General features: G+C 30.6%; 8 protein-coding genes and 1 long non-coding RNA gene across 15 annotated transcripts; 4 read left to right on the top strand and 5 right to left on the bottom strand.

The window, feature by feature from the left end:
- Positions 1-837: 837 nt before the first annotated feature.
- LOC125077381 lies at positions 838-9,695 on the bottom strand. Its single transcript, XR_007120741.1, has 3 exons — positions 9,386-9,695; positions 8,655-8,718; positions 838-1,207 (listed from the first exon to the last, which is right to left on the bottom strand). It is a non-coding gene; the product is annotated as an uncharacterized LOC125077381 (long non-coding RNA).
- A 1,162-nt stretch (positions 9,696-10,857) lies between these two features.
- On the top strand, positions 10,858-15,468 carry LOC125066033 (dynein regulatory complex subunit 5). The gene is made up of 7 exons (XM_047673924.1): positions 10,858-11,146; positions 11,641-11,808; positions 12,093-12,651; positions 12,725-12,852; positions 13,340-13,481; positions 14,667-14,912; positions 15,365-15,468. The coding sequence occupies exons 1-6, from the start codon at positions 10,862-10,864 to the stop codon at positions 14,861-14,863; spliced, it is 1,479 nt and encodes a 492-aa protein (XP_047529880.1). The 5' UTR covers positions 10,858-10,861; the 3' UTR covers positions 14,864-14,912; positions 15,365-15,468.
- An 11,013-nt stretch (positions 15,469-26,481) lies between these two features.
- On the bottom strand, positions 26,482-70,350 carry LOC125065052 (neuronal acetylcholine receptor subunit alpha-10-like). The gene is made up of 11 exons (XM_047672477.1): positions 70,237-70,350; positions 64,588-64,727; positions 50,038-50,192; positions 49,462-49,645; positions 41,177-41,393; positions 38,726-38,860; positions 38,127-38,205; positions 35,280-35,379; positions 29,468-29,606; positions 28,529-28,719; positions 26,482-26,614 (listed from the first exon to the last, which is right to left on the bottom strand). The coding sequence occupies exons 1-11, from the start codon at positions 70,313-70,315 to the stop codon at positions 26,483-26,485; spliced, it is 1,551 nt and encodes a 516-aa protein (XP_047528433.1). The 5' UTR covers positions 70,316-70,350; the 3' UTR covers position 26,482.
- A 9,277-nt stretch (positions 70,351-79,627) lies between these two features.
- Positions 79,628-82,356, top strand: LOC125072484 (zinc finger protein weckle-like). The gene is made up of 5 exons (XM_047683161.1): positions 79,628-79,896; positions 79,976-80,733; positions 80,984-81,172; positions 82,038-82,146; positions 82,216-82,356. Exons 1-5 carry the CDS (start codon positions 79,759-79,761, stop codon positions 82,321-82,323), a joined length of 1,302 nt encoding a protein of 433 aa, XP_047539117.1. The 5' UTR covers positions 79,628-79,758; the 3' UTR covers positions 82,324-82,356.
- On the bottom strand, positions 82,309-85,915 carry LOC125072593 (cyclin-dependent kinase 10). 2 transcript variants are annotated; one of them, XM_047683258.1, is made up of 8 exons: positions 85,774-85,915; positions 85,573-85,691; positions 85,426-85,498; positions 85,171-85,345; positions 84,610-84,812; positions 83,735-83,962; positions 82,938-83,156; positions 82,309-82,637 (listed from the first exon to the last, which is right to left on the bottom strand). In XM_047683258.1, the coding sequence occupies exons 1-8, from the start codon at positions 85,781-85,783 to the stop codon at positions 82,450-82,452; spliced, it is 1,215 nt and encodes a 404-aa protein (XP_047539214.1). In that variant the 5' UTR covers positions 85,784-85,915; the 3' UTR covers positions 82,309-82,449. The 2 variants fall into 2 exon arrangements, with proteins under 2 accessions (XP_047539214.1, XP_047539296.1); XM_047683340.1 differs by having other exon boundaries at positions 82,399-82,602.
- A 628-nt stretch (positions 85,916-86,543) lies between these two features.
- On the top strand, positions 86,544-90,037 carry LOC125064007 (methionine aminopeptidase 1D, mitochondrial). 2 transcript variants are annotated; one of them, XM_047670773.1, is made up of 6 exons: positions 86,544-86,743; positions 86,987-87,200; positions 87,848-88,039; positions 88,270-88,377; positions 89,562-89,715; positions 89,800-90,037. In XM_047670773.1, the coding sequence occupies exons 1-6, from the start codon at positions 86,685-86,687 to the stop codon at positions 89,988-89,990; spliced, it is 918 nt and encodes a 305-aa protein (XP_047526729.1). In that variant the 5' UTR covers positions 86,544-86,684; the 3' UTR covers positions 89,991-90,037. The 2 variants fall into 2 exon arrangements, with proteins under 2 accessions (XP_047526729.1, XP_047526737.1); XM_047670781.1 differs by having other exon boundaries at positions 86,600-86,875.
- Positions 90,038-92,998: 2,961 nt separating this feature from the next.
- On the bottom strand, positions 92,999-95,401 carry LOC125064912 (protein N-terminal glutamine amidohydrolase). The gene is made up of 5 exons (XM_047672226.1): positions 95,274-95,401; positions 95,033-95,186; positions 94,745-94,893; positions 94,543-94,667; positions 92,999-93,984 (listed from the first exon to the last, which is right to left on the bottom strand). The coding sequence occupies exons 1-5, from the start codon at positions 95,387-95,389 to the stop codon at positions 93,875-93,877; spliced, it is 654 nt and encodes a 217-aa protein (XP_047528182.1). The 5' UTR covers positions 95,390-95,401; the 3' UTR covers positions 92,999-93,874.
- A 2,495-nt stretch (positions 95,402-97,896) lies between these two features.
- On the bottom strand, positions 97,897-100,412 carry LOC125065580 (5'-deoxynucleotidase HDDC2). 2 transcript variants are annotated; one of them, XM_047673276.1, is made up of 5 exons: positions 100,313-100,412; positions 100,036-100,223; positions 99,809-99,956; positions 99,573-99,727; positions 97,897-99,094 (listed from the first exon to the last, which is right to left on the bottom strand). In XM_047673276.1, exons 2-5 carry the CDS (start codon positions 100,093-100,095, stop codon positions 98,858-98,860), a joined length of 600 nt encoding a protein of 199 aa, XP_047529232.1. In that variant the 5' UTR covers positions 100,096-100,223; positions 100,313-100,412; the 3' UTR covers positions 97,897-98,857. The 2 variants fall into 2 exon arrangements, with proteins under 2 accessions (XP_047529232.1, XP_047529241.1); XM_047673285.1 differs by having other exon boundaries at positions 100,036-100,178; positions 100,313-100,375.
- A 1,541-nt stretch (positions 100,413-101,953) lies between these two features.
- On the top strand, positions 101,954-117,879 carry LOC125064462 (pancreatic triacylglycerol lipase-like). 4 transcript variants are annotated; one of them, XM_047671535.1, is made up of 7 exons: positions 101,954-102,040; positions 109,538-109,694; positions 111,390-111,538; positions 113,223-113,468; positions 115,560-115,748; positions 116,256-116,421; positions 117,609-117,879. In XM_047671535.1, exons 3-7 carry the CDS (start codon positions 111,403-111,405, stop codon positions 117,676-117,678), a joined length of 807 nt encoding a protein of 268 aa, XP_047527491.1. In that variant the 5' UTR covers positions 101,954-102,040; positions 109,538-109,694; positions 111,390-111,402; the 3' UTR covers positions 117,679-117,879. The 4 variants fall into 4 exon arrangements, with proteins under 4 accessions (XP_047527491.1, XP_047527462.1, XP_047527482.1 ...); XM_047671506.1 differs by having other exon boundaries at positions 101,957-102,075; XM_047671526.1 differs by having other exon boundaries at positions 101,977-102,079.
- The last annotated feature ends 26,300 nt before the right edge of the window (positions 117,880-144,179 follow it).

The raw sequence follows: 144,179 nt of genomic DNA on the forward strand, positions 1-144,179 counted from the left end.
CCCTATAATCTCTAAAACGTCAAGTTCAATAATGTCAACAGATATCTTTTATAGTTTGTTCTTTGTAGGAATGAATACAATATCGACATTTCCAATATTTATTCCAATGATTAAAAATATACTTCTTGTATACCTCAACGAGAAGCGGCGTGATAGTGCTCTATATTTGCGAATCATTCAGATTTAAAATATAATCGACCGCGACAGAAAATATCAGGTTATTTGTTATAAGTCTGTTGACTTTGAAAAATCATGCTGCAATTGCTCCCTAGTGACCTGATCTATGCTATGCACTACTTCGTTTAATTAATTAAAACCCTGAATGGTCGCCTTGAAATTTTCTGTAATTAACATCGATTCCTCTAATCCGAAATTGTCTCATTTTCACCGTATATTGAAATCAATATTTTGTATAATTGTAGGTACTACAACTACTACGTTCATTTTTCTTTTTAGTGTGTGTGCTGGAAGAAATTTCTTGAAGGACAATTCCCTATCAACATGCATGTTCCTTATATTAAGTTCTATTTATACTCTCTTTTGACATTTTTTTTGTATCGAGAACCAGCTGTAACGTATAAAAAAAATGCTTAATAGTACTCAGCAAATAATAATTTCGAATTTAAATTATAAATTTGAAATTGATATTATATTTATAATAATAGATATAGTTAAGTTTATATATTACAAAGCAGTGCAAGAAGATCTGATTAGCCGATCGTAATGTGTAATATTTTTATGAAACGTGTTGCATATATAAGACTCAAATTTCAATGACCATTAAATCTCTATCTATAAAAAATCACAGAAAAAGAAACGTAAAGAAAACAAATGACACAAATTGCCTCACTTAAGTATTTATTCATTATTATTACTTACAAATATTATACACTATTTACACACTAAACTAAAAAAATCATATAAATTTAATTGGCATCCTCAAATATACTCGAAGGGTATATAGCAGAGCCTTCTTAAGACTAGAAGGGGGAATTGTGGTAGGCACAATACGAAAAATATTGCGAAAGGGCTGAACAGTATGCAGGTCCCCAGCCAGGCAACCAGGAACCAGGTCGGTAGGAACGCAACATGTTCCATCATACTCGTGCTGTCTCCACCCTTGTGACCCAAATTTTCATGTTGAATATAAAAACTAACAACAATAATTAGGAATCATTGTCGCTGGGTGAGTGACTATGAACGCCATCTGAAAAGAAAATATTTAATTGTATTATTCAAAAAATTAAAAGACTCATTTTATTCGCAAGTATTTTAAGACACATGATGACACATGATTTATAGACAACATTCCATTTAAAATATCAACATAATTCTTTGAACGTTAATTTATTTCTAGTTATAGGCTGTTTTGAAAGTTCGTCTGGGTAAACACGAAAACAGGTAAAAACGATATTATAATGTATTCAACTTGCTCTCTCAACTTGGTAGAATCTACGTCAAAGCCGGTGGTAGCTTTAAATTTAATACACACATAACGAATTAAAAATGCGTGCACGACGATTATTTAAATAAAGTATTAATTTGATTTGTTTTTTTTTTTATTACTGATAAAAAACATCTTAGATCATTTATTTAACGGATATAATCATGATTTATCTCTCTTATAATATCAACGAGTAATCTACCAATATTGGTGGATATTACAAATATATCACTGATCAAACAACAAATTAAATCTAGGAAGAGATATATACAGATTTATTTCTTAATTATTTTAGTGTAAAAAAACAATTAAATAATAAAAAAATTATAAGTTTTAAGAGTTCTTTGTGGGCACTACAGATTAGAACCGATTGGCGAATTTATTTTTTAAATAATTTTATAATAACCATTAAGAACGAATAAAGGCGCTATCTGCAATGTCATAGCAACTATAATGACATTGACTCCGGCTCTACAGCATGTTATAAAATTGTAAAGGTCAAAAAGTCTCTGTATTTAAGATATTTACAAAATGTTTGTTTATATTTGGGTAGGGGTGTCGATAAGATAAGCTCTTCGAAACAACACGATCGAAATAAATTTTGAGTTAAGCTTAAGCTGGTTTGACAAGATTGTTCGACTGTGTCGATATAGCTGGTGAAAACCAGTTTATTTTTATTTACAATTGTCCTGATAAAGTAATAAAATATTTATAAGTACAAGATATCATAATAATTGCTGCAGTACGTGAGGTATTACTCGCATTTTATTATCATCGAAAATAATTCCATATTTAAGAGCTTTACTGTTTTAATAATACCATCATTTCCTTTTTGTTGTGCATAAATGCAACATATTATCATTAATTTAAACCTTTTTTTTCACTCAGCAGAGTTATTCTGTAAGAAGAAACTCGAAAGTCACTCCAGATCACGAACGTGAAATGTCAAAATGTGATATATGACATTGACAATAATAACGAAATTATTAGGTTACATGTATCAAAATGGCGTATCATCGTAAGTCGGTTATCAACAATTAACGAGTGCGATACGAAGTTAACTCTTACAGAATCGCACTGCAGTACTTTTTTAACATCGATGTTATTGATAACAATCACAAATATTGTTTATTTAAGACCTTAAACTACGATTTCAATCTATAATAGAATTAATGTAATGTTTGAACTTTCAAACTCTGAAAGTTAAGATACTATTTTAAATATTTCGTATCAAAAATATAATCTTACATCTACCTGAACGTGCGAATTTACCCGTGCGAAATATTTAAAACTTTAATTAAAGCCATTCCAATTTTACACCCTAGTGGGGTGAATTAAAAAAGGAGCCAAGGACATTAACTATGCCCATATCAAATTTGAATCGTTTCAGCGGTTTAAGCATGAAGAGGTTACATATATATAGTAACTTTCGCATTTATAATATTAGTGTGGATTATTCGATATATCTTTTCCACGGTTGGATTAGTATAGTAAAGTTTTAAATGTTTAATTAGTGTCAACATCGTATTACAGAAGATATATAAATGTAATCAATGACGTATATCATATTAGGAACACAATACACACGTGCTTGAAGTTCAGCACACAATTTTTGACTAATATTTTAATGAAATTCTGTATTATATAGCACTATGTTATATTTTTATATGTGATACAGTATTCGCTTAAAATTATATAACAATGTATTCATATTCATACAAAAAAACTAGTCAATGAAGATAAAAAATACTTTTACGATATTATGTGATAACACAGTTATTAGGTATGTTATTTTCTTCTGAATAAAGTAAATGTTTGACAGAACTCAATTATGTTATCATAATACATAAAATGTTATTATGTGTATGGTTATTGTAATATGACCTATAATTATATAAAACTGAGACTTGTTTGTTTGCTTGCACAAAGCTAACCCATCAGCCCAATTCTAAAAGAAATATTTGCGTTAAATAGCTAGATATAGACTTATTGAGTATTAGGACCCAATATGTATGCCCGAAATTTTTTGGACACGTTATTTTTTAATTTTCACTAAAGTTGTTTGTTAATGGATTAAAATTTTAAAGCGCCTTAATTAGAGTTAATACAATAGCAGGGATTCCATATAAGCCCAGTAGTTCGATAATGACCGAATGATTAGCCTTGTGATTGTAAAACCTACTTTTAATAACCATAAACTATAATACTGTTTAAAATGTATGTCACCTATTTTTATAGTTGTGTATAATTTTTATATTTAGAATTGATTTTATAACATAATAGTTGTATTGTAAAAAAGAAGCGTATATATTATTAACATATACAAACATTTTCATTATATGTGGATGTAAACGGACTTGGCAAAACTGACGACTCTAAGAATAATTACATTGTTACTGCGTATTTTATCAGAGATTTATAAGCTGGTGTCCATAGAGCGGACTTCCATATTTACATATAAATATAGTGTATATGATGAATATATATTTATATATATGTTGAATTTCTCAAACTCACGAGTAAAACCGCGGTATAATAACGAATGCTACATGTGTTTAATATGATAATGATAATGGTTCACGACTTTTCTGTATTGTTATGTCTGTTATATAAAATAAATCTTATCATTATTCTGTAACGACACATTGACAAACTGGAATAATTATCTCAACTGGTCGCTCAGTGGTCGCAATTCGACCATAAACAAACAATAAATCACGCAGATTAATCATTATAGAAAATTTGCGGAAAACATATATTACATGTCTTAAACTGTATATTTCGAATGTATTATTTTGTTCTCTAATTCCATTTTTCGAAGAGTACAAAGGTTGTACAAAGATACAAAAAAAAAAGGAAATCCGTTGAAAATCTTTCACTTGGTGGTAGGGCTTTGTGCTAGCTCGTCTGGGTAGGTACCACCCATTCATCAGATATTCTACCGCTAAACAGCAGTACCTAGTATTGTTGTGTTCCGGTTGGAAAGGTGAGCGAGCCAGTGAAACTACAGGTCAAAAGTCTCAAGGTCAAGAGACCACCTAACATCAGGTGGCCTATATGCTCGTCCGCCTACCTATATCATCCAACAATCGAAAATAAGGCATTGAACTGCCTATATATATTTTGATAGCTAAGATTATTTAAATGATAAGAAGTAAAATCCTGATGATAAATACTCAAAGCGGAATACGTCGAAAAAAATTGTGGTCAACTCTCAGCCACTAAGTACACGCGCACTACTAAAGAAGTATGAAGTTTTGCGAGTGTCAAACGGAGTTATAACGCACAAAGATAATAAAGTTGGCTCGTTTATTTTAGTTCTCTCGCAACACTATCTGGACATTGAAACAATCTGAATACATTTATTAAAAAAATATTAACGTAAAATAATTTTGGAAATGTAATTTACACACGGTGCTGCTCGCCAGTTCTATTACTTGAACTTGGCTGACACGCTACCGCGTGTCTAGATAATATTGTACAGTATCAATATTTATTAAAACTTTACATTACGATAGTATTGTGTGAATCTAAGTTCAATGAGCTCATAACACTAATATGTAACTGCTTAAAAATGACATTCGCTACACGTTCTTATATCTAAGAATAAATATTCCATGGTATTGGAATTCATTAATGTCGATGAACATTAGAAAGATATTATTTACGAAATTCTAACATTTTTTTTATTTTAAGCTACTTCTCAAAAACAAACAAGATTTTATCTTTAAATTACGTACTATATAGCTAGCGCATCGCGACAATTTATAATTTTACTCGCATACTGTGCCGTATTGTAGTGATAATTTAAAATAAAACATGCGTGTTTTTCTATTTATAAGCTGAAAGCGAGCAAAGGGGACATCTGTTGCCAAATACAGATATTAGCCATGATTATTATTTAGTTATAAGTTGTCGGACAAAGCGGCTGTCCTTTGTGGTTGTAATTAAACTGTCTCTATGATTCTTTAAGCTGGAATACAGCACTGTTTATAAAGTATTGTTATTCGACAGCAGATAATATACCGAATAAGTGCACGTGTTGTACCAAATGTTAGGTCTCCGGTGTCTTGTAATTATTTATATTGGCTGAATATTATACGACACTTGAAAAATATGTGGGCTCAGCCTTAACTGACCTTTTCGAGGGAGGCCTATCCAGTTGCGCACAATATATTATTGAGCTTGTGCACTTGTTTGCACAAACACAGGTGCAATCCCTATTCTCTTACTCATATATTCTGATGGGGCGGCACCAGCGAGTTCCGGATAGAGTTCAGACGCAAGGAAAAATATATAACTCAATATAAACGAAATGACATCTTAAGTTTCCACTTTACAATAATAATTATGAACAATTAAAATTAAATTGACTAGAACTATGCTATCAAATAATATTTAAGATTTTTGGAGTATGTACATTTTACGGTTTATGCTAAGATTTTTTATTTTTTGTTGTTTTAGTTGCGTTTAGTATGACGCGGTTCTTTTATTACAACACTCTCAAAATTATTAAAAGCATTTTTGTGATGAAATCTGGGTCATTTTTGTAGAAAAAAATTATGTCGTCGAAAATTGGAATCTTTGTCATTTGTAATTTTAAGATGATGACAAAGCCGTGCGACATTATGTAACATTTTTTATATTAACGTACGCTACAATATACGGTATGATTCGTCGAAGACTTTATAATCGTGACACTTCTAACATATCGTGAACTAATCATAATGACGTAAATACAAATAAACGCAAAAAAATATTACGCCTCAAATATTTTCCTTTCTTACTATGTTTTCCTTAACAAAATCGTTACATTATTATTTTCATGTTAAGCCTTAATGGGCCTTTATTTGAGGCAAGTAATTCTTTGATATTTAACAGATAAATAATAAATATATTTTTGAATATTATTTAATTCGACTAACATTTAGCACTTCGTCATAAATGCAAATTTAATCTTGCCCGCATAACTTTGTTAATAATATTAACATTAAAGCATCTGTTTGTTGTCATATCGGAAAATATGTAGATTTCGTTTATATAGCATTTATATAGTTTATATAACATACACGTTGCACATTTTTAATTCAAGTAGAATACAGAGTAATATAATATAGAGGTAAAAACAAAAAATTGCTAACCGAATCTTAATGTGTACCGAAAGGGAGTTCGTTTAATTAGAGTACACTAAGCGTAGCACGTGCTCAATTCCCAATAACACTGTCACTTTCAACTGATAGCACAATAACATAGTTTATTCAAGTGTAGTCTAACTGAGTACTGCGTGGTGGCGAACGGATCGGCGCGGGCGCATGCAACCGAAGGTTTCGACACAAGCGAGGCGAGGGCCAGCCGCTTACGTCCTTCTCTTTTTCTCACGTTTAGACTATAATACAAACGTGAGACAGCGGCTTTAACAGCGCCTGCGACTCTGTCACTAGTGGTTGACCTTCTTGCTCTACCATTATTGCTAATAAGCTCGTCTTTTGCAATCGACTTAAAAACATTCCTTGAGCCATATTTAAGAAATTAAGTAAAACCTATTTAGGTCATGTTAAAATCGATTCAAATTTAAACTTTTAATGATTCATTATCTAAATGATGGAACTTGGACCAACGAAAGGTTCATAAAACAGCCTCTGGTTATGTTTAATGGTTTTAAACGGAAGAGTTTATTAAGCACGAGGAACAAATTAATTGATATTGAAGATGAAATAAATAATAAATTTGGACATCTCGTCTCATCGTTTGATTATATTCAATGTGAAATAAATTGAATATTAGATGATGAAAGCGTTTAATAAATTAGTAAATCGTACGAATTTTTCCGTATTGTACCTATAATATATTAGTGATTAATAATACTTTAATCATAAACAGATCAATGTTTCATATATCAGATTATCACAGCTCTATTATATCGTAATACAATATAATGCTATATATATATAAAAAGTTGCCAATCAAATTCAAATAATAAGTTAAACTTCGAAATTACGATTAACCGTAAACTATTTATACATTTATGTATAACATAGTATAAAACGTTTACAATAACTCATATTAAAATTGACAACATATGATGTTATGTTACGTTAAAGTATATATGTATATTACACGTTTAACGCATCGTTAGTAACAAATACTGACGTGTTAGTAATATTATGACATAAAATAAGGTCGATACGTAGTTATGATAGAGTCCATATCATATATCCTTAGAGATAGAGATAGAGAATTTTAACTAAAAAAAGTTGTGTAGGTTTTTATTTACTTCGCAGGTAGAATTCAATATTGAGCGCGGTATTTTCTGGAATATGAGCCCTGAACAACTTATCAATGTTTGGATATTTTGTAAACGAACTGATTAGAACCTTGGTTATTAATCTTTGTACTCGCAATGTTTATTTATTTACGCTTTATATGTGTGCAAACGAATATATATAGGTATACATATATATAGATATACATATATAGATAATAATTGTATGAATTATACAATATTAAATATAAGCGAAGTAGTGACATACCAAACGCGCGTATATAGTTTTTACAAGTGTTATTTAAACATCATATTTACGTGTCTGTCAAACTTTTGAATTTATAAATAATTGTTATTAATTATAATAAAGAAAGGGCTTAATTTACCTAGACACAATATTGACCAAATTGTGTCATATAATTTTAGGTACATGCAATAAAAAAGCGCTTTTTTCGCTGAATTATAAACTCCATAATATAATGTTGATTTATATACTCAGCTATATCAATTATACCCTAACATCTATCCTAAAACTAACCATCATAGTATAAAAGTTTCAAATCAATCACATATCTTGATCATACAGTTTTGCGTAAATGCGTTAAACAACTTTAAATATTGAAATAAAACTAGTTTTTAACGGATTTAATCGCGTATATTAATTATTTTTATTTTTAACATCCCGACGTTTCGAGCATTTTGCAGTGTTCGTGGTCACGGGCATTTCAATGTGTAATAATCGCGAAAATCTAAGACAACATTAACTTTAAATATAACAATACTTACGTATAATATCGGTACAAATTTGTTTAGGATTTTTTTTAATTGTTTGTGTAATTGTTAATTATTAGAATACATTAGTTTATGTCCCTAATAATGTATGTCGAGTTTAATTTAGTTTATAAATAGAAACGCACCGACGCACATATTTCAATTTTGGAAACTTACATCATCCACAAATATTCCTCGTTATTTTTGCTCGTCTGTCTCTGGAACGACCCAAACTGAGTATCTGGGGAGGAAAAAAAACATAAAATGCATTTGTTTTTTCTATATGAATATACAATTAACTAAAATGACCCATATGTGTATTCGTTAAGTAATTTATAAACCTTCTATATATCTGTTTCGTTAGTCGAGGACTTTAACCTGGTAGAGACGCCGGACGTGACGTCGGTCACGTTCGTTACACATTAAATAAATAAAAATATTGATATTATGACTCATATTACATTTCTTTCATGGTATCTGAAAATTGCACTTATAACGAACAATAAAATTCAATTAATAAACAAAGTAAACGTTACTTTTATATTATAAATAAAATATATACAATATACTCTACAACATTATATCACTACTAAATTAAAGAGACATATTTGTAGTCATATTAGTATTAGCGTTTCTTTTTCTTCCTTAATAATTATAATTATTAATATAATTTATACGCGTTATAATTGTACACGTTTTATTAACAAGGTCTTAACAATAATGTTTATCTTAACATTTAATAGTATCAAAACAAGTTACCAATCACTTATAAGGTCAAGTGTTTGAGTACGTTCGTTTTTGGTATTTGTTCGAGAAAAGATAGTTGTTTTACATAAATCACGTAGTACTTTTAGGTTATTATATGTTCATTTAATTTGATACGATTATAGAATCAATAAAACACTTACTTGTTTGATAGCTGCCTGTTGATGAGCTGCTGTTTTCACTTTCTGTACGCCGTCTTGAATTAAATAACAAATTCCATGGATTATAGCTCGCAATCTGTGATCCTGTTTGGTTCTTTGTTTCAGATTTATTAGGAGTATCCATGTTTATCGAGATATATCCGAAGACGTAACGAATATTATTAATTTAATTATAACTAATTTGTAGCAAGTTTCGGTGAGAGACGCGCCGGCGCTCGTGCACTGACAAAATAATATTATGATCAAACTAAACAGTCACTGGCCGGCAAAGCGACCGAGCATTGTTTTGATCCGATCTCTCTCGAACACTCACGGAAATAGACGAAGCGCGTTTACCATAGAGAAACTGTTACTTACGTCCCTACCATGTCTCTGCACAAAATCTCGCAGACTGAAGTGTTTTAATGGCGCTATTTACAAAACACTTACTGGTTTGAAACAAAGTTTGTTTACAAGAATAATATTATGATCCCATTTCTTTAAAACCACGATTGACATTTCAATGACGTAGTCACTAATGAATGAAAAACGCCTTTTTTATTTGTATATCAACATTTTTATTCATTTATTTTGTTGAAGGAAATAAATTATTAATCAATTATTATTATTATAACAATAATGTTTTTAAAATATACTTTATCCAAGTTATCCAATTATAGACAGTTTTAAAAGATATTCCAAAAAAAAATCATATGTTAAGCTACCAACTAAATTCAACAAATGCTAACTCCACGCCTTTTTATTCTCTAAATAATCATGTATAAAGTAATACGCATTGTTTACGAACGTTTTAATACAATATTTGTAATTGGCAAAGTTAAATATATCCGCATAGTTTAATTATACTAACATCTTTGCCTAAGAATTGATTAATAGGTTTTACGAAGTTGTAAACTTAATGTTATAATTTGTATAATATGAAGAGCCCTTGGTTTTTAATTTACTTGCGGAGCGTCTGCTAACTTCTTGGGCATATTTTGCTCTTCAACTTGCTCTAAAAGTACAAAAGAAATATCGCGAAGTGGATGTAACTTTTATATTATATTAATTATAAAGTTTTTAATACGAACAATAATTATTCGCTCGATTTTAATCTAATCCATTATCTTCCGTATAATCCTAATTTAGTATAATTATAATATTTTTGAGAAAATAAATTGTTATGATTTATATACGTTAAATTTACTTATAACTTTTTTTTTTTAATTTTATTGTATTAATAAAACATTTTACAAAATGGATATTATTCTAATTAAACTATAAGTAAACGATTTTATGGCGTTATTTTAAGAAAACTTTATAATACAATTGATTACTAAAATGTTTTTACGTATGGATACTTTTTTAATCACTTTGATTAAAAAAAGCTATTAATGACGTTTTGATTAGTGATTATTTAATTATAAGTATTTCAGAAATAATTTACATATAAATAAAGAGAATATAAAAATTAAAAACATGAAAATTCCATATGTAGTATCATCGAATACGCGGAAAGCGTACAGCACATCGGAATTGATGAAAGCTTCCCCTGGAGAGGCTTCTCGCAAAATCAATGCTGAAGATTTTGAGTGGGATGATGAATTGACTCCAGCGCCTCTTACATATTTCGCTGCATTAGCGCTATCTAGAATATTTCACAGACTTAATCCGCTTCGGAAAATATTGCAAAAAGATATAGATATGCTCATGGACCTATACCCCGCTGATATACCTCTAAAGTTCAGCGTACCTTGTATTAAGGTTATTTATATACTAAGTAAAAGTTTTTTGGTAAATACGTATTAAAGCCAGCGCAGCAAAAAAATTATGTATGAATGCGCCAATATAGGTTAGGTTAGGTTTTATTTATAGACTCATTTATTAATTCTATTTATTACCATTTATAGATTTTTTTGCTGCGGTGGCGTTATACCTTAGTACCGGTATTTTATTTATTTATAATAAGTCTGCCTACAAATATTCGCAAAATGATTGGTCGCCACCGCCCAAAGACATTGGTACTGTACGTTACGTCGCCAATGCGCTACTTATTTGGGAACTGAGATGTTATGTCTCTTGTGCCTGTAATTACACTGACTTACCTTTCATATGGGAACACAACAAATCTAAGTATTACCGTTTACCGCCCTATTAACCGTAGAATATATGATGAGTAATGAGGAGATTATCCAGAGAGTTTTACACAATAACCTTTCATGATATACTTGAAATGTAAATTAATATATTATCAACAGGACGAACAATATTGGAAGAGATCCTTTTACTCAAAGTTTCCGTCACGGAAAGAAATGGGCGTTTCATATTGGAAAGGGAAATTTTTATCAGCATGTCTGCAGGATTACTTGGAAAATGTTAAACCCGATATATTTATTGAAGAAGATGCAATCGAGCTGGCAAAACTGGTATACAGCTAATAATAATAATGCTGAAATGCCTCAATGCCACGTGAATCTTAACTGAATATGGGGGGTTCAAACTCGGGCAAATACCATTGAATTTCAATATCCTTAATTTAAGTTTAATTGGCGAAGACATCGTATATAGTATGATAGTCTACTATATATGTATCCACCAACTCGCATCAGAGGAATAAGCTGCAAGCCTTTTCAAACAGAGAGAACCAGTTGTGGCACCTTTAAATGTTACTTTACTACTATTAGAGTGATCAATTATATTTTATTTATAGGTCAGCCCATATATTTTTGAATTGGGTCTTAATCAATTGCAAATGGTACGCCAGCCTACACCTCCTGTTCTAAGTGAAGATGCTGTAGAAGATGCTTGTATATATAGTGTACCAAAAGTATATGATCACATACCGTTAGAACCAGTATTAGTGAGGTTATTTAATTTAAACGAAATTTCCCTCATATTTGGTATTAATAACCTGCAAGACGGCTACTTGATGAGATATTTCGAATTTTCATTAGCGGACTGTGAATCCTTGTGTAGAGGCCTCGAATATTTACAGCATTTGAGAATATTTAGAATTAATAGAAGCAATTTAGACTGTTCGAAAGTAAAATTAATTTTACAAAACCTCGTGAAAAGAGAGTCTATCGAGGAATTGGATTTTAATCATTGTAAAATTGGTGATTATGGGATGAAGGCATTGGGAGGTTTTATTTTCATTCATAAAAATGTGAAAAGAATACGAATAGCAAACAATAGATTCAAGGAGGTCGGTGTTCAAGGCATCGCTTATGCTTTACAAATGAAACCAGCTGCGCCGATAGAGCTCTTGGGTATCCTTTAACAATTCTATCGACATACGATTTATAGTTTATTTTACATAACAATAATTATATTTGCTTGAAGATTTCAGTTTGAATCCAATGTCGTTGGAATGTGCGACAATATTTGCCGCAGCTTTTGTAAGATGCAAGGAAAAACCTCAAACATTGATTGTTAACTCTTGTGGTTTTCACGGAGCGTCAGCAGAAAAGGTTCGAAATCTTTTAGTTATTAGTAGTGTAAGTAGGTACGGGGATATAAGAAGTTATGACTTTTGTGACTGTAATTCAAAGTATCTTTTGTTTATATAATTCATCTCGAGCACGGCGGTGAAAGAAAACAACGCGAGGAAACCTGCTTGTCTAATTTCTATGAAAATCTACCTCGTGTGATTCTACTCCTAATGGAGCAGACTGCTGAATTATTAGCTTTTTAGAAATATTAGATATAGTTATATAGGTAATTCAGTTTTGTTATTATATAAATATATTATATACCTATATATTATACATATCTTGATATCAAAAAACTAAAAATTGTATCGCTTATTTTTACATTTTATCTTATTTTTAATATATATTAAGGCTATTTCTTAATCTTTGTTGTAAAAAGAAAAATCTAGAAAAAGTCAATATATAATTTATGAATTCATTTTTATGCCAGTCATGTACTAAAATTTCAATAACTTTACCCTTTCAGATGGCAGGTTTGCTAAGTCTTAACCGTGGTCTGACGAGATTAGACATGGCTGCCAATAACTTATCCGGCGAAGCGGAGAAGACTCTTATTCAAGCTTTAGAACAAAATAAAAGAGTATTGAGAGTCGACTTGCGTAGTACACGTATGTGTCGATCAAATAATTTTATTTCCAATGCGATGAAAATTTTTATATAAATTTTTAAGCGTTCTAGTTTTCTATACATATTCTTATAACATTTGATATTATTTAAAACATTTGATATTAATGATAACATTTCCATAAAAAAACTAAATTTCAAAAATGATCAAAAACCTATTAATCAATGCGATCAACATTTTGAATCAACTTACACTTATAATTTAATTTTGTCTCACTCAAATAATTATAATGTTGACCATTGTTGACCTCTTAAAGGTATATTTACTATATGTAGTATTAATTGCGTTCAGAAAACTTCGATATTACACTTAAAAGTCGTAATTATATTAGTTAGCCAAATATCAAAATCAAAGTATCATACAAGTATGTAGACGCTTGTGAATGCTTGCCTCTTGTAACTTTAGTATACATACTAGAAAGTTAATTAAAATAAAATAGCATAACAACAATTTTATAAAACATATTCAAGCAGTTTCGAATATATGCACTACTTTATATGTAAAGCTACCATCGGATTGAAATGAAGAGCTTCTTGGTAACTACGAGTATGTAAAATAGTGCTTAAAATGTAATTATAAGACCACAGCTATGTATGCAGTGACTTCCAGCACGATCTCTAACTAATTTATTTTATTGAAACAGCTGATCAACGTCAGGTGAATTATTTTTGAGTAATCTTTGAATAACAATCGATGACGCTATTGGCGAACTATGAGAATTACTTATTAAGTGACGCATAAAAAAATATTCTTTGCTCATTATTTTAGAATATAGCGATAGTCTCACGGTAAATCTTATACGTTTTTATTTAATATTTATAAAATCTACGTAAATGTAAAGATAGATAAACAAAGAAGCTGGTCGCTGAAATGAAGATCCATCCAAATGTATAAATATTAAAAAATCGGACGCTGAGTTTTAGCTAAATGAGTTTTAACATCAGACTTTAAAACTTATACTCATTCAAAATATTTCAATGTAACTTTATTTAAACCGATTTGGACTTGACAGACATTTTGTGCATTCATTATAATAAGCATTAACGAATAATTAGCATTTTGTAATGACGTTTATACGATAAATTGTATTATATGTGCTATTAGTATTTTTTCTTTTTAGTTAATTACTTAAACCTTAACCTAACCTTAAAGTCCTTTGTATTTCTAGATATATCAGAAGAAACACAAGCCAAGGTGAATGAGCTGTTGGAACGTAACAAAAAGCTTGTAGGACAAGAAACAGAACCAAGCGAGGAGATTCCACCGCTGTATCTCAACGAACCGGAATATTTAATATGGGAATACAATCCTAATAACCCGGACTACATTCCCGGTAGATACCCTGAAAGGATCCCGGAAGTATAAGACGAGTTATACTATGGAAGACGTTTTTTATATCATGGTTTATATGTATGTATTTTTAACAATTTTTATTCGGTAGGGAAATTATATAGTTCTTTTTTAAATAATTTGGTCTACAGTTATTATTACCACCATTCCCTAACGTCGGACAGTTATGAGAACTTCTTTACTGAAAATCGCCATCATTTTTGGCAACCCCATATCCCTCTAATGTCCGACTCAGAATTCAAGACCTTATGACCCATACGAGACGTTAGATCGATGAGGGACTTTATTTATTCATATCATTGATACTATTATTAATTGATTTTTACATATACATATAGTTCTCATCTTGTATGTGATAGCACTGGGAGATTGAAATTGAACAGTCTCTTTATAACTGGAAATAAATTAAAGATCCATTGACGTCTCTTTATAATGAAACAACATCTTAAATATATTTTTAATTTTAAATACAATTTTTCAATGGTATTAAAGAAAAGACAAACATTTGGTTTACAGTTATTTTTGGGCCCTTGTAATAAATGTAGTTTTCCCCGTGACCCAATGTTGAAACTGTCTATACGCTGTCGTGGAGCTGCGGTTTCGAGATGGCCTCCACATACAATACTGCGTATGATCAGTTTTCGCGACCCCGTGCCAGTGCCACATCTTTCCTCAATAAAAGACGTAAGGTAGGTTTAATTGTCCTTGACGATTTTATTGTATAACTTAAACTTTAAATTTGATTGTATTTTTAGATTGAATTACAGTTTTTTTATTTATAACAAAGACTATTTATGTATGTATAGATTAAGATAAATGAACATACAATATTTTTGTGCTAATAATAGTGTATTTTTTAAAAATAACCATCGATATAGTTCTAAATTATTTTAATATCTTATCACTTAATCATTTTCTTGATAATGAATCATACTAATTACAATTTTTTTTTGTACAATAATATGATGAACTAAATATGATTGATTTTAAAGATACTTTATTAATCAAAAATCAAAATATACTTTATTCAAGTAGTAGTAGTAGTAGTAGTAGTTTAGTAAGTCATTTAACGAACTATATTAAGTAAAGCTACCACCGGTCCGGAATGTAGATTCTACCGGGAGGAACCGGCAAGAAACTCAGTAATTAATCTTTTTAAACGTCTAAAAAATACAATCATGTTAGTTAAATACAATTATATAATATGTCATTACATATGTATGCCTGGAAGTCAACAAGCATTAACTCCGCGCTTTTTTATCATCTGTATAATCTTGTATCGAATGCTTTCTTAACCAATGTATTTTTTACAAATGATTTGAATTTATGAAACAGCACAATTAAAAATGACTGCGGAATTTTATTCTTAAGTATTATATTATATATTAATCATTACAGTATTGTAAATAATATAATTGTAAGAGTTTTAGGTTTAGTTTGTATTTATTTTCTAGTGGAACATTCCTGTTGGTAGCTCATAAATCCGAGACGAGCCGGTTATAAATATAAAGTTAAATTGTCTATCATAATTTATACCACTACTTCCTCAACACTGTGGTTCAAACAATACCAAGGCGAACTGGTGATTATGAATTTTAAATAATTTTTGTTGTGAATATTTATTCGCAATATTTTTTTCGAATCTAAGGCCAATACTGAATCATTGGCCTTAGATAGGCTCACATTCGTTAAGCATCGCGTTTTTGCGCCTGCCCAGGTTTTCGACGTATGTATTCGACTGATGAATTTGATGAACGATTAATTTAATTAATGAAACGAAATTATTTTTTGATTAATTTGATTGCAATGATAAATGGTAAGACATATTTTAGTTTCATTTTATTGTAATAATCATTTGCTATGTTCGTATTTTAAAAAGTAATATATAATAAAAATAAATAACTACATACCAATGTTCGTAAATCCAAATGTGGGCTAGCACCATTGATTTTTCACGTGCATTTGAAATTGTAATTATTCTATGTATTTGGTAAGAAGACGAAAAAAAAGAAAATAATTTATAACAATTGCATCTGTAGGAGTTTATTATAATTTTTCGATGTAGTCAGTGTAGTTATGTAAATTAGTGAATAATTTTGTATTACGAGTCATGAAATTGAAGCAGATCAATCGCACAAAAGTTTGTAGTAGTATATTTTCATACAAATATCGTTTAAACGTCATTATACAATTTGAAACCTACGAGAGAAATAACTTTTGTGAATAATTCCAAATTTGTTAGACAAAACTCTGTACTAACTTGAACTAAACTAAACTTGTTACTCTGTCTGTTACGTTTTAAAATTGAGATATATATATAGAAAACATATAAGTCAATGACTTTTAATGACAAACATTCTGACAAACAATGAAAGTATTTAATGAAGATAGCTTAAGTTACCTTAGTTATATTTAGTACGAAGTCTTTATTTAAGACAAACACTGATTCAATATTTGGAAAGGAATTCTTGTAGATACTAGAAGTTTTATATATTAACTATCTACCCCTCTATTAGACGCGTAGGGTAAGAGCTTAAAGTTTATATTTAAGGACATATAACAACAACAAAAATTGATTTTGAGTCAGGATTTTCGCGGTCTTATCGCAGAACACCTCATAATTGGATAAATAGTTTAAGAACGCATAGAGAACAAACATAAACAATTATTTGTATAATTAAATACAATAAGCTTGATTTGAGAAGTTCCAGAACATATGAGATTATTTTATTTTTATTAAAAACGTGAAGCACTGGCACGTTATAGGCATTAAATGCTTATTATATAAATCCGCAATCAAATTAAATCAATTTTATTCAAGTAAACTTCACAATGAAGCGTTTTCGAATCGTCGATATTTAAATACTACCACCGTTTCGGAAAGTGAAAAAAGCAATGGAAAAGTACTGCTCAACAATTTAGACAAATATTTATTCTAAGTGCTTTAGGGCTTTCGATCAGTACCCAAAATAAATTATGCTAATAGACCACATTGTATGAAGCCAAAAAAGGTTTTAGCTAAATTATAGTTAGGTAGCTATAAAAATATTCACGATACTGTTTTTTTGGCTTAGCTGATTATTATTGAGATTAAATTCTGAAATATCATCTAATCCTTTAACAATATTTAATATAACCCAATGTTTTTTTTAATCATTCTAATATTAAAAATGAAGCGTAAAATAAGGAGTACATTGACAATAAGGCGAAGAGAGCCTTGATAGAATCTGCAACTTATACATTGCTTGCTGGTTCCCAAGCCGTTGAGCTATCCAGGGTAAATATCAGGGTATATCCACAAAACGATCTCGAAAGTAATAAAGATGCTTGAACTTGAAGATTTTACTATCACTAAAATATTTAAGTCCTTCGATTATGTAAAATATGTAATTATTATTTTATTTCTATTAGTTAAATATACAAGAACCACCTGAGTGGTTAGCCTTTTTCAGCCACCTGGTTAGCTTAGACCACTGGTGCTAAGCGGTCACGACTATCCATAGACAATTATGTTCTTGATGGCGGTAATGAAAGCAGTTCACTTAGCCTTCAAACTAAAATACAAAAAATGTCGCAGAATACTAATGAGTGGTACTTAAATAGACGGGCTTGCATAAAGCCATACCGTCAAGTGAATATATTTTCCATGGCAGGTCTGGTCGATTGGGATAATTTATGTTATTAAGTCATTCTATTAAAATGGATGTTAGCCATTCTGCGAAATTAATTTTATGAATTTGCATGGACATATGTTGACACCACTGTGCGCTTATGATCAATCTGCATATAAATGATATTGAATTAGGAATCAGACTAAACGTTTCGTTGTGAGAAATTACATAGTTTATAACGTAGGTACTAACTATTTTTATTTGTTATAAATTGTTAAATAACAAAACTCTAGTAAATTCTTCAAATCCAGAACAACTTGAATTATCAACTATTTTATTTCGTGCATTTCCTTTTCTCAACGACTGTCACCTCCGCTAACAAGTTCACAGTTTAAATAGATTTTGACGACTGTTAAGACTCTACTACTCTCTCCTTACCTCGCCGCACTCTGCTCCACTTTTACCTCTTTCCTGGACGCTTCACAAACTGTTACAAAATGATTTCTCATGAAAATCGTATGTTTTTAAAATAGCGAAAAAGGGCCTTCCATTTTTGCTATATTCAAACTTTACACATAGATACATAATAATCGAATCTCGCCATAAAATTATACTTAAGTCACGTCTAAAACATTTTCTATAAGAATCAGATTGGTTTACAAGTTTCATATTTTATAATTATTACATTACTTTAGCAGCCTTTCCCACTGCTAGGCTAAGGCCTCCTCTCCCTTTGAGGAGAAAGTTTTGGAGCATATTCCAACACGCTGGTCCAATGCTGGTTGGAGAAATATACATGTGGCAGAATTTCGTTGAAATTAGACACATGCAGGTTTCCTCACGATGTTTTCCTTCACCGTCAAGCACGAGATGAATTATAAACACAAAGTAGGCACATGAAAATTCAATGGTGCCTACCTGGATTTGAATCTGAGATCATCGGTTAAGATGCACGCGTTCTAACCACTGGGCCATCTCGGCTCATAATATAACGTGATACTTATTCTGTAAGATATTTACTAACTTACTTTAACTCTCCAGAATAAATGCTGAGCAAATATTAATAATAAGTTTGATGCGCTTCCAAGTGGTAGTTGAAACTAAAATAAAACTTCATTACTTGAATAGAATAGAATATTATTCTACTTCTACAATTAAAATAACGAATGTGTGCGATTTAGACGTAGGAACATGCAACACGTACTTTGAACATTTAGTTACTTAAAGGATCTATGAATTGTTTTTTTTTATTATTTTAAGGTTGGTACAGGATATAAAGTTATTTTAGATATTATTTTTAATTAAATCCCGAACATGTATTTTTTGAAAAAAAAAAACGTATTAAACCTCTTTGTTTGAAAATAAAACATTTTAACACATTCTAATACTCGTGTAATATATCCGAATAATATAAGCGTGTAGCGTTGAACTTTCATTCAAGTCACAGAGAGCGATCCCTCATGTAATAAAAGAAATGCAACATTGTGCTTAAAATCCTTCAAATCCTTCGTCTCCGGGGTGACATCTTATGTTTGACTCGAGCCCACTTACTGTATTAAACACTATTTTCTATCATTTTCATATATTCACCCTTATATTCGCAGCGTTTTGAACTATAGTTCCGCAAATTTAACGATTCGTGATTGTACTCTTACATTAATAAACAATCGTTTTTGAGTTTCTAGTAACGAGCCCATAAAATTGTACTTTTACGTGACATATATGTGAATACGAAACTTACAAAACTGTTTTTTTTATTAAGACAATAGCAATTGTTGGTTTTCAGTAGGTAAGTATTTCGATTAAACTCATAAAATATGCTCCTGATAAAATTTGGAATTGTAGGGTTTCCAACAACACATACATTTATATTATAATGAGTATATACCCAATTCTCGTTAAAAATGACAAATCAATAAATCATTACAAAATTAAGTGTTGAAGGTAGGTTGCCGGTCTCGGACACCTGAACGACTGACAACATCCCCGCGGGTTAATGAGGCGTGATATCATCCACTTCGGAAACTGCCAGTAACATAAAATTGTGGACAACGTGGGAAATGAACGTTATATAAAGTATTGATACAACGCTTACAAATAATAAAATACGATAAGATTTGATATGAATATGGCCATTTTTATATCAATAAATACAAGCACGTGCAACTTAGTATGTAAGAGCAACGAAACCTTTTCGTTGAAACGTTTTACTCAAACGTTACACACAAATTAAACTTTACTTTACTCTCATTGTGCAAAAAACAGCACTTTAAAAATCTTTTAAAACGTAACACGCCTGTATCGACCAACCTAAACAGTACGAATAGCAGTCTTAAAATGTTCAAGGAAGACAACTGGCCCACAAAAATAAAGAAGTTGGAAACAGAATTGTATTAAAATTGTTATCCGTTTCGAAATAAAACATGGCAAATCAAAATTCCAAACTAAACCTAAATGGTAATACATATAATACAACTAATTTAAATTTAAATTTAGAAGGAAACAAAATAGTTTTAACGCGTAACGATTTTTTTTCGTTCTTTATTCAAATTTAATTTTGGCAATAAAGTTTTATTTTCTTATTTTTATTTATTGGCGTTTTATTATCTGAAACACTTGAGGAACGAAATTTTTGGAAAATATTTATTAGGAACTATTATTTTTGGCATTTAATTTTTCGCGTTTCTCTTTTTTAAGCTGCAAGTTCATTAATTAGAATAAGTTATTAATTTGATATTTATGTTTAAATATCACAAATTATTTTTTGATATATTTGATTTTCCAAACACATGGACTTCAAAGCTTAATTATGTCATACAATATGCAACATACGAGAACCGTAATTAGCTTGGAAATGTCCTTCACGTTATAAGCTATAGTAAAGCTGTCATTCTGTCTATTATTTTGATTAGTTAAGTGAATTAAGGAAAAACAATTAATGTACAAAACTTATGTCTTCATTATATAAGTGTGATTATTCTATTCAAGATGTTCACAAGTGAGAGCCCAGAAGGCGACAGTTCGAGGTCGCTGTGGTGTCAAACGTTGCCTTAAACGTTATAAAGCATTAAGAAGGACGGCGATTACTCGTCTTTTAGAACATTTAAGTTTTCTGCCATAAACGTTTGTCGCAGGCGGGTATAATTATCTTTTTGAATAAGAATTAAACTTCTGTTTTGTCTCAGTTGAATTAAAACTGTCGGAAAAAAAGCGAAATTACTTGAATAGTGTTCATGTTAATAATAATGATTTAGTAAGTCTAAATTTGATGTAGTATTATATGATAATTTTATATTTGTTTGAAAAATAATAATTAACAACCTTTACTACATTAAAAAGTGAAGATGTAGCCTGCAAATGTAGTACTGGTGCATTTTTATCTATTTTTATCAAAATTTTAAATGTTATTCTAGTACTTTGTTTCACTACTGCACGGATACATGAGTCATTTCAACCATGAGTTTCTACCCGTTTCCCTATGGTGTTTCTTTTCACTGCAAACTATGAGATAAACATGAATTTTTATTTTCATTGTTAACTGAACTTGATATTAAAAATAACTTAGTTTGCTAACAATTTCTTAATTGACCACTAATTCATCTGAAATTATATCTCCAAATCTTACGCTGTGTTTGCGTGTGTAATTACAAGCTAAAGAAATATAATTGCAATCATAATCACAGCTGATTCTGTTTTGCGGGATGTTGGCAGTCTACTGACGGTAAGGTACCTACAGACGAGCAAAGGCGATGCTTTACCATCAGATCAGACTTACCATCCAGTCAGCCTACACATTTCATTAATATATATATATATATATATATTAATGAAATGTGATGCATGCATACATATATATATATTGTTACGAGACTAGCCCTAGCCTCCAATACGGTGCTACGTCATAGGATATCATAATTAATATCATTAATAATGTCACATTATTATTATTATTACATATTATTACAATTATTATTGTAATTAATTGATCAATAATTTGTACAACTATAGTTGATATTATTTTATATGGAATAACATTTAATACTGGCATGTAACACTATTTCTTATTTTAAAAGTTTTTGAACTTGAAATTGTAAAAATATAGAGAGAGATTGAAACATCATTGTACAACATAATTTTATTTTGCCATCCCGAACTACTGAAATTACAATATATATTTTCTATAAAAAATATGTTTAAACAGATATGTAAGTTCAATATTTGCCATTTACTTTCTGTACTTACTCCGCGTAACGATAAGATATGGTATGATTAGAAAATTATATACATACTTACTTTTTACTTACTTTTTATATACGGTTGTAGACGATCGAACTACAAGATTTGAGCAGCGCAGCGTTTGAAGTGATACAAGTTCAGTGGATATACATCTGTCGGTGTAACATATAACGAACATGGTTTTAGTATTTTGACCTACATACAGATAGCCTTTATAAATGATTAATATCAATAGATTTACTGGAGACTAGCTATCTGCCCAGACTTTGCATGGACCGTGAAAGTGTCACTATAAAACGTGAATATTGGAGGACAAACATACAAACAAAAAAATTGTTTTTTTAAGCTAGGGCTTCACTGACCTATACAGAACACCACTAGCTACCCGTTCTGACTTCGCATAGGTCGAATAAAGGTATACACAAAACATTGATATTGTAGGAGAAACATACAAAGCAAATACTTAGGGCAGGGCTTTTGCATAAAAACTCGCTGAAATGTCATCATAATCGGATGAATTGCTTGGGAACACATTGAGGGCAAACATACAAACAATCGTTTATATTCATTAGGAAGAGAAAACTGAAAATACGCACACTCAAAAGGAAACATACATTTTATACAAATAAATATAAGACCGGAAATAAATCGTCAAATAATAGTACTAGGACCGCAGGACTTATAGTTACATATTATATATTACGTTCTCTTTTTGTCTGAGAATGTTCAATAAAAACATCACGAACACTGATATGATATATGAAACTGGCTTATAGGTTAGAAACTTTTTAAACAAAACGAAAAAAGAATTCTTTTTAAGCCCTAACAGCCTGAATTCAGCATTCGCTTTTTGAACATTCAAAGCTGCCCGCCTGTCATGGTTTTTGTATGACCAGATATTGACCACAAGTCTCTTTATTGATTTTATGCAGAGAATTTCGCAACAGAATGAATTAATTATTATTATTTGTTCACTGTTTCAAAAAAAGTTTTTTTTAAATTATTTTTTTTATTTTTATTTTAGTCAAATGTACTATCATTTTCGTCTTAGGAACAAGATCAAATTGTAGATTTTAACAGTAAGTATGTTGTTATTTTTTTTTAATATAATTTTTCCTTATTTTTGTGGCTTTTATTTGTGCCGAGATACCGCAGATTATTTCGGCTATGTCACGTGCGACAGAGAAGACAAATATTCTTACAAACAATTAGAAAAGAATCATATGATCTATATTATCACTTCATCAATGTTTAAAAAAAATCTATTCCGAAGGAGCAATACTTTGGCGCGCATATTTCTTGTAGTCCCAATATTTATATGAGGTGTACCCTTTTATACCTCCACGTAGCCCATTTTACAGTCTACCTACATATTTGAAATAATAATAAAATACTTAAGTAATTTATTGTAAAGTGAACGTAATAAAACAATCTTTGTTAATTATTAGCACAACTTTTATTTTTACTTTGTACAATGCATCGACTAGCGCATCAGGAAACAATATTTATTTACATTTATTTTAACATTTAGCAACAACTTTGAGCAATAAATACATGTATATTTATTGTATATTTTAAGCATTAACAGTTATATATTATATACTAATGTGTCTGGTTACTGATTTAATAGAACATATTTAATGTCATGTCTAATAATGTCTTGTTAAAAATATACATAAATATACAGACCACACGGCCAAATAAGAATAAATTAATAATCATGATCGTAGCTAGGTCTTAGCTTTACACTGGGAATAAAATACCTTTTTTATTTATATTACAAATGTGATTCGCTTTGAACAGTGTAGCACTACGAACTGCATGATCATAGAGATGGCTGCACAAATCCCAAGCAAGAACCCAGCTGCGCCAATGATACATACATATATAATCTTGTTAACAAAATGTTCGTACTTATATTGGAACCATTGTTATTATCGTCTAAGTAAAAATATTTTACAAGTTTAAAATTGACGCAGTTATTTCAAGTACTACCACGTTAATACGTATTAAGTCCACTTATCCTCGCGCTGCCGTATGTATTCCCGTGTAACTTAAATTAATAATTTTATTGCGGCGTCAAAGGCTGTGCGTTTTTAGATACTTGCGCTGCCCACTTCCGTGCATTCTTTATTGCACCTCTCTGTTGTAAGAATCAAAATCAGACAATAACTAAAGCATAGATTAATTGTTCTAAAACTTAAAATATTATTCATTTGTTTGAGTGAGACAGATATACTTTAAACAATGTTTCAAATTGTTAGGTTACACTGTTAAATAGCTAATAAAGAAAAATGTTATTTTTTTTTAATTGTTTTATATAATGTATCTGTAATCAATTTGATATCGTCACATATTATGTTGAAAAAGACCAGAAGAAATATTTTCAGTTGGAAATATTTTACGTTAATGAAGTAAAGTAAAGTAAATCTTCAAGCCTTTTCCTCAAAGGTAGAAGTGGCCTTATTCCGGCTAAATACTTAGAGGTAGGGCTTTCTGCAAGCACATCTAAGTAGGTACCACCAACTCAACATATATTCTACCGCTAAGCATCAATTCTTAGTACTCTTCTTAGTTGTGTTTCGGTTTGAATTTGAGTGAGCTTTAGTATAACTACAAGTTTAGTGATTCACAGTGATATAAGGACTGATTCAAATTTTTTTCGACACCAACGTTTACTTACCATCAGATAGCTTACCATCATCCATCCACCAAACTTCTTTATAAAAACGTTGATATACACGCAATAATTTTGTCGTAATCTCAAATAATAAACGACAAAAATCTTCAGCTTTGTCTAATAAACTAACATAAAGTAATACAAATTTAATATAAAACATTACTCATAATACAACTGGCTTCAAATTATCTTACAATAATTACAAGACAATTGTCTGTTTTGTATAACAAACAATGTTTTGGTCACATATGGAGAAACCACAAACTATCTCCTATCGATATTTCAAAATTCAATCAACCATTCATTGTTGAACGTTGGAATAATGAGGATTCATTAATTAAAATTAACACATGTAAATATGACATCAATTGTCACGTATGGAAGATATATTATGGAATACACTTAAATTCGTATCTACGATTTAATATCAAAGGTATTTCGAATAGCGAGCGGTGGCGTTCTTTAAGACATCACATCATTACTCACTCGTGAAATATTGAAAAATGACTCACGCTGCTATGTTTATGTGTATATTCTACATGTATGTATATATAATAATGTCGTCGTAGTTTCACAATCGTGATCTGCGATGGTTACAAGCTTTGATTTTGCAGAATAGCTTCCCTGGAGAAGAATTACTCTTTAGCAATTTTATTGATTTTTTTGGCCACGTAGTAGGAAATAATTATTACAAATAATACAATTACGCCAGGAGCTCTTAGCATCTTAAAAATTAATCAACTAACTTCTTTGGCACATTTTTTTATTTTGGCGTTAATTTAATATTACGTAAACACTAATTATTCTTTTGAGATCAAACAAGGGCGCTGTATTTGTATAATATACAAAAATATTTTGTGTCCAAAAAAATTATGTTAAGCCCCAAGATATTGAAATTATTATTATTATTATTATTGAAATTCTATAGATAACGCAAGGAGGTGGGCATTACATATTTTTATAAATATTATTTTTTAAGAATAAAATATTTACATGAGTAAATAATAATAATAATAATAACAAAACAATAATTATAATATCCTTAATGTGTTTATGAATGAAATAATAATTCGTTGACATTTTAATTACACTGTTTATGAATAAAATCTAAGTAGGAGGTTTTAAGGGCGTGTTTCCGACGTGAAGGTTGTTAATTTGAGGCAGAAGGATAGCCGCTGTTGCTATTGTGGTGACCAGCACGAAAACTGCAAGCAAAGCTCTGTCTGCTACTACAGCCACCTAAGTTTAAATAAACAATTTATTATTAGTAACCAATGATAAAGCGTAGTCTACGCATATCTTACAACATAGTAACATTTTATTAAACTTTACCTTTAAGTACATATGTGTGGGGCAAATTTTGCCATTGAATTTTAAATGAATGTTTCATCCATTTATTAATGACTTAAGTCATATTCCTTTTCTGCAAATACGTAATGATTTAATGTATTTTATTTGATTTGGCTGATAATGATGTTTCGATTACGGTCAGGACAGCCTTTCTAAAGGTAGAATAGCCAGCTGTGCTGACAAATTAAAGTGCATAATTGTGTTGGCAAACACACTCGACATTCCCTTACATTTTTAATCAGTTTATGATTTTTATAAGAAGCTTTACCGTAGGAACGGTTTTTCGTGTATTTCAAGATTTGAACTAAGGATCTGTCAATCAAACCAACGGTGATTTTGTTTAGGGGCACCTGGTACTTTATTTATTATTATAAGGTACAATATTTTTATTGTTACTGATTGAAATAATAAAAATATTATATCCCCAAATTAATGGGGTGATATTTTCGCAATGAATGGTCACGGAACGACATTGATATACGAGTTTACGACGTTTCATTTTTATTTTTGTTGAGCGATGCTAGTTTCCTGGGAAATATCTTGTTAACCTCTGTTTTGTTTTTAATAAAATATTGAAATGCGTGTAATTATTCAATATCTTGAGTGTTTTTAATGGTTTACATAAATATATAAATCCGTCGACTGTTGCTTCATCAAAAAATCAATCCTTTAAAAAAGGCATAATATATTACTGATAATATAAAAAAAAAAAAAATACTGACAAAAAATGCAAATGCAGTCATTGAAAAAATTTATCTACCAATCAAATCTGAGCTGAATAGAGAATATGTACATTAGTACAAAACAAACAATGAAAATATATCAACAGTAAATAAACACACGCACATAATAAAATTCAACTATAATTCTTCTGAAATGAACCAATAGGTATTTGTTACGTACAAGTAGAAAACAAAACGAATTGATTCAACTCAAGAGAAAAACTAAATGAGTTAAGAAATTGTTAACAAAGAGATTGTTATGTACGTTGCAGCGTGAGAAAAAAGTCTTTTAACCTTATACTTTAATGACTTTTACTGATTGCTTTTTCTACGTCAAAGGGAGTAAATTCCACAGATTTATAGCCTCAGCGTCGAAGTATTTAGAAAATACCGCAACGATGGAACGGAGCACGAAGTATCGGGTTAGCTTCGCTGCAGAAGTAGTAATCTTTATGTAGGGGCACGCAAATTTGTATTTGAGGCATTCAGGCGCTCTCTATCACATATCCATAATCATAGAATATACACAAATACCAGTGTATATATTCTATAGTTTTGTATTGGTAGTTAGCTAATTTAAGATCGATAATGATAAATACGATTGTATTTCCAAGAATAAAAATAAAGTGGACACGTATAACTATAAATGTGAACGAAGTGGATCCAACTTATTTAAAAAAGTTTCATCATCTATCACAAGGTATATGTATATGAAATTAGCATCCATTGAAGCTATTCCATTTCTTAAGGTTCAACGGCTGCACGTGTGTACATTCCTAGATTAGCAAGCTCAATACTAACTTCCTAGCTTTGGTCTATAACTACTGAGAGTATCATGACAGAATAACATAATATTTGTTTTAGTTTAGCCCCAGTAAAATAATTACTAGACCAACCTTTGTCTGGCTTCTAACGGTAAGGAAGAGCGAGTCGAATTAGCTTTTTAAAAATATTAAGCTAATTTTGTGATTTATTTTGATTGAACCATAGGCGACTTATTGCGGTTTTACATATTTAAAAAAAAATTGTTATCTACTAATTATCAATAAATAATAAAAAATAGCAGGTGTAAATAGACTACCTGTTTCCACTCGAGATTTGCGCGCTCGAGTCGCTCGTTGGCAGCGACGCGTTGCTCGTGCCGAGCGGCCGCGTCGCGTAGCGTACAGCCGCAGCACGCGCAGCGAGGACATGCGTTCGTGCACAGGGACACCACCGCTTCGCCCGCGCCGACACCTGCACCCACGCCAACCGCGCTTGCTGTACCTCGGTCTGTAAAAAAATATCTTTGTACAAATAAGGCAATAGTCTTGATTTGCAGACTATAAACCAGCAGCCTAAACTATAAAATACATATAGACTTCAGATATGTAGGAGGTCTTTCTATTTAGAATATAGAGGCGGACTAAGAATGGATTTTATGAAATTTAGTATTAAGAGACGCAGATAAGCTGTTTAAGAGAAGCTCACCAAAAAAATACATATGGACATATGCGTTTAAAAATAACGCGCGTGTAACAAAAGTGACGCGCGTAAAACACACATAGTCTATGTTTCTAACTTAAAACGAGCTAAGTACCACTGGTACTTGTTTAATATTTAAATTAAAACGACAAAAAGGTCTGTTCAAAAAACCACACTGTTGATCTTCTATTTATAAATGGATAAGCCGTGGTTTACTTTGAGAATTACTAACAGACTCATAATTATTATAGCTCTCATTCTTCATTTTAATCAATCTACTACTTACTTTATTTGTATGAGTCGTATTTTTTCCAATTTGTCAACACTACTAATATCTTAATCGTACGTTACTTTTGATTTTTTATCTATATGATTCATAATGATTTCCTTCTTGAAATTGTTGAGAGGGTCGTCAAAAATGACAATATCGTGGGTTTTAAGACATGTCCCCATGAGTCTGTTTAAAGGTCTGTACTTTATTAGATTAATCCTTGAACTATGTAATTTTAATCGTATAAGTATAACTTAGGCCGAACATAATTCATTATTTACTCACTGAGATGGTTGTGGTTTTGCCGAGCAAAACGTGGCGAAGCAGGAGGTGGCCCGTCACGTTGCACCTCCGCTTTCAATCGTGAACCCGTACGTGGATTTACCTGAACGCCCGCTGTTACCGTCACGGCACTGCTGTCGCCCTGGTATCCATAATAAAAAAATCCAAATTCTTAGGTTATTTTTTTTACATAATTGTTTGATATTATTATTTATCTTTAAAAATATACGTAGTCTTAAAAAAACCTTCAGATATATCATTGCATATATATAATAGGTTCGACTATGAAAGACTGTATTATTAAAACAGAAGGTAATGCTAATATAAGGTTTACATTCAATCAATACAAAGGTTTTTATAGAGAAGTACAAAAAAAATCCAAATACTTTTTTAAATTAAATACTAGCGAATAATATATATTAAGAGTACTAGACTGTTGTTTTAAACTATAGGAGCAATAAAAAAAAAACCATAGAGTTGCAATCGGCAGATTTTAATTTTTTGGAATTAACTTTTCATTCAGCCATTAAGTAGACCATTCAATAACTTACTCGGAGCAAAATTCATGGTATCTTTCAGTACCGATTTCAAAGTTTATTTTTTACTACTGAAATTTTGCAACGTTTTCAATCTTTTCAGCGTTCGCTTCTGACCGCACCGTTGAGCAACATATTTATAAAATGTATTTTAGACGTTTCAATCCATTTTGTATTGGATCCAATACACTATCCACAAATTGCAGTTATTACCACAACAACTCATCTTTGATTTATATTAAAAAGATGTAAATTTAACGGAACGAACAAACAACACGGCTTTATGTGTGTGATAACTGAATTTTAATGAAAAAGTCGTCTCTGAAGAATGCTTAACTTAATAAACGATGAAACTTTGAGCAAAACGAATTGCAAAATTGGGCAAAAAAATTGTTATCTAACTTTGACTTTACTTCGAAGTTTAGGACTACGTTTTAGATTACCCAATCAGTATCAAAACTTTACAAGTGAATATTTAATTTCTCAGAAACGGAGCCCGAAAACTCATTTACATATTATGAATTTTAACAAAATATCTCTATGAAATATCAGGTTGTCATCAGTTAATAGTATCGCACATAGTAACAGTTATAGTAAAAAAAAAGTCCTCCTTTAATGAGCATGTTTGGAGCCTACTCCAACACGCTGCAGTAATGCGGGTTAGTGAATACACTCAAATGACAGAATTTAATTGTTAATTACGAAACGTACAGGTTTCAAAATTAGGTAATGAATTATTAATATGAATTAAGCCAATGAAAATTCAGTGGTGCTTGTCTGAGTTTGAAACCGCATCATCGGTTAAGATGCACGCGTTCAACGTGGCACTGGGCCATCTCGGTTTAGTAATAGCAAAACAAAATTACAAATCTCTTTAATATTTTACCTTTCAAGTAAGAATTACTAAGTGCTAGTTTATATATCATATAAAGATTTTGCCTACGAATAGTAGTAATTTTCTAATTATACACGTATCTGTCATCTTTATATATTTCACTACACTTCACTCCTCGTCACGTGACTTCTGACAGGTAATATATATATATATATATAATCCAAATTATTTTTTTACACATTATTTATTCTTATGAAAATGAAATTTAAAATATATATGTCGATTCACATCTTTAATAAAAAAACAGTTGCAATCATTTGCCTAGTCACGCAGTAGAAAACGCTGAAATAAAAGTAAGAAAAGTATACAACTGGCTACATCCTGCATCTGTGGTTTTAATTAATCAGGATATTTTTTATATATTTAAAGATTTTAAACAGGAGCATGATATCTCACCATTATATGTCATTCACATATAGCGCAGCCAGTGGTGCAGACAGTAGCAAACCACCGGGGACAACATTTTGTGTGACTAAAGTTTGTAATTTTATGCTATCCGGTGTAGTTTATGCTATATGGTATAGGTATGATATATTTTTTATTTTTTTACGGTGAACAATAATTGTAGATTTAAAAAAAAAAAAATGTTTATAAAGCAGTTAACGAGGATTGGTTCTTGATGCAGCAGTACCTTCTACTCATAAAGTTCACCATCAAACCACATTTTCGCAAAAATCCTAAGTATCCATAATTGCATCTCAAATTTAAAATCTATGATAAACTTACAAATAATGATTGCTTCAATAAAATTGCACGTAGCATTTAAATTTCTTCTTTTCTACAATATCTTTGAATACGTGCGCACGTGAAAAAGAAAGCTGAGCATGTGGTTAAGTCCACGATAGTATGGTTGGTTTGTTCGAATTCTCTTATTTTTTTTTATATATATTCTATTATTAAATAAAAAAAATAATAATAATACCAATAATGATTTTGCCATTACGGATAGATATTTTTTATTGATATTTATATAAATAATAACTTGGCAATACTTTATCATCCATTTTTACACCAGGCAGATAATTAATTTCCAATCCATTATTTTCAATAAAAGTACGATAGCATGAGCTAAAAAGAAATACATATCTACAAAAAATATTAAATATTTTATACAGTGCGATATTTTTACAGTATGTTAACAAGTCAAAGGTTTTTTACCTTTGACTTGTTAACATACGTTTAAATATTGATTATATAATTTGAACACATAGTTTATAGAAGTGCCAGAGTTGCTACAGTTACCAGATATACCGCAATTTCGAATCGAAAATTCAGTCCCCGAAAGGTTCCAGTACAAATTTGACATTTCCCAAGACGACCACAACGTTATTGATCGAGCAATTCGTTACGTAGTTTTGGCTCATAACATTAACATCTAAGAGGCCTAACACTATCAAAGTCGTGATTAGAATAAGGACGACGACTAATGGATGGAATAAATAAAATAAACTTTGCCACCTTTTACACGTGAACGTGACCGAATATATTTCGTGACATTTCTTATTTTTTCTGAAAATCGAATCTTTGTTGGAGATTTTGTTACGTATGTTAATTCAATGGTTATATTAAAATTAGAAATAGACTTAGAGTATTAAAAACAGTCGTACTTGCAAAGTTTTTAACCAGGACACTTGAAATATGAGAGAAGATGAAGAGGAAATGAAAATCTACTTATGTTTTTATGAATATTAATATTAACAACTCCTAACCAGACTCTTGGAGTAATGTAGAGATACATTATACTTAAAAGCCTTTGAGTTTATAATTTGAGTAACAGTGGTGATTACTTTTACTGATATTGCAAACCACGGCACTGATTATTCTACACCATGGGTACGTTTAATTAGCCAGCGCTGCAAACGAGTCATGACTTTTCTTTTGCTGTTGTGACAGAATATCATGAAAGTCACTACATGTATTTCGATACGTAGCCGTTCAAACTTTGCCTCAACACATTTTTTTGAACCGGTAGACAATTGCCATTGGACCATTTGATGATAAGTGGGTAGAACCACTCAAAGATATTGGGCGCTATAAACAATATTAACCATACCTTATATCGAAAATTCACCACAACGCCAGTGAGAGCTATATATATAGAGTATGTCCCTGGTACCTGAAAAATACCTGTTTGCCTGTAAAATATCTGATGGGTTTAATTAATTACTTGAATTACCTACCTAGTATTACAATAAAATTAAAAGTTAACAAAATATCAGTACCTGTGGTAAGTAATTCTCTTGGTAACTTATGAGAATATATAAGTTACACTGTTTTAATTTGGGGGAGGCCTATGTTCAGCAATTGATTAATACAGGCTGATTATGATGGTATACCTTTCACAGGAGGCTATTGATTTTTTGCATGTAAATAAATAATATAATAATACAATAATAAATACTACTCCAGAAGCTCAAACGGACAAAAATATAATTTTATATATTCATATATATAAAGAAACATATTATTACATACTATTTATTTCACAGAATATATTAAAAATCAAAATTTACTTTATTCATGTAGGCTTTTACAAACACTTTGGAATCGTCATTTTACAAACTATATTAAGTGGAGATACCACTGGTTCGGAATGTATATTCTACCGAGAAGAACCGGCAAGAAACTCAGTAGTTACTCTTTTTCAGTAGTTCTCTAAGGTCTTGGGCACTAAGATATAGCCGCAAGTTTATTTCAAAGACCTTGCAACTAAATGGCCTACCTAATTGTAAGTGGTTACCGCCCACATACATTGGCGCTGTAAGAAATATTAACGCCAACATGGCGGTTTACCAACCAACTAATTATTTTTAATGCACTCCTACATTATAGCTATCAACTAAAAGAGCTTTCCAAGAATAACTCAAAAATAATGTAACGTCACTCTTAGTTCCATATGGCGGACTTCTAAAGCTTGAAAATAAATTTTGAAACAGAAAACTTTAACCGACTGAGCTGAAATTTTGTATACACTTTTAGTTTGGATGACTATGCATGTAAATCCAGCATGGCCGAACACCCAAGATGACGAATATGTTTTTTTTTAAATTAATTTCGACAATGTGGGTATCAAATGAAAGAGTTTACTAAAAATAAGTCAAAAAATAAAGTGACGTCACTGTAAACCAATATGGCGGAGTAAGTTTTTAGTGCTTGCCTATATAAGGGTATCAATTGAAAGGACTTACTGAGAATACGAATGCCAGTTGAATTACTAAAAACTAAATATTAAATTAAAAGTAAAAAACCTTTTTAAAAACACGCTTTTATTCAAATGCGCTTAAAAAACTTTTACACTAAAACCTTTGCGGTTAATTTATAACGTCATTTAACATTTGACACATTGACATAATTTAATAATTTATATGATACAAAAGCTTGTCGCGAGATTTACTTGTGAAGATAAACAAGTAAATTAAATAATGGAATGTGAATAGTTTTATCTATTAAAAATTTTAAAGTAAGTAACTACGATTACTTAAGCAAGGGGATATGTCAGACTAGCGGTAGCTATCTTTACGTTGCACCGCGGGATCTCTCGCGTACTAAGACTCCTAGAGGGGCATGCACTAAGCCTTACCGACATTTAAAACCAGTCTTTCCTAGTTATAAAATAATATAACTGATTGATCAACCATTTTATTCTTTAACATAGCATGACAGTTCACACAATTTCATTTTTCTCATACGTTTATACACTTTTCTTATATGATAACATTTATTTTTCAACTGTCAACATTACATGTATACTACTACTATACAACGACACAGTATAATGTAATATAATATTATTTACTGCAATAAATAGACATAGATTAAAATTTAAGATTGATTTATTTACAGAAAGTAACGTTCGCGTTATTTAATACTAAATATCACGTTACAGCAAATAAAAACTAATTAACGAGTTCACCAGAGACTAACGACAGAATACGGATAGTCGGTATAAATGCGCAGAGAGGTCAACATTTTGAAACACTTCAAAATGAAAATAAGCCTTTGTTTCCTTTGTAAGCCCATTCTACCGCGTACATCTAATGAGAACTACGCCTAGCTTAATATCCAATAATTTATTACATTGCCCAGTCTAATAACTAATTAACATTTTCTATAAATATAAATAACTTTTTTTCCCAAAGTGATTTTGATAATAAGTATACTATATAAATTTAGCGAAGATATTTTATAAGAGATAAATCTTGTCCGATTGTCATTCGTTCAATTGAGTTGAAACTGTGAACATGTACAGATTTGTGGTGTAGTGAAATAATCAAATAATTCATGCAGTAATTAGTATTTCATATAAGCAATAAAGAAAAGGAAATATTATGTTGTATGTGTACGTTACTTTGGTATGATGTATATGTGTATGTGTGTAAATTACCTTCTGTGCATCAGTATCAAAATAGATGCAGAGCATGCGCGCAAGCCGCTGCAGCACAAGCTCGCGCACAAGCGCCGGTACAGGCTGCCCTCTCACTCCTCTACGAAAAAATCGCTCGTTATCTCTACACACTTCATCGTATTCACATATTAATAACACTATATAAAAAAATAATTTTTAAAATCGATTTAAACTCGACTTTGACCAAAATTACTTTCATTTTCGATCTTTATCAATTTTTATGACCATTTTAATTTAAAATGAAACCATTTAAATTGATAAAGAAATGTTATCAAAACATTGAAATTCGCGTACGACTATACGACTTATTGAAAAAAAACATGAAATCGGAATTGCTTATAACAATTATATTAAATTACACTATGCTTTAATTCAGTAGTAAAATATTTCAAGCGAGTAGGTACTACGTGTACATCTATCATTGGTGGCTATCAGACGGTCTCGTAATCGAGGTCTTTAGCTTTGACAATTTTAATTAAAGTTTTAGTAATTTCCCGATAGGAGAATTATGAACTCCGAGTATCGTGTAGTCAAAGAGACATTAATTATAATAAAATATAAAAATCTTATGCTGTACTGAATAGGAAATCAATTACTACAATAGCCAACGGTAACTAAGTAAATTAGCTATTGATTCATTAAGCATATACCTCACATTCGAATTGAATTACCTTATTATTCTTAGATGATTATTACTATAATTATTATCATTTATCGGCGAATCTTAATAACATACCATTAATGCACAATCACATGTATTATAACAGTATAGAAGATTGAATAGATAACTCTAGGAAGGCGCCCCGAGAAATGAAGACAATATATCAGTTTTATTGGCGTACTTATAAGCGAAGGAACTGTGTATGGGATAGTGTCATAGAATTAATATTAAAAAGCTAGTAATTTTTCCAAATAAAAAACTATCAAATGATTTATTTTTTGTATTAAAAAAATTTTCCTAATCTTGCCCGTGGTACCCCATTGACACACTATTTTTGTTACACAACAAATTACCCCGTCAAATGTTGTCTGCAATGATTCAACAGTCAACTATTTATTTTTTACTAGCTGTGTCTTCGACTTTGTGCGCGTTTGAATTTAACAAAAGGTTATTGTTGTAGCCTAAGTATTACATCATCTACTAGTGAAAGTCCCGTCAAAATCGGTCCAGCCCTTCCAGAAATTAGCCGGAACAAACAGAAAAACAGACAAAATTTAAAAAAATATTATTTTGGTTTATACGCCGCGTATACATACATATGCATTTAATAAATAAAAAGGTTATTTTAATATTACAAACAGACACTCCAATTTTATTATATGTATAGATTAACGAAAACAAAATTTAAAAACAAAGGAAGTTTACCATATATCTATTTACGTATTTCGTCCAAACTTCACCAATTTCCATATTTCTAACATCAGAAATAATTAATATCTATATAAACTATAGTCCCTCGATTCATTTCCGAGGGGGTTACCCTTTAGAGATGAATTTTGTAACGTCCTGTGCAAGATTGTATCCTGTTGTTTAGGCTGTAGAGTGACTGAATTTATATAAGTCATTTTAAAATTCTATTAAAAATATACTATACGTCATAATTTTTTGTTTACTCTGTTTCACTAATAAATTAAATCCCTACTAATATTATAAATGCGAAAGTAACTCTGTCTGTTATCCCTTCACGCTTGAACCGCTGAACCGATTTAGATCAAATTTTGTATGGAAATAGTTTGAGTTCAGGACACCATCGGGACCTAAGTTTGTTTAAATTAAGAAAATCACTCCTTAAGAGTGTGAAAAGTTTGTATGGGGAATAAATAAAAGTATTTATGGTAAAATGGGGGTGTAAAAAAGGCTTGTGTGCTAAAAAAAAATACAAAGTTTGCGCGGGTAATGCCACGCTTTCGGCTAGTAGGTACATGTATATAGTACATAAGTTTAAGGATTTTATGATTATTAGAAAAGAAGCGAAAATTTAATCGGGATCGGGATCGTCTATATCGAAGAAATAATCGAGTGTGACGATAATAACGAAGAAAGCCAAAAAAAAATCATATGAATAGTATAGTAATAGTAGTATTTACTCAGAATAAATCTCCTCTGCAGACTTGTCTTATATCATAAAGAAAATGAGAAAATTATATGATAAACAAAAAACATTTGTCATCTATGCTTATAATATAGTAATCTCATTAATCTCAAATTATATCTAATATTATAAATGCGACAATAACTCTTAATAAATAACTTAACCGGATTTGATGACATTTGTAAAGCTAACTAGAACCCCAAAGAAGGACATAGATTTATTTTTTGAACCTTGAACGAGAGTAAAGCCGCGAGCGACACTTAGCTTAATATGAAGTTAATAATACTAGACCCTTACAAAATACGGTTTCTTGTTTTTTTTTAAAATATCAAACTAATTGATATCAATTTAAGTTTCGATAAAGTTAAATATTTAAGTCTCACTTTAACTCGGAAACTTTAGCAATTTAGAGACGGTAATAGAAATTTAAATTTATACGATGTACTGAGTCGTAATGAGAATTAAGGAACCATTATCTACATAATTAAACTAGTAGTTTTCTTTAATGCTTAATTGACGAAACTTTTATACCAATATACATGGAGCATATATCAGAAGATGCAGCACGTTTCGTAAAAGTTTTTTTGTGTGTAATATTATTATGAAAATAGCGGCGCTTCACAGTTAAAAAAGTCTATTGTCGTGACAAAAATTAACTCTATTTTATTGTAATTATATAATAACAACCGGAAGACTTAAGATTGAATGAGTTAATTAGAAAAATAAAACTTGCCTGTAAGATATATTGAGTGTCACGACCGACAGAGACGCTGAGAAGGAAACCAGGCACGTACTTACTCCATAATACAAACCTGTAATAAATCAAGTGTTTAGAGACAAAACAAATCGAATCCATAGCGTTGTTATTTCAAGTCGTACTTATAAGGGACGAGAGGAATGACATCATTATTTTCTATTTCTCTCGAGGTACACTCATTTATTAATGAGATAAGTATTAGGTCGCTTTAGGCTCTGGACTAAATTACAGAGTACTCGTCTTAAATCATTATTTGTATTATTATTTTCTTCGACGATTTTCCAACTATTATTTGAACATTGTAACGCAATTTTAAATATTCCTTATTTTTATAGGTAATATCGGATCATTAACAGATGGTTAAAGCGATCGAAATTGATACTTAAGTACTTATGATATTAGGTAGTAATTCATTCTAAAGTTTTTTCAAAAATGATAAATATAAACAAACTCCTAGAGCAGAAGAGGGACCTACGGTTATTGATGTTATGAGTAGTTTAATTGCTGCTCTGTTAGATGCTCATTGTACACTAGATACATGAATACATACATATATTTCTAGTAATATATCTTACTTATGAGAGGTGTCTTTTCGGTAGGTGGAAGTGTATCACGAATCGTCATTAAGAAAACCGTCATTGAGAGTAACGCACTTATACCCAAAGTCACCTTCTCGCCGGACTCCGATGGCACATAGAACACCAGCAACGCTAGAAATATTAATAGAATGAAATACACTTATGTTATTTTCCATTGAATAAAATTATAAATAAAAACTCATATATAGAAATATGACACTTTCGCAGTAGACATGACGACATAAACATGTATACATTTATAAGTATTGCTATATTAATAAATTATAAAAAATATTTTCATTTTCTTAAACGTAATTTATAAATTTTATAATTAAACCTTAGTTTCATCTTTCCATTACCTAACAATAATTAACGAAAACATTCCCGTATATAAATAAGACCTCCCGCGGCAATATTATTCGCAGTAAACCGTAGGAAATATCAGTGTAAATTGGAATCAATTTCAAACAGATTTGCGCTAAGTATTTTCTGAGTAAAAACGATGAACATCGTTCATGGTTTCAATTTAAAGTATTAATAATAATAATACTACATCGATATTAGAGTTATCTGAGACATTTATCTGCCGTCGGAGAATATTTCTTTAAGAATATTTCAGTAACCAGTTAACTGATTAGAGTGATAAGTCTTTTTAAAAATCAAATCAAGTGACATGTAACTTAGCGAAAAAAGTATTAAATATTACATCAAATTTCTTCTCGTATCAAAACTAGCATGGCCTACATGTTAGTTTTGGTACGTATATTACGATCAGCGTAATAATGGTATAAGGTAATTTTTATGGCACTTCTTAATTTTGTCAGAGTAATTTTAAATAACGGAAATTGTTCATTAACTTTAAAATTAAAAAAAAACTTTTACTTTTGAACTAAATCCTGTGACTTATCCGTACACCGAAATTTGCATACGCAAAGTTTTGTTATAATAGTTTTGCTAACGTTCGTTTCGAAAACCCCAGACGAGCAAACTTATGTCACGACATAATTGAATATATCTTAAAATTAAACAATTACAACCAGACTCATGATAACTTCGTTAATCGGTTTTACGTAAAAGTAATAATTATTAATATAACGCAACAAATCAAATTGTTTATGTTTAAGTAATTTAAAATCATTATAATACAATATCGAAAGAGATTTAAAATTTGTTGCAATCGCTTTATAAAATTGAATCCTTTTTTTTTCAATAATACTTTGTATATCTATATATATACGTGTATAATTAGTCTAAAGTTCATTTAAAAATGTCCTTTTCAACACAGAACATATGATAAAAAATATTTTATGTGGAATCTCTCTGAATTAAAAACTATTTTCAAAACAACAATAACACACTTTTAACGAGCTGCGGCTGAAAATTTCATCAGGAATAACTATCAATAACAAACGGACACTAAAGCTTTTTTATATCATATAGGTCACTACTGCCCATGGACAACGCTATTATAAGAAATATCAACCATCCTTTACGTCAATGTTCCATCAATCTTGAGAAATAAGATGTTATGTCCTTTGTGCCTGTAGTTACACTGGCTCACTCACCTTTCAAACTGGAACACAACAATACTACTGTTTGGTTGTAGAAATGTAACATCAAATACGTTCAATGTATAAATATTCTTCGAAAGCTATCATGTCTAGGACTATATATAAAATTTTCAAGGACAGCAAGTAAAGTTCGAAGCTCGCTGCAACTTATAAACTTGCCAGAGCGTATCTTAGACGAGTAAGAGATAAATTATTTCATATCATGTTTGAAAATACTTCGTCGAGATAAATTGTTAGTCGGGTACACAAATTTACATTAATTTGACTAATTATAGTAGAAGTATTCGAATTCGCATCAATCATAAACGTAAAGTAAAAGTATAAAGTAAAGTTACAGTCGGTAAACGTCACACTGCTGGGATTCCTCCTCTAATGAGGACAAGGTTTGGAATTTATTCCACAACGTTACTCCAATGTGGATTTATCGATACATACATACGTGGCAGAATTTCATCCGACTTATTCTTACGATATTTTCCTTCATCACAGAGCACAAAATTAAATAGACACATGAAAACTGGGTTTAAACTTGCCATCTTCGTATATGATTTACGTAATCCAACGACTGATTCATCTCTTATGAAAATTACAGTAACAAAATATGTACATTTATATCCGATTGTATTAAATCGCAGTTTACTTTTATTCTTCGAGATCGATTCCATTTAAATACGTTTTGTATTTCAAACAGTTGGAGGTGACAAGTATTTTGAATTCAATACTCTAACGACCACATAAATTTGAATCGCTTAGATTTGTAAATAAATCTGGTCTGTGTAAATCATTCACAAAAATCTAGCCGAAGGCTTAAGTCAGTAAAGATATATAGAATAAAATGAAAATTATATTTTGACATAAATCAAAATGAAACACTTACCGATACCATTGATGAGAAGACACGGTAGGATCAGATTGAATACGTAAAACATGGGGCGTCTTTGTAATTTGATAATGTAAGTAATATCTGGGTAGGGCTCCACGCAGCACGAGTAGTACTGGTTGTGTTTGATCGCTTCGAAGCTCACGAGATCGAACTCACCATTCGTTTGGTAATTAGTTGTGTCGCCCTCGTCAAATTGTTTCTTTAGGTCCAACTGTTAAACAAAGTTCCAATCTTTAGTACAGAAATTTAAGCCATTTTTATTTTCACTCCTGTTAAATACGATTTTTATTATAACCTAAGCGTACATACTACGAGCATGTTAGTAATATTAGCGATAAGAATTCTGAGAGGTTAGAATGAAGTATGGATTTAAAAGGTACGTAAAAATAAATACTAATAAAAGTTATAATACATAAATACCTAATAATTCAAGAGTCATAAAAATGAAGCTTGTTTAAATATTTCTACGCATGAATCAGCATTTGATTTTAACTGGATTTAATTCCAGCGCATACTACATTTTCTGCTAAATTTTTCACAAAGCAATCGAGTGTCGAGTGTTTTAAATGAATTCAGATTTCAAAAGGAAATTCTTTCATTGCGCTCTCATAGTATATAGATTTTAAGCACCTAAGAATTGCAATTTCAAGTCAATAAGTTCCTTTCCAGAGTTTCAATAAACATTTATTTAGATATGAAATGTCGAATTCAAAATCAATTCGAACAGAACAGAAGGATAACGTAATATTGTGAATTCATTTTGTGCAAAACATGATTCCGATCGACAAGATTCTATAGCGTCTGTATTGAAAAGGAAATAAAAGTTGCTAGTCAAGCGCGAATATAAATCGGCTTAGATCGATAGCGTCCAAGACGGATTTTAAGATTTTAAAACTAAATTGTTGTTACAAACAACCTTCCTAGCTTCCGAAAATATCACGATTATCGACGTCAAAAGAATCAACGGTTTTGCGTCATACACATACGATTTCATTATAACAATAGTATAATCTCTCCTCTATATTTAAAAATTGACATTGTTTTATATATAATACTATACATAAGACCACAATTTTTGTTTGTTTTACTGTAACTGTTTTGTCCTTAGTGCTGCACACTAAGAACAAAACAGCTACAAACAGTAAAGTAATATGATTTTTTTTTATGTTATAGGGGGCAAACGAGCAGGAAGCTCACCTGATGGAAAGTGACTACCACCGCCCATGGACATCTGCAACACCAGGGGGGTTACAGGTGCGTTGCCGGCCTTTAAGAAATAAGTACGCTCTTTTCTTTAAGGTTACCAAGTCCTATCGGTTTGGAAAAAACGCCGGCGAAAGCTGGTTACACAGAGTGGTTGTGCGAGGCAGAAAATGTCTTAAAAATCGCGCTGTTGTGGATTTTCGGACATCGAGGTGGTGCGGGTGATATTTGGAATTTTGACGAGATGTCCGAAGGTGAAATTCAGCAGCTGGGATTAATCCGAACAATTCCTCGGAACATTCCCCGTGATAAATTCTGTAGAAGATGCAGAGCGATCCAACATCTCTACGCAGAGCCAAAGGATCAAGCAGATCGGAAAGGGCTTGATCGTCGATAATTCGAGCCGCTCTACGTTGAATACGGTCAAATGGAAGGAGCTGGTACTGGGGAGCACCCGCCCAGAGGTGAGAGCAGTATTCCATGTGAGGCCGAATTTGCGCCTTGTATAGTCTTAGACGATGGGCTGACGTGAAATACTGTCTTGCCTTGCTGAGCACACCGAGCTTTTTTGATGCCAATTTGCCTTTGCCGCGGAATTGACCGCGGAACTGAACGAGGCTCGAAACATCGACGCTAAGTTTTCCGATACTAGCTGAAAATATATGAAGGAAATAAATGAAACACATAATCAGACAAATATAAATAAATAAATATTGAACAACATAATATTCATTACTCAGATCCGAATGTAAGTAGCTAAAGCACTTGTGTTATGGAAAATAAGAAGTAACAAACACCCAGACCCTAAACAACTTCGAAAATGAACTTTTTCTACATCGACTTGGCCGGGAATCGAACCCGGGACCTCGGAATGGCGTACCCATGAAAACCGTTGTACACACTACTCGACCATGGAGGTCGTCAAATCAGATGGAAATAATAAATGCACAGGAGAGAGAGATGAGAGTATGTGCCACAGATGCATTTTTAAAAACAAATAATGGATGTAAAATACTTAACAACAACTTAACAACAGACGTTACTATAATAGATTTAATAACAAAGAAAAGAAGAAGTAATTCTAAATATTTTAAATTAACTTAATTTAAAATAAACTATCAATTATAAAATTAATACAACACGTTTTGTTAATTAACAATTTTTTCAAAAGAGCTTTAAGTGAATATTCTCTAAGATGTTACTGTTGAGAGAGTGCACTTTTAATAAAAGTGCCGTAATTAATTAACGCAGAAGTTGAGATTATTTTCGCTAATTTGATTTTAATTATAATTTATTGTGATATATTGGTTAAAATGTTTCATAGGAGTTTAATAAATTAAAACGACGTCACTATTGTTTATTAAGTTTACCTAAGCTGATGATAGCTTTAAATAATTTATACAAAATATTAACTCGTTGACAACAACGTTTTATTGAAAACTAAACGAAATAGTTACTATTGTTAATGTATCGAATATTACACCTGTTAAAATTATTTCACTACTAATAAATACATTTTCATGCTAAAGACGCACGCTTTCATTCAAATTTAATGCTCTTAAGTATCATTATGTAAGACTGGTATTAAAATTACTAAGGACTTCAACTCAAACAGTAACTGAACCGAAATAACGTATTTCATCTAAAGTACACGATATTCATAACGCGTGAACACTGAACCCGTTCATTCGAATTCATTCGTCATATTTAAAAATAAATAATGAAACCGTAATGAACTCAAATCGTAGGTTTTATTTATGAACAAAAGCATAACTATTACGTAGATAGTAGGAATCAACTTAAACAAGATGTTTTTTATTATACAAAGGGAGAAGCTTAGCAATGCTGGCTTCGTTTATGCCGTTGCAAGACGATTTAATTTATTGAATTATCTTTTCCATAAAAAAATTAATATAAGTATTTTCATATATTGTATAAAAATGAAACGTAATAATGGGGTGTCTGTAAATGAAGAGGACATTTGTATGTACAAAAAGTAATACAGATCCGGAAAGGGTTCGTACGTAAAAAAGGGTATTTAAATATTAAACGGCCAAGCGAACCGAATAGTGTAGTGTAGCTTGCTTAGAAATATGTTTAATTTTGTCATGTTCCATTTTTTGCGTATTATGTTTGTGGTAATTTTTATAAACGTCTCGAAAATATTTGTTACCTAGATGGATTAGAAGCAATTGTAGTTTGGAATTACCAATGGTGCGGTTTTATATGACAGTTGGAAAAAGTCTGGATAGTGCGAGACAAATGTATGCAGAACAACACTATAAATTTTCCTTGCACTTCCTTGCACCTCTCTACAGCCTGCTAGACGATTCTAGCCCGTATAAGTATGAAGGAAAAATAATTCAAGGTACATTAAAGTTAGATTTATGATTCGAGTGAATTGACCCTGGCTGTTGTCGTAGTATGTTTTAGGTTATATACTTTTTTGTTTTCAATTATGCATATATGTATAATATACCGGAACCGATTGCGATACACGGTACCGTCCTCGAAGTTGTTCAAAAATATGTCTACCTCGGGCAGACATTGCGATTAGGTAGAAACAACTTTGAGGACGAGTTGAATAGAAGAATTCAACTAGGTTGGGCAGCATTTGGGAAGTTACGACGAATCTTCACATCGTCGATCCCACAGTGCCTTAAGACGAAAGTCTTCAACCAGTGCGTCCTACCCGTCATGACATACGGAGCCGAAACGTGGACACTCACGACAAAGCTGGTCCACCGGGTTAAAGTCGCTCAGCGTGCTATGGAAAGGGCTATGCTCGGAGTATCTCTGAGGGATCGCATCAGAAATGAGGTGATCCGTCAGAGAACCAAGGTCATCGACATAGCCCACCGGATTAGTAAGCTGAAGTGGCAGTGGGCTGGCCATATTTGTCGTAGAACCGATAACCGTTGGGGAAAACGTGTTCTAGAGTGGAGACCGCGTCTCGGCAAACGTAGTGTAGGACGTCCTCAGGCTCGGTGGAGTGACGATTTGCGCAAGACGGCTGGCAGGAGCTGGATGCGAGTTGCCGAAGAAAGACCACAGTGGCGTGCATTTGGAGAGGCCTATGTCCAGCAGTGGACGAATGCGGGCTGATGTGTATATATGTATAAACGATGTAGTTTTTTCGAGTCGTTGAAAAAAGTTGTGACTTTATACAGTATAATGATTTTTAAATAGAAAAATGTTCATAAAAAATACGTCATCCTTTTTGCCAAATACGTTTTCATATTATCATTGACTATTAACTTTATAGATTTTTTTATATAATTGACGCTAATGACAACGCACAGCCTAAGGACATCTGTCACTCGCGGTGGTGGCTCTAATAGGATGAAATTTTGCACAGGAATTCCTTATGAAGTACATGTGAGCAAAAATATCTTTAAATATCGTATCATGACGGTAACCAGTTTGGGGTATGATTTTCAAATGGAAAATATAAGTTTAAGAAATATAGAATCGGTATATAGGCTTATGTTAATGACGTAAAGACATTTTGTAATTAAGCTTAAGATGTTTTGTCATTTTTTTTCGATATAACTAGTAAAATTTTCGGTAACAGCTTATAGGGAAGTTATTCACAATATAATCCTAAAAAAAGGCAAGTATGTATTTGTTATAAAAGAATGACTAAAGAACATTTTTTTATTTAAATGCAGCTGTTACATCAGTAAAGTAGAAGTAGTAGAAACAGCCTGTAAATCTCCCACTGCTGGGTCTATTTTCCTTTTAAGGAGATAGTATAAGCTTATTCCACAACGCTATTCCAATTGTCATTGTGTATACACATATGGCACATTTTCCAATAAATGCAGGTTTTTTCATTATGGTTAAGTGTCGTGTAATAAAATTATTTAAGTAAGCATGTATTTTATTTTAAACAAGTTTTTTTCATAAATTAAATTTTCATGAAAATGATGATCGCATAAAAGCATTGTTTACAGTATTTCTACGGAGAGTAAAATCCATCAAGCATACTTCCCGTCCATTAATATTTTAAATGAACTACCTTTTTCGTTAACTACAATTTGTTACTTTTTAAAAACTATGATTACAATGTTTTGTTTCATTGTTTTCAAAAGATATTAATATTAACGTATTTTTCTGTTTAAAATTAATTATAATATATGACACAGTATAGTGTTATCTTCCGTTAGTGTTCAGCTGCAAGTTCAAATTGACTCCCTAGATTTATTCAGCAACAAGTTAAACAAACAAAAAACATAAAATGAGGCCTATATTTCATTGACATTTTTAACGTTTTATGTTCGCCAGTATAATAGCACTCTTATTTACATACCGCGTTAAGTTGACATATACTGCGTTTGTAACGATAAAATAAATGAAAACAAGTTGTATGTCCATGCAATCGTTTTCAATTCCGCACAGACCGTGGCGAGTGTGGAACTATATTGTTCACTCGCGATGAATATGTTACAGAGACTGAGCATTAGAAAATACCGCACAGAAACACAAATGAGGGTGCGATTTAATTTTTTTAATTTAAAATAAAACACAATGGCACTTTAATTCATATGACATGACATTTTATATTCTATTTGAATCGTATTACTGTCCACTTGGATTTGTTAGCGTGGTCGCTAAATATAGGAATAAAAGTTTTATACTTACATTCTTAGAAATGTTTTTTGTTGACATTTACGTTGACACAGAATATAACCTATAAAGTCGAGCACCAAGTGACAAGACAGTATTTTTTTTTTGAAAATATCGATGGAAAATACTATACTACAAATATATTTATGTAACAAACTCTTATGTGATATTATGTGACTCTACTTGTATTGTAACGATGTCCCCAATAAGACATCTATTAAGGGCGCGGACGAAAAAGTTGAAGCGGCATCAACTCAAATACTAGTATTCTCTCTTATTCCAAGACATATTTATGCTATTAGCAATACAATAAATTCTTTCATCATTCAGCCAGCTATGACAAAAGTTGGTTGATTAATTTTTCATCTAGAACCAAAATTAGGGTTCAATGAACAAGACTGCTTTCTTTTTATATTCCTAGCTTTTAGTAAAAACAATACTTTCGTCGTTTACATACCTTTATACGCGTAAACCAGCTAAACTTTTATTCGATTTTATATACTACATGAGATTTAATCACATTGTATATAATGTAATTGTATATATTTAGCATAACAATAATAAATAATATTCCGAATGCTTGGGACCTAAGCCTGGGCTTACGAACAAGAAATTTGATAGGTATTTTCCTTATGCCAATAAGAAAGGATTTGGCGTACATCGAACTTTGACGGTAGAACGGGGTTTATTATGGAGTTTATGAAATGAAATCTCTGAAACTATAATATTTGAGACCTGGAAATTTGGCAACAATATTATTTTTATAACGTAAACCATCCAATGAAAATGGCTTTAACGGAAATCAGCTCCCTAAAAAGTTCAATAGGTATTTTTCTGAATAAATATGTGCTTTATTATGCCTTCTTCTTGTACCATGTGTTAAATAAGTAATACCAATAAATAAGTAAGGCCTGCCGATAATGTCAAAATAATGACATTGATAAAAATATTCTTCATATATTAAACTCCAAAAAAAAAACAGGGTGACAGAACAGAATATAGTCGAGCGAAAAGATAAGACAGAAAACTGGATAGGATTTGGTTTAGGAACTTAGATAAATAATATTGTCTCTGGATCTCTAAGTCAATATTTCAACAACCCATTTGTAGCTTTGGTTCAGGCTTAATATATTTATAAAATTTTTACTGAATTAGCTATATTAAATTTACGAACGGAAAATATATGAACGGTTGGTACACGTATGACAAATCAAACTGTTGAGTTATTCTTGCGGGTTAACAGACTGCAGAGTCCGAGGTCCTGGAAACAAATCCTAAGTCGGGTAAATAAAAAAAAATCGCTTTTTCGTCAAGGAATTCTCAATAGTGGGCTGGATGTTAGGAATTTGGCATTGTTACTTTCCCATGTCTCGGGCAGCACACAATTCTTCGCCCTCAGTCTGCTCCCTGGTCGTGTTGATTCCCAATCGGACTATGTGAGTGAGACAATATACAGGGCACCTGTTCCATCCCAGGGCATCCCAGAGTGTATGCAGACTCACTTGTGGACTATATCTGAGATATCTCTGAGATTAACTTCCGTAGATCAAAATCGATCAGAACATTGTTATGGTAAATCAAATGAAATTTCATAAATTCCAAGTTCGTCATTTCATATTACTTTTTAAACTCAATTTGAATATCGAATGATATGACATTTTTGACGATAATGTGAAAAAATAAAAACATGTACTGTCAGTTTTTGGAATGGGAAGTCAACAACTGAATGATTTGAATATATCGAATTTACAAACAGGTAAGTAATATTATTCGACTCCTGAACGGGTTCAATTTGGTGCTAAAATTGGGGCGCTCGTATTGAGTAATGAACTCGCGTGTTTACATCAAACAATTGTATACAGATTAAATAGCACCACACTATCGATTAGTCAATGTGGTGCTTCGTATCTTCGCATGAGCTGCTTTACCTGCGGATATCGATACTAATCACAATGTCCATAAAATCTCCATGATCAACATCCACGTGATTATTCGCGTACGGTATGTACGTTATACGTATAGTTAAAATCAGTTATATTACTATTGATATACAAATATCAATATTAAAATTATTTCAATAGCAAATATTACCATAGTGAATTTTATTCAAATTTGATTTTAGTATATATTGCATAGCACTAAGTTTACTAAACGGTTCTTACTAGGAACATTAAAACTCAATCCTTGAGAAATGTGGGTTATAACCTAGTTGGTCGAATGACTTATTTATAAAGCTGCACGCTTGAGGCCCTGAGTACAAATTAAAATATGGAACAAAAACATTTATAGAGTTTTTCTGTCAAGAATAAGTCAGCAAATAATAGTAACAATTACAATAGTATATAAACTAGCAACAATTGACAACCAATAAACTTCATGAATTATGTATAAAAAAATTGTGTCGAAACATGTATACGTAATTGTGTGTATAAAATGATTTGGCTTACCTGAAAACCATCGTAAGTCCAAGAAGCCCACTTCATTGTACAAAGTTGAATATCGAACGGAAACTGTTCAACGTTGATGTCACATACAGAGACATATATCCCGTGACTGAGCCATGTCACCTCGCCCGTGTACTTCACTATTACGTTAGTGTTTATAACAGCCGAGCGATAGTTTGGATCTGCACTAAAATATAATTTTATACAATTATAATATAATATATACTTAAATCAATAGTTGTAGCTGTAGTATATTGATTATTATAAGACAGGTAATATACCTATTAAATATATTTTTTTATAGTTGTATTAAAAGTCCCTCTCTCGTGAAGTGGTTCAAAAATACAATTTATATTCTAAATTTATATATATGTGTTTGTATGTGTGTCAATGTGTGTAAATGTGTGTCAAAAAAAATTATTATGGAAAATTCCTGTCCATGTTTTTTTAGACATCTATGCTATATACTAACTGTGTGAAGTCTATTATTCTTATACAGATAATTCAATTTCATTTTATGTATATAATATATCAACTTATTTACTGTTTAATATTTTTGTTAATATTTCTGGTACTTACTTATTGTATAATATAATGTCTGGTTTCCATACTCTCTCGTACGGTATTCTTATGACACTTATTCCATCGAAATCACTGATGTTCCACCGAAGGTGATGGTCTGTCCAGATTTGTGTAATCCAACAATTTGTCGTCAGCAGCTGGTCCTTTTCCTCCTGCGAAATAAAAAATATTTTTTGTCCCCAACATTTTCTCGTAACGAGTCAGTAAAATTGACAATAAAATTTGATATATATTCGTATATACACAGATAGGACCTTCTGTCACATTGCTCAATACTGTACCTGAAATTCTCTTACAACGATCGTTGGAAACCTAATATAAAAAATATACCTATATTGGGTTTCGTAAAATGTTTTGTATATATACAATTACTCTGTATTTTTATATGTTATTTTTTATAATATTTAAATCACGGTTGAAAAAGATTGAAATTTAGCATTTTCGATTTTTCTACTGGCAATACATATACATCAATACGTTGCAGTTTGAAGTATGAGTAAGCCAGGTGAAGACTATTCTGATTCTCGACTAGGTGATGTTGAACTTTTTTTATTTTATGAGCTAATTTAATACTACGCCTATCTGAATAATAATAATAAGATACGGTACCATATATACTAATATAAATTAAGGTCTTAAAGAATGAAATTGAGGTAGACTAGCCTTGAAAACGAAACGCATATAAATCTCGGTATTTACGGGATAACAGAATTTGACTCATCGTAGTTTCGGGCCCTTTCATCATCATCGATGTTTAATATCTATTGGTGCTCCTTGGGGGTAAGACCGACTCGTAGGCTCCTCTCTTCTACCTTGTACGAGGCGTATACTATATACGATTATAGTGATTTGAAATAATATATTTATATAATTAATAAAGCTCATTTACGCAATATCATTTTATTCGATTTCTTAAGGTAGATTATGAATTTCCATATTTCAATTTCACTTCATGTTTACATTTACAAAATTCACTTCTGAAACGTCAGTACAATTAACTATATAAAAAAGCCTTTATTTCCAATGCCAATTTTCAATTTACTTATTGTTTTCCTTTCTTCGTAAATTAATTAGATAAAAAAAATTAATAAGATAAATCAAGAGTCAATATATTTTATGTCGGAAATTCGGAATTCTATAAATAGTAATTGCTATTTTTTTAGTACATATTTATTTTTATTTATTTAAATCGAACCGATAACATATTGATAAATCAATGTAAAACATTTGGTATGGTAATATTAAAATTTAATCACGAAAATTGACTTGTTTTAAATATTTATAATGAAATTAACAAGACATTGTTCAAGTAAGAACATAACGACGTGAAGTTGAACAAGTTTTGCTTTGGGCGGCTTGACATGTAACTTGTTAAGTAAGCACTTGTAGTATAGTTTTGTATATGTAAATGTTCATATATTATTTATATCCTTTTATTTACATGACATAATAATATATTCGTTTTTTTTAATAGACTAATTATTTTATGTTTATGATTTTACTTTATTTTTTTCTATATTATATATCTTCACTTGATATCGTAATCGTATCGTTAATTTGATGGAAATAAATTAATTACCAAAATTTATAAAGAGCAAAAATGAATACCGCTTTTACTTGTTTTTAATAAAAAATAAAATTTCGAGGGTCTAATAATAATTCGATTTACGTTGAAGCATGAAGTGAGGGTACCGTATGCACGATAATTTTAATTTAGGTGTACCGAACTAGAATTCCTCCCGTGATGAAATACTCCTCTAAAATGACTCGCATTTCACAAAATTGTTCCGCGCAAACAACGCTACGCAACTGTGCTCGTGTGGCGAAAATTAATTTAATTAGCAGTTTAAAGTTACTTCCCATAATGAGCTGTCAATTACCTTTTCGAAACCGAAAACAACGTCTTAACGATGTGCTTAATTTAAAACATATATTTTAATAATATTACTAACAATTATAATAAAAAAAAAATATCATTATTTGAGACGAAAAATAATTAAGCAAAGTATTACGAACACGAGTGATTCGTCCCAAATCTTAGAAATAACACGTATATTTATTTATAGACAACGATAAATGTTGGATGAGAATCAGTTTTCTTATTGTTTAATTTCCATTTATTATTGGATGTTTTGTTATAACAAAGTTACATAAAACGTTATATACGACGTTATATCACATATCTTGTTGGTGTGGTTTTGTGGAAGCCCATCTGGGTAGGTAGCACCCACTCATCATATATTATACCGCCAAAAATCAATACTTAGTATTATTGAGTTCCGGTTTGAAAGGTGAGTGTAACTACCGGCACAAGGGTCATAACATCTTAGCTTCCAAGGTTGGTTGTGCATTGGTGATGTAATACCTTACATCACCAATGTTTTATATTTCCTACTGGACCAATATCTGTGGGCAGAAATGACCGTGTATCATCAGGTGGCTCATCAGTGGCTTGCCCGTCTGCCACACTATATAATTAAAAAAACAATACATTATATATCGGCATAAATAATAATATTTAGTTTATTCTTTCAAGATCTAAAATTATTTTTATTCAATTTAACAAAATATAGATCTTGTTGTTTTTGGTCGCCTATCCTTAAAAAATATATACATGTCTTTGTTTGCACACTACAAACGAACGAGGAAAACTCGGCTTAATTGTGAGTAATGACTTGGTTGCTCTACGCCACTAGTGTAATTGTATAAAAATAAGATAAATTCATCACATTTATTCATCTACACTTTTGATTCAAACTACAAACGCTATAATTATTTTTTCACACTTACATATATATATTAAAAATATATTTATGTATATTCTAAATGAGCGAAAAATAATAATCATTTATAATAAACTGATTATTTTTATAATTACATTTGATCATTTTTTTTATATTAACGCGGGAGGCGTTATTATTATGTTGGCTCCTGGCCGATTGCCACACAATACATTAAAAGCAAGCGGTTCCCTCTACGTCATAATTATGGCACAGATTTACACATGTTCCTCTGACGTCCTAATGGTTGGCCTAAGAAGGCTTCCAATTTCTTGAGGTTACTTCAAACTACCGGGATCACTCAGCTCTGCTTAGGAAGAAGGGAGAGTTGTGCATGGCATCAATTACTTATCCCAAGTACTGTTAGAGCAGCTTAAAAGATTTTCGCGATTATTACACATTGAAATAAAACTAGTTTTTTAACGGATTTAATCGCGTATATTAATTATTTTGGCAGGCAGACGGTCTGCCCGTGACCACGAACACTGCAAAGTGCTCGAAACGTCGGGATGTTAAAATAAAATAATTAATATACGCGATTAAATCCGTTAAAAAACTAGTTTTATTTCAGCTTAAAAGAGTCATCTGTATTGCGCTCCCATGCGGCATTCTTTACAGACGAAAGAACGAACTAAAAGAATCATTATTATGGACATCTCGTGTGTAATGAGTTATGACTATCAAAATCCGTGAGTTATCTTTGGTGATGATCATGAAATAGGGAGAGAGCCCTTACGCAGCACACCCCATTAAAGTTCGCGTTACGTTCACGGCGAACCATAACCTGTCCGTATTGATGCCATCAAGTACATCAACTGACTGCCCATGCCCGACAAATTTGAGTTGATCTGATGGTTAGTGTATCTTACCTAGGTTTGATTACCTAATTTGAGGTTGACGTAGTAGCTCGATCCTTTTCCAAGAGGAAACCCAAAGTCTTTCTCTAATCTGAGAATCAGAGCTCGTTTAAGTAGAGCCCAGAGCCTATTCAGTCCGAAAATTATAAAAAATATTTCTAAAATATATTGTTGATGATATTTTTATAAATAAAGTTAAAATGAAGATTGAACAATATAAAGGAGCTAGTCAGTAAATGAGAGATCATTTACAATATATCTATTAGATCTTAGAGTATCAATTAAAATCATCCCGTGTTGTTTTATCAACAGGAATAACGAATGATGGGAATCTGTCACTAAGATAATGACATTCGCAGTGAAAATTCGCCTTTGTTGACAAAAAGAAATTCATTTATACTTTCCATTGTGTATATAAGATCGATACGAGTAGAAAGGAAACTTATATGCATGCTCCTATTGTTGCTTTTAAGCCTCTATTGTGTACGTCGTTTCTTAATTTGATCTCATTACAGAGACGTATAGCTGATACTGTAATGATATTATTTTTTTTGTTATATTAGTTAGGTATATGCTGAATATTAATTTATTCTAAGTGCTTTTATTAAATTTCAAACACAAATTACAATATACTACGCCCGTATTTGCAAGCACGGTAAATAATTTCGTATTTAAACGGGTTTTGAAACGAAGTTGTTTTGTAATACTTTCGTCGTTTGTATTATTTTGTGTTTCATAAAAACGTTTGAAAAAAAGTTTCTGAAGGATTATATATGATCAAAATGATTTCTATACCACCGAGTATACACGTAAATAAGGTAAAATGTTAATTTAAAAGTTAAAATATCATCAATCATCTTTTTTTATTTTACATTTGAATTTACTAAAGGAATTCAAATTGACTTTTCTGCTTTCATTCACAATAAGAAGTTTTCTCTTGTGAGTGTACTCGTGGGCAGAAATTATTCTATTTGTACGCTTATGCATTGTTACAGCATGAGAGCCAATTTTGCAGTTAGCATTTTCGAACAATTATTATAATTTACGGTACTAGAATGTTTTCTTTTTTTAATCGTGATCTTGGTAGATGAGCGGATAAATGGGCCACCTGATGGTGAATGGTCACCACCGCCTATCGACATTGGCGCTGAAAATATCAACCATGTCTTACATTGCCAATGCGTCACCAACTTTGAGAACTTAGATGTTATGTCCCTTGAATGTAGTTACACTGGTTCTCTAACCCTCCAAACCCAGAAACAACAAGTACTAAGTATTGCTTTTTGGTGGTAGAATGTCTGATGGATGGGTAGAACCTGTATAGACTGCATTGACTGCAACGCCTTTATACCAAGCACATTATGTTATTAGACAACTTGTTTCATTTAATCACCAGTATCTTACAAAGGCGATGATAGTAAGCACTTTAAATGCGAGAACACAATTACTACCTAGGAAACAGTTGAAAACTAAAACTGATGTTGAACTATTAATAAAGTAACATATATTTTACCATAGACTATATTGTATTGTATATTATAGAGTACTAGCTGTTACCCGCGGCTTTGCTCGCGCAGAATATGAATTTATTTACAAATTAACTTAAAATATTACGTTAATGTAAGACCTCTTTGTATACCACATTGGTGTGTATTTCAGCCCTTAGGGTAGAATATTCAGAAACGCTTAAATGCGAATCAACTCATTTTTAATCGGTAGCCCAAAAATAAAATATCGAGCTTCTAACTTCAAAAATGACGGACTTCCAGACTATCCTATATACGAAATGACTACCCAATTTCTCTCCTTAGGGTAGAATATCAAGAAACACGTATCTACTTTTTTTTATAAGTAGCCTAATAATGAAATTTCATACATCTAACTTTAAAAATGACGGACTTCCAGACTAATCTGTATACGAAATAGCAAACTCTATTTCTCCCCTTAGGCGTAAAATATCCAGAAACACTTAAATACGTATTTACTCATTTTTAATCAGTATCCCAAAAAAAGCTTGATGCTTTTAAGTTAAAAATTGACGGACTTCCATAAAATCTTTCATCCCTTATTTCACCCCCGTAGGGGTAGAATACGCAGAAACACTTAGATAAGTATCTACTCCTTTTAATCAGTTTCCCAAAAATAAAGTAAAAAAAAAAAACATTATAATTGATTCAGTTGGTTTAAATGAAATTTTAATAAAGTTTCACTGAAGATTCATGTACTTGAAGTCTTGTTAAATTTTCAGTGTGACAGAACAATATCTACACAACGATATTGTCACTCGCTGTTTCCTCTTCAGAACATCATAAATTAAACGGAATTATGAATATAGTGAACTACAATAGGAGCCGAGAGATTGCGAGTTTATAGTGATTAAAGATTGATAATCTCGTGCCCGGTGGATAAATATAACATCGTCATGAAACCTACATGTGTCGAATCATATTTAGACATTTTCAATGAAAATGATAGCACCTTAATGGAAAAAACTCTTCGAGGAGGCCTCAGCCCAGCAGTCGTTTATTTACATTTTTGGTAAAATCTAAAATATTTATGTACACCTTGTAAAAATAAACGCAAGATAGGTTGTTTATTGTAAATAGTTAATGTATTTTGCTAGTGAAAAAAGACCTTCAGTACAAGAAATTCTTACGTTACGGTGTTCTTGCAAAACTCTGGTTTTTCCGCTAGATTTTACAGTCTGAACTTGCTGATTTATTCTATAATTAAAAAATATTTTATATAATATGTTTTCTAAATATTTTTTTTTGCGTTTTGAAAACGAATTTTTACAGTTTGTATTATGGTGTTACGAATTATAAATAAACAGTACTTATAAAACAAAAAAACCGTGTGTGCAATTTATTGCTAATAAATCATAATAATATTCTACAAAATGTATGAATTCTAGCAGCTGTACATGTTGCCTTTGAATTCCTTAGACAGAAATACATTGAAATTGCTTTTTCCGATCAAATTTGATCATATTAGGAGAGACGTTGGGCGGAAATTTATAATTTCCCTAGAAATCACGCAAGCTGTCTTCATTATAAGATATCATATGTATTAAAGAAAAGTCCCAGTGGTTAGAACGCGTGCATCTTAACCGATGATTTCGAGTTCAACCCCAGGCAGGCACCACTGAATTTTCATGTGCATAATTTGTGTTTATAATTCATCTCGTGCTCGGCAGTGAAGGAAAACATCGTGAGGAAACCTGCATGTGTCTAATTTCAACGAAATTCTGCCACACGTGTATTCCACCAACCCGCATTGGAGCAGCGTGGTGGACTATGCTCCAAACCTTCTCCTCAAGGGAGAGGAAGCCTTTAGCCCAGCAGTGGGAAATTTACAGGCTGCTAATGCTATGTAATCAAATCATGACTAAGACAAATATGGTTTATTTTATTCGCTATAATACAGCGGTAGTTAAAGAGTGTAGTGTAGGTACCTGCAGGTAACCTGGGACCTTAATTAGATCATGATTTTTTATCATGAAATTTACGAGAAAATATACGATCGATACATTTTACGAAATTGGTGTTTGACATTTCCTTTAATTAATGTCTCGAGAGTCGTAGTACCCCATTAATGTATTTCTATTATGCCTTAACGTTGAATGGTATAGAATGCCTTCCAGCATTAAGCCTTTTGTTCTAACAACACAATTGTTTTCGTCAATAAGGTGTTTTGAATAATTTAATTTAATAAATTTAACAGTGCAGTGCAATCTCATTGAGAGATTAGCTTACATTTATCATTACTATTTCAGTTCTTAATATACCTATGTACGTCCTCAATCTGCCAGTATAACAGAACGCATATTTAGGGTTGTAACGTAAAGTTATAGAGCATATAACCTTTTAATATAATAACAATAGAAATGTTTAAAAAAACGCACCAGCTTTATTGTATTAACTATAGTAATTTTTTGCATATAATTTTGATGATAATAAATTTATCCTATACAACACATATAATATAAGTATAATAAAATTATGTTGTTTAATAGTAAAAATTCAACTTCATTGTATTTGGCGATTTTTTAATATTATTATTTTAGTAATTAGTAGCAGAGGCGTAAATGGTCAACCTGATCATAAATTATCTCCGGCCATAGACAACTGGTACTGTTAAGAGTGTAGACTCCTTACACTGAATATGATAGCCAACTAAGATATCTGGTATGTTATACATATAACCATTATGTCTGCAATAATAATGGAACACTCGTTAAAATATTATATACTTATTTATCATTCAAATTCTGATCAAATTTAAAATTAAAACTAAAAGAAAATAAAATTATGAATTGTTATTTTAAAGTGTGTTATTTTAGACGGGCAACAACCTAACTTAAATTGAAAGATGAGACGCTAAGGAATAAATGAACCACGAAACAAGATTCGCTTGATATAATTATACAAAGATTACTTTTTATACTGCATCCCCGTAGCTGTGAGGAAGATTGATGATCCTCATAATTTTTGAGCCCTAAAAAGGCGAGATAAAATTTAGGTCACGAACGAAGGTCACGGTTCAAATTCGTGGAAGCACCATTGAGTTTTTCAAGCACTAAGTAAGCACTATTTTAGCTTAGAACTCACATCTCGTGCTACTGACTTATCTATAGACTGCAGTATAACAGCGTAATTTAGACACCATATTTGAAAGAAGAAAATTGTCTTTATAGTAGTTTTGACCATCAGTTGCTACGTTGTTGTAGCGTTGTGTGTTGTCAGTTGTTACGTTGGTAAGCTATTACTTAATTTTATCTAAGCGCTTAGGTAACTACACATTACGTAAATGAATACCGCTTGCGTGTTCTTATTTTAGCTTACATGTTTTCATCATTTCAATAAACGTCAGAGACTAAAAATCATTTCCTTTTATTTAATACTCATACACCACTTAAGAGCTTTTCGAAGTTTTTTCGTTCGATTTTATATTTCTTACAGGAAACATTTTACAAGAAAACTTTGTAATACTGGACCGACAACTCATAATGCAAGCTGCCACGCGAGCGAAGCCACGGACAACAGCCAGTATTTTATAAAGAGAATTAATATTTTCATGTCTGCTTTTGAAATAAATGCTTATAATTCTTCGGAAAACTAAGAAAATCGAGGCAAAAATATACAAATCTTTTGAAGTTTTAAAGTTATTCAAGTTTTAGATATTTTTTTTATTAAGTGCACACATTGTAAACCTAAGAATATAGAAAAATATATCTGCAAGCATACTCTATTCATGTTTTCAATGGACAGCGCTTCAAAAATTTTATAAAAGGTTTGCATCTAAAAATGGGAGATATGCAGGCTATTTCGCAGGTAGACCATTTAAATATTGTTTTCAAAAACTCAACGCTCACGCAGAGGTTTTAGTAAAATATTCTTAAACTACATAGAGTAAATGTAAATATATAATGTGACGTATAAGCATTCAATAATATTTTTCAGTTATAAATAAACGATCTAAGCTTCTCTAAATAATATAGAACAAATCGCTTCCCGCTGTCTTTACGCTTAGATCTCTTAAGCTACGAAACGGATTTTAATGTGGCTTTCATAAATAAACAGAATAATTGAAATTGACGGGTTATGTCTGTATAATATATAGATATTTTAGTAGAGTAAATCCGAGAATTTCAACTTTCCTGGCCGAAAAAAAGGATTTTTTTATGTGTGTTGTTAAGTTTAATTTAAAAGTTGTAAAACAATCATTGTGTCCGTTTGAAGGCGGGATAGGTAGCTAGTAATTGTATAAATTGTAAAAAATACAGTATACTCAGTGATCAAAATCTGCCAATACGTTTTTTTTATTCAAGGAGGCATAATAAATCAAATGGATGTGAAGTCTACTGGTACGGTACAGCCTAGTACATATTTGCTTATGTATTTACTTCGAGATTTTTTTTTTCTTTACAATAGGAGTAACTTCTAAATTTGGATGTGTACATATATTTTTACGTAACTTATATAGAAACGGAGATGCAATGTTTTTTTTCTGTTCCATTAAGAGCGTAGTTTGTAAGCGTGGGAATTTGATTTAGAACACACACATAGGTACTTTCCAATAATACAGTTGCATTATGCAGTATATCGTACGCATCCCCGGACAGAATTAGTTGCTTGTTTTAGGTGCAACGAATAAATTAAATTTTCATTGCGCGTTCATAACGTAGGATTTATTAAAATACATTTAATTACGAGTAATGTATTAGCTATAAGGTTGTCACTCGCAAACACAATTATAAATTATTTGTTAGCATAGGGTGCGGTCAGAGTGCATTGAGATGCTTAATATACATTATGATTTTTATTGTTTCAACCGCATTTGTCTAACTAAACAATTAATATTTTCTGGATATTTTAAGGTTGGTAGGTATACCGAATTAGGGCGTAAAGAACATAAATTTTATAAATAAAAATAGGTAAATATTAATCAAATATTTTTTTTAACTAACAAAACTAAAGACAAAATACTTTTTCTTGGTTAAACAAGTATTTATTATTAAAATTTAATTACGTATTTTTATTAAATAATTCAATTAAAATTATTTTATATTACACAAAAATCAGGGTGGTGGGCCGTTGACGGTATCTGGTCATAAAAGGTACTAAGAATAGCATCAATACACATTGGAATGTATATCAACCGTTTTTTCTTACTATGCACTATTTTAATAAAGCATTTAAATAATTAGAAATTAACCAGACGAACTAAACGACATGAGTAATGGTATGAGTTGGCGTTTGTTTTAAATTTTGAATTTAGAGAAAAAAATAAGCAGGATAGTGCAAACATTACATTACATTCAGGTATTCACTATGTTTATTCTTACAATTTTGTACTTTTAATTCGACATTAGGGGAAAGAGATTACCCTTCGTACACTTTTTAGATTTGATTTTCTTACTATGTGATTAATTATCGTATTTACCTAGTTTATATACTTAAGTGTAACAAATATATTATAGTTTGTTACAAAAAAGTCCAAAACTATTATAAAATAAATAAAAACTGACGTGCTCTCACTTTGGGCTCTGGGGAGGGACTGAAAATTTATTGACAGAAATGTCGAATAATAAGTCAAAACCGTCAAATTATTTTCTCCATACTAAATAGTATGGAAGACGAATGCCAAAAAGTAAGCAATATTTAAATAAAAATTACTATAATATTGTGTGATATAATAGAAATTGAACATGGTGAATTTATTATTTACACTTTTGTGTCCCCATTTAACCAAAAATACATGTATAAACTAGCCGCTAAATAGCTTAAAAATGTTAATAGAAAAGGTCGATTTCAGTATAATGGAGTGATGTTGACGATGAATTTACTAAGTTATTGATATATATTTTATAAATATCATCCGGTGAAACTTGAGATATATCTATTCAGATACTGAATGTATTTTTTTATCCATAATCAATCAATTTATGTTTTAAGATATTTTGAAAATAGTAAGCGCTATTTTAGCGTTCCGCAAGGACTGTCCTCTTAAGGATTATTGGGAAAGGTTCTTATTTAAATTTCGTTAAGATCTGATAATGAATTTGAATGAACTGTCTAATAAATAACAAAAAATCAATCGCTGTTATATTATTGCTAAATGCCATTGAAGTTTGATTATTTTTTTGTTAAGTGTTTCGTTTTGATTATCTTCTCAGAGGCTGACATGAATAAATATTTTAGCGACCCTTTTTTATAAATTGAAGCACTGGAGAGTTTTCAGTGTACGAAACCTATTGATGTGGCATTTAATATGAATTAATATTAAATTTAATCAAATTTTACACCTAAATGCTCGCCATCTACGTTACGAAACATTACACTAGATAACATCAGATGAAGTTGACCTATTGAAGGAGAGTGTAAGTGATAGAAAGTCAGAGTACACAAACGAATATTGATTAAATAACACCACCCAAGTATCAAAAAAATGGCAAGAGCTAGTTCACTTTTTATCGTTAATTTTTTTTCGGCTAAAGAGCCGACATTATAAAATAAAACTAAATTTAGAATTATTAACTCTATAACATTTGTATACGCAATGATTTTTTTACGTATTGTTATGTAATGTCATGTTCAATCACACCTAGCAGGAGAGGAAACTTAGTAAGTTTGTTCGAGACCCATACTTAAAGGATTAAAACGGTTTCCAGTTTTCCCTAACTAATACTGAATTCAACCCCACACTACTTGGTTACGCCAGTACTATAAATATTGTAGAACAAAAATAACATTACAGTAAAATCTCTTCACTTATGTGGCAGTGTTTTTAATTACTGGTATATAGTATAAATCTTTTTTCAAGCTTTTTAACATACAAATATTACTTATAATTAAGATTACTGTATGATGTACTATGTATATATCGTATAATATTTTAATATTAAATAATACTAAAAAACAAAAGCAAAAATATAAATACTAATTTGTTAATGCAAGTTATATTTCGATAAATATTCATGTAATACAAAATATTATCACGAATAGTATTTATATACGGTTCACCGTTAAAATCCATAATATTATTATTATTCAATTTTCAAACTGAAAAAAATCTTAATAATTACATTTTGTATTAAACTACTTGCAATAAATCGTAGTATGTAAAAATTGCAATATGAAGTTCTTGACTTTTTCAATCACGAAATCCTAAGAAGTATGGACTTTGGAATTTGAGTAACGGAGTTTCGAGAAACGAGAGTATTAAACTCTCGTTTCTTGAAAAGCATGCAAAGCCGTTGATCGTTTGACCTCCTCCGTCCTGTCGAATTGCCGTCCAATCTGATGATGAGTATAAAGGACAAAAGTATCTCGGCTCCAGTGGTACACATTTCTAATATATGATATATGACATAAACACAACACAAAAATTAAAACTAAAAATAGATCAAGTTTTATTAATGAATTTATACGTCCGCATAATTTATTTATTTATTTAATTAATTATCTTAGGTTAAGCCATTTCTTGCGAATTACTTAGACCGGTGGAGTCTAATTGTAATGAGAAAACCCTTGGTGGCTCTACTCGAAAATCCTTTCAAATAAATTCGTTGTAACAAATATTTGAGTTGATTTCTAATTTATTTTGAACTGACAGTGCCTTCAAACAAAAACAATGAAAAATAACTCTCTAAAAATATAATGACAAAGAGGCACTTTCAGATGTGTTTCATCGAGGAAAAAATAATTCCTACAATACGTGCACGACCTAATTTTGCCGATCAGAAATTAGTCACGAGTACCAGTTACCTAGAAATGGTTTTTCGGAACAAAGAAGGGAAGCAGGCCTGTCTTATGTACATATACCTAGCTATCATGCCCGTCACATAAGTGCGCGTATTGTACAACCTTACCTATATAGGTGAATTTTCCAAGTAAGCTGTATGAACAATTCGACACAAATAATAGTAAAAAATGCTTAAAAGGGTGAGTGATGAAAACTAGGTCATAATCATCAACAATTTTCGAAAAAAAAAACTTTATATACTTGCATTATTACACCAGCCAACGTCTTTGATAATAAAAATCAAATAATAAGAAGAAAAAATATGTTCAATAATCATACATAGCAAATTAATTTCTTGGCATCATTATGTTTTAACATTGAATATTTTTTTACTACAATCTGAATCGCATTCTACCTTCGAGCATCCGTTCCAAATCCGTTAATTGAATCCCTCGTGATCTCTGACGTTATTCAGGAGTTCATATAAGTAACGATCCCCTTTATATGCTAGGACTTTTGTCCGGAGCATTATTATATTTACATTATATGACTTATTCGTGAAATATTTCTTTTCCATATTATTCTATTGAATCTCTATTTTACTCATGAATGATTTGAACATCTTTTTCGCGCACTTAATGCTTTTTAGGTAGATTTTTTAAATATGTTTCTATGGAATTCCCTTTCTTATGATTCTTTCTGTTGTAAATGTTAGATGATAGTATTTACGTAGACTTAATCAATGAGTAAGTGTAATTTAAAGCCGGTGATGTCTCAGCGGTTAGAAGTTGTGAAGATATTACCTATGCTTAATTTGTGTTCGTGACTTCGTGAGGAAACCCACAGATGGCAAATAAAAATCTGACACCTGTATCCGCTGATCCGCATTGAAACAGTGTGATGGAGTAATCTTAGAATCTTCAAGTCAATAAAAAATATATTTCCTTGCAATGAGCCATTTACGAGAATATTTAATAAAATAATATTATCAAAATTAAATCATTTTAACCATAAAATAGATTTTTTTTTGTCTAAAGCGTAGTAGGTATAAATATATTTGTAATAGATTATATATGTTAACAAATGATAAATATATCTGTAAATACTGCTACATTTTAGAAACAGTATCTAATTCTTATTTTTTAGTTTATTTCACCAGTCAAGTTTTTTATAACATTTGTGATTTTTTTTTTATATGTATTACAAAAATGGATATGACTTATGATCTAAATTTCTTTTGGGTGCCTATTATGTGGTGATTTTATGCTATAACATACAATGTAGTAGTGCGTCATATTTGTGCAAACACAAATTATATGTAACATACATCGATATATGTTACATATATGTAATGAACTTAGATAAAACATAGACTAATTAATAAACAGATAATGCGCCCAAATACCTAACGAATATTACGCTCGTGTATGTTAGACTATCACCAATTATGCGCCAATGAAGAGTTTGATTCAATTGTTGACATTTACGCGCTACAGTTTTGAATTTTAGATCATTTCGTGAGTTACATATAATAGGTAGCATAAAATTAATCTTCATTTGCGAACCAACTATTTATTTAGCTTAAATAATATTAACTCTAATTAAGCTGGATTTCAATCTTAGGTAGATTCAGTCATTGATTATATAAAACGAAGAGCACTTACAACATCAATGATATGATGCAGCGAAACACCGAAGGTCACGAGAAGTGGATGAGAAGAGTTCTCCACGGGCCGCACTGAGGCGTCATATTTGTCCATCAGGTGTCTGATAAGATTGTATTCTTCGTCACAACACCAGGACCCTGTATAAAAAAATATATCTTTATTAATAATAGTAATTCTAAAAAAATAACGCGCAGTTAAATATTATTACAGTCTATATAATTCTTAGATATATTATATTCGGTCGAATAAAAATATTTATTTTATACTGTAATAACATTTACACTCAAATCGAGGGTTACCTCGAGAGGTGTGTTTTTGACATATCGGTTTAAAATATCTGTATCCGATCCACGTGGACAGCATCAAAGCAAAATTAATTAATACATGATCAAGGAAATGAAAAATGAAACCGTAACGTTACGTACGTTACACGCGTGCACGTTTATCTTTTCAATGGTTGACAATATTTCAAGTGTCTACCTAGTAGGTTTTATAAAAAATAATATTGTGCTGTACATTTATTAAACACATATATTTTTTAATGTATACTAATCTTCTTACCGACCCCATTGCACATTCACATTAAAAGTAGAATTTAATCCTTAGGAAAGGAATAAAAAGCTATTATGTAATATTTTTATCATACAAATCTGAAACGAGGATTCGACATACCAAAATCTCCTCATGTAATTAAATTACGTCTTTTCTGTGTGACGTGTGTGTATAAGGTCTGTTGTTCTTCTTTCGTTATGAGCTAGGCGTAGGTTTTAATTCAATTTATATAAATAAAAACTCTTTTAGTATTATTGTAAGTGTCGTAAGTACATTTCGTACAAAAAAAAACTGCGTCGTTCAAATCAGACTAAGTACTAGCAATTTCTGGTATTGTAGGAGCGATAGAGAACATCGAAGAGCACTTTCTGAAATTAACGTGACCGAACCGTTTATGGAAATTATAACGAAAACTTTTAAAATGATTGTGTTTAATTTTAACATTGTTACAATATATATTTAATTGCATTCATTTATTAATTTTGTGTCGTGTCATGAATGACGTCCGTCCTAACACAGATGTTTACCAAAGCCGGTAACCAAAGTTCATCTATAAGAACTTCTATTAATTGCTCTAAACGCTAACATGAACGATATTATTATTATTAGCTAATTAGTTGTCCCAAAAATTAAAACCATATTTGCAAAAAAAAGAAATTACTTTCAATGGAGCACAACTTGATAACAAATTACCTTCTTATATAAAAAATTTAAACTCAGTTAACGTGTTAAGTCTCACCTCTCAAAATATATTTTAGAGAATACCCACTTTTGTAGCGATTAAAATATATACGGCGATTTAATTATATTGTATTCCGTTAAATACTTACCAGTAAGGCGAATATTTTATTGTTAAATTTATTATATTGTTCTCATGTAAGTGAATCTGTCTTTTTGAGAATAACTTTTAAGCCTTAAATATTAAAAATCTTTCCTTTTAAAGCGAAGTATAGAGGTTTTGTTTTACCCCCGCGGGAGAAATCCTCATCCGACTCATTCGAGTTACTTTTACAGCTCATTACAAAATACAACATATATATATTACATATATTTAGCACAAGTGGATTTCAGCCCACACATCGTTTAAGAACATATGTGTTCTATCTTATGTAATAACACAGATATAATACTGCACTTTTAATTCCAATTTCAATATCAATTCCAGATTGATTTAAAAACACAAATATTATTCATATTCTCAGAAATGTAAATCATGGATGAATTTGTGCCATCTTGATGTCTCCCTCGGTATGGTATGTGTATCGTTTGCTTCATTTTAAGGCGACATGTGTTCAAGTATTTTATATTATGAATATGCTTCTGGTAATATTGTATAATACACTGTAAGCTAAATCATTCATCTAAGTTCATTGTAACAGAAAGAAAAAGATATTTATTAATTAGATCGTTAACCAACTATTGTTAAAAAAATAAAAAAAGGAAACCAAAATATCTATATATTTAATTATTGATATACTTAAAAAGTAAAAGCATTATCACTAATAGTATTTAACAGAGTAGATTACTTTAAATTAAAAATAATAAATATAATATTATTATATTTTGTGAGTAATTTTTGCGTTATCTATATTGGACGTAGTGTGCTGTTATTTGATTATTTCTTATATTTGGATAGAAAAACAATTGTTATTTTAAAAAAAATTGCTGTAGATTCCAAATATGCTGTTTCCAATGATACGATTTACATACTGATTTTGAACTGAAGTCGTAAGCTACTAAATAAATTTCTGCTTCTAATGAACCAGGAAGCTTTATGTTTATATAATCTACAAAAATACTCTAAAGGGTGAAACTCAAACTTACTAATCAAAATTTGCAGAAATAAATTTTCTATTATTAATTTCCATAAGAAAGTCTTGAGAGAATTATTAATTAAATCGCATTAGACACATTCACATTAAAAGTAGAATTTAATCTTTAGGATAGAAATAAAAAGCTAATATGTAATATTTTTATCATACAAATCAGAAACGAGGATTCGACATCCAAAATCTCCTCATGTAATGGAGGTACGTCTTTTCTGTGTGACCAATGACTGCGACGTGATAACATTTTTGTACAAAATTCGACTGAGGAAAGTAAATTAATTCTGTTTCTCTATAGATAGTAAGATAGTTCAGGAAATCCTTGGAGATGAGGGTAGGAAAGATGGCTAATCGGCCTAAAACCTGAGTTACAAGCGGTGTGATTCACTTTCGTGAAGTTCGTGAATCAGGAAGCTTGATGTTTATATAATCTGCAAAAATAATCTTCAGGATGAAACTCAAAATTACTAATCAAAATTTGCAGAAATACATTTTTATATTATTAATTTCCATAAGAAAAGGCTTGAGAGAATGATTAATTGAATCACATTAAGCACAAGTGTCTCAATGAAAATAATGAAGCTGAAATCTGAAAATTATGTAAAAAATCTCTACAATGTATTTTTTAATAAGTCTACATACTTTTTGATCACAAATACTATTTTCGTACCGAATGGTTTATTTTAGTTCTGGAAATTAATACGGGGATGTAATAAACAGACTAACACGTAACGTGGTACGTATGTGAGTAATTTTGTAAATATTTTGTTTATGGAGTACAATAAACTGTGAATAAATAAATAAAAAAGTAAAAGATTATGTAAAATTTGTTTAGCAATGCTCCAAATTAAATATGTCAATACTTAAATAATTTTTCATCGAAATGTTTTACTAAATATTTTTTGTAGGCAATTAATATTCTTGACAGATTAACGTAATTTGACTTAAAATACGTAATCTGTCTCGTTGAATACTATTTTTTCTCGTAGGTTTTATTAAATTTCGTCGTTAATTTATACTTTCTTGGAAGAATTATGAAATATATATGTAGGTGTCTTCGACTTGTTTAATTAAATCTTATTCTGCATAAAAATCAAAAAGCGGGGCGGACGCAAGTCTGTGGAAATAAATATATTGAACATAATATCTCATATTTTGTGTTAATTTATTTGGTATATAATTTTGGTTTAATTAGGTACGGCAATGTTTACTATTATGTTTATGTAAGGCTTTATGCAATCTCGCCTGGATAGATGACACTACTCATCACTTATTCTAACGCTAAAACATAGTACTGTGATTTTATTTATTATTACAGCACCACCCACCTCATATTCTATGGGCTATCCTAACCTGCACCGTTGGTTGCCTGTAAGAGATCGCTATGTAGCGATAATGTCCCCAAAATTATACGCCTCTTTTATTTAGGCTGTATCCATCGTGTGGTTATTTATTTTCTCTTTTTTTCAATAAAGTAAGTATATATATTAGTTTCTGAATATTTAGAATATTTAATATTTCGTCAATGCTTATTGACGAAATTGACGTGGGCGGTGGCGACCACTTATCATCAGCTGACCCGTTTGTAAGTCCGCCTACCTGTATTATGTATAAAATAAAAAAGTTTTATCCATTCTTGTAACGTTGCATTGTTAATCATTAATATCATCATTCTTCCGGTGTCATATTTCATCCATTGTTTATAAAAAGAAAATTCGCAGCGATTTTAGACATTATAAATTTTTCATTATAAATTATACTACGATATTTTTTACCTTACTTTAAATTGTCATTTGTCATCCCTTACAGATAGAGTCAGTTCCGCAGCAGTCGCGGTGAGGAAGTCTGAGGTTTAGAAAAGTTTTGTATAATTTAACGATTATTTTATATAATTTTCATTGTATCGTATGACTTACTACTACTTTGTATACATCCTTTAAAAAAATAGTTGTATTCAACATGGTATGGAGGTTAGCGGTCCTTAAAGAAAAAACAATAGCATATTAATTTACCGAACTGTTGAAAATATTAAGAAACGACTACCCATAAACAATTTTACCCATAATTGCTATCATTAATGTAGTACAGTAAGTTAATTGATGTAGTACAAAAAATAAAGCGCTATTTTAGCTACAAGTGAAGATAAATTTCTAGCACTTACTACACACTAACTAACACCTGATTATTCGACTTCGATTAAGCAGATCTCGAATTCCTAGGTTCAAACCCTGGTCGAGCCAATATATCAACTATTATACCCTATATTTTTTAGCTTGCTTGAAAAAATTATCGATGTTTGACATACGCATGTAAGCCCAACACTAAATTGATCTTGTATTATCATAGTACCAACTTTAATTTTTTTTTAAGTTGACTAAAGTTATAATAATAATAATAAAATAAACAGCTTCGTTGAAGCTTTCTAGCATCACTAAAAAAATATGTTGTCATTTGTGACATCGATTTCGCAACATTGTCGAATACTGGCTACTAAATAATTCTGTTAATACAGCCTTTTGTTTTAATACTTTTTTATTGTTACTTGGAAAATTACTATGTTCTTTTGTAGGTTTTCTAAGCGGCGATAAATTATATTAAGGGTAAAAAGTCTTTACTTTTAAGTCGTTACATAGCGCATTTTTTTTTCTTTTTATCATATAATATCCCTTACTACTGTAACTCTAACATGTCTATAACATTTTTATTAATCTCTACTAATTACAGTGAGATTTTACAGTTAAAATAAATCTGAAAAATCCTTTATAACATCAAATATATATTGGTAAAAATATATACAATTAAAAATAATTAATAATGTCAACATTTTTTTATTGTATAATGGTTGAAATAATGAATTCTTTGTTATTATTTCAAAAAGATAAAGGGAGATACTATGTACAAAATAAATGAGGTTGACTTGAAGAGGGTAGACTCGGGAATGTTGATAGAATTCAATGATAGAGTATTACATAGTTCAAGGTAAAGTTAAAATCGACTTGAAGGTTTTACAAATAAATAATTAGTCTTATCCAATCCAATCAGGTTAATACATATTGTTTAGGAAATAACATATTTTTAAATAATATTAACAGTTATTTCTCCATTTCAAAAAATCTGATAATAAAGAATATAAAAAAAACTTAAATTATGTTATACGCATAAAAAACAAATTTAATGTAACATACTCACACAGTGTTAACATAAATGTTTATTTGGTATTTATATATGTAGGTATGTATGTATGTATATGTAAAACAAAAAATCTTACCTCTCCAAAATAATGCTAGCATCCAGAAAACCGCGAAAACGCAGTATCGCATTTTCTTTACACAAAGCACAAACAACATTTTTACTCTGTCTAAGCAGTCACACTCCTACTTAATATAAAATCCATTATATCGCACAAATCTAGTTTATATTTATAAACAAAAATATATTTAATATCAATTCGTTGTTCATATTTAAAAAAAAATAGTAATATTTACATGAAAAAATTACATTTATCTCAAGATTGATTTTATCAGACCACCTTAAAATAATACAAAAAAATTATACTGCAAAAAATAATTATTTCAGTAATAAATTGTTTATAGCGTTCGTAAAATATGTTTAACGGTGCGTAAGTTAGCGTGAGTGTTCAAAACGCGCGGCTGTCAGCGTAGCAGCCCCCATACTGCTGCACGGTACGAACGCGAAGCCACAAATCTAAGGGCGGCCACTGAAATTGTATTCAGAGGTAGGTATATAAATTCATCATTAATTGTTGTGAATTTGATATTTATAATTTTTAATCGATTTCATAGTGGAGGAGGTTCACGATTCGTCTGTAAGTGTTAATGATTATATATTTCTTTGTATAGATTTTGATGTCATTTTTTGGGTTGAGTTCGGTTTGTTTTTGGTGATTACAGTAATCGGCATTGATAAGTTTTTATTTGTTGTCTCTCAGTATTTGTTTTAAGTCAGTTTATTTTTTGGGCAAAATATAAAATATTTATGATTATAAAGTAACAGTACAGTATAACAGTAAAACAAAAAATTATTCGAAAAAAGCTAAAATTATTTATTTTTATAATTAAAACCCAACTTCAAGGGTTCGCAGGTCAGAATTATGTAGGTGCACTTTATCTGAAATCTTAAACAATTTTATATTTCTTTTTCACAAAATTTAGTGTTTAATATTAATGAAATAAAAATAAAAAATATAAATATTCGTTTTATGTCTACATCTCATTGATAATGAATTCTTGTATGTAGTTATACTGATAGTAAGTTTCGTTTGATACTTTTTTCAGATATTTTTTTGCAAGTTACAACTACTATATCGATTGATGTGGAAATCCTACGATTAATTAGGTTGTATATTTGTATTGATTCTTTGGCATAGAGCTTGTATAATAAATGTATAAAACAGCAAAAACTATTACAGATACAAGAAAACTTAGTATGTAAGTACGATTTGAAATTCTAGATCTTCAAAATGACATTAAAGTCTAACTCAGAAAATACATTTATCGTATAAGTCAAAGCTACTATTTTTATCTTTAAAAATGGGAAAAATAAGCTATAGCCTTAGTTTTTTTGAACATTTAACATACTTTTTAAACGTTCACTATAATACTAGGGATTTCGAAAGATTGAATTAAGCATGTTAACATTAATTGAGTGATCAAGAGGATAAACATCGAAATGGCTGTTTAGTGAGAAACATGTCGAGTTATATTTATCTTATTTTAATATAAAGCAATAAAGTATTAATATACGCGCCAAAAACACCCATGAAGAAGGAGAGAGCATAGGAGACTGGGCATGACGGCATAGAAGCGTGCCGTTTGACGTCACCGCCTCCGAGTCACTTACCCCAAACCTGCGGGTGCTCCGCCTTGGTAACCCAAAGGCTTGCCAATAGGTTTTCAGTCTCATCTCGTTTTACATATCAAAAACATACGAGTCAAACAAATAACCTCCTCATTTTTTGAAGTCATATGAAAGTTGTGGGCTACCTACAAATGTCAATCCTCATACAGTGTTCGTAAAAAAAGCTAGCAAAATATCACATATGTAGGTACGTCACCTACATATGTGATTTTGTTTCTTAAATTTGTATAAGGATAAATAATTATCTGTGGCATACCACGTTTCTACTTCGACGAAAAAGGAACACGAGTTTTAATTTATGTTCTTGTTCCCGAAATAATTTTAGTTATTTGAACAATTGTATTATTAAGACCAAATAAAATTATATTTTCTTTATATAGCTACAAAATTATCTAAGCTCGTATTACTTATAAAATATTTATTGATATTCAAGTTTTATTTTATATGTAAACATCGCACGGCCGCCAAAGGAGGAGGGAGAGAAGAGAGGAGGCTCTCATCTTAAGACGATTTGGTAAGGGTTTATAATACAAATTGGCAGAACTTTATTCAACATTTGCAAATTTTCCCAGGACTACATCTAACTGATATTCTGCTGTTGAGTGGCAATACTTAGTATTGACGTGTTCCAGTTTGAAGAGCGAATAAGCCAGTATAACTACAGGCACAAGGGACATAAAATCTCAGTTACCAAATATATTTAAACGTCTTGATTAAGTTTTTTAATTATAAGATTTTTTATAATAATAAACACGTAAACAAAATCTCACGTGCAATTTATAAGCTGATAAGTAAAAAAGAGTGGATACTAATTGAAAAGCTTCCGTCTCATGAGGATTTCTGTCCTGTATATTTGTTTTGTGAGTTGTTTTTTTTTTTAATTACATATTATTTTGTATAGCTGAAGTGGGCGCTGATCTAGTTTTATCACGGTTAGAAAAAAACGTAAATCTGGCTCTAATATTATTTTTGTTTTGTAAAAATGTTTATTATAAACGTACCTACTATATACTATGAACAAAAAATAAATACAAAAATAAATTAAATTACAAATTATAAAAATTACTTCGTACCAATATTTCAAAGAAGAACCCACACTTTTTACGCGTTATTTGAACCAAAATGAAGATTGTTGTACAGTCTTAAGACTTTAACCATTTTATACCTCCGTTTCTTAAATCAACATTGAACTTTATTTGACTTCAGTAGCTAGTGAAGGTCAAGAGTTATATCGGTTCGAAGGTATTGGAGAAAAAACAGACTTATTTTTTTTAATTTGCGGTTGTTTATTTGGTAAGACTTTGACTATAAATAATAATAATAATAAGTATGAATATTACGAGTAAATATAGTCTAAATGTAGTAAGTAAAATAATTATTATTTATAATTTCACACCTCACATTTTTAATTATACGTATCTATTTTGTAATAACAGTAATAATCGATTATCTGCTTGAGACGTAGTTATTCACAAATGTATGATGTATGTATGATGTATGATATTATATTTAACAAAAATTAAATGTTTACAATAATATTGCATTATCAGGCTGTAAAAATAATACATGCATACATTCCAACCAAATAAACAAAAGAATTGAATAATATGTAGAAAAAAACAGCATTCTATCTACAAACTAATTGTTTAATTTAGATATCTAATACTCAACGGTAACTCGCTGAAGCTTTTCAGTAAATTATTAAATATTTTTATGCACAAAATGTCGCATTTTTAGAAAAAAAATTCAATGGCAATTTTGCAATAACCTACAGGCATATGTATCTAAACACAAGTTTGCTTTTTTCATCTGCCTTTAAAAAAACGGATACTAGATGATTACATTCATAATATACAATAAGGAGAAAGACAAGATTTACTATTTTTAAAAATTGGTCTAATTGTTTATAAAGGCACGCGCAGTCACAATTTTTTGATGTGAAGATGTAGGTAGGTAACCTATTTATATCATTACATACTGTTCAATTGCTTACCGAGGACGACGGTAAATCGAATATGATATAAAAATATCAATAAGCGAATTCGACAGAAAAGATTTTATTAAAACTGAAACATTTACAAACACTTACCTTTAGGCATGTTAATGCAAAATCTCCTATCTCATCATATCCTATATTAAAAATTTAAATCTATTTTTTACATTAATGAAAGGATTTTCCGATAAAGAGAATTAAAAACGTTCGTACGGGCGAGCATAACGAGTTCCTAACAAGATTTAAGGATTAATGATTTACCTATTCGTATATATCGATATTTTCATAAATATCATAATCTGATCGCGAAACCATGAGCTTGATACGGGTTTATTGAAGCGAATAAAATCCAAAACTAATTAATTTATCAGGTTTTTTAATTCGTCGATATCCATTGCAGCGTTTTTTGGTTGTAATTGGTGTATTAAATGCGGTCGTGGTAAGCGGTAAGCGGTAAGCGGTCTATTGCGGGTGGGAATAGAAACCAATTAGGGCTGTCGTGCGGTCGACGACGCGAGCAAACAGCCCACTTACCGATTAACTGCACACGGAGACTGCCGACATGGTACTGCGATTACCTGCGATTACATAATTTACCAGCGAAATTGCAGTATCGTTATTTGCAAGAAATCGACGTTTTTGATCAGCGTAATTTCATTTTAAGGCCAGATTTTGCCCTCGTTTTAACCTATGTAGATTTTTTTTTGTCTAATGTGGAAATCTCGTCGTTTCTTTCAAATTTATCCTACCTTCTACTTTTCGATAATTATTTCAACATTTTTCATTTGAAATCACCTGATGTATTTTTCCTACTTCAAAAATAAGTATCATATCAGTTCAGTCTTTTTTGTATTTTCATCGACTTCTTCGACTATTATTAGCGAATTTTGATGAACTCAGCAGTCGGGCTGGAATAAAAGAGGAAAATTAGGGGAATTCGTAAGTTTTTGTGTGTATATTACTCGATATCTACTGAATTAAGCTGAGAGTTAATATAAGCGGTAAAGGATTCCATGTAAATTAGAAATAAAAAAACGATGTTTCATTCAATGGTGCTGTTTACGCTGAACGGGCTAATCGTAGCGCTTAGTTGGTTAACATGTTGGTTGCTACGTTAACGGCGTTCATGTCAATTATTTGAGTTACGTGGTCGACTTGGTGTGAGTTAAGAAAACTATTAGGGCTACATGGAGAATATCCAAGAAGACATGGATTATTTTATAATATTAAGATGAGTAAGCCCATAAGGACAATACCGACATCGCTGGTGTGTAATCTCCTACCATGGATAGTAAATTAAATAATGTTTCTTTAGTTATGGTTGAACAATTTAAATGTCTGCATTTACTCACAGGCAGTCTCAAAGATTACGCAGATATGTAACGGAGAGCAGAGGGCTATCTGACCGAGCGAATATGGCGGCTCGTAGATTCGAGTGGAGCTCAATAAAGTATAGGTTACGTTCTTTAGAGCGTACTAAATATCGCTCAACTCGTGCAGCATTTGAGTTGATTATAGTATAAAAATTCGTCAAATTCCTATTAAATTGTGACATTTACGGCGGTGATAGGAGTGCTCCGATTTTGTAGACCCTTAAGAATATTCACAGAGGCGTGCACTGACTAGTTGTTCAAGAGAAGGTCAAGTTTCACGCATAATGACTCAAAAGCATTTAAAGACCCTTACAAAAGTTTAAGTATTTATAAAATAAAATATTTTATTTAATTATATTACTTAAGGTACACTGCACTTGAACTCTATTTCGTCGTATAAATAGGCAACACACACATACACAAATTGAAATAATGATTTCTTTCTGAAATGAAGCATTATATTTTGTACGCATTTTATATACATACATTTTTTATATGAGGTAAATTACTATGAAAAAAAGCACATGATATAATAACTATTTGCGTAGCATTCTAAAAAGAATACAATTCCTAGGTACCTTATATTATATCCTTTACAATAGAAGTATTAGTGCGGCAACTGTAGACGGAAGCGTGTTCTCTCTAGTGAAGAAGGCATCCACGTGTGAAACTAATCAATTAGGTACCCCGTGCTTCAAAACCGATACTGTTTCAACCGTTCCATATTTGTCCTTTATCTGTTTGTTCTTTTTAAAAAAAAAACAGTTATGAAAGTTTTGTTCGTTAATCTTTTTGAGACAGTGATAGTTTTATTCAAATTATTTTGTTTTTTCTACCTACGCTGAACCATAAAAACAGCTAACGCAAAAAACCTTAGGTGATTTAATATTCTACATTAATAAAACTATATACCACTTCTACCCATAAAACGTTATTAATTTCAAAAGTAGAGCTTTAAAAAGCGAACATTTTATAATTATTAATTAGACACAAAGGAACAGATATCTAATGAAAGATAAATATCAGAAAAAACTCATTACAGATTATGAAAGGAAAATATACAACGGTGTACCTAAACGATATTGTGTATATAAAATTTATTAAGTAAAAAGGAGCACACTTAATTATATATTTTTTTAAATCAGAATTGTTTACATAAACAGTTTTTTTTTTTTAAATAAATGATGATTTTATGTTGAATTCATAATCTATACAAATTATATTTATAGATATTTTACTTGGTAGACTTTGAGCAAACCTGTCTGTGCTTGCACAACCGCCACGCAGCAAAACTTAGTATTGTGCTGTTCCGGCTTAAAAGTTGAGTGAGCCAGTGTTACTAACTTATCTCTATAAGGGACATTACACCTTAGTTCCCAAGGTTGGTGCCAATGCCCATTTACGATGTAAGGGATGGTTAATATTTCTTACAGCGCCAATGTCTATGGGCGGTGGTGACCACTTCCCATCAGGAAGCTCATTCGCACGTCCGCCTTCCTATGCCATAAAAAATACCAACAATTTTTTTCCCACTTCAATAAGGATACAAATTATATTATACTGTCCATTATTATAATGTTGTCATTTTGGTCTTGTACTTTTTTATTAGATAATACTTATAAATATAACTAAACCTCAGCCAGAACTACGAGTAGGACTTTAAAAGTCACGTCATTATTTTTCTTCCCGATAAATTAAATTCAAAATATTTGTCACGCAGTATTAATCAAAATAACCATTATTATTAAAAGGTCACGGCGTTCAGGACGAATAAGGCCTCGGCGTCGTATTCGGGCACAATATTCACCAATCATTTCACTTCACTTCGTTCCGAAATACCTTTAATTAACCCGTGGCAGAGTTCGGTGATGTATCACGAAAATTACCGAATGACTTACCGTATTCCGTTACTATTTTGCCAATTATATTATTATACAATTAATGATATGATTTAACATTATTTACTCATGAAACCTAACATGAAAGTAAAATAAATAACAATAATTATTCAGAACCCTTGTAACTTGTAATTAAAATAAGGAAAAACAACGATTTAGTTCTTTCAGTACTCGATCAAATTGCGGCTAATCTTATAGCCTCTTTGACCAAAAAAACCAACTTATAACGCTTATAGATCAAGGAGTAATTAAAATTAATTGAGTTACATGTTATTTTTTTTTCTTTACTTATATATTATGTAATAGACTTTACTTATATATTACTTCACCGCATGGTAAATTTTTAATAATAATTATTGACAGACGTTACCTCTGTTAACTTAACTGTCACTGTAAGTTATGTTTATTTAATAAATAGGTTCAGTCATATTAAAGGTATACGCATAAACTTTTTGAATTATTAGCTTAAGCATCATTAATTTTCAATCGATTAATCAACCTTTGAACAACTTAATGGTTATTCCAAGTTATTGCTCTGATCATTGTACTGTAAATTATGAGGGTTATATAATCACAGTCAAGTTTGAAGTTTTACTAGACTTCAGCATTCGCGATGGTAATTCTAGCCTATCCTAGCCTCTAAAGAGATGGATCTGTTATATCGGCCCTTTTCAATCAGTTTTTAAAGAAAGAAATGTAATAGAATTAAACACCTATTTCATATTTATTGGATATAGAATTAAAGTAAGATGTAGAATGATCTTTAGGCAGCCGTCACGGATGTAAGTTGGAAGAGAACTAAACTGATGCTGAGCCCTCCTACTGTCTCTCCTGCCTATAGTGCTGACATTGCAGCTGCAAGCCAGTGGCTCAGCGTTACCACTTACTGAGTAGGGGTATAACAGATCGGTTGCGATGGCACAATAGCTTGACTTAAAAGCCGGAAAGAGAATCACACCAAAAAATTTAAGGCAAAATTAAAGAAAATCGACAAGCGATTAACAGGCTTAAAGTAAATTTTAAGTTATAAATATAATGCCATTTGCGTGGCAATCGAGGCGGGCATTATAAGAACTCATTGTAAGCAATTTTTTGTGTTGTCTCGAATAAACAGTTTTGATTACTAGTATCTTCTTAATTTTGTTCACCTTTCTTAACTCATATACAAATAACGTAACATACAATGAACCTCAAAAAAGTTTCTAATATACAGAGTTAAATTTGGTATTTGGTAATAGTGGCACAACTACATTTTATATCTAAACGTCTCAAAGGATTTTTTAAGACCTTTAACAAATTTAAAAAAAAAAAATGTTTTTCAGCACCACTATTTGAAATTAATGCAATAATTAATCTTGAACAAAAAAGCAATAAAAATATCCAAGCTATTACGGAAGGTATATAGTTATAACCTCAAAGATGGCTCTTAATAATATGCTACTGGATACTACATTCATTCTAATATTTCATTTAATTTTTATCTAGAATGATTTAATTATTGCAATTGCTCTATGAGTTATAACAGTACGAGCATAATTTTGGGCAATCTATCCCAAAGAGATGTCTTATCTGAACTGTGTATCGATTTCCACCACATTGGCATCGCCGTTTGGGGAGCTGGTTACTGAAACTCGGTCGAAAAATCACCTACGAGCACGCACTTCCGCTTCGCTGGAGTTGGTGCTATACGAATGAACGTATCGTTACGCCCGTCGTCGAGGCATCGCAAATTGGATACCTAGTTTCTACCTAATTTGATAACGTGGTTACACTTTTTTGAACTCTAGCGATGCTGGCTGTTTCAAATAACTAAAATTGTACATGGAAAATGGTTAAAAAAAAAAATATATATATATATATATATCCCGCTGAGTTTCTTTCGCCGGTTCTTCTCAGGTCCGAGGTGCTAAATTCCGAACCGGTGGTAGATTTTTGACAATCAATAAGCAAGTGTAAACACTTCTATATTGAATAAAGATTTTTGACTTTGACTTTGTACATATGTTCGAACAAAGTTCCCTCAGTCCTATTGTGTTAGTGTAGTTCGTTTGAAGCATTACACTAGAAAACGTGCTGTTGACGATCAACATCAAGCGAGGAGCTATCGGTTACCCTGTGACTACAATGAGTGCAACTTTATGAAAACTTCGGATAATGATTATATAACTAAGATGAAATTTAGATAAATACAATACACAACATTTTATTTATAATAAACAAATAAATAATAATTATAAATATTAAATACTATCCACTAAAAGTTATTTAAATGTATCTATTTTATTTTTATAGTAAGGTAATCGATGTTGTAATAATATGTTATATAAATAAAATTGAAATAACTAATAATATGTAATAATATTTTTTTAAACAAATACATACACAACGTTTTGATGAATTTTGATAAGAATTGACAATATTTTCAATATCCTCAAATTATTTATAATTTGCTCAAAATGTAAAATGCTGGCCGCTTGATACTAATTTTACAAAAAAGTTACAAATGTCTTTTGGATGGTTTCCGATCTTCCCTAGGAAGTTTTTATATTCTTTATGTACCAAATACAGCAGTAGCAAACCAAATTGTTATGGATAATTAAGCAATAGCCTATTTTATAGTAAAGCCTTTTTTAATTTAAATTATCAGTATGAATGACTTTGCGTCTTATGAAAAAACCATTGTTCGTGAACTGTCGTGTCGCTTGTGCTTATGTAACGATGTCACCCAATTAAAGCCACTCAGCTCAGAAATGAAAAGAAAAATAAAGAGACTGTTTGATATTGTTGTTAGTTGTTTTACTGATATACTAGTTATATAAAATATTTGGACATTCAAAAAACTTCTTTTTTTATTATTATTTGCAGATACGAACTGATGATAATCTTCCGAAGGCCATATGTCATGAATGTCTTCAGCAAGTTGGAGCTTTGCATCTGTATGCTGTCAACGTAGAAAGAACACAAAAGTTTTTAAATTTTCATAGCATAAAAGATAGCAACAATATCAATAAAGAAAACCAAAATTTGTCTGATAGAAAGCTGCATCCTATCATCTCTTCTCTGTCAGAACACAAGCCAGTCAATACAAAACCAAAAATTGGAAAGGAACCGCCTTCACCTACTCCGAAATCTCCACCGACAGAATTTCAACAAGGAGACGCAAAGTCATGCAAAAAACATCAAAAAAGAAAATCACCAGCTGATTTAAAATTTTTGGAAGCAATGCCATTAGAAGAGTTTTCAAAGACTGAAAGCGTGGATAGGTTACTTCTTAACAGTGCATCATCCCCCATGGAACCAAAGCCAACGCCAGCGATAGATAAAAATAAAAATAATTTTGAAACTAATGATTATTCAAACGAAGTATTGGACAACATTATATTAATAGATGGTCGACCGGCAAAGCAGGGCGCCGATTTAGACAAGCAAATAACTTTATTTTATAAAATGGAATGCTGCATCTGCCACGAGATAGGATTTCATTTTCGATCTCTAATGAAGCATTATAAAGAAAGGCACGGCGTTCCAGGATACTTAACGTGCTGTGACAAAAAGTTTCACTACTTCTATCCAAAAAAGATCATTGAACATATGGCTTATCATTTACAGCCTAACATTTTTAAGTAAGACTAATTTCCGCTATTACCTTAGCATGGTTATCTTTGTTTTCCTACTAGTTTCAAAATAATTAACCAGTCTAAATTTTTTAATTGATTTAATATCTTTGTATTAGTAGGTACCAAAAAAAAAGATTTATTGGTTTTTGTTCATATCGAGTAATTTCCGTCATGTAAATAATATTATTTTAAATAAACATACTCTTATCTTAGTATAATATTTATTCGTTATAACCTAAGACAATTAATATTTTAGGTGTCACAGCTGCCATCAAAATTTCCAGACATCGCAACAGTTGATTGAACACCAAAGCAATGGGGGCAGATCGGAAGGCAAGATTGCCTGCCCGCGTTGTTCCGATCGCTATCCGACTTACCAGGAGTTAGGGTGGCATATAATAACACACCGAACGGACAAATTTCAGTGTGATTATTGTGGAAAATTGTTAGTATACTGAAGACTTATTAATAAATTAGCTCACAATTTGTAGGTTAACAAACAATATTTTGAATGTCTCAAGCTTTAATTGTATGAAATTACTATCAGTCGATAGGCTTATCTATGCATTGTATAGAAAATTCATGTAGTTCGGTTTAAGTCATTGGACAAACATTTTGGTCTCTGGTTGCAAAGAAATAAGAATTAAACTGGCTATTCTGTGGTCGATAATAGGGCTAGATATTGGTACAAATACGCTTGTGTAGTTATAGTCCATTACTATTACTGCCTATCAGGGCTGAATTAATGCAATTATGAAAATTTGATGTAAGTATTGAAAAAAATAAAAGGAACGCGACTCGCAGGCCAGTTACTGTTTAATAATGTATTCGGAACAACTTAATTATATTTCATTTTTCATTAGTATTTTTTTTTGTATATTATTATTCAAGTTCTTTTGATTAATATTTTAATAATAAATGGAAGAATCATTAAAAACTCTAGACAGATGAGAGAACCACTTAAGGGCCTAGATTACGCACTTTCTCACGACGCCTCCTGTGAGACTGGATCTTGGCTTAGAACGCCATTGGCGGCAGGTCCTACCTGCACGCTATGTGCTTTATTACTCCGTCATACGCCTAAGCGCAGAGGGGTAGTAATGCATGAGGAACCTGGACTCCGCCAGCGGGATCGATGTGTGTGCACTAATGATTATAATCCATTGAAAATTTTAAACCTCTTTTTTTTCTGACAATTTATTTTATTTCTCTCAATATAACAATAGGTATAGTTATATTCTAAATAATTGAAAATATTATGTCAAAGCCAACATTGTCTGCGATTGTTTAAGATTTTCTATTGACCACAGGTTGAAACATCATCATCGAAAGAAAACTGTTAATCATATGGAAGATGTAATACTCTGCTCACAGTGTGTGCGCACATTGAAAAACATAGAAAAGCAAGAAAAAGAAATCGTAAGCGCGCTTTGAAATTAATAAAAAAATACATTGATTTGCAATTTTTAAATTAATAATTATTTTTAGAAAGAAAAAGTAAAAGGCAGGGGCAATGACACGCTTTCTCTACAAAAGTATCAAAAATTTCGACAAGCAATGGGATTATCTGCAGATGATAACGATTCGACAGATTAAAAAAATAAACAGTATCATAGAAACAAAATGATATCAAAAACAGTAAAATGTTATAAAAAGGAAAGACTTTTTATCATTATATCATTAAATATATTTGGAATTATATACTTAAACATAAACTTAAGTTTATTCTAGTCTTCGTTTCTTGACGAGGGATCCCAACAAGTCTGAGATGGCCGGCAAGTTGTTTGTCTGGTCGTTAGCTCCAGTGTTCAAGTTAGAGAGTGGTATGTTCAGCTGATTGGAGGAGCTTTTTTGCTGCCCTTTCATGTTTCTGTGCTGCGGGAAGCTAGGCATTAACTTCGGATCACATGCTAGAATTACAATAAGATTATTATACGAGGAGAGTTAATACAGCAAAAAAAAAACTAATTAACATGCAAAAAAAAAAACTTTCACACATTCCAAATTTAACACTGAAAGCTAAATTGTCTATTATATTTAACTTAAAATAACAATATTTTGTGTCTTCCTGTTATATCAGTAGATTTGAAAGGAAATAATCAAGCATCTAAACATTCTCAATTGCTTATAAAATAATAATTAAAAAAGGTAAAACACTTATGGGTAACTACATTTTCTAAGCATCCATAACAAAAAAAATTATAACTTACGCAAGGGTTGTTCCTTAAAATATGAACTCTGGAGACACTCTTCTGCTGTAGCTCTCTTGTTGGGATCGTACATGAACAAGAAATTCAGGAGACGTAAACCGGCCGCAGACAACCAGGGGAACTTTTGTTTTAAGTTATTGTATGGCTGTTGTTTAAGAGTAAAGTTTTGTAATGCTGGTAATGAACTGAATTCTGGCCAAATTGCATCAGATGGCGTACCTGCAAGTAAGTATTATTTTTTAATATTATTTGTATTTTTTATTGCATATATATATAGCTCAAAGAATAGAAAACAAAAAATGCAAAAGATTATCAAAATTGGATCTCTGACACATTATTGATATAATCATCATCAACATAGTGCACTTACATTTTATAAAATATGTTTGTTTTTTTTTATATAAAAAGTTGGTATATTACAAACTTATAACAATAAAATAATAATCTAAAAGTGCTTGCAAAAGCCTTATAAAATAAATTTATATTAATAATACATATTTGATTGATGTAACAAATGGTTAATATTTCTTACAGCACCAATGTCTATAGCCGTGACCACTTACCATCAGGTAGCCCATTTGCTCACCAGTCTATCGAATATATAAAAATATATTTATATTATTAACACCAAGTAAAATGTGCTCATAACAACTTTGCATTGTTATTACTTCTAACATTAAAAAAATCAGTACTTTAAAATACACAATTAATTCAGCACTGATTTATTACAAAATCAAACAATCAATCAAATTGAGACAAAATTAAAAATTTTAAAAAAATCTTGATACATAACTTACCTAACAAATCAACAATTAGTTCAAGCTGTTCAATTTCAGTCCTGCCAGGAAGCAAAGGCTTATTAGCCAATAGTTCACCGAGAATGCATCCTGCTGCCCACATGTCAAGAGCCGGAGTCTGTCTTGGTGATTGTAGGAGTAATTCAGGTGCTCTATACCACAAAGTAACAACCCTTGGGGTAGCACTACGAGCAGGTGCACCTAACCAACGAGCTAAGCCAAAATCAGCTGGAAACAAATATAAATGATTAGATACGTCTCAATACAATAATACCAATAACTCTATTTGGCTTCACACAGCTGTCTTTAGAGATGGATTTTAGATCTAAAGAGAATTTCATTAAGAATACAAATTACATAATAATAATACATAAATTTTTTTTCGGCCACCTCTGTACACCCAATTATATAATGACTACTGTATAAATTAACTTACACTAGACATTACATTTATGCACTAAAATGTCCTTAAAGTGAAAAATAAGTGTATATTAATATACTTTTAATCATTATCATGTTTAAAAATTATTGTTTAGTTGGCTATGTAAGTAAACCTCTACACAAGTATTGCTTATATTAAGGTATAGGTAATATAGGTAAGTATAGGTCTATAAAGTATAAATTATCCACAGTTAGGCCAAGATATTCTCTCTTTTTGAAAAGATTTTGAACTTATTCCATCACCACAATGTATTCACCATAGACAAAAGGTAAATTATTATTAAATAAATTAGTGCATGGAAATTGTTTGATGATTAGACTAAGTGGTGGGTGATCAACCTACAATCTTAGCTTACTATAACTACATTCTTACCACTGGACCATCATAGCTAAGGTACTTATAAAATACTTATAATGAAATATATCAATCTCACCTATTTTAACACATCCTTTGTCAGTGAGCAGCAAATTGGATACTTTAAGGTCACGATGGACAATGAAATTAGAGTGAAGATATTTCAATCCTTTTAATACTTGTAGCATCAAGCACTTGACTTGGGACTCGGTGAAAGGTGCGGCCATATTGTCCAGTAAAGATGCCAAATCTTGCTCACAATACTCCATCGATAAGAATATGCTGCAATGTAAAAAAAACTTTTATCACAAAGATATTTATGATGAAAATCTGAAGAAGCATTAATTATTAAATACAATAATACATTCAAGTATCCACTTTGTTATAGATAAAAGTTGATATTTTTTAGATGAATGTAATTTGTTGTAAAGCTGTGCTTTCACAATTTATTATGTTTTCTTAGCATAATATTGTGTTCTAGGAGCTGATAAGTGTAATTTATTTCCATTATTTGTATGATGCTTATGACCAAGTGCTGTGCCAAATTAATATTGGTGTAGATTTTAGTAATTTTATTGCAATATATACATGTACCTGTTGTTTTACAATCTGAATATTATATTCAAAGAGTTATATTTACCTTTCCAGTGATCTCCCGACAAGAACTTCCTTAAGTTGAACAACATTTTCATGTCTGCAAGCCATTAACACTTGGATTTCACGGAGACCGCTCAATGGCAATCCATCTTTTTCAACATCCATTCTGACTTTTTTTAATGCTACTATGTTCCCATTTAATTTGTCTTTTGCTCTATCTGTTAGAACAAAAAAGATGAAATAAAATCTACCTGTTGTTTAATCAAAAATTAATATGAACATATAATTAAATACTTACAAACAATGCCATATGTGCCTTCGCCAATGCGATTTAATTTTTCGAATTCTCCAACAAATCTGCATCTTCCTAACTGCAGATGTAAAAGTTGGGTTAAGGTTTATATTCAACATTTTTTTTTGATTTTATAAGGTTATATTTACTCACGATATCTTTTTCGGGTATCTCCATAATCTTTCCTGTCCTGAACGATGTAAGTACGCCTTTACGTGCTGCTGGACCCGTAGGATCAACAACATCTTGAGTCGATAGCGGTTTTTCCGAATCTTAAACGAAATTCATATATTTAGTTATAGTAACCAAGTAATAATGATATGGATGGAATATATATTAAAAAACAGTACTCACTTTGAGACATATTGAAATAAAATGTATATGTTTATCAAATTCTTAGTGAATTATTCTACCTTTATACTCAATTCTATATTTTAGTATTTTTCACAAGTGCTGCTGAAAAATATAAACAAAACATCGGCTAACTAAGCTCGATACAACAAAGTGTTGCCATTATTTCATTTTTATTCCGTAAAAAAAAATTAAATATTATGTCATGTACTAAGAGAAAAAAAAAATTGTAGCACCGAACCAAATCAGGTGGTTGTCTAAATTTTAACTTTATTTTTTAACTAATTTACTTAATTGCAGACGCATAATAAATGTTGATTAAAAATAAACCTCTCTTTTTTTCTAAACAGTTGCGTACCGTTTAGAAAAAAATATACAAAAACATCAGTAAAAACAGGTAAATGATATCCGCTATAGCCTGAAGCCTCGTCCGTTGACTCCGGGTGCGGCTGAAACCGGAAATTTATTAATTTGTATTATTTGTATTTGTATAAAAACATTTATAAGGTATAAATGTCTGTTTGAGATTGGTTATTAATGAAGAACATCACATATTTTGCAAAATATTTAGCTATTATATATTTAAGTATTTTTTTCAATAAATTAAGCAATCTTTGTCCATGAATTAGATTTTTAAAATATTAAATATTATAAAATATATTATATAAATATAGACTTGAAAAATAAATTAATGTCTTTAAATTTTCCGATTATTTTCCATCAAAAGTTAATTAAATGTCAAATGTCATAAATGACATGACACAAATTACAAATGCCATTTGGACTTTTCAAAATTCCGAAGTTATGTATACAATTTAATTTGTATAGATCAATTAGAAATTTACCGAATTAATGTGTGAATAATATATATATATCAAATGATATTATAGGACTTTATAGTTTGTAAAGAAAATATGATGGAACTATCGCGTGAAGCATTTCGTTCAGTAGGACGGTTTTGGAGGGCAAATATGTAAGATTTTTAATTGAATTTTAAATAACTAGAAAATAATTTCGAACATTGAACAATAAATTTTAATAAACACGAAAAAGAAGAAATGAGAATTCCTAAAGCATTAAGTCCCCGCCTTCAAAAGCAATTGCTGTAAGTTTTATTTTCATTTTATATTAAAACATAAAAAAGCCTTCTAAATCAAAAAATAAATCATATATGTACTCTATATTTATATGAAAATGAATTATTTATTAATTACAGAAGACGTTTTGGTATATATGACAAAGTTCATCCAGCAGAAACAACACCCAGCAGACTAGTTCCTGAACATATTGAAAAGCCCGACTATATACTAGGAAAATTATTAAACACTAGTAAAAAACCTGAAATCAAAAATGAAGAACAAATAAAAGGAATGAGAAATAGTTGTAATGTTGCAGCAAATATATTGAAAATAGTGCAACCATTTGTTCAGGTGACAATTTTATTCTTTCATCTTAAAATAATTTATAGTTTTTTATTTATTAATGTTCAAATGTGGCCTTATTCTTTATATTTTGTGTAAAACTGCAATCATAGCAGTAGTAATGAGTTGATAATAAGGATACATAAAATATCTGTGAACATAATGTGCGATATGTTATTTTAATTATACAATAACACTACTTACAACATATAAAATAATTAATATTAAAATAATTGAAAGTAAAACTTAAACAATAAATAAAGATCTCTATAATTATTTACATTACAAAAAAATTACAATAACTATATAATACAAATACAACAATAAAAAATTAAAGAGTGAATAAAAGCAAACAGTTTGCTTGGGAAATAAACGAGCATTTTCTTTCTTTGACTTAGACATTACATAGCTATGATAAATCTACAGTCACTTTAAACAGGATGCAGGGGTGTGCAAAAATTCCAGGCTCGCCCATGGTCTAGATTTGAACCATCTATGAGGCGCCCAAGGTCTCTTACTAATCTTTTACACAGGGCTGATATCAATAGTAACAAATACTTTTTTTAATTGATTTGGAATAACAAATATTTATTAAAATGAAATGTATGTATTTCATAGTTAATCAGTATAATAATAATAAATATTTAATGTTTCAGCCTGGTGTAACAACAGATGATATAGATGAATTAGTGCATACATTAAGTTTAGAAGCTGGGGCATACCCTTCTCCTTTGCATTATAAGGGATTTCCCAAAAGTGTTTGCACATCCGTGAACAATGTTGCAGTTCATGGCATTCCTGATCTTCGGCCGTTACAAAATGGAGATATAGTCAATGTTGATATAACTGTAAGCTATTTATAAAAAAATGTAAACTTTACATTTGTTTTCTATGCATTATTTATTAAGTTTAATTGTGATCCTATCATTATAATGAAATTACCTTGATTATTATTTGATTTATGGAAGTCTGAAATTCAAAAGTTCTCCTGTTTATCCAGTAGTAAACATAATGAACACAATATGTATGTATATAGTTAAAAGTTTAATATTTAATTCCTTATTTATTTAATTTTTAGGTATTTTTTAAAGGATACCATGGTGATTGTTCTAAGACATTTCTCGTAGGTGATGTTGATGATCATGGCTTACATCTTGTGCATGCTACAGAAGATTGTTTAAATCAGGTTGGTTCATAGTACTCATTGAAATAGCTAGTGTGTTATGCTTAGGGCATTACTAACTTAGACCTTCGATATTTTAATACCTTTAATTTAAAAAATATATATATATATATATACAATTTTACCATTGACTTGACGTAATATGATTGATCTAAATCTAAAATGTGTGATATTCATTATGGATTCGTAAAGAAATGCGTTTTGAATGTCGGAACTTTTGAAGTAAAATAAAAATGGAAATAAGTAATACTTGATTTAATAAAAGAGTTAAGTTGAGGGATGGAATATGTAAATCTAAGATTTATTTGTCTTCACTTCTTCTTCGATTTGAATGCAATAGTTATCTATAGAAATAAAAATGTATTCATGTATTCTTTATTCTAACTATAGAAGAAATATAATATTATGTCAATACTCATCACGAGGTCTCCGAAACTATATGTTCGATTGACTTTAAATTTAGCATAGTTATATCTTTAGTAATAATATTTCCTATGAAAAAAGTTACAAGTGAAATGTGGTACGTGCCATATGTTATATCGTATATCATGAATTAAAACGGAGATTTGATTATATACACGTAGAGATACTGCGTCGCCTTATCCAGGTCATTTTAACAGCCCAACTTTGGTAACCTTGTTTCGTAAAAGTGTAGTTCACTTCAACGGTATTTGATTGCGTGTTCAGTATACCTAACACCCGCATTATATAATGTTACCTTGCAAATGTAAATTGTATTTAATTTCATGTTATAATTAATGCAAATATGAATTGGCAATAAAAAACATTCTTTTTTCGCATTGTTAAGCAATATTAGATTAAAAGAAAATTATAAAGCTACTACTAGTATTTATTTAAAGTTTCATTTGCATTCATACTTATACTGCATATTTATGCAATAATTATATTTCAAGTGAATTTTTAAGATGCTTCCATTTTAGGATTATTTAAAAGTATAATATTTCAGTACGTGTGAGTAATGACTATTAAGAAAGGATGAGTAATGTTAATAAAAGATTTGATTAAGAATATTGATGGGTGCAAATAGAGATAGGAAAAAGTTTTACTGACCAAATGTTTTCGATTATAATTTATGCCAGAGTAAAATAGATTTTTTGTAAACATAGATATTAAATTAGATAGAAATGGCAAAATGCAAAGTTTTTTAATTATTGTATATTCGACAGGCTATAAAAATATGCGGTCCGGATGTGCCTTTTTGTGACATCGGCTTCAGAATACATAGGATCGCAAAAAGACATAAGCTCACTGTTCTACCAGCTTTTGTTGGTCATGGAATTGGAAAATATTTTCATGGTCCACCTGAAATCTACCACACACGTAAATAAATTGATATATTACGTATATTTAATATTATTTTAATAAAATCGAGGATGTCAAAATAATACAATTTTAATGTTACAGAAAATAGATATCCTGGACTAATGAAGCCAGGAATGACGTTCACTATTGAACCTGTTCTGTCTCATGGTAGTGAAAATACGATACTATTAGAGGATGGGTGGACTGTCACCACTGAGGATGGTGCAAGAGCAGCTCAAGCAGAACACACTATTTTAATTACTGAAGATGGAGCTGAAATACTAACACAATAGTTTTTTTTTTTAAATAGTATATTATTAGTAAAAATAAATAATTTATGCATAACAGTATCGTTGTTTTAGTAAAACGGCGTTCAAATACTTTAATGACATAAATTAAGATAATTTCGTCGAAAATCTTCATGAAGTATTAGAGCATAATTTAATTTAATTCATAATTTGATTGACTGCACATAAAAATAATTTACATGGGTCAGTCTCCAATCAACTTGCTCAAATATTGAATACCAGACATAGACAACTAATTCGGTGAGATGTTACAAAATAAAACAAAGAAATGCGTGTGACGTTTTATTTTAGCTCGAATTCTTAAATTTAACAAAAAAACACATGTTACATTGAAAGCACAAGCAATACAATTATTATCATTTATAGGCTGTTCAGTCAAACTTGATAATTTAATTAAAGGCTTGGAAGGAAGATATCGATTGAAAAGTTTTACGTACGTATTAGAAATAGTTAAAAGAGAATAAGGCGTAACCAGTGGGACAAACACAGCCCCGACATTTAACTAATCGTTTAAAAACTGTGTTTTCAATTATTTTATTGTTTGGTCCCATAAAATCTCCAGCTACGCCTCGATGAAATATAACTACGATCACTTGAGTAAATTACTTAATAGTAGAGTAGAGGAAGAATAGACTTAGGTTGCTTATATAGTTTGGAATCATAGAATTTAGCATTTAGCATTCATAGCGACCATTGCTATATTACAAACTACCAAGCACTTTTAGTTCGTTAAGTATTTAATAAAGATAATTTGCGAATTGTTACTTAAATATTGACTAGATTTGAACACAGACACAAAACCCTGCAGAAAGTATAAACATATTATAATTTATTTATTATTTGAATTAATTTTAAACAATTGGATAGTATTTGGTGCTCTTTTGGTATTATTAATTATTATTTCTTTGTATTTAAATACATTATAATTACTTTACTTACACTTATTATATAGAAACGCGAATTCATAATAAAATTCAATATATCCAAAATAACTATTATCTACAATAAAGATGCCTTGTTGAATATATTAAATATTAAAAAATGTATACAATATTATATATTTTTTAAATTATAACATTGAACAATTAAACACACAACACACAACGGTGTTTAATAATAAAAATTACGATGATTAAATACGTATATTATCAATACTTATAATACTAAGGGTGCTTAGGGAAGGATAAAAGAGTGTATAAAAGTTGATAAAAAACTTTTAAATAGATTTAACAACATACAAAAGCTACCTCGCGACGATATAATATAATCTACAATAAAATTACTTAAATGTATTTTTATCACTCAATGTATGATGTCATTTAAAACAAGCGACGGGTAACAACATCGGTAACACTATGTTTACAGGTAAGGTTATAGTATATAGTATCTTTGTGTATAAAAAGTATCCCTCAAAATGTATGAATTTTAAATGACACTGTTTAAGCTTGAGGGTTAAATTTTAAGGACTGTGCTAAGACTCGATGGAGTAAGACGCGCGTTCTGTCTTCAAAGGGCGCTATTTTCAAACGCTTCTTTTAATCAAATTTATAAATCCTAATAGGCATAAATAAATTACATAATTTCAGATAAAAGGTACCCTTTATGTTTTGGGTTGGGACTCACATGAGATACACCTTATCTCTACATTCCTGCAAAACTGTGAAAGGTCATAACCATACATCGTAAAGATCATCGTCGCAGAATAAACATATTGATCTTTATTATACATGTATATATATCCGGGTATAAAAAAAATAAATTATATAATTTAAGTAGATAAATAGTACTTATTCAAGTTAATATATAATTTTTTTTAATTTCAAAATTAAATTAAATGCAAAAACAACTTCGTGCCTTGTGGTCGCGTTCACAAAAACTGATAGGAATCTTGAATTTTATGGAAAGTAAAAACCTCTATTAAAAATCATACAAAATAACTTTATATGTATTTATATATATATATATGCTATTTTTTTTATATTATATTTTTCATTTATTTGTACCTTTACTTTCAAACGTTTTTGTCGTTCATTTTGCTATTTAATTATGGAGCAAAGACTAATTTCCTGTAATAATAAACTAAATAATGAAGCTACGTAGCGTGCAAGCTACACTTAATTTATATTGGACACGTTACCATTTTTTTTTTTAATATGTCCTGAAACCAATTAGCTGTGTTGCGTGTCGAAATTTAACAACGTGAAATAGGTTATCGTGTATAATAATTTATAGGTACATTATAACAATGGTTTTAAAACTTCTCGCTAAGAGAAAACGAGGCTTTTGTTCAACAGTGGAACACGAATAAATTCTCTTCATACTTATTTGATATAATTTGATGAACAACGTAGGTAACGTTACCCCAATAGTTTAAATTTGAAGTATAGTTTGTTTTTATTTGATAAATTTCACGACCACAAGTGGATATAAGAAATCTTTAAATCATACTAATAAACTTTTGTCATTTGTATTATAAATTCATAACTCTCTATTCCACTACGCGTTACGTTTACAGCAATATATGAAGTTACAATTATGTATAAAGATATTAAAATTATTGTTATTCAACAAGCAATTTGAAAATATAATAATATCCTAATTAATTTTTTATTCAAAATCACACTTATAGGTTAATAACCCTACCATTTAAAGCTCCATTCCAATGACACCAAATTAAACTTATTGGAATTATAAACTTTATTTAATGGAAAATATATATAAAAGTTTTGAGTCAGTTAAAAATTAAAGGATAATCAATCAGTTTATATATGTAAAAATATGCAAACAAATATACCTTAAATTTCGTAAGCACTTAATAATTCAATATGTTTATAATAGTTAATAGCTTTCATGTATGTAGGAAAATGAAAAAAAAAATGTGTGAATATTATATTTCTCATACGATTTTACGAGAAAAATATATTTAAAGAGTCATTACAAAATTTAAGAATAACATCCTGTATTTCCTTCCGCAATCACTTAAAAAATTCTTATTGTAGATTATTATTTTTTAATGGCACAAATTGTAATTTAAATGGAAAAATACTTATATTATAAAATTTCAATTAATACCATATCTATTTTTTTTTTTATTAAATGAGTGCTGCGTTTACTGAGATTATGGATATAATAATCTTAATTATACTAGTTTATTAATATTTTCATTTGTTAAAAAACAAAATAAACAACTATAGAGTATAAATAAATATTTTTCTAGATAGTATTTTAATATTTTGTTCGTGCAGTATCACTCATTCAAGAAGGTAAGATGAAGATAAGTGCTAATATAATAGTAAATATTTGAAGCATTCAAAAAGTTAAGGTTACTCATGTATAATATTATGTAACCAATAATATATTTAACAGTATTTTTTTTATCACTCAAGCCTAAAATATGTAACTTATATAAAAAATAAGATAAGTTAAATGCAAGTTGGGCTTAAACTACACGGGTTCCATATTATTCAATATTGAAATATATCCATTAATTACCTTCAAAACTAATATGCTTGTTCATTATTTTATTTTCCCTTTATTTTATGAAAAATGTAAGAATTTAAGCTTAGGTAAATGTTTTAGATTATTCTATAATAATACTTGGGACTTTGTTAAGCAGTTAGGCACTTTAAAATACAAATTTGATTAAAAAAGTTACTTATATTCCGACTGTAACCATAATGTTAATTGTAATTATATTTAATCAAAACTTAACTTGTTTGGAACCCTGCAACATTAGCTAACAGAATAATAAAAATGTAACAAAGGATTATTAAAACATAATCAACTCAGACCATAAACCAAAACAAAATAGGTTATGGTAATAAATTAACTTAAAATTATAATTTGTCTATCTATCATTCATTTTTGTACTACTTCTCTATTTTATAGAATCGCTGTACAAAATCAGTCAGATTAAATACATCACCGGGGCCGGAGTCTGAATCCATATTAATGTACTCATCTAAGTTATGAGTTGAAGCTGAAATGATAAGATTTGGTCAATTTTTTTCCCATTCTTCGAAGTTAGTTTATATTGTTAATGCCTAACAAACTATTCTTTAACCTATTCCAATGGCAGGAGTTTAGATAAATAAACAATTTTGACTTGCCATAACATAATTGGTCAAGATCTACAATAATCTTTGATATTAAATATGTATTTGAAAAAAAGGGGTTTTGAATCTCAGCAGAGTTGATGTAGTTATATGATATTGGAATACTAATGGTATAGTTTTATTCACTCACAAAAGTGTGCTTCTGTAGAGTAAATTAAATAATTTTAATAAAATAATTAAAAATATGGTCTGATTGGTATTTAATGCTATCTTTACTCTTTATTTCTGATACACACCAAGATAAGTAATAAAGTATCTTGTAATTTTGAATGTCATTCACTCAAACTAATGATGGAGGGGCTGACATTTGTGACTGAATCTATAAGTTCATAATTTAGAATCAGATTATGTAAATCTAATTATTATTAGATTATATTTATCTTAACTCGTGCATAATAATATAGATATATTCTTTTACTTACTTGAAGTACAGATGGCAGGATAAGGTGGAGGTGGTTTGATCCATGAACCATCAGGCCTCTTCATATGACGTCTATCAGAGGCGAAATGTTGTATGAATTGTTTAGCCGGAACTACACGAAAGAATCTAAAATAATTTTATTAATGAGCATTTAAAACTTTCCACTCACTTTAATGCGGATTATTTCATTTTTTTACATTTACCTGTGGAAATCAGACTTCAAGACTTGATCTGTGCGAAATGTTTCAGTCACATATTTGTGGAAGAATGTTGGAAATGGAAGTTCGGAATCCAAATCATAAACTAAACATGTTTTACAATCCACAGAATAAAGAAATATGACATGATAATCCTAAAAAAATATATTAAATTTTATAAATCGTTTTTTATACTTTTAATAAAAATATAATAACATTGTTTTTTTTTTTAATGGTAAAAATGACACATTTAAACATATACACAAAAATATAATGCCATGTTCCAGTACACACCCATATAACGAGGCGATCGTCCTCGCGCCCAGCCCTTTGTTTCCACAAAGGCACAGTACGACAAGGGTTCGAAATAAATACAACGAAGCATCTGTCCAGCTCTATTGGAATCCTTATGGATACATCTGAACAAAGTTTCCATACGTTTTCTTCACTGCAGTGCAGCAAAACAGAAACAAAGCAAACATTAATTATCAATATCCATATTGCTTGCAGATATTTAATATGAAATTATACTTGCCAGTAACAGGAAACATATGAACATTCCGCTTGTTTGGGAAACAAGGGTTTAAGGGTTTTATCACTCTTTTTATTATTTTCATTTTTACTGAAATGCACTTGTGCATTGACCGACATTTTGACACTTTGACAGCTGGACTAGTATAAGTACCTAGCTGTTGTCTAGCTAGTCTATGTACCTTTAAAAAAAAGTCACCTCTTAATAGATTATAAAACAACAGTTGTAAACCCGTGTAATTCACATATTATAGAAAAATCATTTTTTAAGTAGTACCAATTAATTGAAACATATAGCTATTAGTTAATTCATAACATTGTCTAATATGAAGAAAAGTTCAATCTTATTTTTGAGTACCAAATACATTAATGTTTTCCTAACAAAATTACTTTCTTTTTAATCATGTTTTTTTTTTTCAAAATTAACATCATATCAGTCATGTACATGATGAATGAAACATAATAAATATATTATTCAATAATGTTTTACACCACCGTTACAATAATGTATACTTACCTTAAAATTTGGCTGTTGTTATTTATACCTTTGCATATATAATGAAAAAATAAATTTGACTATCAATGTTTATGCCATATGGCAATATGGCCAGCTGGTTAGAAGTTTGAACTTTTGAAGCTTTGAACTCAAAAGCTAATATTATCTTTTAGTTGCTTCGAAATTTTCTTTCATATTGGAGAAAAGAAGGGCGGTGCGTTGTCCTAGGTTTCGGCCGGACTAGCGTATCGTCCGTCCTTTACATTCAGTATTTATAGTAACAATACTAATACCCCATAAAAACGCCACGATGACCCGTAAGTTCATTATAATTTGTCAACCTAAACAGTGTAATGTTATGTGTGTTTTTAGATTCCTATCATACTTTAAAACAGAAAAATGGTTTTTTAATCATCTTAAAATTTTATATGCACTCAATAGAATGTTCTGGATGTTTATTGTGAAGATGCATGACATTTTGAATGAGTCAAAATGACGCTTCATTACATAAATTGATCCTTCCCTTTGTTGATAACAATAAGAAAAACATATGTATTTACATATATATACTTTTTAAGCAATATGTAAATAAAACACTACTTATTACGAATTGTTGAATGACGACCTTGATTTTTTAATTTCAAGGTGGAAATCAGAGAGATTTAGCTCGAGCAAAAAACCAGAAGAAACAACAAGAAATGCAGAAAAAAAAGACAGCTAGTGAAAAGACTGGCATGTCTCTTTCTGAAAGAAAACACAGGTAACCAACAGTAGCAACAAGTATACAATTTCAGATTTAGTGGAAGTTTCCCTCCTAAAATGTAGTTAACATATATATTTCATGGTTATCAGGAAATCAAATGCAGTAAAACTATTTTGTTTGTGTATGTAATGTAAAGATACTTTGTCCTATTAAACAAGAGATGAAAGGCAAGTTGACAGTGCTTCCGCAAAAAAAAAATCTATTTTACAACTCGTATAAATCTTTCAGGGATGCCGAATTAATGAGAGAGAAACAAAGAAAAAAGGAAGAACAAACGGGAGTGAAACCAAAACAGGCTGTTAATTAATGATAATATTCATTGACTGCTGAATATCATGAACAATAAGTTTGTTACAAATCAGTTCTTACGCTGGAAGATAAATAGTCGGAATTCTGATAAAGATCTGCATATAAAACAGCAAGTTCACCTGTTGCCTGATATATCCAATTTATATATAGATTTTTTCTTTGTTGTTAAATGTTTGTGTAAGGTATATAAAATAATATCTGGTTCTTTGATTGAATCATTATGATGATTAAAAAATACCAATGTAATTTCAAATATCTTTAGCATTTATGAGGTCTTAATTTGACTGAATAGAGTAATTGTATGTATACTATTCAACTACCCAATTTTACAAAAAAATAATAAATTCTATAAAGTCTAAATATTGTTTTAGTTAAATAATTAACTTGTTTGATGTAAGAAATTGCTGGTTATATTAAAAGAAAAATGATTTATTTGTTTTTCTGTATTTAACTAATGGTGTGATAAAGATCCTATTAACATAAACTGCCAGTCAACGTCTTAGTAATCTAATATATTTGTTACTAATTATAAATATAATAATATTAGTAAGTATGTATTATTTTTTAATTATAATAACAGAGTGCTTGTCATGTTGTAAATGACATTGGATTGTTTTCAATCACTTAAGATTTACTAGAAAAATATCTTTTAATACTACTTTATAAAATGTAAATACAATAGTTAAGTCATAAACATCATTGTAATTATTTGCTTTCAATGAAAGTTGCAATTTTTCAGTAAATTGACAGAATTTTCATTATGCACACTTTTCTTTTCAATCATCTTTACCATCATCAACTGAACATAATACCAGGTGCTAAACAATGCTATCATAACAGGTTCTATCACATTTTAATGCATAGTTGGGAAGTTATATATAATGCAAAGAAATATAACATTTAATTAATTACAAAAACATTAAATAGTAGTGCTAAATCCATTAGGAAATCCATCCAGTCATTTTTGAGTTGCTTAAAGAAATTTGTGTTAATGTAAAAATAATTTAAGTAATTTTAGTTTTAGTTTTTTTTTTATGGTTATGAGTAAAATGCTGTATATTCGTTTAAAAAAACAATTTTTATTAATATCACATTAAATATTATCAAGCAATTACAAATTGAGATATATCTCCAGTGACAAAATTTAGAACAAAGCATACTGATTGAAGACTCATATTTTAGAATTATCAGATGTATATGTCCAGGAACATACAAAGGTGTGTGTTTCTAAAAAAATAACAAAATCATCTTTCTAAATCATATTTCAATCACAATTCTTTGCTTTAGATAATTTGGCAATTATCTCAAAAATATAATATTTGTAAAAACATTGCAAAACATAGTAACTTAATAATATTGCAAAACTTATACCGAATATACATATTGTAACACAGGGTCCAGTGTATCACATAAATACTGTCATGCTCATTACACAATAACAATGACTTTTTGGTATACTATCTAGGTATTCAAATAGCTATGATAATTGTAATTATGATCATGTCATGAATAATTACAAAATCATATGCTAAGTTTACATTAAATTAACAAAGTATTTTTTTTTATGTTTTACTCTTGGGATACTTTCAAAACTTTGCAACTATGCATATCATAACCACAAGCAATAAATCAAAAATAATACACTGAGAATATTCAATATCAAATGAATATGCTGCAGTAATAAACACTAATATTACTTTGTCTCGAACATGTTACAACTTATTTAAGAGTTCACTTATAAATTACACAGGGTAATGTCACAGTGTAACTTAAAAAACTGATATATACTAAACTCTAACTCAATTGGGGGTACCAGCCCTGTCAAAACATAAAAAAAATACTACAATTTTAACATAATATTGACTTAAATTTAAATAAAAAATAGAGGTAGAAAATATGTTTGTTCTTAGAATAACTCAATATTGAAACAGCAACAGACAGCTTTAAATATCTAGAAATATAGGACTTTCTTATGGCAGTATTTGTAATGCAAAGAAAAGTTGACATGAAATGATTATTCTTATACATTGCCATTTACAAGAGCCTTCTTTTCAAATTCCTCTCTCTGCTTATAAAGTTCTTTAGCCAATTCCTGAATAAAAGGATGGTCAAACTTTCCATATGTCGCTTTAAAGAATTCCTCCAATTTCTTAGGTGCATTTTCTCTCTTCTCATATTCATAAGCTTGAAGAATCATATCATAGCGATCTAAATCCTTTGTAAATTTGGCCTCGGGTGAGCTTTGATTTTCATACTCCTGCAATAAGTAACAATAACAAATGTAAGATTAGCAATGGTACAAAGAATTTTTTTCAAATACATATAATACACTAATTGAGCCATGTTTGTATAACAGTTTTCTAAAAGATTAAACATAGAATACACTTAACAAAAATCATAAAAAAAAATTACAAGAATTAATAACGCTAAGATGCTATTTCAACTCCTTTGTTTTTATTTTATAACATATGTGGATATAATACTCGATTTCCAATATATTGCCTCTTAATAAATATGTAATATATAATTTTACTGGATGTTAGACATAAATGAGTAGCCATGTCCTTCCTTAGGATTCAAGCTTGTTTCATACCAAATTTTATTAAATTCAGTTCAGTGGTTTGACTGTCAAAGAGTAGACGTACCGTCACAGACAGATAGACGAACAGGAAGAGTTACTTCACCATTTATAATATATGAATAATTCATTTCAAGATAATTTCTAAATAACTTACCTTATAAAGTTCATACATTCTGTCACCAGCTATACCTGTGAGTTCTGCAATAGTTTTCATTGCCTCATCCTCTCTTCTGTGCTTCTCCTCTGGAGATATTCCACAATGTGGTGTTATATCTCCAACAATACTTTCGGCCAAATCATGTACTAAAGCTATAAAATGAAACAAGATTTATAAGATAAATTAGCAATGCTTTTATTTAAGGTATATGGAGAATGATTAATTTAGCTTACCAATTTGTAAACATTTAAATCGGTCTAGTTTGGTTGGATTGTTTTCTTCGGTGAGTAAAAATGTCATTAAACCCATGCGGTACATATGTCCTGCTATGGATTCGCAGTCGTTTATGTTACATAGTACCCAACCTGTTCTTTTCTCGTGCTAGAATTTATAGATTATGATTAAGAAAAACACGATTTTTTCTTTCATATGGTGTGTTAAATAAAATGTATGAGTTTACCTTTAGACGGCCTACTAACTCCAAGAATTCAAGAATTTTTTTATTTTCAACCAAAGCCATTTTTTCAGTGGATCTGGATACAAGCTACTTGAAGGTCGTCTTTATTCGTTATTGTTTAGTATTTAGCAGTAAGTTGTGATATTCTGTCAATTGCAAATTGTCACACGTTTGAAGACGCCGAAGGAATACTTCAAAGTCAAACGAAAATTACAGATAAGGATAAATTAATGATAATTATTTTATCAAAATTAAAATAAGACAAGATTAAGCATATTACCTATAATAAAATTTTCGAATATAAACCGTCTTTCGTGTTTGTAGTCAAGTAAAGCGAGTTACAAGTTACGACACTAACACGTCACTGCGGTAGAAATTAGTCTATATAGGGTTATCACTAATACTTTATTTTAGTGCTTATGCTTATATATATGTTATAGATAAATAAGGTAAAACGGATATCTTGTTTATAGTATCTTTGCCATATTTTATGGGGAAGAATTTTTTTATATGATAAGGTAATTTTATAGTAAGCAACGGCAGTAAGCAAACTGTGATTATAATTGACTATTTTACTAAAACCTATTCGAATCAAAGAAGGAATAAATATAGTCAAACCTTAATTTTACGTGATACACGCGAATTGTTAATATCACAAATATATTATGCACTACAATTAGTTCTTGATTAATATTTTATTTATATTATCTTTATTTGTAATACAACAATATTCAACTTAATTTTTTTATCTATAGTAATATATTATAAATGTGGAAATAACTCGGTCCGTCCGTCTCTCCGTCTGTCTGTCTGTACGCCTGTCCGTTGTACGTCTATCCGCCTGTCTGTTGCTCTTTCACGGCCAAACTACTGAATCAAATTTGATGAAATATGCTTTGAAGCAAGCTTGATACTCAAGGAATGATACTTTTTATACCTGACATTTGACCAACCTCTAGTTGCTGTCGGCAACTAGTATTTCATGTATACACCAATTTCACTTCCAAAGCTCCAATAGCAGCTTCGTCGACGTTCAAAACGCCATTATGTGGTATTTATAATAAATATCATATTCATATTCGAGCACAACCAATCGTCCACCAATGATATCAATTTTATGTCAAATGTTGTTTATTTGGCTATTGTCCTCTCGTGGTTGGAATAGACTGCACATGGATCCAATACTACCAGTATTGGATCCATGTGCAGTCTATATATATATATATATATATATATATAGTGCCAATTTTACAAATTTGTTTTGTTACCGTAAGTTATTTTTTAATTATTTATAATACTTAATAACACAATATTTTCTTGTAATTCAATTGTAATGATTTGTTGTGACAAAATATAATTATTTAGCATTTGGTAAATAAAAATGTTTACAATAAGAAAACGAATAAATTACTAATCGTTGTTATATTTTTCTTTTGTTTGTAGAGTAATTTAAACACTTCTTTTATTCTTTTAATTTATCTATTAACAGATGTTTTTTTAAAGGAAACAGTTTAAAAATTCTTAATATGTCTAAAGTAAAAATATGAAATCATTTTTTTCTTTGAAATTATTATAAAAATATTAAATTATATTAAACAGCCCATATATCAAGTATAGTCGTAACATTTATAGAGCTATTTTCATTTTATCAAAAATATGAATATGGCCGGATATTAAAGTAAAAAAGCGTGTTCATTGAATACCATATTATAAATATCACACGGTAGATCTTTATCTAAACGTGTGAAGTCGGTACGGGAAGGTTGTGCCTTATAATTCTTATGGTACCAATATCTAACACGCGCTCGCAGGTAAACAGATATCAGAATAATTTATAAAAGTATGCAATGTGTATTTTAAGTGCTTCGCTTCGATAAGTACATTCTATTACTTTATTATTATTAAGTATGTAGTTGTTTCTATGGTTTGCGTGAAATTGTACACAATATAGGTATTACTTGGAATGCAGTTCACTGATTAGAACGTGATTAGTATTTTAGCGAAAAATGTTGGTTTTATTTTATATTTATTTTATATTGAATGGTTGGTAAGATATTTGATTAATTTCGATTACTAATAAATATAAATAACATATTTTTAAATTAAGTATTTTTTGTCGTGTGATCTTTTCCATAACTCAAAATTCACTGCAGGCCACGATCTTTTAATGTAAGGATGTGTTATGAGACGTTTACTATAGTAATTTGAAAATTTAAATAATACTATCATGTAGGTAGCAAATTAGCGTCACCGTAATGTGGTTTTCAACATTTTACGAGTGAAATACGAAATTATTTTTTATATAGGTATATATTTTTAATTTGTAAATTGATAAGAATTGTTTTTATGTAGAATCGTAGAAGGCGAAATTTTAATAATTCTATTATTTTAAAAGTAAAGTAATGCAGCAGCCACTGAATTACCGACTTGTGGGCTAAGGCCTGCTTTGGCTTTGAGAAGATTTAGAGTCTATTCCACCATGCTGATTCAATTCGGGTTAGTAGATACATATGGGGAAAAATTTAATTGAAATGTAGGTTTGGGCACACATGTAGGTTTTCTTACGATGTTTTACTTCACCACTAAGCACGAGATGAATTATAAACACAAATTAAGCACATGACAATTCAGTACGGTTACTGGTTTGAGCCCGCAATCATCGAGTAAGATTCATGGATTTTAACCGAAGGGCTTTTTCGGCTTTTTTTAATAAATACCCGTAAAACTTTATATTCAAGTGTCTTTAGGACGCACTCAGGACACAGCAAAGAACAGGAAAAAACTGCAGAGAAAATCATACTATATATATAATTTGAGAAATGAAATGAGTTCGTCGCAGAAGTATATGTAATTTGTTGCGGAAAAGATATTTTTTACAAGCATATAAATTTATGTTAAAAAAAATAACAATCGAAAGTTTTAAGAAATAGGTACTTTTCTTTGTTTTTGACAAAGATTTTCAATTCTACATGATTTCTACACAAAAAAATTGATACAAGAAAATTGTATTGATGTACCATGTTGTATGTGTGAAAAATTTAAACTCTTCAGCATTATTATTCATTATTTTAATTGCAATATAGAGTTAAGTTGATAATTTGTACTAGAAACAGTGGTCGAATTTGTTTGAAACAATCGAATATATATTTTTGTTTACTTTTTATTCCAAATTATTATTATTGATACAGTAAATATAATCAATAGCTACAAAATAAGAAAATAATTTGATAAGCAGAGATGATGAAGATACTGATCTGTTATGCGTTTGTCTATTTATATATAAAAAAAACATTACCAAATTACGAAAATAATACAGTACAAGAATATAAAATAATAGATAGAGAAAAGTGTACAGCTTCTAAAGGAATATAAGTTATTAATTGAACATATCATTCTGCATAAGATTTAAATTTAGAAGGGTATGAAAGCCAATCAACATGAGTACGAGTATATCTTGTCAAAATAGTATTTTAAAGTTACGCGAAACTCCTCACTTATTGTAAATAATGGGAACATTTGATTAATATGATCAATGGTAGAGACACGAGGTCGTTCTATGAATCCTAATGCTCCTCGATATACCGCTATACAAATTTAAATTCTATCTTTGCTTCGCACTGTCAGTGAAAATGTTGGAGTACTCGCCGTCGGTCTACCAATTAGATTTAGCTTCAAAATGAACGTTACAACCCGTTTAAAGTTTCGTTCAAAAAATTTCGTTCAATGCTTGCAAAGTTTATTTTGCCCCTTTTGTGACAAATGTTTGTGATTCGAGAACGTAGCTGGAATGATTCGTTTGTTGTTCCTTTTTTGTACAGGTCTGTGAAATTTATATTATATTTAATAAAATATGAAACGGCTTAAATTTTTAAAAGTATGCTGTGTAACTATACTTCTTAATTACTTGTTAAATTCAAATAAACAACTTGGCTGTCTCTATATTTTATTTAATTATTTTTTATTTGAAGTAATTATTCTATAAAGGCAAACTCACCGCAGAGCTCGATTGTGAAATGTTAGAAATTTATAAAATGTATATTTACTATAATAATTCAACTTTAACGTAACTTTAATAAATCAACGTCGATTTTTGAGATGTGATTGAGTTCTTCCAGAATAACACCGCACTTTTCATTTAGCTTTGTGATGTTGATAATATCTAATGTTTATTATTATTATTCAAATGAATTATTTATTTAAAATAAAATTAAACGGGCTTAATATTAAAGTACTCTAACTTAGGATAATATCTAAAAATGGATTAAATGAGTCGTGCCTTGACTGTGTTAAGCGTGACGCGTGTAGTGTTTGTCGTGGTAAATTTCTGCTGTAGCAGTCAAAGTAGTATTACATTTGAAAGAAAAGATTATTTTTTATTAATATAAAATGTGCATTTAAAACTAATATTGGGTATATACTAGATATACTTCCGTATTACTGGACACAACACAACAACAGGGATTAAAGGATTTAACTTAACACATATTAATTAGCTATTTTATCTGACAGTACAAGGGTGTAGCGTGGCAGGTTATTTTCGGGACACTTACCCTTTGCTCGGCAGTTCCCACGAAGACGAATAAATATTGATGACACAAATGTATAAGTACTAGGCATATATAGAATTATTATATATATAAAAAAAACATCTATAGCTTAGGATAAGCTGCGTCGTTGGTTAAGTAGCTTGCTTTCATTCATGCCCCGGGCCACCGCCGGTAAAAGTAAATACGATTTTCTTTCAAGAAATACCTAGCAAATCAGAGTTAGGAATTTGGCGGCGTGCACTCTCGTCTATGTAGATCAATGTGTTTGTTAAGGCGATCTTATTTTATTCTTTGATGAAGGGATTTTATTAACAAAAAACGGCATGTCTAATAACATTCCTATCATTAAACCGTTGACATATTAATTTAAAGAAGTTTAATTAACTAATATTTATTATTATACCCAAAATTACATATTTCCTTTTTAAGAGGCTAACTAAAATTGACAGTCGTTTGGGCTATATACTTAACCAATATACATTTTTCATTATGCATTTATTTAGATTGATAATAAAAATACAAAACTTCACGTGGGTTATGTTCAGAATTATAGAGAATATTTGAATAATTTTTGTCATTAAAATGTTTAAAATAAAATTAAATATACATATATCAATTAATTTGGTTTCATAATTTAGAATAAATAATCTGAAAAATAACAAAAATGATCGCAGCAATAAGATTCTTAGAAATTCACTTCGTATCTCACTTGTGACAGCGAATTCACGGTCGTACGCCATAACTATTATAGTTAATGCCACGTATCATATTTTTAAAATTCATGCTCGTGTTCTGCGGCATGTTTCGAATTTCTTCTTACACAATATCTCTACAGGTCACTTTCCATTAACATGTTTTCATAAGTTTTCACTAGTTATAAACAAATCCAGGCAATTTGCTAAAAATATATATAATAAATAATTATACAGCAACATATGATTTTATTTAAATTATATTTTTTATGAATTCTATTAATAAAAAATACAATATAAATAAAATAATTTTTGAGCATGGTATCATTAAACGTGTTACAAATAAACGTTGTAAAGGATTTGATAACAATTTAGTTCATGTAAGTTCATTACAATAACTTTCATACACTTTCAAAAATAGAGAAACCACGTACTTTATGGACATGTGTATCATCTGTGAATGTTAATTTGTAGATTCAAATCTTTGATTGCCATTTCCGACGTGAGTTCCTAATTTTGACAATGTGTTGTACATAAATTAAATCAATTTGATTTGTCATTTAAATAAACATTACACGATTGCCTTGTCGGTCTAGAGGACTTATAAGGCAGCAGATGAGGTTCTGGGTAACAATGCCTGGTCGATTCAATAAAAAGTTTTAGAGTTTGTCAAGAAATTTTCTATAGGAGACCGGAGTTTGAAAGTTTTACACTTCTGTTCTTTGGATAGCACGTAAACTCACCGCAGAATAATATCGTGAAATGTTAATCTTTGATATACGAAATTAGCTTTAATAGCTATCACATTTAAAGGAAATTCAGATCAAAGTAGCGGATCACATTTCCAAATGACAGATTAGATTAATTAAAAAAAAACGAAAACGTTTTAAAAGATGATTGTAGTTTTCCTGGTTTAGTTTTTTATTAAGAACTTACAAAAATTTTTAATTAATTTGTACTCAGCCTATTTATGATTTTTATCAGAACTGATCCACCCTGCCCTGAAAATTTTTAAAACATATATACGGACTATTGAAAAATTTAAAATATATACATAGCGTAAGTAATGCGTTTGCCAACGAACAACATTTCATAGTCGCCCGCGGCTTGGCTCATGTTTTAGTGGTTGGTCGTCAGGTGTAAGGTATAAATTACTTCTATGTCCTTCCTTGGAGCTCAAGCTTTTTCATAACAAATTTCATCAGAATCGGTGTAGTGGTTCGGCCGTGAAAGAGCAAATGACAAACAGACAGAGAGAGTTACTTTCACATTTGTAATATTAGTATAGATAGATTGAGTATAATAATAAATAGTGTAAACGAAACGTTTATGTGTGTAAAGCGAATATTTTACTGTTTTACGAACTAGGTACTTTGTTTAACTGATAAGTAATGTTAAACATAGAACACTTATGTTCCGACGGTGAAACTTAGGGAATTCCATTCGAGAGTTCGCGTGTTTAAAGCTGATCGAGCGTCGTTGTTGGTTTTGTTTTATTTAAGTTTCCATTTAATAGAACAGGAAGACTTTCAGAGAACACTAAAGTAACCTCTCACTTCACATGTTATATTAACCCAAGTTAACATGTGACGGCCAGTGAGTGAGTGTAATTATAGACACAAGAGACGTGATGTCTTTATGTGATAGTGTACGTCCTGAGTGTCCTCATGAGCTCACAATGCACGCGGAATCTGCCACGCACGTAATAAATAATCATGGAATTATTTTATGGAATCCTCTCATTTTATGGAATATTTCCGTGAACAACGAGGATTTTTTATAAGAATCTTATAGTAGATTGGCTTATGCCAATGCTGTAAAAGTAATTATAGTAGCTTGTTATCGAACATGTCGATATTACGACGTGGCGCACGATTACCGTTTAACAAAGCTGATTGACGTGTCTGACATCAAAAGCATACATTGAGTTTACATAATTGATTGGTTTTATCTATCATATTGGACCTTTTGCGTCTAAATATATATCTTGTTAATAATTATTATCATTAAATACATCCTACTCACCACCAAGATTGTACGACGAAAACAAAACTGTAAATATTAAGAGAATATTAGGTAAAAAGGTGAACTATGGTGTAATTTATTAATAAAGAAAATGAGAAGTGCGTTTAATAAGTAAATATTTAAATTGTATTCTTTTATAATGTTTTTTTATTTTTATTTATTAGTTTAAATGAAAGGATTTCATAAATGTGATAAATCTTCTTAATTTTTTTTAAGGCACTGATTAACAAAAAACGTACAGAGTTTAAACCAAGGGATTGGCAGAATGAAATTATTGAGCACTGAGAATTTTTTTTTTAAAAGTCAACTCCTAATGGGATTTGTAAAGAAATTTGTCACTTTTGAATTTAGAAATATGGGATTCGATATTAAGACTTCCTTTTATGTGTACAAAACTGTTGTTAAAGAGTTTTTAAAAATTCATTCCGTAAAGGGAAAAATATGCACGAAAATTTAAAATCTTCCATTTTTAAATTATAACAATGAAAATCGTTATAAAGGCCACTCAGGTCGGTTTTGAAAATACATCATCTAAGAGGGTGAAATTGCAGATGAATATTTCAAAACGGAAGACCTTTGATACAAGTTTTACATATCTATACTAAGATAATGAACTACACAGTCATATAGTTTAAAGCAATTTGTGAAGTTGGAATGAAAACTATTAGAATTATGGGTTACAGTATTTCATACATCATTTGGGTAAAAATTTTAGGTACTTATATTCTGTTAGCTTCCCTTTTTTGTTTGGAATTTTAGTCTTTATGGCAGTTTCCGATTATCAATATTGGTTGGACTTCCAAATCTGGACTCAAAATAAGATATTTCTTGGAATCTTATAATAGATTCATTGTAGACAATTTTTCGTTAGCAGGGGGTTTATTTTTTCAATTATAATTTAAAAACAACCACGTGCTCACGGTTACATTTTGACGTTTTATATTTTATCTTATTACTGACATCTTACTACATCAGTAGTTCTTCGCTAGTTCTTTGCGCTAGTTGTCTTCTTGGAAGACGTTGCCCACACTGACTTTTTATGCTACAGATACTTTTTTTTATAAATTATATATGATATAAATTAGGATAAGTGTTTAGATATATACCATTCCATTTTAGTTTCACACAAATTAATACTTAACAATAAACAAATACTTAGGATAAGATAGTAAGTTTTTTAATCCTATTAAAAAGCTTTACTGCAATCTAACGGGCCCTGCTCCGCGCTCGATCAGAGAGAGTACAGTCTCGGCGACTCTTATGTCGCGTTTGTATATAGATGTCTTGAGGCTGTGCTCTATGTTGGTCCATTTCGAGGCACCGGCCGCTCGGCCGATGATCTACCGATAGCTTCATCACCATCGTCCGTGTAATAGACATAGGTGTTAGTGTGTCTGGTGATTGCCACAACTGTGTGAGTAACACTCTCGTGAACATGCAGTCTCACATTCTTCGACTGGACTATAATAGCATCGTAGGTTTGTCTCTGAGATTCGAGGATGGTCATAACGCCTGACCTCACCTTTTCCGTAAACCCGGTCCATCAGGAGTTTCTTTTCTTTCTACTTATGGACCAGACATAGGGTATTATTTATGTAAGCTGTAACACGTTCGATATATATAATTTTTAATCAATTGATCTTTATGGCTTAGAAGATCTCGAACACTAAAATCGTGGGTTCGAAGCACTTCAGAATACACAAACAGAATTTACATTAATTCATTAGGCAAACACCAGACTATACAGGAGTTTAATTTGTGTTTATAATTTATCCATACACAATGGTAATTTTTTTAGTATATTGTTTATATGGTATACCGTTGGCTTATACGGCAAACTTTTGCCGAGTAGCTGATAATTTACATTGATAAACTTTACTTATACAGGCCTTTATTTAACTTCGTCTGTTTGTTTACTTGGGTCAAATAACGTAAATGAATTTATCCAGTTCACTAAAACCATCTGTAAAATTATATTTGCACACACTTTGGTGCTGGTGCTTACAATATACTAAATTTAGTTTGTTGTAATCATAATTGAAATAAAAGCTTGTTATATTTTTTAAATGGTTAAGTCAAGCTTTGGTGTATTTTTTCTTTTATTCGCCTTTGAATTATTATTATTTTCCCCTGTGTTCCCTTTTTTCAGAATTTATTACAATCTGAATCCATAATTAAATAAGACAGGATTGTATATAAAAAGTGCTTACCTTACTACTAATAGAATACATTTGTTTGCAGTACGAGCAGTGAAAGCCATAAAATGGGATGCCCCGAAGCCTTATGATCCAGTGTGGTTGGCCAGCGTTCAAAGTCATGCGCCCGTGCCACCATTAGGCGAGACACGATTTTCGTGTTGCTTTGATGACAGCGATGTAGAATTCAGACTATTTACAAGGTACATTACTATCTCAGACTTTAATTAAATTAATTTTAAGAACGCAGATGTCCTCGACGATAGGTCTGAGATTTGGCATTGAAACAAGTATAAAGTATACCTTATCCCGTCAATGCAAGCCATGTCTAAGATGTTAGACTTCCTCATATGTGGTGATGAATACGATGGGGTCGTCCTGATCAATTTCGGCTACGGTGGCCAATCTCAAAAGAGATCAGCCAACTACATGATATATTATAGTGCATAAGTGCGCAAAGACAGATGCAATCTCTATTTCCTCACTCTCATTTTCCGATGAGACAGCAAATCTAACACGACCGGGAAGAGTTCAGATGCAAGATCAACGACTTAAGTGGTACTGGCCCAGGCGACGTGCACGAAGTCCAGCCACCGAGTTATTATTCCTTACATCTTATTATCAGGTGGCCCAATTGCCTGTTGCAAATAATTAAAAATAAATAAAAGCAGAATGAAATTTTAATTGTGATTTCAATTGCTCTCAGTAATAGTACTTGGTTAAGCCGATTGTTCAAATTACAACTGTAAAAAATTGCTGCATATTTGTGAATTAGCAAACACAGTCGACCTTCCTCAACAAATTGTTCATATTTGATGTTACAGATGTTCTTTCACAGGAGTAAAGCAGACAGACAGACTTTGTTATAAATTGTCATATTACTATAACTTATAAGATAAAGTAACTTTATATTCGACACTAATATAAAGAGAGAAAAAGAGTTTGTTTAGCAAATTCCAAAAAATATTATTAGTCTCATTTGAAATAATCTTTTGCTTTAGATAGCCCATTTTTGCAGAATGTTTACAGATTGAAAATGGTCAATGGTATGTTCGATTAATAGAGTAAAATCGCATGGAGCAACTACTATATTATATTTTACATTGTGTAGCTGTCTCCATTTCGAAGCCATTATATCTAGAATTTCGGTTAAAATATGTCAGCACCAAAAATAAATGACGCTAACTAGCAAATAAAATGATTTCAATATCATACAAGGAAAGATCCAGTCAAAGCCAAAGAACCGGTACATAATCGAAGCTTACACAGTACAGGGTCCATTTCGAATTCGATTCTCTTTAAAATGTATTTTAAATTAAAGAGTATATACTATTTCAGTTGTAGAACATACCTATCGTATGTTTTTACGGGGAAAAGTGCTGGTCCAGACAGCTGATCTTCTGCCATTGACGGCTTAAGATTAATACATGAACGAATTATCGTAAATTAACGTATTAATTTCGGTTTGCCATCATCCAAATCATTAGTTCTGTTTTTATCATTGAGATTAAAATAAATATCAGTGGTTGATTTCAACCCAGGGGACTTTGGGTCGGTCACTGATTCCATATTTTTATTGCAAAAATCGTATGAACAATTTTCTTTATATCATCCTTTCGTTGAATTGATTTTAGATTTCCTTTATTTATTATTTTGCCAAATAATGCAAACTGCAATTTAAAAAAAAAATTGTACATGTTATATCTACGGCATGAATAAACTTAAAAATATAAATAATAAGAAATACGTATTTTGTAATTAATACTTTATTGGACAGTAAACGGCTATGTCATACCAATTTTAATGTATATTTACGGTATACTGACCCTGGAAATGTTAATTTTGGTAATTCGAATGAAGTTTAAGCTTTTATCTCTTATCTAATATATATATTGCAGGCGGAACCCTTACATGTACCAAGTTCTCAAAACTAACGATTCGTCCAACCTGCGCAGCTCCAACTTTAACTTCAATAACAAGGTGAAAGTTTTAGCTCACGGCTGGCTCAACCACGGGGACGGACCTATGCCAGAATCTATTAAAGAAGGTACTGTTTACTTTAAACATTTTATAATAACATTACATATTCTAATTTCAAAACAGTTTACTATACTTCATAATAATCCTCTTATGAAAATATTCAATGCTCGTCTCATTAATTCATCTATTGTACGTTGAAAACACAATGAATAATGTTGGATTCTTTAATGGTACTTTTTAATAATAATAGAACTCAAATGCTATTACTATAGCAAGCGGAAACGATTATTTCGAATTGTACCTACTCTCGACATATCGGGGTAGTTAATGAGCCAATTATCAAAGGAATCATTATTTTAATAATTGATAAATTCCTAAACGACATAAAGCTAACAATATAATTGACTTAAACTAAGATTTAATACGCGGTTAGTCCTTATCAATTACATGTCAGTTGTATCCCTAAAATGTACATAATATAAACATATTTGCAGGTGGTTAAATAAAAATGTAGATGTATGGGAAAAAAATGTCATTTACTAGAAAATAATTCTGTATATGTTTCAAGGCCCTTTTAAATATAGGAAAATATATTAAAATGAATGTGTATCCTATGCACCTGTTCTCTCTTTCTCTTAGTACATTTCAGTGTTTTTCGCAATTTAATACGTAGCTTTTTACTTGAACCGAAGAGTAGTTTACTATTTTGACCTTATTTCGTATTGAGTTAAAAAATACAGCAAGTTTCGTAGATTACTTAATGTGAACTCGATACACATTTCGCTCTGAAACCGGAGCTGTTTCAGGAAACAGAACTAAGCGACGGAAGGTCGCAAAGTGCTGTACTGTCGGTCGGCTTTTATATCTTTAATGTAAATTGCTTCTCGTCATTACGATCTTTAAAGCGTGGGTCTATGTATTTCACGGAAAAAAAAAATCATTGCATTTTTCATTGGATAAAAATTTATACCGTAATATATAAACAGTCGCTAAGAAGTAAGAGCCCAGATGGGGCAATGTACAGGTGAAGTTTAACCGAAAATTGTTGGTTCCAATCCGAGCAAACAGCACTTAGGAATCATATGGTTAATTATCGTATACGTTTATAATTAAATTTGGCTACATCTGTGTATCACCAATCATCTTTGGATTTCGGGTTGGCGGAATACACATGTGGCAGAATTTCGTTGAAATTAGACACATGCAGGTTTCCTCACGATGTTTTCCTTCACCGCCGAGCACGAGATGAATTATAAACACAAATAAGGCACATGAAAATTCAGTGGTGCCTGCCTGGGTTTGAACCCGAAATCATCGGTTAAGATGCACGCGTTCGAACCACTGGGCCATCTCGGCTCCACTTGTCATAATTACCGCAAAACGCCAAAATTTTAAGAATTTATTCATAGTTTAATTATATATTACGTTTTATCTATGAATATTGTAAACGATTGCATGATAACGCCATCTAACGCCCAAGATATCGGTACACACTGGAATATATAGGAGTAAATAGGTAAATAAATAAAAAAGTACAAAAAAATATTTGTAATAACTTTTTGTCGACTTAACAGATTTTGTTAAATTCATGACTATTGGAATGGAATGCTTCAATCCGATCAAACCGAGATGAAATTAAATATACTGATTGTTTTAATTAATTTAAAAAGGAAGTTATTTTAAAATCACAGACAAATTTCTTTATTTGTATAGATGAAAAATAAAAATTAATCTTGAGACATTTTTTGCAGCATATCTTAATGTAAGCGATTTGAATATAATCGTTGTGGATTGGGGAAAACCTGCCAATGTAAACTATATCTGGGCCAGTTACAATGTTGCCATGGTTGGAAGGCTTCTCACAGAGTTCCTCAATTTTTTGATTGGTGAAGGGGTTTCAATGGACGATGTGCATCTCATTGGTCACAGCCTAGGTGCTCATGTTGTTGGAATAGCTGGCGCCTATGTCAAACAAGGACCTATTGATACTATAACAGGTAATATCATTTTTCTTCTCCTTTATAATGTGCGATTTCCTTACGAAGGCATTTTAATTAATAAGCAACATTAAAAAAAATATATTTTGAATGAAGTATAGCACTATAATAATATTAATGAATTTAATGCTAATGTCTATGAAAATAATATTTACAATATAATATCGGCACATTTTAGATATATCGTTTTATTTGTCACAAAGCACTTTTTTCCAAATATATACAATATACAGGTAAGCTCTATGTCCTCTTCTGTACTTTTGACAACGAGTATGCAAAACTTATTGATAACCGATTGAGTGGTTAAGACATGATAACGAAACAAACAAACGAACAAATAAAAAAAGAAACTGACTTTCTCGTTCATAATATTCGTTAGGATTACAAATAATAAAATAAATGTTTTTTTTTTAACGCGCTGTATCATCAATCCGTCTTGAAAAATATTTAAACGTAAGGCTTTTTATTGAGAATAGCAATAGACAGTATGACTACACGGTACTTTAACTTGGGTGCAACTGAGCGGGTCAGTAAATAATTATTTAAAAACTTGAGACATGAGAAGTATAGACGAAAGGACATATTTTAATATCAAGGAAAAGTCAAGATCGGCTTTAAATAAGGACACACTTGTCCAAAATTCATTTTGACAAAATATCAGTCTACGTCGTATTTAAACAATATCTTTTAAGATATTTCTACAAAAATTGCAATTTTAATAAAACATTTGCAATGAGCAAAATAACGTCCGGTGTATATTATACAAACCTACAAGCCTTTCACGTTTCGCCTTGAATAAAGAAAATAACTTTTTTTCGTTACTATTAAGATTCTCATCTTACATTTCCATTTTAAAAATAAAGAAACACAAGTACGTATGGTATGAATGAGAAAATATTCAAAAGAGTAGCTGAATCGTCATAGAAAAGTAACGCATGGTACCTCTGTCATTACTTAGCGGTTCGTTCGCTTTTGTCCGACTATAGTTGGAGAATTGATGAATATTTCAATATCTAGACGCGAAAGAAGACGGAAAGGTTGGCATAAGGTTTATAGATTTAATATAATGACCGGAGGCTTTAAACTATACCTAAGCAGTTAATTTATGTGAGACCTTTTTGTTTATCCATGAGTTAAGCCTCAACCATATATTGCGAGTTAGGGATGCTCGGTTAACAATGAATTAACTTGTTAAATAATAAAGTGAGGTACGAATTAAGTTAATGTTTTATACGGATATTTTCATTAAAATATTAAATACTGACTCAATAAGTGTAAATTTGTGAAGTTATTACTTCATTTATCTATTATAAAAAAATGATTCTATGTATTAATTATTAGATAATCGATTTACATACAAAGTTTCCTATATTTACTTGGGGCTTTGAGCAAGTTTATCTGGGTAGGTACATACTCACCATATATTCTACCGCCAAACAGCAATGCTTAGTATTGTTGTGTTCCAGTTTGAAAGGTGAGTGACGTAGTGTAACTCAAGGCAAAAGGGACATAGCTTCTTAGTTCCCAAAGTTAGTGGTGGCGGTAATATGAGGAATGATTACTATTTATTACAGTATCAATGTTTTTGGACATCTGCCAGTTTACCTAGGAAAACGACGAAAAGAGACACTCTTTCGTGATTATAATATTAATAAGTCAATGTTTTTTAGGTAAAACATAAGTATCAGAATGTCGCGAAAGTAGTACAGTTTTAGATTTTAATACAAGTCGATATTTAAAAAAAGTTTGCTATAAATCGTGACCCTTTCATAATAAATGTTCGTTTGTGTCGCATACGTTCCCGCACTATTCATCCGATATTATCGAAACTTTATATACGTAGTTGTTTTTATTTGAAGATTTCTGGCACAGTACCATTAACGTAAAAGCGCAACTGTTTTGAAATGTAGCCAACGAGTTTAACTTTTTGTAATCTATCCTAGAGATAATTATTATTCAGAAAACAGTAACAATTATCCATACAGAATATATTTATAGAAAAATAAATTTAATAATTAACATTTGTACGTCATAACGTCACGTCATAAACAATTTGGATGAATTCACAAGTAAAGTTATTTTCTATTGTAGGTTTGGACCCAGCGTTACCATTGTTTACCCTGGGGAATAAAGATGCACGTCTGGACAAACACGATGCACGGCACGTTGAAGTTATTCACACTTGTGGGGGTTATCTCGGCTTCGCTTCGCCATTGGGGCACATTGATTTTTATCCCAACGGCGGCACTCGGCAGCCAGGATGCGGCTTTGATTATAGAGGTAATTTATTGATGAATGTAAAAGCTTATCTAGTATTTTATTTTTAATGTTCTTTCATTTATATTTACTTTACGAATAAATCTCTTTGAGATAAAGGTATAAAATTACCATTTATTCAGAAATGTCTATATGATTTTTTTTATTCTTTAAAATAATTTCAATGAAAAAGAGAGCTTACTAAAAAAAATGTACAAATTATGACCATGCAGAATGGAGGTAAAAATGCTGGCAGCTTTGTCATTTATGTTATAAAACTAAAAATTGTAGACTTTTTTGTTAAAATAAAAAAGAAGGCCGTGTTTTTGTTGTAGACAAAAAAAAACATCTGACTTGTTTTATTTTGTAAACTTATGTATAAATAAATATATATATTTTATATTAATAACTGTGAATAAAACGGTCTTAAAGTTACATTTAATTACTATTTATTGTAATATTAATTTTCTTCGTACCCACGGTTCGGTTCTTTCAGAAAACATATTATTTAAATTGTATTTGATATTACAGGTTTATGTGCTCACAACCGGGCGCATATGTTTTTCGCAGAGTCTATTATTTCGGCCGTGCCCTTCACCGCAGTTCGGTGTGTAGACTACGACGAACTCTACTATCAAGGATATTGTAAGGGCACCGGCGAGAAGTTGATTATGGGTGGATTTGACATACATTATGGGTAATTTAAATATGATTAAAAAACTATGAGTAAATATAAAAAAAACTTAAAAACTCAGGCGCGCTCCGCCTTGTTAAATTAATTAAACAAATATTATAAAACTTGGATGATTTTTACTATTTTTGTCGAAAATCTGAGTAGATCTGTAGCGTATTATATAAAGTATGAGCTGGTGTGGATAGAAAACATGAATCTTAGCCAAAAGAAACAGTGAGTTTTCATGTCCCCGATAGTGAATGAATACATTGCATTGGATTGAGTGGTGAAAAAAGCTTAATACACAAAAAATGTAACAGAAGATGCAGCGCGCTTCAGAGAAAGTTATATTATATAATATACTAGATAAAAATCCGGCTTCGCTCCGGTAAAATAAATGAATCTAAACAAATATCAATAAACTAACTATCATACCGTTCGTGCAGGGCAAAATTAATATTTGGAACACACTTTCTGATCGCATCCGTAAACGTCAAACATGGCCGCTTGTTGAACTGTCAGGTCATTGAATTTTATGGATTTAGTATCGAAATAACTCGATTATATAATTTTTTGCAGATATAATATGTTGTCGTCTAAGAAATCATATTTTTTTAACGATCTATAATTGTGGACAGGTTCAATCATTCTTTGCAATTTCAGCCGTTTTAAATTTAGATTGTATACAAGCGTTACATTCATGTTCTCGGAATGGAATATATAGATAACAGATTACCTTCTTAAACTCAAGTACAACTATGATGACCACTTAACATTGTACATCATTTTATTTATTATAAGAACATGACTGTCACAGTTATCAACAATCTAAATTTAAAGCGAGTAAAACTGCAAAGAGCAGCTGCTTCCAGATAATAATGATATACATATACTTCTAGTATATGTTTAACTTTCAACGAAACGCTCTGTATCTCTTGTAAAAAGTTTTATGTAAATTCGTTTAATAGTTATTTTTTCAGTTAGGCATTATTACAAAATAAAATTTACTCGTTTATAAGTAAAAATTATTTTGTCTTTAAAATTTATATCAAAATATCGTGATTATAACAATGCCCAATATAAAAAAAAATGCTTTTGAAACTAATACAAGTTTCACAAGGCGAATCTATCATCAACTTTAATAATACAAAGAACCCGAGCGAGGCACAATAGCTAAATGTTTGAGATCAAAGTGTATTGTTTCGTTTCAGGAAAGATGGAATTTACTACCTCAAGACCGGAGCGGAGAAACCATTCGCCTTAGGGGACGTGAACCCATGAGTTAAGGTCACCTCCACATCTTCATCAACGTCGATAAAGCGTTTATTTACGACATTTGTGTATAATTAATATCCTTCATCAATACTACGTTACCTGGCAAGAAGTATCTGTTTTTATGAATTTCAATAAAATTATAATTAGTCTGTTCTTTTTTACATAATATAAAATAAATATAAATCATGAAATACACTTTATTCGAGGTTCTTGTAAGTACTTTTCGTCGTTTTAGAAGTTTAAATTTGGAATACATATTCTATCGAGAGGAACCGATAGGAAACTAGTTTCTCTTTTTTTATTTTTATGTGGTGGCCAATGTCAATAACTCTTAGTTTTAGTAATCAAAACAAACAATTCAAATGTATTTAAAGGTTTGGCAAATTACAAAATGTCGTTTATATTTGATTCAAAAGTCTACTTGAGCTATTATAGCACCACGCCACAGAATGAAATAATATATAGGTCTATATTCTTTTTAAAAACTATTTTTTTTTACTGAAATTCTTAATTCGTTTATTTGAATTCGTATAGATTTAATTATTGAGAACAGAAATCTGATACCATTGTCCATGATGTGTATGAAAAAAATAAAAATTGTCAATGTATACAACCATTGGTTTAAAAAGTGAAGGCTTTCTAGACGAACTATTAATAGAGTTTTATAATCTACTTCTATGAATGACATAGTTAATTTACATTGAGTGTGTGGAGGTACCATTAGCGTTATTTATTAATTCCTATTGCCAACTTCGCCTTTATATTAAATTTTCAGCAACATTATGAAGGGTGAAAAAGTTATTCGTTAGGGGCAGTAAGTGGGCCAGTCATCGTTTAATTATTTATACCACCCGGTTCATTTTGTTAGGTGTTTCACTAACCTTAAATAATTATATATATATTTAAATGAAATATTTAATGTACGTTCAAGGTAGATAAAAATAATTTTATATAATATATCCAAATATAGTAAATATATTTTAATTGAAAACTGCTGTTTGATTTATATCCGTGACAAGTTCGATCTGATCGTTTCCCTTCTATTTATGAAATATTTTGAAAATTTGAAACTAGTAAACAGAACCATTAGAGATTTGTAACCACAAATTTCCAGTGGAAAATATGTATCAGTAACTTTTGAGACGACTGGCGAGCGTTTTCGTCTGGAAATGTATAGAATTTGTATTCCCCCTGGCGATGTTCGAGGCACCGTTGGAATAATAACCGAGGACCAAGAAATAATGTGGAATAAACTGCCGCAGTGGAACGTGCATGAGCTCCAACCGATGTTTTCTATGCACTTCGCCACTTCCCTACATTACGTGTTTTCTTTATTTTTCAACAAACTGCGATGTACGATTTAGTGTTTGGTTACTCGCCACATGCTTTCGATAATGGAATAATATCCTTGCTTTTTACTTTTTATCGTCCTGGCTGCGAATAGGTACTAGAGCAAAGATTTAGTACTTACGGAGGTTTTGTATTCAATGATACTCTAGGAAAAATTCTCACTTAAAAATACCACACGATAAATAGACATTCGATATTCCAACGTTAATTTAAAGTTGAATTTGCCAGACAGTTTTGCCGTTACTTACTCCGTGCCAGGTACGATTGTCGTAATTTTTAAAACAAAATATATTACTACCGAAAATTTAATATAACATTGTGATGATATTAATAAAATCTAAAATTTTAACGTTTAACATTTGAACTGACTAGGACGTTGTAATATATGATATTGGCGAAATAAAATTTATCGATCTGGTAAATATATAAATTCATCAATATTAAATAATAATATTTTTTTGGTTTAACAATCACGTGTTTCTTTTAAACGCAGTTGTTTTATTTTGTTCATGAGTAAGGAGCAGGCTGAAAATCAGCGCTCTTTTATATATACTTACGACATTGCATTTAGCTGATGCTTGCGTTCTTTTGTTTTCATTGTTACATCATTCCTTATAAGTTATAATGTTATAGAATTGTAGATTCCTTTTAATAATTTAAAAAAAAACGTTATATTTATTTGTTATTAGACATAATTAACATAAACTATAAGGTACATTATAGTATTTTTCTAATTATTGCTTTTAAATTTACGAAAGAATTCAATTTTTACTTTACTCCTAATCGTTATAAAGTGTATCCGCAATTTATGGATTTAATCTGCTTATTCCGTACGGGTAAAAACTTACTGACCTTTTCTTTGTTTTGGCAAACGTTCGGATGCTCTGTTGAGTTTTTATTTTTTATCTGTGTTGATTAATTATTTTTCAATGTGATAATGTATTTATTACTCACTAGATAGTAATTAATTGCAGTAATTGATAAGAATAGCTACATTATTTAATACAATCTAGTACTGAAAAGATATTATTAATTTATTGGTATGTAATTGTTATTATAATTATTACTTAATTATAATTTATATTTCCGAGTTACATAAGTATATTTTAGATTTTTAAAATTTTTGTTGATGAATTTTAAGCATATAGCAGCAGTTCTTTCGACATTGTAAGTGTCGTTTAGGCATCAATTTATTTTATCTATTCACATAATAAAATTAGATTTTAGTTTGTAATATTAAAATAATCGCTTTTTACTAAATACATTTTTTAAAATTTTTGTCTGTCTCTCTGTCTGTGTTTGTTCCACTAATCTCTGGAACGGCTGGACCGACATTTACTGGCAGATAGCGATGTAGTAAGGAGTAACTAAGGCTACAACATTTTTTTTTTAATTTTCCCACGCAGTCGCGGACTCAGCTTGTGATTTATAAATTAAATTACAGTACTAAGTTTTGCTTAACATAAGTCGTATTCAGCACAACATTTCAATAGTTGGCATAAGACATATGTAAGAATCCAGTACCCAGTACGATGTGAAAACACGACTGGAACAACTATCTGGTCCATTAAATATATTGTTCTACTTTGGAAACAACGGAATGCATATGTGCACTGTTCATTTTTAGTAACAGAAAACGGACTGACTTTTGCATATTATTACAAAAGTTTTTAATTAGTAGATATTTTTTTTATCATGACTAAGTATTTATCTTTACATTAATTATTTCTGAAAACATATCATGGTAATTGGTGTATTTTAAATAATCCGATTTTTTTTAATCATATTTATATAATATCAGTCACTTGAAACACGCTACCTATATAATTTTGTTAGAGTATATAATCAAGATATTATTATTTAAATGGCGCGTGTTATCGAAAGCACAGAGTCCACATTAGTCCTAGTTAATTTTAAATTAAAAACATTTCAAAATTTATTTATTGCAATAAGAGTCATGTACATGCTCTGTTTTAAGCGACTTCGACTACTACTGTAAATAAGATTACGACTATATATAACGGCGAATGCGACTGAGAGTGAGGCTGAGATTGAGCACCGTGAGAAAAATTACATAGCATGCAAACAATTATTAAGATTATTAGCCTACTGAAACTATAATCCAAATTTAAATATTCCAACACCAGTAGAATAAGTAATCTTTTACTGTGTTTAATAAGAGTCTTTCATTTTGGTATAATTACATTGAAAGAGATACTAAAATTAATATCGACAAATAAATAATGAGTTACTAAAAGCATGTCATCTCATGAATTATTTGATTACCCATGTACTCTATTCTGATTATATTTTAGTTTATCTTATCTTCGAAACTTCGCAGTGCAAGATGACGTTATAATGAACCAAGTTATAAATTTAGTCTCGATACTTATATCGATCTCGTCGGCTTATGCTGTTTGAATATGGCTGTTTTCTGTGAAACCAGATTTCGTACTCTATGGTATTTAATTTTGTTTTTATGGTATCGTAAGGGGACTGTCGGACGGATTAATGACACCAATGCCCGTAGACATTGTCGTATGAAATTTGAATCATTTCTTAGGTAATCAATGATCAACCTTGGAAACTGAAATGTTACGTCCTCTGGGCCTGAAGTTTCACTGTCTCACTCACCCTTAAAACTGGAACACAATAACCCTAAATATTGCTGTTTCGCGATAGGATTTTTATTATACTATCGCTTACAGCGGCTTGTATATTCTCATTTTATATAGATACGAATGAAGACATTAATCATAAAAAAATTAAGGAAATGTTTGCGTAACGTGTGTGTATAAAATTTCTGTGTGTGACCGTAATCTTCTACTATGTGGCTTGACCGATTTTGATGAAATATGCTTTTTACTTTTATGATCACCTATATATATATATTTTCAGATAAAGATGGCGTTTTTTTATGAACAGACTTGCTTTTTATATTCATTGGATTTGTTACTTAACATACCTAATCTATAATTTTCAGTTCATAGTATCTTTCAATTTTTTTTATTCATGTCTCATTAATCTCTCATTGGTTAAAAATATCTTGGCACCGTCGGTTAAATTATGGAAAAAAGAATGATTTTCTAACTTTACGTTCCTGGTGAGATGTAATTGAAGATTGGAATCAAACATCAAAGTTTGCAGACGAGAACAACCGCAGTGTTGGATGCCCGATAATTAGATACCTACTAACTTTATATTAGCTGTTCTTAAATAGTTAGTTGAGAATATTTAATTAGTTATTTCTGGATGTATAAATATTCTTATAGCTTTAAAATAAGATAAGAATAGGAGATAGAATCTTGGTATATAATAAAATACCAAACTTATTTAAGTTTTTTTAATGTAATAGGTAGGTGGACGGGCTAACGAGACCTGGTGGTAAGTGGTTACCATCACTCATACAAAATGGCGATGTAAGAAATATTAAGCGATGTACGGAAAGGTCCCTAAATCACAAAAATTCGCCACCAGCCGTTGGAGCTAAGATGTTATATGAATTGTGCCTACTGGCTATATTGCCAGTGGAACTGGCTCACTCGCCCTTCAAACTGGAATACAACAATACTAGTATTGCTGTCTGATTAATGCTCAAACGTTATTATCGATTTTTTTAAGTCTATATTTCAAAGTTTTAATGTTTTTGTTGGTCTAATATCTGATGTAGAATAAAGTAAAATAAATAAAATAAAAATCTATCTATCTTTGTTTTGTGTTAACGACGAAGAAAGTAGTAAATATAACAATTACGAGAGAATAACAATTAAAATAAAAAATCGAACAGTTTTAAAATTGTTTGTTATTTTAATTACCAACATATGAGTCATCTTACTATTCATTTTCAATTTTGACTTTATGGTAAAAACAAATAAAGGACATAATTGCACAAAGGTTTTTCTTCCATTCTTCCTTTATTAAATGGTGTTTTTCTAATATCTTAGCAAATATTGCCGCAAGTGATGATGGCCAGTCGTAAAAGGTTATACTGAGGAGGAGAGGGGTGGTCGTAAAACTCTGCAGAATGTGCGTGGCGTTACAAAATGTAGGGAAAAATAATGGTCACGTAATTATAATTATGAAAGGCTATATATATAAACATATTGTTCGTATTTATCAAAGGTATAAAATATTTGTGATGTATTTAACTACAATTTTTTTTATGATTTCTTGATAATAACTATTTAATTATTCGCGCAATATTATTTTCATTCGAACAATCATTATTGGTGGAAAATATCGTTGTGAAATTAGTTCACCAATTATTCAGATTATTCATATAATAAATTAGTCAATTATAAGTATAATAAGTTAGCCAATTATTTATATAATAAATTAGTCAGCCAATTTCCCTTAAGTATATTTTATAAAAAAATATCTACCTGGAATAAATTTATTTTTACCGAGGATCCAAGAGCTCAAATAGATAAAATTTATCACTTTTATCTAAGATAACCTCATTATCAATAAAATTATTATTAAAACATTTTAAATAATAATTAAGTTTGTATGAAGTTAAAGAATAATTGTCCCGTGTGGTTTCAATTATCACTATCATGATAAACTTATTTTAATTGTTATGAGGCAGTCTCGTATGAAGTCGTGACTCGTCTAGTCGCTGAGGACTGAATAGCTTTATACAATTTTGTTTTCTCTCATAAAGTTTTCTCGAAAAGTGTCGCGACTCGCTGTAGGCTACTCTACCCTACTCAAAGGAAACGCAATTTATACTATATGCAGACGTGGAAAATATTCGCATTTCATAAACAAATGTACATTATATTTTACATTTTCTGTTATTATTTTGCACGTCAAAGCGTTGTACCTCTCTTGCGGCATTTCCTTTGTTTTCGTTGTAGCAATTAAAAACCCTCGAATCAAGAAAATTTTACTGAATCGGTCGAAGTCTGTTTAAATTCTGTAATTGGGACTTTATTACACATGACGGGGTATTTGTAATAAAAGCGATCATTGGGGTATAAATCATTAATGTATATCTTCGAATTTAATTTGTCTTTGAGATTTTAAGCGGTGGTAGGGTAGGGCTTTATACAGGCCCTTCTGCATGGATACCTCTATCTATTCATTAATTACTCTCCAAACATCAATATTCTGTATTACTTTGTTATATTTTCAAGGGTGAGTGATTTGCATAATATCTTAGAATCAAAGTTTGGCAGTGTATTGTAGGTGTAAGGAGTGGTCACTTTCATGTGCATTTGCGCTGCGGTCATTATAAGCGATGATTACCGCTGCGCAAATGTACATGAAAGTGCCACCTTGTCATTAGATAATATATTTGCTTATCTACCTTTATAAATTAATTTAAAAAGAGAATACTATTTTTTTTTTGCTGCCAATGATAAATCTTTATAAATATATAATTGTAATTAATAACGATACTAGTTGACCGCGATTTTGTCATCAGGTGTTAGGGATAAAATGTAGCTTATATCTATATCTTATTTGGAGTTTAAGTTATCTTCATATTAATTTTTATCAAAGTCAGTTCAGTGGTTTTGTCGTGGAAGAGAAACAGGCAGACCGACAGAGTATATATGTCAGACTGCAGGCCAAATATTTTCCATAATCTACAACCTCGATCCATTTTTGGTTGGCGGATGTACATCGTGGAACTGTATCCGATACATGCACACTGTAAGCTGAACATTTAATTTACCCAGACACTTAAAACCAATGAGATTTCCACGTGTTTTATATAAAGAAATTTTATCCAATAATTATAATTCAAAACTTACTTACTTACAAAATAAAATTTGAACAACTCAATATAGATTTTCCAAACAGTTAACTCGAGCAATATTAATTGATAAATAATATAATCGTCCATTTGGATAGGTAACGATGATATACAGTAAACTATGTATTGTACGTTTATTTAAATTTGTTTTGTCGTCGTATTGAGATGGCTCTAACTATTTTGCTAATGTCACATAGATAGTAATGGAGTGAAGTTATTTTACAAGACTTACAGTAGAATGTACCTACTGAAATCGTTACGTAAAAAAAGTAGTATGAGAGTATAGTATGCCTCCTCCATATTCTATTGTAACGGTTTTTTGTAAAATTATTTGTTTAAGGTTATCTTTTGTTATTGTTGTAATTAACACAGGATTTTAGTAACAATTTTGTCATTGTTATTTAATCATTTTAAACGTTGTTAATTGATTTTATTGTGTCTGATATTCAATATATATATAGCGAAAGCAACTTCGTTCAAATTTCCCACGACACTTCTTGTTTATTTTTAAATGTAATGTAATGTATGCATGTCTAAAGGAATTTTTGATCTTCTTACCTTTTGTCTTAGTGTCTGACTCGGTTTTAATTGATGAATTGTAAATGGAATTAGAAACTCTATAGTGACGTTAATGGTTTCCTTAAAATGGGTAAAATTATGAAGCGCATCTACTTATATACTGTAATTTTGTACTTAACCCTTCACCCAAACGCGGCACATCTTCTGGTGTAAGTTTCATTTATATTGGTTTAGTATTTTTTTCAGTTTTACAATAATCGCCTACTTATTTATTTGTATAGATAAGAAATCGGTTGTTTTGTCTCCCTTTATTTATCCATTACGTCAATTTAATAAAACTACACTACAGCTGACAGTAATTGGTCCCCAATGAGATTAGGGGTTTAATAAAATTGAAGGATTTATTATCATATAAACTTCTCGTCTAATGGAAGGGTAGTTTAAAGTTCGTCAGTTCCAACCACGCTCCGATAATCCCGGCCCACTAAGAGTTAGGAACAATTTTTAATTGTTTCGCTCTACGAATAAAGATTAGAAGGATTACGAAAAGTAAATCGTTTCCGGTATCTCAAGGTTGTGCTTAACCAGTAAATACGCATTTTTTTAATAAGTAATAATTTATGTATATTATATTGTATAATGGAATTTTTATTTATTAACATTTAAAGTGACGTCGAATATGCGTTCTGATTTTTTTTAATAACTTCATCATAACAGACGTCTGTAGATTTTTCACGACTGACGATTTTTCGAACAAAGCACATGGGGCGTTAAATTTTAAAGTTACAAAATGTTGTGACGTCACCAAGTTGTCTATAACATAACATTCAATGTTAGCGATTCACTATAGAATATCTAACAGTTAACAATGAAATAAAATAATTTAGTATTACTGCCATGTAATAATAATATTAATATATCAACTTTTATCATAAATACGCAATTTTTTTTTAAATCAGTAGAATGACTTTAAATGTGAGCTGAAACGTTAAATGTTACAATGGGAAACAAAGTACAAAAATAATTGCCTATTTTTCAAAATTAGATATTTGTACCGCTAGAACACCCTTAATCTTGGACGAATTATTAATAAAAATGTACAGAATTTAAAAGTCTATGATTTCCGTCCGTAATGCCTTTAGTAGTCGCAGGAGACTTGGTTAATTTTTCACCAAGAGAATCGGAATTGCGATTCAACAGAGAAATGCTGCTAGCATTCTTGCTAAAATTCCGCGTGGTCATGATTTTTATAATAATTATTTTTAATTTTGATCTGTATCTATTTATTTTGATAAATTGATCTGATTTAAGCGATTGATAATATCGATATAAATATATATCCCATGTTCATTTCGATTATACATTTTATGTGAAACACTTATTGGTGTTCCTTAAGACCGATTCGTCGTGACATCAAACGATCATGCCGCCTTTTACATCGTCATTCCCGACTCTATATATTATTATAATAATGAGAGAAACATATTTATTTTCTTAAATTATAAATTATATTTATGACGATATATATTTTTTTATATTTTATTGTAACAGCAACAAATTTTATATTTGCTAATAATTTAATATTAAGTTGAATTAATTATTATTTATGGTGCAAAAAAAAGTACAAAAGATTGGCAAAATGCTTCCAAGTTATTCACAAATTAAGCTTTGTAATCATTATTTAAAATAAAAATCAAGATGTTCTGTATATAAGTAGGCTCAATAAAGAACATCATTGTGTTACAGTTACAATTAAATGTAAAGCCATCACCAGTTCGATAGATAAATTTAGAAAAATCGGCAGAAATTAAGTACTCTCCACCATTTTGGTTACAGACTTTCTGTCTATAAAGTACAAATAAATTAAAAACAACACATCGCTTCACGCTTTTTTATATATATTATGATCATTTGTTGAGTAATATGTCTTATTTATCAATGTTTTTTTGGACATTGGCTTGAATTATTTAGTAGCCTCAGTTAATAATAAATGATAATTGTTTCCAATAAAACAATATCTTTTTCATATTATTATAATGATATAAACAATAGTTTAGGACATGTGTTTAACATATTAAAACCAATAAAAGCGAATGGATGTTTTATAGGTTGAAAGTAATAGAACTCATGACTTTTTCTGCTGCAGATATACACAGCCAACAAGATCACCGACTTAATTGCATTTGAAAGATTAAACAAACCTAGGGTAGTCACTCCTGATGTTGGCAATGTAACGAGATAATTGAACAGTTATACTTTCGACAGATAAAGGTAGATGGGATAGGAATAAATGCATTAATACAGTTCGTTAAACAATAAAAGTATTCTTTTCATTTCTGATTAACGAACTCGAGTATTTTATTTCATTTTTCTGTCTATCGTTATGTAATAGCTTTTGGAATCTTACTGATTGAGTTCCTTATAATGTAGGTTATTTTTTATTAATGTATCTGTAGTTTGATACACCCTTAAAATAAGTTATACGATCAAAATAATCGAACACGTTTTTCTAAACAATAAGAAAGGAGAAAAAAATCCATTGTTTTTCTTGACGTCATCATAAGTTTACAGGTCATATATATGTGGGCGTCATCGGTATTGAATGCGAGGCCAAAACATAGTAAAAACTGTTTCGTACAATTTAAGTTTCACAATGTTCTAGCACTAAACAATTATTATTTCATAGTGAATAATATGAAACATCAATTCGACAGTTATAATCGGGCTTGCGACACCGATGGAACTCCACTCAACAACATTATTATTTTTGTATTAACTTTCAATGAACCACCTCTTCAATGATCCAGCTTACTACATAACCACTACGTATTTTCTGCCAAAACGTTAAGATGGCGCCTCGATTCCGCTCAAAGCCTTACCGCCAAGTAAAATATATAATTTGTTTTTTCTGCAGCAAGAAGTTGATAAGGTTTAAACGTCCGTCTATTGTGATTCATAAGAAAGGGGATCTCCCAAATTCTGTTAATATTTTAAACTAGCTGTTACCCGCGGCTTCGCCCGCGTAGAATATGTATACATTTACAAAATTAACTTAAAATATGACGTAAATTTAAGACCTCTTTGTATACCACATTGGTGTGTATTTCAGCCCTTAGGGTAGAATATCCAGAAACGCTTAAATGCGAATCAACACATTTTTATTCGGTAGCCCAAAAATAAAGTCTTATGCTTCTAACTTAAAAAATGACGGACTACCAGACTAATCTATATAAGAAATGTCAACCCCTATTAACCACTTAGAGGAGTGTATCTAGAAACACTTAAATACGTATTTAATCATTTTTAATCATTATCCCAAAAATAGAGTTTCATATTTTTAGCTTAAAAAATGACTGACTCCCATAAAAACTTTCAACCCTTATTTCACCCCCTTAGTGGTAGATTATCTAGAAACGCTTAAATATGTATCTACTCATTTTTGATCAGTATCCCAAAAATAAAGTTTCATGATATCTATGATTTTTCTATCTTAAAAATGACCGATTTCAATACAAACTTTCAACCCTTATTTCACCTCCGTAGGGGTAGAAAATGCAGAAACACTTAAATAAGTATCTACTCCTTTTTAATCGGTATTCCAGAAATAAAGTTTCATGTTTCTAACTTAAAAAATTACGGACTTCCTTACAAACGTTCAACCCCCCTTTTTTTTTGTTTAACGAGGAGGAAATGCATTTACGCATGCCGCCCGGTCGGGGGACCGGGACGGGTATGTGGGACTCAACCGGGAACTAATGCCCTGTGCCAGGGCACGCTAGTGCTAATGCCCTGTCCTACCCACTCAAACCATCCTCGGGTTTCCACCATGCCGCCGAGTGGTGAGGCCACGGGATCGCCAAGGATATGCAACCGCGACTCCACCAGCGGCAGCCGCCGCAAGGCGGCTGCATATTCATGGAAAGCGCGCCTGGTGCGTAGGTACTTTAGGGGTAGAATTTCCAAAATTGGGGTGTCATGATATTTTAGTTTATAGGTATACAGACTAAAATATAAGTTTTATTCTTCTAATCCTAAAAATGACAATACTTTCAACAACTTACAACCTTTCATCCCCCTTTTCAACCCCTTACAACATGTTTTCCAAATAAAAAGTAGTCTATGTCCTTTCTCAGGTTTTAGACTATTTGTGTGTAGTTTTGACGTGAAAGCGAGACGGACAAACAGAGTTACTTTCGCATTTATAATATTAGTATTAGTATAGAAGTATAGATCCCATCAAAAACATAAATGTAAAAATGAGAGCCAAGTTAAATATTATGATATATACCTTGGTTGTTGACTTCAACGACAAAAGAAGTGAGATCTAAATTTTTGCCAAGTTAAATAGCCCTTCTGAAATTTATTTATAACTACATAAAACAGCATTTCTTCTTATAACTTGGGATAATATATTGTTGCCTAAGGTCTGACTTGGCTAGTTCTCATATAAGAATTATATTATAGCCTTCGTAAGTTTTAAGCCTTTACAAATGAATTATAAACACAAATTAAGCACGCAAATATTCAATGGTACTTGTCTAGATATGAACTCGCAATATCTGGTTAAGATTAATGTTTTCTAGTGACTGGACCATCGCAGCTCTTAATGTACGTATATACTAACTAAGCAATACTGAGCTGTCCTCCATTCTTCTTAGAGGTTCTGAGTTATAATTTGTTATTCTAAACACAAACTACAAGTTGTGTTTATAAACATATAAGAACTAGCCAAGTCAGACCTTAGGCAACAATATATTATCCCAAGTTATAAGAAGAAATGCTGTTTTATGTAGTTATAAATAAATTTCAGAAGGGCTATTTAACTTGGCAAAAATTTAGATCTCACTTCTTTTGTCGTTGAAGTCAACAACCAAGGTATATATCATAATATTTAACTTGGCTCTCATTTTTACATTTATGTTTTTGATGGGATATCACTACTTTTTGTATATAAATTATTAATAGGTACTTATTAATAACAAAATTAATACCAAATGGTTTTTGTAAAGCTATTCTATTTTCCTACGTTTACGGGGTATAATTGTCTTTTTTTGATACGTTCTTATTTTTCTTGTAGGTACCTCTGAAATGTTCGAGTGAATTGCCCATTCAGTGTCCGGATTTTTTTTTACGCGTTTTCTGTTTATACTTAATTTGGCCAAGTAGGGGTGGTATAACGTGCGCAGACGGTTGTACTCTACAATAGAGCTCTCTTGTGTCTTGATTTGAATTGGACCTAAATTGATAAGATGTACTCCATCTAAGGTTTTAACTCTAGAGAGGCCAACGTAAGCCTGCTCTTTACTTAATATAGAGGAGCCTATGTCGAAAAGAGCACCGTCAAGGCAAAGGCCTTGTAATTTGTGTATAATAGTAGAATATGCTAAGCAAATAGAGAATTATTTCCTTTGAACATATATGTACATTACTTAATATCTGTAACTTGGTTTTGACTTCTAGTTCGCAAATTAAATTATGTTTAAATTGAATTGTTATTTTACGTGCGCTATTGCTGTTATCGACGTCCCCAATGTACCTTCTCTATTTTTCCATTGGACCCATTCATCAGTCCTTTGCTGACATCAGCATGCTTGCTCGATACTGTTCTTCCAAGCAATAAGGATCCCCGTTTGTAGCGCTAGAGTACAAACTTAAATCATTCCAGTTACGATATACATACTCTACTACAATCTCACGAAACCTTTTTTATTGTTGTATACTAGTATACTCAAACAAAAAATATGCAGTCGAATAGACTAGGCAGTTTCCATCGGAAGGTATTGAAATAATTCTTATGAGCGCGGTTGCCACTCGCTCAGACACGTCCGCGTTAAGGTTTAATCGCAACGCTCCTAACCCGCTGCTCCGGCGTCGCGTCGCGCGCCGTGTACCGAAATGCCTATTATTATTATTTTTTTAAGTATAATTATTTGGCACCATTGATGTGCGCTAAATGCTAGTTAATAACGTAATAAATACGAAAGTCGGCTATACTCATAAGTACTAAAACGGAAATATTTGGATTTAAAAAACTTAAGGGTGGTATTCAACTTGTTATATATTCACGTGAAGACCTTAAAATCCACTTGAAGACCGGCTGTCATAAGTTTTGATTGCTGGTTCTTACATCATTTTTTTATTATTACAGTTATTACAGGAACTTAGTATATAAGTGTTCCTATAGACCCAATAAAATGAAAAATTATAATAAAATGATAAAAAATTACCAGTTTCAGATTTTTTCCTTTATATTGGCCTAATTATCTACCTGCATGCCAAATTTGAACTTTCTAGGTCACCTGGAAGTAGGATATAGTTTTGATCTATAGGTCAGTCAGTGATAAAAATGACGGATTTTAGACGTTAATATCTAAATAACCATTTGAGATGCGTTTATAAAATTTGGAACACATATGTATCTCGCGAGTCTCAATATATGAGCCAAATTTGACACATCTATGTCAAATAGTTTTTGAGTTATGAGGAGGTCAAAAGTGGCTCCAAATGGTTCGTGTAATATTACACACGGTGCTACTAGCCAGTTCTGTTACTAGAACTTGGCTGACACGCTACCGCGTGTCTAGATTAAGATAGTGTACAGATTTAGTAAATTCGATTAGTTGAAAGTTGTACTTGTAATACAAGTGAAATATCATGCTTATATTTAGCATGTGTCTTTTAAAATAAAAAATAAAATTAGTTTGAATATGAATTAGGCAAAAAATAGAGTATTATCTATACATACATATAATACAATTGGAGTAACTTAGGCTACTTTTTTTTAGAATTATATAAAAAATAAAAATAAAGTCACGCTGCAATGTCCAAATCACTTAAATTCAAACGCACACGAAGTCGCAGTTACAGCTAGTATTTTACTAAAATCTTACTCGTGAAATGATTTCATGTGAAACACAAATTAAATAAAAAAGTAATTTGGAGGTCAGGTCGCAGTAGTAATAAACATTCCCTATTTTAATAAAAAACTGATTCAAGATTCTGATCTCTTTGTGGTAGTTCCAATAAGAGGTTGAAGCTTACATCAAAGTTCGCAGCGTGGAACCGCAGTTTGCTGAACGCTTGAACATAGTAAAGCCGATAACTTTATATTAACCATTCTCTTTGGATAATGTAACGCGGTTTCCACATATTATTTGGTATTCCAATCATAACATTTTAATATTAACAAAGTAAAGATATATCATATTAGGAATTATATTATTTGTTGAAAATTTAATTTTTATGTTTAACAAAAATTTATTTTTAAGTTTTCTAAACTATTTAGATTGACAGTTATGTCTAATCAACGTCGGTTAACTTACGTGCGAGTTTATAGCGGTAAGAGCAATAAAAACTGAACTTTTTTACGATGCAGGTAGACGATAAGTGGTCACCACCGCCCATAGACAATGATGCAGTAAGAAATATTAACCATTTCTTACATAGTCAATTCGATACCAACTTTGGGGATTAAAATGTTATGTCCCTTGGGACTTTAGTTATACTGACTCATTTACCCTTCAAACTATATAAAATACAACAGTATTGAATACTGCTGCTTGGGGGTAGAATATCTGATGAGTAGGTGGTTCCAACCAAGACAGCTTGCACAAAGCCCTACCATCAAATAAAACGTACAGCTTCTTTGATTAAATTCAAACTGTAACTCAAATTCCTTTATTCAATATAGAAGCATTACACTTACTTATTGATAGTCAAATTAAACATTACTACTTACTACTACAGTACACTACTATTATTAATAGGTCTAGATAGATTGTCAAAGTGAAAAAGCGTTAAAAAAATAATGGCCACTAAGCACAATCATACTAGTAAAGTACGTTTCTCGAATATCAAGCGTAGCTGTCACGCACACCAAGATAATAAAGTTGACTTGATTGCTTTAGTTCTTTGAATGCATGATACTATATCTAGACACAGAAATAATCTGAGTATAGCTTGTACCTGGTTAATTACCCACTGATTACCATTTTCTTTATATAATTAATATTATCCTTGTGTAAAATGACCTTTAACAGTGAAACATTAAACATAGAAGTTACCTAGCAGGAAATAGTTGTTCATTCCTTTAAGCCCTCGTGCAAACCGCTAATTTAAATGATAGATGTCAGTTTTGTTTATAAAAATAAAATACTTTATTTAGCAAAGTGAAGGCGATCATCGCTTTAGTTAATATATCAAATCGGGTTCGAAAGTTCTAGAAAAGCGTTAGTTGTATTTCGTTTAAACTTTGTAATTGGGGCTCAGTTACTCAGATGTTCCCTTTGCTGGGATGTTCCGAATGAACACCCACATGTGCGGTTTTAATCCTGACCAATCAGTTGCTTTTAAACTTAAAACGTAATTAAGAAACGAGATAGTAGAGTCTGTAATTGACTTAGGGTATAAAATTTTCGTACTTATTTGACATTTAATTATTTATGCCAAGGATAATATTGTACAACGGTAATATTAAAAGAAAATTTCATGAGTCTCGCTTATTCCCTTAAAATATTTCTACCAGAGAAGTAATAGATGTTGCCAGGGAGAAAAAAATGTTAAAACGTACAGACAAAGAAAAAGAGACATTAGTGTAATGAAAAATATGCTTTATCAAGTTGTTAAAAATAACCTATTTGTATTAGGTACTGAAGGGCGAATGACACAAAGACTTGCTTGAACAATAAACAAAACACGAACGTTAAATATATTTAAACAAATAAGAGATATAACAATTAATTTCCTAGCGAGGTTTTATTCGCACAATTCCGTTGTGCTATAAAGTACAAATAAAAAATAAGATATAAATCACTAGTTATACTAAAACTTGGTAATCCAGCCTGCTAATATGGAGGAGAAAGTCTGGAGCTGTTTCTACCGTGCTACCAAATGCGGTTTGGTGAATACACGTGCCAGAATTTCATACGAAATATGCGGATGTTCTCAATATATTTTTTCATCGCGTGGCATCAGTTGTAAAAACAAATTAAGCACACTAAAGATGAATGAATATTAAACTAGACTCTTACACTAGGCTCTTAAGCTGTGGTATGGTATTTCAAACAAAAACATTTTATATCACTTTTTTATTACTATTCTTAAACGTTATAATAACGTCTATTATTTCACAAATTGAAGTTTAATATTACAGATTTGAAAATTGATTTAGTAATTTTTCATTTTGTTGGTTTGTACTTTGGAGCATGTACAACAAATTAATGTTTAATAAACTTGTGTTTTATCGAATAATCTTTATTATTGGTGTAATTATATCAGTAGTGGTCAATAGCTGCATAAGGGTGCAGACTCCGATGTGTGTTAAAATTCCAGGTCGAATCATTTATAACTATTGTTTTTTTTTTTATATATTATAGGTATTCTGAGTAAAATCGAGATAAGTTTACAGTGTATATATGTAGTATAGTGTATAGTCACGTGGCTCAGGAAGCTCGTAAAACCAGCTGGTCTAGCGTCTCATTTCTCTCTTGTCACGTTGTCCGTCCGATCGGACTATGAGTGTGTCGGACTAAAGAGAACATTATATTTGCGGATACACTTGAACATTATATTATAACCTGTACAGTTTGTTGACCTTGGCAGCGATGGCCAATATTATATTTTAACACTATCAGTGCCCGCGGCTTCGTGTGTTTTTGAATTTAATAAAAAAAAAAAATGTTGTAGCCTTAGTTTCTCCTTATATGCCGTTGAAAGGTCTGTCAAAATCGGTCCAGCCGCTCCAGAGATCAGCCGGAACAAACAGACAGACAGACAAAAATTGAAAAAAGAAAATTATCGTGGTATATGTATCGTGTCTACATAAATATTGCATTTAGTAAAAATGCTTATTTAAATATTACAAACAGACCCCAATTTTATTATACGTATATAATATAGATAACACGTGTCGGAATATAAGGAATATTTATACTTGTTTTGTTAAAGCGCCTAATTCTTACAGAATAATATATAAAGTGTTCTCGCAAATTGTTATCAACGAAAATATATAAGTTTATTTTATTATTTTATCCTTGTTTTCGATAAAAAAGAAATACAAAAGTAATGAAGAAAACTTCCTTAAATAAGAATTTTTGAAATGTAATTTCAGGAATGTCATGAGCAATACAATAGCGGAGCGATTCTTCAAGAATTCACTTCGTATCTCACTCGTAAATTTTAACAACCGACTTACTTAGATATGCCATTTTGATACTCGTGATCCTGATATAATTATAAATGTCAATGTAGCATATCACATTCTAACAGTTCACGGTCAAGTTCTCTAAGAAATATAATATTATTTTGTTTTGATGAAATATTAGAAAACGGCTACCGATTTACCGGTTCTATGTGTTAATAATTGACGTATACTCATACCGTTATAAAAAACGGGAAGAAAATATAAATTTTTTAGATCGTTATCAATTATTTTTTTAGGGATTTTGTTGATTTATTTGTCATTAATTTGACAACCGATTTCTGATTCAAAACCAGTTTGAGTTACTTGTAAATTTTTAGTTAATTTACTGTTATTTTTGAAGTCGACTTTGTGTTAATTTTAATAATATAAATTCTTGCAAAGTCTAGCAACATTTCTGGAAAATAAAAATAAATTAACCACTATTTATATATTCCAGTTCCATTTAGAAAAACGATAAAGAATTCGTTTTATTATCAGATTTTTGTTATTGAAAGTGTCTCAAGCTTTGTCGTATTTTACTGAAACATTTTAAGTAGAGGGAACAATGTAGGAATCGGATACATTAAGATATTATATACGGACGGTTTATTTGAATAAAGTATGTTTATTTTAGGTTATAAATGTAATTATTTTATGTATAAACTTTTGTATTATTGTATATGGCGTGACAAGGAGGACGAAATTGAATAAAAAGAAGATTCGATTTAATTAAATTAAAATAGTAAGAAAATAAGCGAAACATAACACGAAACATAAAACATAAAATAACACGAAATAACTGTATAGTTATAATAACTGTATAGTTATTTCGTGTTATTTAATTGCCTAGGTTCTAAAGTATACATAAATAACCGGCATAAATTATATAGGTGACTCGAGAAAGCCTATAATTGATGCGATACACAAGTGAAGAGTATTTACCATTTGTTATAGCCATCAGTCGTCACCTGTCTGGGGCTGCGTTTGTTCTTATTGGATGAGGGCTGTGAGTTCTTTATTTGCTGTCGTTCAAATACAAAAGAGCGGCTAAATGTTGTCGCGTCCTTCTGACAAAAATATAAATATAAAACGGAACGTGAAGATATTTTGTTACAATATGAAGTTGTCAATATAGGTACTCGTAATTATTTCTGCGAACAAACTTGTAGCAAATCATTACATAGTATAAAACAAAGTCGCTTACCGCTGCCTGTTCCTATGTATGCTTAGATCTTTAAATTTACACAACGGATTTTGGTGAGATTTTTTTAGTAGGTAGATTGATTCAAGAGGAAGGTATATTACATGTATAATACATTCACAATATAGGAGATAAACACTGATTTTTTAAGAGGTTTCCGCAGTGATGTCGTAAATAAACACATTTTTTGCGCTTACATTGCAAATCCTAAGAGATAGATCAAAATAATGTACTACAATACAATTTTGTATATACACCTTAAAAGTCCGCAATAGCATTTTTCTATCTCTTAGGGTTAACCTACAATATCCTTTTTTTACGAGATATACTTATTTTCAAAGCGATTTTCAGCAACACAGCATTAATCCTTATCCAATTAAGTACCTTAAATACATTGTGCATTTAATATAAATTAATATGGCCCTTTACAGCATGTAATTTAAATGAATATTTTCGAAGATATTACAGATTTAAAAAGCAGGGACATAGCGGTTTGTATTGTCTCACTATTGAAAAACTGTGAACGTTGTAAGACATTCTGTAGTATATTTAGTGGTAGCATTGCCTCGTGCGAAGCCGGGTCGGGTTGCTAGTATTATTGTGATACACTAGTCTTATAAAATGTAATTAGATTTGTGTGTCGACGTTGTTGCGTGTAATATATTTAGTAAAACAAAGTATATTATAACTATTATAATTCGTAACTCAATACTCAATAAACCCCATATTACAATAAATGTTTTATTTGTTGAATCGATTATGTTTAAATTGTTTTCTTTGTTACTAAAATGTACACTCTTACAACATCTGACAAATGAATACCGAGTGTATAATGACCATTAACTTATTTAGGAATAAATTATCCCAAAAAATCGATTCACGATGTCTCAGGTTATGTTGCCGGATGGGCCAATGGACCACCTGATCGTAAGTGGTCACCATCCATAGACAATAGCGCTTAATATTAACCATTCCTTACATCGTAAATGCGTTACCAACCCTGGTAACAGAGATGTTATGTCCCTTGTACGTGAAATTACACTGGATCACATACCCTTTAATCCGAACACATAAAAAAAACTAAGTATTGCTACGACGATAGAATATATTATTAGTAGGTGATATCTACCAAGACGGGCTTGCAGGTAGCGCCACTACCAAGAAACACACAAAAATAGCTGAAATCAAAAGTAACCTATCAAAAGTAAAATAAAGTTTTCGTTTTAAGAGGATCGTTGCGCTGCAGGTTTGAGTATTACCTAATCAAACTTTTCAATTGGTCAGTCTTATGCCTTTGTGATATGACGAGTCATATGTAACGTTTGATGGATTAAACGAAGCCACCGTGGGTAGTGGTAGTTTTATATCTCAAAGCTTGTATATGCGAGGTACACGTTGTTATTTCCTGAATCGAATTGAATTAGAGACTGTACGTATCTTTGCATACTTCCAGAGACGTAAATACGTACGTATTCGGGAATCGTAGTCGAATAAATGCGTGACTTGGAACCGAACGTCACATAAGATTAAAGGCTTATTCGGCAGTGAAAGGCAGTAGGTAAATAAATTGTCCATTTGCCAATGTATCGGAAGGGTATTTCGAAATATCTCCATTTAAAATTGCTTTCGTAAACCGAACACACTTTTATTAATTTCGCTTTTTTTAATAATGTTACATTAGTCTGTGCTTTGTAATAAAGATATTTAGATAGATAGATAGATAAAAAACTTTATTGCACTCAATATCATATAAAATAACAGTACATATAAAATGGTTGATTACAGAAAGTTGAAGTTAGTATTTATTAATCTTTTGTCAAATAATGTAGCAATTTAGATTTTTAAATGATTATTATTTTTTACATTATATAAGTCAGGTTTTAATATGTTGTAATACATCATACTATATAGCTGTTTGTTTTCTGGCAGAGCAGAATAGAGTCATACCATTTCATAATACCAGCTGACCCTTCGGATTCACACTAACCATTACCATTTTACCCCCTCGAAGGGTTGCATAAAGAAAAGTTGTCTATGTCCTTCTCCTGGAAACAAACTCTACATAGCCAATTTCATCTAAATCGGTTCGGCGGTTTAAGCATGTAGAGGTAACAGATAGGGTAACTTCCGCACTTAAAATATTAGTATATATATAATAAGAAAATATTAAAGTATACATATATAAATATACATAAATATTCCATATACTTAAACATTTCCTGTGTAAAGTTATTTTTAAAACTTGGGTGAAATACTCAGGCTTATGCTAAGATCGTTGTAAAAAAAAAAACATTAATGAATAATAAGTAACAGTATTACAGTAACAGTAATCGTATATACTGCTGGGAAAACATCTTCTCTCCTGCGGTGAATCATACACATATTGCATAGTATATAAGTATTCTTCGATCCAAGTATGAATTACAATCAAGCTTGAAAACTGTGATGCTCGCTGATTGACACCTGATTGTGATTGTCTTTGGGTGAAGCCTACAATCGGTATTTTAATATAAAATATAACAATGTTTCCGACTCCGCAAAGTCGATAGGTACACGCTGTATTAGGCGAGGTATTCGATTCTGTTATGAAATTCCGCAGATATTTTGAACTTTCCCAATTAATAACTTTATATTTTACTGAAACATCATGTGAATTTTCAACTCCGTAGGAACGGAGAAAGTGGTTTTAAATCAGCTTGCAAGATTTGACCAAAAGAAACAATAAATTAATAAGGCGGACTTGATACTTTATGTAATAAATGGCTTGGATAAATAATAAGTTGGTTTCCATTATATCTTGTAAGCATTTAATTATATCTTACTTGGTGTATAGTATGTGTAGGGCTTTGTGCAAGCCCGTCTGGGTAGGTACCACCCACTCATGAGACATTCTTCCGCCAAACAGCAGTACTCAGTATTGTTGTGTTCCGGTTTGAAGGATGAGTGAGCCAGTGTAACTACAGGCACAAGGGACGTAACATCTTACTTCCCAAGGTTGGTGGCGATTTGGTGATGTAAGGAATAGATATTATATTTCTTATAATGCCATTGTCTATGGGCGGTGGCGACCACTTACCATCAGGTGGCCCATTTGCTCGTCCGCCTACCGATATCATGAAAAATATATATATGTAAGTTGTGTACGTAACATCATTTTCAAATAACAGTTACTCTATAGATTACATTCTAAATCTGTGGTATTTTAATTTTTATTCAAAAGTACAAAAGTGCCTACTTTATTAATATACAACGACAATGACAAAATTCTCTCGAAAGTTACCAAAATTACGCAAATCAAGGAAATCCTTCTCTTTTCTTTTAAAGGTGCTCGTAATTGTATTTTAAACTTGAATGCAGTTTGATTTAGAACACCTAGTTTGGATAGAATTCGAACACTAACGGGTAATTGAACAGCTGCACCTAAAACAGGAAAACTGCAAGGGACGGAGATCAGAACATTACTACAGTTCGTTAACTAACAAAGAATTCCGTTTCATTCGTGATGTCGCATGGATACGTGCCAAATCTCAATTACTTAATACTTTTTAAGTATCAATAGGCGCATATTTACGATAAAAGTAATTGTATTTGTTTACCTTTTTTTAATGACTAAATATATTTAATTGCCGTTCCAATTTATCATTAATAAAAAAAGGTTATTGTAGTATATCTGTGTTTCTATTACACGCTGTGCTTATTTTTTCCGGAATTTATTTAAATATATCGTAATATTGGCATAACTAATTTTTCGTTTAGAAATGCATTGCTTACGGTATCGATCATGTTTTGTCGATTTTTCAAACATAAAAATAGTTATTTGAATTATTTATAAAAAGGGTAGATTATAGACGCTGACTTATCTGTAGACATATTTGAAAATGTTCTACAAATTTTCCTTACTATATTTTGTGTATGTATACTAATATACTTAACTAATTTATTGCTGTTCAAGCGTAACTCTGTTATGCCACTGAGCCGAAGTTGATGAAATTTCGTATTAGGCAAGCTTGAACCACAAGGAAGGACGTAGTCATACTTTTTATACCTAGCATGTCCAACTCTCCAAACGCGGGCGAAGCTGCTGGCGACAACTAGTATAGTATTATTATAAATGTGAAACTAATTTTGTCTGTTACTTTCACGGTTAAACTACAGAACTGTATAAACTTCAAGGAAGGTCATAGACTATTTTTTTGTAACTAAACCACGAAACCCACAAAGCCGCTGGCAAAAACTATAATTTCGGAACCTTTTGCGTCAAAGCACCGGGGCTTATGATTTTTGTCTCAGAGTATACTATATCTCAAGAAATATAGTCGCCCTAAAACTATCTACAAAAAAGGATTAAGGATCCATATCAATTTGATTAATAGGTACTACGTTTAGTATAAAGGTAGTAGGTAGGTAGGTAGGTAGATGTGTATATTGAAAATTTAATTAAAACAAAATGGTATGAACCCAAATGATACTTGTTTGCAAACGAATATTGATTATTAACGATAATTAACTCGTTGGTCTATTTTCGATAATACGTTAAATTATGATAAAATACATTTTATAATCAACCTGTTAATTTTTTCAATTCATCAATTAAATTAATCGTTTGAATTCAAATTAATTAATTTGTTAATTAATAACTCAAATACATTATACACTCAAATACATATTACACTATCATGTATGCTGATTAAAAAATATAGTATTAAAATATAAGAGCAGCTTGGTTTAGTTTGTGCTTTGACGTTTGAGTCTAATTACAAGTATCAGAGACATAACATTTTAGATTTTAACTTTGCAACACCAATAAATCAATAAATAAATCAATGTCAAAATGTCAATTTTATGAGAAAAGATCACCATTCTCCATTGACATTTGACCGATACGGTCAAGAATGGTGATGGATACCTTTGTGCCAATTAAAAAGCTAAATCATAGAAAAAACAGGATATTTTTAAGGCGTTATGTTAATCATTCTTATTTAAATTAAGTTATTGTTAGAGAACTTTTTAGTTGTTGTTGTTGGGCTGTTGTCAAAATTAAATTTTATAAGTATATTTGAATAAAGAATATATTAAAATTTTATTGGTGGCAGGGCTTTGTGCAAGCCCGTCTGAGTAGGTCCAACCTACCCATTAGATATTCTACCGCTGAAGAGGAATATTTAGCATTATTGTGTTAGAGTTTTGGAGGGTGAGTCTGTGTGACAAGGAGAATAACATCTTAGTTGCTAAGGTTGGTGACGGATTAGCGGTGTATGTAGTGATTAATATTTTTTACAGCGCCAATGCCTAAGCGTACTGGTCACCGCTTATTATCCGCCTACCTATACCTTAAAAAAATATTATTGTACCATACAAATAAAATTACTTACCAAGTTATTAAAATCTTAATTTCCAGTAAGTACATTACAATTTACCCCACGTCCACGTTTTACGTAGTCATGTAACAAATTGCTGCACATGTCTGGAACACATATTTCATGCAGTGGTGACGGGATATGGTTCTCAAGATTTAAGCGAACACAACTTACGTGCTGCAGTATAAGTTCCGTTGCTAAGTGCATAATATAACAGTACGGAGAGCAAACAGACAGAGCATTATAACTCTATTTTATGTGCAAGTTTTGGCTGAATATTAAAACGGCATGAGTGCATTCAGCTATTTGAAGTGATTTAAGAATGTAGTTGAGAAATTTGCTTAATTTCTTTACAATCCGTGAATATTTTGTTTATAGAATAATATTATAAGTGAATTCAATTCAAAGCTTCGTTATATTTTTTTTAATGTAGAATTCGATGTGCTTGCCTTGATTGCATCCTTGGTCTAGTGGCTACCTAATAAGGCAGATTCTGGACTTCTTATTGGCCCGACCCTAAACGGAGGACCCGTTTAGGGTCGGGCCAATAAGAAGTTATTTCGTTTTTACGTTGACAAATTTTCAGTCGCAGCTCAGTCTTGAAGTTGGTAGTGGCACACCCAATTCTCGAAAACAACGTAAAGCCGCTATTCTTGCCACTGAATTATTTTCGTCATGTCATGTCATCTAATGATAAGAGTGAGAGGGAATGGAGAGTGACCTTGTGGTTGCGCACACAATTGTGCATTATAAATTATAATAGTGCTATTTTTTGCATTAATATCTGTACATACATCATTACATATTCAATAAAACTAGTACAATAGTATTTAATGAACTATAATATATAAAAGTTTGATTAAATACGATTCAAAATGAACATATACTTTTTTCTATCTTACTTTCATTTTCAAAGCAATATTTATATGTACATAAGATTTGTGGACTAGACTCTTAGTACACGTTTCGCCACCGTATGTCATCATGACAAGTAAGACGCATTGCTTGAAAACTTTCGTCATCTAACATTCCGGTATAGACGACGTCAGCACATGACAAAAGTTGACAAATATGCATTAAAAGGTTGTTTTTTTTTAAGTATGTAATAAAAACTGTTGACCAAGGAAGGAGTTGACCAAGGAAATTTACATTATTCCTATTTTCAAGATGTGGGATATGTTTTGTGAGTTTATATTCAGTATAGTGTAGTGTAGCTACCTTCTATGCTAATAGGTGGCGCTGAACGTTTTTAGATCTATTTTTAAAATTCTTCTTGTATTATCATAATTATCAGGTGCGACAGTGAACTAGTAAATTTACAGCCATAAGTCATAGCATCTTAGTTCCAATGTTTCGTTGTGATGATCACTTACCATCAGCTGATCCATTTGCTGGTTTGCCCACCAATTATGAATAAAAAAAAATAGTAATATGTGATTATGAATAGCGAACTATTTAATATTTATTGCTGTAGTAAATTCTTTCATCAGTTAGCTAAGTTGACAAAGGTAGGACCCTCGTCACCGTCTCTATAGACGGACTGCGCCACAAAGATATGAGTGGATTTAAAATATAAGCGTTATTTCTTATTAAGTTTTGTATAAACCTTTTGAATATTCACACTTTTAATATGCTAAGGGGCATACACGTTCATGTCAACAAGAGAAAAATATGCTTTATGCTGTTTTAATTGTTGAGAGTATAGGAATAATTAAATTTACTTAGTTGTTGGTACATAGGCATGTTTGGTTAGGTAACAACCATTCTCCACTTATTTTAGTGGTAAAAACACTACTTAGTATTAATGGGTTCCGGTTTGAGTGAGCCAATGTAATTAGTAAGGCATATACGACAACAATTAGTTTCCAAGGTTGGTGCGCCTGGTGTAAGTGTACCAAATTCTATGGTGCTGGTGACAATTAATGCGGTGAGCCATTTGTCAGTCCACCTACTTCCTACAAATAACATAAAGCAAAATCAGATATTCCGTTGAGCTTCTTTCGCTCGTTCTTCTCGGGTCAGGGTTTTTCTTTTCCGAGCCGTTTTTAATTTGACATTAAATTAGTAAGTATAAATGCTTCTATATATCGAATAAAATAATTTGGCTTATTTACTTTTGGTGTATAAACAATAATAATT

Source organism: Vanessa atalanta, chromosome 1, assembly GCF_905147765.1.
Source record: "Vanessa atalanta chromosome 1, ilVanAtal1.2, whole genome shotgun sequence".
Classification (NCBI taxonomy): Eukaryota; Metazoa; Arthropoda; class Insecta; order Lepidoptera; family Nymphalidae; genus Vanessa; species Vanessa atalanta.

What these genes read in the sequence shown, in the direction of transcription:
- LOC125066033 (XM_047673924.1), top strand. Translation starts at nt 10,862, where the DNA reads ATGAAAATTCCATATGTAGTATCATCGAATACGCGGAAAGCGTACAGC. An exon ending in TGCGCCGATAGAGCTCTTGG is followed by an intron (nt 12,652 to 12,724) that starts GTATCCTTTAAC and finishes ATTTGCTTGAAG; the next exon opens with ATTTCAGTTTGAATCCAATG. An exon ending in ACGGAGCGTCAGCAGAAAAG is followed by an intron (nt 12,853 to 13,339) that starts GTTCGAAATCTT and finishes TTACCCTTTCAG; the next exon opens with ATGGCAGGTTTGCTAAGTCT.
- LOC125065052 (XM_047672477.1), bottom strand. Translation starts at nt 70,315, where the DNA reads ATGTTGTTTGTGCTTTGTGTAAAGAAAATGCGATACTGCGTTTTCGCG. An exon ending in GGACTTACGATGGTTTTCAG is followed by an intron (nt 41,394 to 49,461) that starts GTAAGCCAAATC and finishes TTTGTTTAACAG; the next exon opens with TTGGACCTAAAGAAACAATT. An exon ending in TTGATACTGATGCACAGAAG is followed by an intron (nt 29,607 to 35,279) that starts GTAATTTACACA and finishes TATGGATACCAG; the next exon opens with GGCGACAGCAGTGCCGTGAC.
- LOC125072484 (XM_047683161.1), top strand. Translation starts at nt 79,759, where the DNA reads ATGAATGACTTTGCGTCTTATGAAAAAACCATTGTTCGTGAACTGTCG. An exon ending in AGAGACTGTTTGATATTGTT is followed by an intron (nt 79,897 to 79,975) that starts GTTAGTTGTTTT and finishes TATTATTTGCAG; the next exon opens with ATACGAACTGATGATAATCT. An exon ending in TGTGATTATTGTGGAAAATT is followed by an intron (nt 81,173 to 82,037) that starts GTTAGTATACTG and finishes TATTGACCACAG; the next exon opens with GTTGAAACATCATCATCGAA.
- LOC125072593 (XM_047683258.1), bottom strand. An exon ending in AGATACCCGAAAAAGATATC is followed by an intron (nt 85,499 to 85,572) that starts GTGAGTAAATAT and finishes TTACATCTGCAG; the next exon opens with TTAGGAAGATGCAGATTTGT. An exon ending in TTTTAAGGAACAACCCTTGC is followed by an intron (nt 82,638 to 82,937) that starts GTAAGTTATAAT and finishes TTGTAATTCTAG; the next exon opens with CATGTGATCCGAAGTTAATG.
- LOC125064007 (XM_047670773.1), top strand. Translation starts at nt 86,685, where the DNA reads ATGATGGAACTATCGCGTGAAGCATTTCGTTCAGTAGGACGGTTTTGG. An exon ending in CGGTTTTGGAGGGCAAATAT is followed by an intron (nt 86,744 to 86,986) that starts GTAAGATTTTTA and finishes TATTAATTACAG; the next exon opens with AAGACGTTTTGGTATATATG. An exon ending in TAGTCAATGTTGATATAACT is followed by an intron (nt 88,040 to 88,269) that starts GTAAGCTATTTA and finishes TTTAATTTTTAG; the next exon opens with GTATTTTTTAAAGGATACCA.
- LOC125064912 (XM_047672226.1), bottom strand. Translation starts at nt 95,389, where the DNA reads ATGTCGGTCAATGCACAAGTGCATTTCAGTAAAAATGAAAATAATAAA. An exon ending in TTGAAGTCTGATTTCCACAG is followed by an intron (nt 94,668 to 94,744) that starts GTAAATGTAAAA and finishes AAATTATTTTAG; the next exon opens with ATTCTTTCGTGTAGTTCCGG. An exon ending in TCCTGCCATCTGTACTTCAA is followed by an intron (nt 93,985 to 94,542) that starts GTAAGTAAAAGA and finishes TTATCATTTCAG; the next exon opens with CTTCAACTCATAACTTAGAT.
- LOC125065580 (XM_047673276.1), bottom strand. Translation starts at nt 100,095, where the DNA reads ATGGCTTTGGTTGAAAATAAAAAAATTCTTGAATTCTTGGAGTTAGTA. An exon ending in ATTTAAATGTTTACAAATTG is followed by an intron (nt 99,728 to 99,808) that starts GTAAGCTAAATT and finishes TTCATTTTATAG; the next exon opens with CTTTAGTACATGATTTGGCC. An exon ending in GAATGTATGAACTTTATAAG is followed by an intron (nt 99,095 to 99,572) that starts GTAAGTTATTTA and finishes TACTTATTGCAG; the next exon opens with GAGTATGAAAATCAAAGCTC.
- LOC125064462 (XM_047671506.1), top strand. Translation starts at nt 102,039, where the DNA reads ATGTTGGTTTTATTTTATATTTATTTTATATTGAATG. An exon ending in GAATTCAGACTATTTACAAG is followed by an intron (nt 109,695 to 111,389) that starts GTACATTACTAT and finishes TATATATTGCAG; the next exon opens with GCGGAACCCTTACATGTACC. An exon ending in GGATTTGACATACATTATGG is followed by an intron (nt 116,422 to 117,608) that starts GTAATTTAAATA and finishes GTTTCGTTTCAG; the next exon opens with GAAAGATGGAATTTACTACC.